General features: G+C 41.3%; 3 protein-coding genes across 9 annotated transcripts; all 3 read right to left on the reverse strand.

Annotated features, from left to right (window-relative positions):
* Nucleotides 1-37,554: 37,554 nt before the first annotated feature.
* Cldn34b1 (claudin 34B1) lies at nucleotides 37,555-64,395 on the reverse strand. Of its 2 annotated transcripts, XM_006528662.3 has the most exons (3): nucleotides 64,336-64,395; nucleotides 62,716-62,817; nucleotides 37,630-38,498 (listed from the first exon to the last, which is right to left on the reverse strand). In XM_006528662.3, exon 3 carries the CDS (start codon nucleotides 38,471-38,473, stop codon nucleotides 37,844-37,846), a length of 630 nt encoding a protein of 209 aa, XP_006528725.1. In that variant the 5' UTR covers nucleotides 38,474-38,498; nucleotides 62,716-62,817; nucleotides 64,336-64,395; the 3' UTR covers nucleotides 37,630-37,843. The 2 variants fall into 2 exon arrangements, with proteins under 2 accessions (NP_001091449.1, XP_006528725.1); NM_001097980.1 differs by lacking the exons at nucleotides 62,716-62,817; nucleotides 64,336-64,395 and adding an exon at nucleotides 40,883-41,019 and having other exon boundaries at nucleotides 37,555-38,498.
* A 10,251-nt stretch (nucleotides 64,396-74,646) lies between these two features.
* Magea6 (melanoma antigen, family A, 6) lies at nucleotides 74,647-86,826 on the reverse strand. 2 transcript variants are annotated; one of them, XM_017318406.1, is made up of 3 exons: nucleotides 86,729-86,826; nucleotides 76,779-76,867; nucleotides 74,647-75,875 (listed from the first exon to the last, which is right to left on the reverse strand). In XM_017318406.1, exon 3 carries the CDS (start codon nucleotides 75,808-75,810, stop codon nucleotides 74,833-74,835), a length of 978 nt encoding a protein of 325 aa, XP_017173895.1. In that variant the 5' UTR covers nucleotides 75,811-75,875; nucleotides 76,779-76,867; nucleotides 86,729-86,826; the 3' UTR covers nucleotides 74,647-74,832. The 2 variants fall into 2 exon arrangements, with proteins under 2 accessions (XP_017173895.1, NP_064403.1); NM_020019.3 differs by lacking the exon at nucleotides 86,729-86,826 and having other exon boundaries at nucleotides 74,764-75,875.
* A 12,105-nt stretch (nucleotides 86,827-98,931) lies between these two features.
* Nucleotides 98,932-109,783, reverse strand: Magea3 (melanoma antigen, family A, 3). Of its 5 annotated transcripts, XM_006528721.1 has the most exons (5): nucleotides 109,710-109,783; nucleotides 108,915-109,019; nucleotides 108,096-108,196; nucleotides 101,268-101,356; nucleotides 98,932-100,322 (listed from the first exon to the last, which is right to left on the reverse strand). In XM_006528721.1, the coding sequence occupies exon 5, from the start codon at nucleotides 100,255-100,257 to the stop codon at nucleotides 99,295-99,297; it is 963 nt and encodes a 320-aa protein (XP_006528784.1). In that variant the 5' UTR covers nucleotides 100,258-100,322; nucleotides 101,268-101,356; nucleotides 108,096-108,196; nucleotides 108,915-109,019; nucleotides 109,710-109,783; the 3' UTR covers nucleotides 98,932-99,294. The 5 variants fall into 5 exon arrangements, with proteins under 5 accessions (XP_006528784.1, XP_006528786.1, XP_006528785.1 ...); XM_006528723.1 differs by lacking the exon at nucleotides 101,268-101,356 and having other exon boundaries at nucleotides 109,710-109,777; XM_006528722.1 differs by lacking the exon at nucleotides 108,915-109,019 and having other exon boundaries at nucleotides 109,710-109,776.
* Between the last annotated feature and the right edge of the window lie 2,494 nt (nucleotides 109,784-112,277).

A 112,277-nucleotide genomic window follows, 5' to 3' on the forward strand; every position in this document is an offset into this window, starting at 1 on the left:
CTCATACAACCAAAATAGGCTGCCTTTCATAGACCCACAATGCACGGTCAATAATTCAAGAGCAAATATGGAGAAAAAGTGTTGAAGAGAAACTGAAGAAAAGGCCACCCAGAGACTGTCCTATCAGGAGATGTATCCCATATACAGTTATCAAACTCAGACACTATTGTGGATGCCAAGAAGTGCATGCTAAAACGAACCCGATTTGGCTGTCTCTTGAGAGAAACTGTCAGAGTGTTACAAATATAGAGACAGATGTTTGCAGCCAACCATTGGAGAGAGAATGGGTTCCCCAATAGAGGAGTTAGACAAATGACTGAAGATATTGAAGGGTTTTGCAACCCCATAGGAATAACATCAGTATCAACCAAACAGACCCCCACCCCCAGAACACCAAGGGAGTAGGCCATCAACAATGGAATACACAGCTGCACATGTAGCAGAATGGCCCTGTCGTGCATCAATGGGAAAAGGGGTCCTTTGTCTTGTGAAGGCTTGATAGATTCCCCAGTGAAGGGGAATCGAGGGCTGTGGAGGTATGAGTGGGAGGGTTGGTGGAGGAACAACTTCTTAGAAAGAGAAGGAGGTTTGATATAATAGGGTGTTTCCAGGAGGTATAAAAACCAGGAAAGGGGATTACTATTTGAAATATAAATACAGAAAATATCCAATAAAAATAAGTATGCACAGAGAACTGGATTTGTATCTGGGAATACTACATAGGAAAGACCAGTGCTGGTGCTATATGACTTGTTGGAGGTCTGGGAATAGGATATGTTTCTGGAAGGCAAGTTTCCAACATTGAAATATAGAAAACCCTTTTGCCATCTACATATATTTACCTATAGCCCTTCTCATGAATACTGCATTTTGGATTCATTATTGTGGGAATACAAATTTCACTTCACTGTAGAGCAGGGTACTTGGAGGTAAGCAAAGGGTTAGCCTTGGTTGACATGGCAAAGGTGTATATATCTCATCATGAATATCAGATACATGTCTTATCTATCAGAAAGTGGATTGGGAGTGTAGAGTTGGCAAGGGAAACTGGGAACTAGAAAACCAATTCAAGAATTTAAATACAGACGCTGAATGATAGATTTAGGCATCGGTTTCTATGCATGATGTGGACAGGAGAGATTCTGGGAACCTATTCAGGGGAATGAGTTGAGTGAAATCTGAATCCAGATGTAGGCATTATTCTGTGGGTCAGATATGGGTACCCTGTTTCTTGAGAATTCAAAGAACATAGTATAGGATCTGTTTAACCAAAAACTATCCTTGCACAGCAACAATGGAACTGGAAGAAGACTTTCTGGAGCACTCGCCAACAAGAGACTATGACTGAACTGTAAGGTTCCACATATTGGGAACAACAAAAGCAAGCAGGGAGCTTCACTGTCCATCATTCAAAGACCACAGATCAGTAATCAGCAAGGTACCTAAAGTTAAGAACTGAAGCAGATACTACTAAGGAATACTACATAATCCTTTGGCACTTCATATATACCTCAGCTTTTCTTCTTTTACAACCATGAACCATTTTTTAAAGCTTGCCAATACCTATAGAGGGCACAAAGGGCTCCTCTACAAACCATTTCTTGGATGAGTGTTCTCAATTGAGATTCCTTCTTCTCAGATGACTCTAAATATTGTCATGTTAACAGAAGATAATCACCATAGTGAAGTTATATCATACCTGGTAGATGTATTTCACACCAAGATCCACATAATAGAGTCTTATGATAAAATGATGCATGATGACAGGATTAATAGAATTGTGTCAGTCTGAGTTCCTCAAAGCCAGGTAATCTGTTTCAGAATGGAAGTCTAAAATGTGTGTCTAAGGAAACAAGGTCTGTGCATGTACATATATCAAAATTATTTCTGTATTTACAATAGTATAGAGGAAAGTTCAGTACTGGTGTTGTATTATCTGGGGCAGGGCTGGGAGTAGGTGATGTCACTGGAGGACAAGGTTGATGCTTGCACACAATGGACACCTATGTGTAACCTGTATATACTTAGCTATGCCGCAAACATTTCAGACTGAAATTCTGGATGCACAAATGAGGGAACTCCTCAGGTAATTAGGTAGAGTCCTGGGTGCCATTAGACAATTATTTAAGTGTGATGAGGGTACTGAAATGCAGAGGACAGTAGATTTCATCATGCAAAACTGATATGTGCCACATTTATCAGAAACATTAATACATGTATCAAGATGGAAAAGGTAGCCTTTCTCTACACAGAGAATAAACAGGCTGAGAAAGATATTAGGGAAAGAATCTCAGATGAGGATTACTGAATGGCCAAGAAGCCCCAAAAGAAATGTTTAACAACCTTAGTCATCAGGGAAATGCAAATCAGAATAACCCTGAGACTCTACTTCATACCAGTTAGAATGACTAACAACAAAAACTCAGGTGACAGCAGATGGTGGAGAGAATGTGGAGAAAGAGGAACACTTCTCTATTTTGGGTGGTACTGCAAGATGATACAACCACTCTCAAAATCAGTTTGGTGGTTCCTCAGAAAATTGGACATAGTACTACCTGAGGACCCAGAAATACCACTCCTGGGCATATACTCAGAAAATGCTCCAACTTGTAATAAGGACACTATGCTCTACTATGTTTATAGCAACCTTATTTATAACAGCCAGAAGCTGAAAAGGACACAGATGTCACTCAAAAAGGGATGGATATAGAAAATGTGGTAATTTACATAATGGAGTACTCTTCAGCTATTAAAAACAATGAATTCATGAAATTCATAGACAAATGGATGGAACTAGAAAACATCCTGTCATCGTGAGTAAGGTGACCCAATCATAAAAGAACATAAATGGTATGAACTAAACTGATAAGTGGATATTAGCCCAGAAAATTGAAATACCCAAGATATAATTCACATATCACATGAAACTCAAGAAGAAGGAAGAGTAATGTGTGGATACTTCAGTCCTTCTTAGAAGGGGGAACACCCATAGAAGGAGTTACAGAGACGAAGTGTAGAGCAGAGTCTGAAATTATGGCCAAGTAGAGAGTGCCCCTCCAGGGGATCCATCCCATATACAGTTACAAAACGCAGAAACTATTGTGGATGCCAATGAGTGCTTGCTGACAGAGTCCACTTATAGCTGTCTCCTGAAAGACTCTACTAGTGACTGACGAATACAGAGGTGGATGCTATCAGTAAACCATTGAACTGAGCACAGGGTCCCCAATGGAGGAGCTAGAGAAAGGACCCAAGGTGCTAAAGGGTTTTGCAACACCATAGGAGGAACAAAAATATGAACTAACCAGTATCCCCAGAGATATCACAGACTAAACCAACAACCAAAGAATACACATGGTGGGACTCATGGCTCACACTGTATGTGTAGCAGAGAATGGCCTTGTCAGTCATGAATGGGAGGAGAGGACCTTAGTCCTGGGAAGGCTTTATGCCCCCGAATAGGGGAATTCCAGGGCCAGGTAGTGTGAGTGGGTGTGCTGGTGAGCAGGGGGAGGGTGAAGATATAGCAGTTTTTCAGAGGGTAACCCAGGAAAGGGGATAACATTTAAAATGTAAATTTTAAAAATCTTATAAAAAAGAAGCAGGGGGAGGTAGAAAAAAGAGGGGAGAGAGTGTTTCTACAGGGGCGGGAACTGTCAAAGGAGATAACATTTGAAATGTAAATAAAGAAAATATGCAATATAAAATACAGTGCAAGATATTTGTCATTCCTTTCCTGTGAGTCTTCCTTCCTTCCTTCCTTCCTTCCTTCCTTCCTTCCTTCCTTCCTTCCTTCCTTTCTATCTTTTTTCTTTCTTTCTTCCTTCTTTCTTTCTGTTTGTTCAAGACAGGGTTTCTCTGGGTAGGCCTGGCATTACTAGGACAGACTATGTAGACTAGTCTGGCCTCACACTCAGACATCATTTCCTTCTCTCTTGGGTGCTAGGGTTATAGTTGTGTGCCCATATCAGTGGTTGAGGATTTTAAACAATAGCCTTTATTTTTATATTTTGAATATGAATGCTTTACCTGAGAATGTATTCATTCAGTACCCACAGAACCTCAAAGAATAAACCAAATTCTCTAGGACTGGCATTAGAGATAGCTCTAAGCTGCTGTGTGTTTCAAATCAAACACAAGTCTTCTAGAACAACATCCAGTAATCATAACAGCTGACTCATCTCTCTTGCCCAAACTTTCTGGATCTGATTTTTTGAAGCAAGAGCACCCAAGCCAGAAAGTAATGACAGGAGCTCAAGTAGGGCTGGAATCTGGAGTCAGGGGAAGATCCAGAAACATGGAAGTGTTTTTTTCTCATGGCTTATTTCCCCTAGCTTGCTCAGCCTGCTTTATTGTAGAACCCAGAATCACCAAAACAGGGATGGTACCAGCCACAATGTATTGGGGCCTCTCCAGCAGTGCCAAATTAAACAAATGCCCCAGGGTTGCCTATGGTCTGAGATTATGGAGATAATTCTCAATTGTGGCCCCCTCCATTATGATGAATCTAGCTAGTATTAATATGCCTTAAAACTAGACAGGACAGTCTTGTCCTCAGAGAGGTCACATGTGGCTATATTTTGAAGATGCCACTGAGGGATCCATTTGACCCATTTTGTTTGCCAAATGAAAGGAAAGCTAAATAATAATAATAAAAAAAAAAAAACAAACAAACAAAAAAAACCTAACCATCCTTACTGTTAATGGCAACTTCTGGTGCCAATACAGTTAAAAAGGATGCAGAAGAATCTTTTTCTTGATATCCTGACCCATCTTAGAGAAACTGCTACATGCAGAGCATTTGATTATCACACTCCTCCCCGTGTCCTGGTTCTGCTACAAGAAACCTGGTAGACTTTGGAACCATCACCAACCAAACCCCTGCTATGCTGAGCACTACTCTTTTTCCATCCCATCCTTCAGCCTGGTCCTTGCTGCTTGGACAGACCCATACTTAGTCTGATCCTGTGAACTGTCCATATCCTGATCCATCCTAGAGGACCCACTGCACTCAGAGAACTTGGTCCTTTCTGCTGGGGTAGACTCCTCATTGGTCTGTTTCTGTGAAGACTCCATAACCCGGTCCATCCGTAAAGGACCCACTCCACTCAGAGTTGTTGTCTGAAGGCCTCCCAGGAGATCTACTGCAGCCAGGGCAACATATCAGCAGCTTCTATGTCCCTTTGAAGAGTCCTCAGTTAGAAGTCCCCACAAGTGGTCAGATACAGCCAGGGTCGCAGGTCTACTGGGAGATTTGAAGCAACTCAGGGACAAAAGAGGCACACTCCATGTAGTCATCCAGACCAACAAGCACCAGAGTTATCCAGATGGTAAAAGACAAGCACAAGATCATAAGCAACAGAAGTCAAAACACATGGGCATCATCAGATCCTGGTTCTCCCATCATAGAAATACCTAGATACACCAACATACCTGAAAATCTGAAATCTGTCCTAAAATACTATCTCATTAAGGTAATAGAGTCCTTTAAGGAGGATATAAAAAACTCACTGAAAGAAATTCAGAAAACAAAGGTAAAGAAAACACAAATGGAGGCTAATCTGGAAATGGAAAAATCTAGGAAAGAGTTCATGAATTACAGATGTAAGTATTACCAACAGAATACAAGACATAGGATAGAGAATCTCAGGTGTAGACGATACAGTAGAAGAGATTAACACAACTTTCAAAGAAATTTCAAAACATAAAAAACTCCTACCCCAAAGCATCCAGGAAATTCAGGACACAGTGAAAAGACCAAATCTAAGAATGATCCAAATCAATGACAATGAAGATTCCCAAGTCAAAATTTCTGAAAATGTCTTCTACAAAATCATAGAAGAAAACTTCCCCAACCTAATGAAAGAGACAGCCATAAAGGTACAAGAAGCCTATAGAACATCAAATAAATGGGATCAAAAATAAAATCTTCCTGTCACATAATTATCAAAACACTAAATGCACAGAGCAAAGAAAGAATATTAAAAGATGAAAAGGAAAAATGTCAAGTAACATACAAAGGTAGACATATCAGAATTACACCAGACTTATCAACAGGGACTCTGAAACCAGAAGAGCCTGGTCAGAGGTCATGCAGATTCTAATAGAACACAAATGCCAGTCCAGGCTACTCTACCCAGTAAAACTCTCAATCAACATAGATGGAGAAACCAAAATTTTCCGGGACAAAACCAAATTCAAACAGTATATATCTACCAACCCAGCTCTACAGAGGAACCTGGATGAAAAACTCCAGCACAAGGAAGAAATAGAGAAAGAAATTAAAGACTGTCTAGAAATTTTTAAAAAATGAATACACACCATACCAAAACTTATGGTACACAATGAAAACAGTGGTAAGAGGTCAAAGTCATAGCTCTAAGTGCCTCCAAAAATAACCTGAAGAGAGTTTATACTAGCAGCTTGACAGCAAAACTGAAAGCTATAAAGAAGAAGAAGAAGAAGAAGAAGAAGAAGAAGAAGAAGAAGAAGAAGAAGAAGAAGAAGAAGAAGAAGAAGAAGAAGAAGAAGCAAGTACTCCAAAGAGGAAGTAATCAAACCCAGAACTGAAATCAACCAAATAGAAACAAACAAACAAAAAAACCAAAACAAACAAACAAACAAACAAAAAACCTTTACAAAAAATCAACAAAACTGGAAGCTGGTTCTTTGAGAAAATTAGAAAGATAGATAAACCCTTAGCCAGACTAACTAGAGGGCACAGAGAGAGTATCCAAGTGAAAAGGGAGATATAACAACAGAAACAATGGGCATTTAAAAATCAGCAGAACCCACAATAAGGGCTTATACTGAACACAATTGGAAAATTTGGATGAAATGGGCAATTTTCTAGACATATACCAGGTACCAAAGTTAAAATAGGATTAGGTAAACCATCTAAACTGTCCTATACTCCCTAAGTATATAGAAGCAGTCATTAATAGTCTCCCTCCCCTCAAAAAATCCCAGGACCAGATAGGATTATTGGAGAATTCTATCAGAACTTTAAAGAAGACTTAATGCCAGTACTCTTTAAACTATTCCTCAAACTTAAAACAGAAGGAATACTACCCCATTCTTTCTATAAAACCATAATTGTACTTATACCTAAACCACAAAAAGACCCAACAAAGAAAGACCAATCTCCCTTCAGACCAATCTCTCTTATAAGCAATGATATAAATATACTCAATAAAATTATTTCTATCTGAATCTAAGAGCACATCATTAAAAATCATCCACCATCATGAAGTAGGCATCATCCCAGGAATGCAGAGATGGTTCAGTATACAGAAACCCATAAATATAACCCATTATACAAATAAACTCAATAAAAAAACCACATGACCATTTCATTAGATGCTGAAAAATTATTTGAAAAAAATCCAGCATCCCTTTATGTTAAAAGTCTTGGAAAGATCAGGAATTCTAGGCCTATACCTAAACATAGTAAAAGCAATATACAGCAAACCAGTAGCCAGTATCAAACTAAATGGAGAAAAACTTGAAGCAAGCCCACTAAATCAGGCACTAGACAAGGCTGCTCACTCTCTTCCTATCTACTCAATGTAGTAATTGAAGTTTTACCTAGAGCAATTAGACAACAAAAGATTAAATGATACAAATTGGAAATGAAGAAGCCAAAATACCACTATTTGCAGATGATATTATCATATACCTAAGTGACCCCAAGAATACTAACAGATCTCCTAGAGCTGATAAACAACTTCATCAAAGTGACTTGATACAATATTAACTCAAACAAATCATTAGCCTTCCTCTACTCAACGGATAAACAGACTGAGAAAGAAATTAATGAAACAACACACTTCACAAAAGTCATGAATAATATTACAAACATTGGTGTTACTCGAACCAAGCAAGTGAAAGATGTGTATGACAAGAACTTCAAGTTTCTGAAAAAAGAAATCAAAGAACTCAGAGAGTGGAAATATCTCCCATGCTCGTGGAGTGGCATGATTAATATAGTAAATATGGCCATCTTGCTAGAAGAAATCTACAGATTAAGTGCAATCCCCATCAAAATTCCAACTCAGTTCTTCACATAATTAGCAAGAGAAATTTTCAAATCCATGTGGAATAACAAAAAACAGGATATCTAAAACTGTTTTCAACAATAAAAGAACTTCTGGAGGAATTACCATCCCTGATCTCAAGCTGCATTACTGAGGAATAGTGATGAAAATTGTATAGTATTGGTACACAAACAGGCAGGAAGATTAATGAAATAGAATTGAAGACCCAAAAATGAACCCACATACTTATGGTCACTTTATCATTGTCTAAGGAGCTAAAACCATCTTTTTTTAAAAAAAAAGACCTAATTTTCAACAAGTAGTGCTGGCTCAACTGGCAGTCAGCATGTAGAAGAATGCACATCCATCCATTCTTATCTCCTTATACAAAGCTCAAGTCCAAGTGTATCAAGGACCTACACATAAAACCAGATACACTGAAACATAGCAGAGTGAAGTGTTTGAGACACTAAGTTAATCACAAAATCTTAGAATTAGAATTAATTCCTGCCAGCAGAGTGTTTCAGAAAAAAAGACTAGCATAATCATCATAAAAGAGACCAGGAAGCTTTAATCTAGCAACTGATGGCAGTTGATTCAGAATATCATAACCAAATCTTAGGTAGAGTTTAGGGTTTCCTATGGAGGAGGGAAAAGAAGGAGCAGAAGAACCACCTAACTCTGAGACACTACAAAAGCAAGGCCAACAGAATCAATGAACATGAATTCATGAAATTTGGCAGAGATTGGGAAGCCTGTTGTGTTCTCACCTAATTTTATGAATTGTGGAGATGGCACAGGAAACACTGATTCTCAAAAGAAACATGAAAACCTAGTAGAGATACTACCAGAGCAATGTAGACCTAGTGTCAGTGATAGTAAATGAGGCGTTGTTAATTGTCAGAAGGCACACAATAGCATCATTGGGTTGTAGATGCCACAATTCAACATGTTCTTGCAACTGAAATTGTCCAGGGGAAGTAACTGAAAGAACTGTGTGAACAAAAGTAGTCCCAGGATTATGGGAATATTGAAGTGAACTACTCATTGGCACTCACAAGGCAAAGCTGTTATGAGATGTGTACTATGAGGTAGATATCGAGTGTAGGGAGTATGAGGATGATACTGGAAGCAGAAGTTCAGGGAAGCATTATCAGACAAGCCTAATATGTGATCTCTGTACTCAAAACTAGATCTTGGAGTATGCAGGTGGCCCAAATGTGCTTAGCTATAGGATATATCATGTGGAAAAACTGTTACAGATACTGCATTTCCTGACCTAATGTTGGGAGTGATTGAAAGGCTCTGGAATGAAAGTTTCAGGGGAGGGTCACAAGCCCTGGCCAATATTTAATCTGTGCATAAAGACACAGTCCTTATACTTTGAAGAGGTAAATGTGTTTTTGTATCTTGAAAAACTTCCATAAGCCAGTGTTACTGGAGCAGCAGGACAGGAAGTAGACATGTGAGGTAATGGAATATTCTGGTGGATGACAACATGGAGAGTAAAGAGAAAGGGCTAGGTGCACATAGCTTTGCCTTTTTCATTAAGTTTTTTTCCCCCCCCCATGGGAGAACTCGGCAGGAAAATCTATTGCATCACTTGTGTGACTTGAGCCAGTCCTGGACACAAACGATGACAGTTGCACAAAAGGTTGTCATTAGAAGACCAGAGAAAGGAAAAAATAGGAATCTACAGAGAGCAGTTGTGAGATATGGTCTCACAGTACAGTACAGAAAATCCAGTGTAGATTCTGTATGGCATGAGAAAAGTCATAGGGTTGAGAATAGTGCTGTGAAGCCAGCTCAGACTTGGTAACTAAGTAGAATCTTCAAGAGATTTGGATATATTCAGCATATTTTCTTAATATGCAGACATCACATGCAGGTTCACTAACTGGAAAACTCAATAGAAAATTCACATAAGAACTAGGTACTGAGCCAGAGCTCTAGTGGACCTAGGTCTACAGAAATCATCATCCCTATGATACATAGCCGGTCATAAGACAATAACATGGGAATGTTGAGGTGACATAATAATTGGGGTCTACGCATTGCATGATGGTACTGTATTTTGGTACTATGTTCATAGAATCTTGGGAAAACTCTCCAGAAAAAGCTGGCATTCAGTTTTCTTCCAGAGTTACATATTACAGTATTCAGATATTAACAAGTTTCTTGTTTATGGGGGAATTCACCAAAGATAGTCACTGCTGAATCTGTTACTAGGTCCAGTTTTGTCACACTGTGGATGAATCTAGCAGGGGTATGTCTAAAGATCTCATTGGGTGAAGACACCAGCATTCAAGGTGAGCTAAGCTTCATGTGTAGAGACAGTGTATCTGGGCTTGATTCTGGGATACCTCACCAGAGAAAGAAAGGCAGAAGTGTAGCTGGAGTTTGATACTTTGAGGGGTCTTCTTTCTTCCACCCTTTCCCACTGTTATACATCCTTTCAACCACCTACATTACACAATTGCAGAAAAATATCTACATACAAAAGAGAGCATTACACCCATGCTAGAGCATGAGGCAAAACATAGTCAGGTGCTGTAGGTAATCAGAAGCAGCCTTATAACCCATACCAGGGATTAAAATGAAAATATTAATTTATAATATTTATGCATTCTTTAAAGAAACCAAAATTCTAAAATTGTCACTTCACAGGAGCTTCACAGCATTTTCCACAAGGATCTTAGTCCAGGGATAAGGGTGAGATTCTGGAGTAAATAATGAAGCAGAAACCATGAAGGAACACTGCTTATTTTCTGGCTCTTCAGAGGTATCTCATATGGCCTTTGTGTGAATAAACACAAAGTGGTGTGAATACACTTAGCCCAGAGAGAGGCCCTGTTTAGATGTATGGCCTTCTTGGAGTAGTTTTGATCCTAGTTGGAGTATATGTGTGACTGTAGGTGTGGGCATTGAGACCTCCTCCTTAGCCGCATTGAAGATAGCTCTCCTGGGTGCAGTGAGATAAAGATGCAAAACACTCATCTCTTTCCTCATCACCATTTCTGGATGGATTCTGCCATCGTACCTGCAGTGATTTTTAAAAGGCCTAAACCTCTATAACTTTGAGCTAGCTCCTGATTTAAGGTTTTACTTTATAGATCTGCCTTAGTCATAGTATCTCTTCACAGCAATGGAACTATGTAAGAAAGCCTTCTTATATAATCCAAGTCACCAGCCCAAGGTTGGTGTCATGCACAGTGAGCAGGGCTCTCCTAGATCAGTTATTGCCATTCAAATTAAGCTATTTTCTTCCAGATCAACCATTAAACAAACAATACAGGACCAGCATTTCTGCAAGCCATTTTCTGAGAGACATTTTCTCAATTGAGCTTCCTTCTATTCATAAAAAACAACATAATTTTCAAGTTGCCCAAACCATAACCAGAATAACTAAGCTTCATCAAAACTCTCAAAAGTAAATTAGCATGATGATTCAAAGAGTATGGAAATAGAAAAAATCAGTAGAATCATGGAAGATATTTGGAGGGGCTCTAAGCCCAGGCAATGTGAGTCAGGAGTAGATATTCTGCAAAGCGGTCTATGTAGTGGCCTACATGAAGCTATGTAATAAGTTTATGCTGCATATGGGAAGCTAGTAGGTTGTAGAATCCAAAAGGTATTGTGACTGGTATGGAAAGCTTCAAGGGTGTGGTAAGGAAATTCCATAATATACACTTCAGGCTCCAACCATCACAGTTGGAATGCCAGCTATCCTTAAGCCCTTTGAAATGAAAATGACACTATCATAATGTTAAATGACAGATACCAAGCTACTGGATTCAGAGTTTGCACTTATAGAGTTCAACATTCCTTCAACATTCTCTCTTTGGAGTTTCCCTAATCCTTCTTTTTATGATGGTAACATTTATTCTGTACCTTTTATATGAGGAATAGGTAAGTTGTTTTAAGTTTGTCCAGGGTGTCACATTTGAAAAGCTGTTCAGAGTACCAAAGAGACTGAACTTTAGAAATATCTTGGGGCTGTTTCAAACTCTGGATAATCTTAGGTTGGATAAATTTATTTTGTATGATGAAGTTAACTTCACCTTAGTGAGGAAAGGTCTGGCATATTGTGTCCAAAATATTACATGTTTGAGCCTTGTGAAATGGCTCCTTGAGTGAGGGTAAGTGACTCCAAGCATCTTTACATGAATATGAACTCTGTGATCAAACAAGAAAATCAATTCTGTTCAGCTGTCCTCTTTGATACACAGTATTTGGGTCATATTGCACATTAGAAATGCCTGTGCATTTATGATATCTACCGAAAGAACCTAGTGGGGAAACCCCCACTCAATTTCCGTTCGGTGCGCACCCAAGAATTACGAACAGACGACCATCTTGATGTAAAAGCATGTGGTAGTTTAATGACGGAGCTCCGGCCGACACATATCTCCCGCAGAAGACAGTGGAGCCATAATGGCAGAGCTCCGGTTCGAAACGTATCTCACACAGGAGACAGTGTTTTCAACCCTGATGCTTGGAAGCTAGGGGTTTTTATAGAATAGGGGTGGGGCTGGGGGAGGAATTGGCGCGGTTTCACATGATTGGTCCATTTAAACATCAACAGACTGTCAGAAGGGCTGGAGATAGGGAGGCACCAGGCCAGTCAGGGCATGTAATGACGGGCCTGCCCAGGCATGTCCTGGCCTGTTCTGCTATGTTCTCAGCCCCAGGTTTCAAAGCTCACAAACAACTCTTTGGGCTATTTGACATAAATTACATGAATCACAGGTCTCAAGGTTTATTTCTTTTCACTACAATCATGGGAATAAACTTCTCTTGCTGCCTTATAGTACAGACAGGTCCTAGGAGGCAAAACCATCCACAGTGTACAGCGTAGCTCCACAGTTCAAGATAGCATCCAACACTGTCAGCACTGTCAATGCTAAGACATCCAACACCACCTTCCAGAAATATGATTCCTTATGTGTTTCTACTATAGAATGTCCTGATGATTCTCTATTGAGGTGTCAGTTTACATACAAAAAGTCTTTTATATTCAAAGATTGGGTAGCAAAGCAGATGATGATATTTTATGACCATTGCACTCAAAATAAGGCCAGACAGTGAACAGAAGTAGATAAAATGCTTTGTTCTAGGGACAGAAAACTGGGATATCCAATTTAAAATGTGAAAGGCAGTAAGTAGAACTAGAGTTGTAGAGATTAAGGTAGCACTCCACCACTGAAGAAGTTATCTTGCGAATTTATCCTAACAATAAAAGAGAAATAGACCTGCATGTGTGGTTATGAACAAAGTAAACTGAGTTCTCAGCAGTGATAAGCTCATGAAGGAATAGCATGGCCACTCCTAGCCTTGGGAATGTTGGGTTGACACTCATGGAAATCTGACATCGAATGTTGCCAGGTAAATCTGTTTCAAGTTAAACACATCAAGAGATAAACCTTACAGTGATATAGACCAGGCAGGACCATTCTGGAGGCTTTCCCAATGGGGATACCAATGCTGCAGAACAGTGACCAGAAGGATCTTGGAATGTTGTAAATGTAAATGGATTACATTCTGCAGTGATTAGCAGAGAAAGCTGGTTTGCATTCTTACTATGCAAAAATACTCTATATGTGGTGCTGGTGCACTGGGCAGGTAAAGCTACTCTGTGACCACAGCTGGTGCCTCGAAGTATAGGAGTTTCTCTGAGAGAAAATAATATTCTTAGCTCATTAGCCCACAGGTGCTGAATAATGACTCAATGAGGAATTAGCTCTCAGAGTGTAGATACACTGGTGTAGATTATTTCTGTATTTACTCAGTTTTGTAGTCCAGTGATGATTTTACATCCCCAGAGCAAAGCCAAGGAATATGGCCATGGAAATGGCAGTTGAAGTTTTGACTAGTATCATCACAAAAATCAGTGCATTTTCTGTGCCCACAAAGTTATAACTTGGCAGTGTAGCAATGGAGCAGACAAGCATGATTTCAGACATGACCATGAAATGAATGCTAGTACAGTTGATGTGTTACTATGAGATCTAACTTTTGGACAATTATAATGGGTCTGTCTAGTTTGGTTAGGATCAGTCTATGTGATATGTCTAATTGGAGGTCTATATATATCCAACTATATGTGCTGGGTACAAATGGTGGTACAGGGAGGATTGTATCTGGGGAATTCAAAATGGAAAGCCAGCTATGGTGGTGTAAGTTAACTTGGCCCAAGTAGGCTCATAGACTTGAATTCTTGTAACCAGCAGTTAGCATTATTACAAGTGGTGTCATTTTTGGAGTAGATGTAGACTTGTTGGAGGAATTACATCACTTTGAGGTGGACTTTGAAGTCTCACATGCTTAAACTATGACTATTTTGGTTCATTATCTCTTCCTTCTGCCTGAGTATCCAGATTAAAATACTTACCTGCTTCTCAAACATTTCATCTGCCTGCATGGGATCTCCCTTCTTGCTATGAGGAAATGGACTAAATGTCTGAATTAAAGCCAATTTAAATTAAAGATTTTTTTTCTTTATAAGAGTTGATTTGGCTCAAGTTCTCTCTAGCACCTCTAAAATTGTTGTAAGGTTTTGCCCTTTCCCATAGGCTGTCACTTGCTAAAGCATTAAATTACATTCCTAGTGGAAACTTGTAATGTCTAGTCTCTTATGTTGACAATGGCTCATTCCTGAGACTGATTAACTAGGTCCAACTTAAAAAATATGAGAGTGTGTGTATCTTGAAGTATTTTCAGGCTTTCTTTGCACGCAGATAGTTATTGGACATTAGAGATGGCACAGTTGGGTTTGGCTCAGGGAAATCACCAGGAAACTCTGCAGAAGTTTCATGGATATATCTATGCCTGGCAGTGTAGGGATTGTGCTGACACATGAGACTTGGAGCACTCACCATTCAACCCAGTACTAGAGCTGTGCAACAATAAGTAGATTCTGACAAGTTGAGATGGTGTAGTCAGGCTTTGTTTTATAACAACTCCTTGAAAATGTTTGCAGGAGCTTAGTGACCAGAGGTAAGACTGAGAGAGTACTTATGAGTAGGGGTACATTAATGGGAGATAAGTAGGTAAAGCCAGGATATCATCTGGCTACTGATGGAAGATACTTCAGCAACTGCATGGCTGAGCTAGGTCTGGGAGGATAGGGAAAGTTTTCCCACAATTACTGGAAGCTCAATGGGAAAATATGGCAAGAAAGATGTTCATTCAAAAGTGCATGAGGGAATAGAGAGGATATAGACAATCTATATTCAGTCAGTATGGAACAGAAAACAGAAGGGTAGAATTGATATTGATGTGGTAAATTGTGGACTATAAGGACAGTGAAAGTTGCTCTGGACTTCAGAAGGTAAAAGTGTTGTAGACTCTCTGAAGCTGGACATTGGAGCATTTGAAGCATGGCATGAATGAAGCTGGAAGAAGCATTTCAGGTCTTGTGAAATGTCAAAACTGCTTTCTATGCAAACTGTGAATCCAGATTAAGAACATGCCAAGTTGAGAAGGTGACAATATGCTTGTTTTGGGGGGACCTGAATTGAGAAAACATTACAGGAGATGTATGACCTGAGTTAAGCCTGGTAGTGATTTGTACCCAAGCTTGAGGAGAAAGCCTCTAAGAAAAGCCAATCTTTCATCAGAACATCAAGATCTAAGCCTCAATTTTATAAATGGTGCATGGGTTATTTTTTGTTATAAATATCAGAGAAAATGTTTACCTGTGCTGTAGGACAGAATATAGGAATGTGAGTGAGCAGATGTGTATGATAGTTAATCTGAGGAATTGAAAAAGAAAATCAGAATGCTTACATGGTATATGCCTGAAAAAAATAGCCTGGACATGTCATCTCTGTCCTTGTAGAACATGCCAAGAAAAGTTGGTGTAGTGGCTACTTGACAATAGACAACAATGCAGTGATGGTCATGAATCAGTGGAGCTCAACAGCTAAGAAGAGTATACAAGACCTTCGAAAACAGAGCTAGACTTTAGAGGATAAAATTGTCATAGTCAGGCATGGTCATGTGTGATGTCCCTAAGTAAATCCAGTGTAGCTCTTTTTTGACAGTCATTAAAGTCTGGAAACAAAGGGACTATAATTTCAACAAAGACTATGGTGACAACCAGGTTAAGCACATGCATGATCAGGAAGAATGCACAGAACAGTATTTGGCAATTATTAGTAAATAATAAACAGATAATTACAGTGCAAGTGCTCTAGGACCAGGGGGAGGAATGTTATAGGAGATGACACTGGAGGGCTAGTTTCAGACTTACCCACAAAGGAAACCCATGTGTAATCTGCACATACTTAGCTAGAACTTCTTCAATTATGACTATGTTTGTGGACTAACTATTGGTGAAACTCACCAGGAAATTGTGTACAATGCTGGCTGCCTTAAGTCAAGCACAAAAGGGTGAGTAAGTCACTTGAAGCCCTAGGTGTAGATATCATCATGCAAACCTGGTACACATACTGTACAACAAAAATAGGACTGTGAGTGTAGAGATGGTGTACTTGCTAGTTTTGTGTCAACTTGACACAGCTGGAGTTATCACAGAGAAAGGAGCTTCAGTTGAGGTCCATGCCTCATGAGATCCAACTGTAAGGTATTTTCTCAATTAGTGATCGGGGGGAAAGGCCCCTTGTGGGTGGAACAATCTCTGGGCTGGTAGTCTTGGGTTCTATAAGATAGCAGGTTGAGCAAGCCTGGAGAAACAAGCCAGCAAAGAACATCCCATCATGGCTCTGCATCAGCTACTGCTTCCTGACCTGTCTCCTGACCTGCTTGTATCCCAGTCCTGACATCCTATGGTGATGAACAGCAGTATGGAAGTGTAAGCTCTATAAACACTTTTCTCCCCAACTTGCTTCTTGGTCATGATGTTGCTCAAGAATAGAAACCCTGATTAAGACAAATTGGTACCATCGTAGTGGGGTATTCCTGTGACAGTCTGACCATGTTTTGGGGAGGACTGTGGAAGGACTTTGGAACTTTGGGCCAGAAGATCCATTTGGTGTTAAGAACTCTATCAGATGTTGTGTAGAAGCTTGGAAGATAAAGTTGAGAACAGTGCAGAAGATGGAGGTCTGGCTTGTGAAATTTCAGAGGAAAGATTAAAGATTATTTTCAGGGCCATTGTTATTTTGATTTTGACGGTTGTGTAGTTCTGCTTAGCTGGGGTTGAAGAATCAGCTCTTATTAACAAATACCAGAACTACTAAAGCAAAAACTTTGCATTACTGGGACTATTGATACTGGTTAGCTGGAGCTAAGAATTTAGCTGTGATTAAGAAGAGACCAGCATCACTGAGGTGAAATCTGGGAAGTGTTTTCTGATAGCACAAAGAGGTTGTGTTCCAGACATAGCCAAAGTTGTACCTTGTGCAGCAGCAGGACTTGGTAACATGTAAGAGTCACCCAGCTGATACTGGTTTTGAAGGAATGAAGGGGTTATGAAGAGCAGCTGAGTCTTGGAACTGTGAGAGGCCATGGAAGGCCATTGGTTAAGGTGCAGCCTCAGTTGCAATTGATGGCCCATGACTGAAGAGGTCATGCAGTGTTTTGGAGATGCCACGATCATGAGATGACCACAATGAACAGCAGCAGCAGTGAAGTACAGGCAGCTGGAGCCTAGAAGACAACATGAGTGCTACAAAGGTCATGGCTGGAGAAGTGACCCAAGGCATTGGAGGAGCCCAGAAGATCGAGTTGGATCCCAGACATTGGACATTTGGAGTTTAATTTTTGCTTTTGATTGTGACTGTGCCCTGATATTTTTCCCTCTTGAAGGGAAGAAGTATTTTAGTGGACCCCACAGTTAAGAGACTTTTAATTGTAAGAAGGCTTTGCATTTTTTTTTGTTTTAAGATTTATTATTTTACATAAGTACACTGTAGCTGTCTTCAGACATACCAGAAGAGGGTGCCAGATCCCATTACAGATGTTTGTGAGCCAAGATGTGGTTGCTGGTATTTGATCTCAGGACCTTCGTAATTGCAGTCTGTGCTCTTAACCACTGAGCTATCTCACCAATTCAAGTTGAGTTTATAACTCCCTCTTGGATTGGGAAACACAATGTGCCTGTGTGATGGTTTGTATATTCTTGGTCCAGGGAGTGGCACCAATTAGAGGTGTGGCCTTGTTGGAATAGGTGTGACCTGGTTGGAGTAAGTGTGTCACTGTGGGTGTGGGCTTAAGATCCTCACCTTAGTTGTCTGGAATTCATTCTTCCTCTAGCAACCTTTGGATGAAGATGTAGAACTCTCAGCTCTGCCTGCGCCATGGCTGCCTGGTTACTGCCATGCTCCCGCCTTGATGGTAACGGACTAAACCTCTGAATCTGTAAGCCAGCCCCAATTGATTTATTTTTTTATAAAACTTGCCTTAATCATGGTGTCTGTTCACAGCAGTAAAACCCTAACTAAGACAGAAGTTGGTAGCAGGGACTGGGGTATTGCTGTGATAGACCAGACCATGCTTTTATTTGAAAGAATGTGGATTTGGGGACTTTGGATATGGAACGCAGTGGAATGCTTTAAATGGGGCTTTATGGGTCATCCTAGTAGGAATATGGAAGACTTTGTTGCTGTAATTTGAGCTGTGTTGACCTGGCCCAAGGGATTTCAAAGGAGAAGAAATTTAGATTGTGGCATAAAGACTGTTTTTGTGGTATTTTGGTGAAGAATGTGGCTACTTTTTGCCCTTGTAAATCCTGTATTCTAGGAGATAACAGATTAAGGGAGTAGGACCTTGGGGCATGATCCTACCCAGATAAATTTAGATCTACCCGTGGTGGTACACATCTTTAATCTCAGGAGACAGGCATGCTGATCTCTGAATTCAAGGTCAATCTACAGAGCAAGATCCAGAATAGCCAAGCTTAGGCAGTGAAGGATTTGGAAAACAGAAAGTCAGTGATAATGTAATAGTAAAAGCTGGTCATGTTCTAGTTCCTCAAGCAGCAGAACTCGGCAGCTTCAGCCATGTGGCTCTGGCTCTAGAGTTAAGAATGGAAGGAATTACTGGGACAATTGATGGTGGTTAGCTGGAGCTAAGAAACCAGCAATGATTAAGAAGAGACCAGCATCACTGCAGTGAAATATTTGGGGAAGTGTTTTCTGGGAGTACAAAGAAGCTGTGTTCCAGAGATTGTACCTCGTGCTATGACTAGACTTGGTAATGTGTAAGTCACCTAGATGGTACTGGTGTTGAAAGCATGAAGGAGTTATGAAGAGCAGCTGAGTCTTGGCACTGTGAGAGGCAATGAAAGGACATTTGTGAAGGTGCAGCCTCAGTAGTAGTTGATGTGCCAGGACTGAAGGGGTCATGCAAAGGATTTGAGGCTTGGTACCATGAAGAGATCCTGAGAGGCTATTGGTGAAGCATAGTTGGAGTAGAACACCCCAGTGTATTGGAGATATCTGTACCATGGGATGATCACCAATAACAGAAGCCATAGTGGAGTGGATCAACCTAAGCTTAGAGAGGGCAGAGCTGTCGAAGTGATGCCAGCCCTTAGGAGGAGCCCAAAAGATCAAGTGGAATCCCAGACACTAAAATAGGAAGCTGTAACATTGAAATTGCCTTGGAGACTCAAAGATGTTAAAGATGCCAGAGCCATGGGATATATGGTGAGGAAAGCTGCTAACAGGGAGTCGAACCAGCCAAGGAGAAAGCAGTTTGTTGCAGTCAACAAAGATGAAAAAGGAGTGGAGATCTGAAGACTGCTTTGACATCAGCCATGAAGATGCTGAATTTGGAGTTTGCCCCACTGGTTTCCTATCTTTCTTTGGGGATTACAGTTAAGTGATTGGATAAATCTCAGAAGAGGCCTTGAACTTTGAACTTTTAATATTGTTGAGACTGCTATAGACTATGAGGATTTTAAAAGTTGGACTAAATGCATTTTGCATTATGCTATGTTTATGTATGGGCCCCCATAGTATCATATGTTTGAACAAGTCTATGGGGTCCAGGGAGTGGAATGTGATGGTTTGTATATTCTTGGTCCAGGGAATGGCACCAATTAGAGGTATGGCCTTGTTGGAATAGGTGTGACCTGGTTGGAATAGGTGTGTCACTGTGGGTGTGGGCTTAAGATCCTCACACTAGTTGCCTGGAAGTCAGTCTTCCACTAGCAGCCTTTGGGTGAAGATGTAGATCTGTCAGCTCTGCCTGTGCCATGCCTGCCTGGTTACTGCCATGCTCCCACCTTGATGACAATGCACTGAACCTCTGAACCTGTAAGCCAGTCCCAATTAAATGATTTTTTTAATAAAACTTGCCTTAGTCATGGTGTCTGTTCACAGCAGTAAAACCCTAACTAACACAGCTGGTTTCAAAATGGCAAGTGATTGCTCAAATAAAGTATTTATGCAAAAGTCATTTTTAAGTTAAATTCTTAGTTTTCTTTTTTCTTCATTTACATTTCAAATTCTATCCTGAAAGTCCACTATAACCTCCCCCCACCCTGCTCCCCTACTCAAACACTCCCACTTCTTTGCCCTGGTGTTACCCTGTACTGGGGCACATAAAGTTTGCAAGACCTAGAGGCCTCTCTTCCCCTTTTAAATCAGTCTGGCAGTTCCTCAGAAAATTGGACATAGTACTACCAGAGGATCCCACAATATCTCTCCTGGGCATATATCCAGAAGATGTTCTAACCGATAAGAAGGACACATGCTCCACTATGTTCATTGCAGCCTTATTTATAATAGCCAGGAGCTGGAAAGAACCCAGATGCCCCTCAACAGAGGAATGGATACATAAAATGTGGTACATTTACACAATGGAGTACTACTCCGCTATTAAAAAGAATGAATTTATGAAATTCCTAGGCAAATGGATGGACCTGGAGGGCATCATCCTGAGTGAGGTAACCCAATCACAAAAGAACTCACACAATATGTACTCACTGATAAGTGGATATTAGCCCAGAAACTTAGAATACCCAAGATATAAGATACAATTTGCTAAACACATGAAACTCAAGAAGAATGAAGACCAAAGTGTGGACACTTTGTCCCTTCTTAGAATTGTGAACAAAACACCCATGGAAGGAGTTACAGAGACAAAGTTTGGAGCTGAGACAAAAGGTTGGACCATATAGAGACTGCCATACCTTGGGATCCATCCCATAATCAGCTTTCAAACGCTGATACCATTGCATACCCTAGCAAGATTTTGCTGAAAGGACCCAGTTGTCTCTTGTGAGACTATGCCAGGGCCTAACAAACACAGAAGGGGATGCTCACAGTCATCTATTGGATGGATCACAGGGCCCCCAGTGGAGGAGCTAGAGAAAGTAAGCAAGGAGCTAAAGGGATCTGCAACCCTATAGGTGGAACAACAATATGAACTAACCAGTTCCCCCCGGAGCTCAAATCTATAGCTGCATATGTATCAGAAGGTGGCCTAGTCGGCCATCAGTGGAAAGAGAGAACCATTGGTCGTGCAAACTTTATATGCCTCAGTACAGGGGAATGCCAGAGCCAAGAAGTGGGAGTGGATGGGTAGGGGAGTAGGTGGGGGAGTGTGTGGGGGACTTTTGGGATAGCATTAGAAATGTAAATTAAATAAATACCTAATAAAAAATCCTTATAATGAAGCCTGTTGTGGTGGCACACACCTTTAATCCCAGCACTCGGGAGGCAGAGGAAGGCAGATTTTTTAGTTCGAGGCCAGCCTGGTCTACAAAGTGAGTTACAGGACAGCCAGGGCTACACAGAGAAACCGGGTCTCGGAAAAAAAAAAAAACAACCAAACAAACAAACAAAAAACAAACAAACAAACAAACAAATCCTTATAATGTCTGTATTTTGTATATCACTGCTTATCTGTTTATTGAATTTATTGAGTACACAGTTCCAAACATTAAGCATATTTTACCATTTATTGTATGTGCTAGACAAAAGAGAAAATAAAGTTACAGTATGTTCCTCTAAAAAAATAATTTGAGAGAACCATGCTTCATAAAGCAGTTTTGACTACTCTTCGAATATTTATGAACAGTATACATTCTGTTTGTATTCACTATTCAATAATTATTCTTTAGTACATATGCATATTTTTTTCTGTAATTTTATACAGATAGTAACGGAAATGTGCCCATGGAAAAATTAAAAAATATCACGTAGCTCATATATGCTTTAATGACAATGGAGATGAGGCTTAAGAGGGAGATTTTGGTTAAAATGGCAAAGCCTACAACACTGAGCAAGTTGAGTAAGAGGGCTTGTAGCAGGCTGTGTGATAACCAGACAAACCAAATAGATGGAAGGAAGAAGCTCTGAGCCGTTGGCAAGAGGCCATCTCATTCCCTAAACCCTTGAGCAACTTGTGTAAAATACTATTATCCTTTCACATAAATACAAAAACTTCAAAGAAAGCCTCTATTTTAGGAGACTATCCCAGATCACCCCTTTTACAGGAAAATAGAAATGAGATTGCAGTTATCTCTTGATGAGTGTGACTAGTATATATGCTGTGTTGTAAAACTCTAAGCTGGTCATGAAAATATGAGAACAAAGGAAATTTAGTATAATTAACAGTACTCAAGACACCTATAAGTTTGGAGATAATAATACCAGCCAGGCTAATATCTATAGCTACCACAGAGACAATGTCAGTAAGATCCAAGCATTTACATAACATTTACATAGCATTTACAACCATTTACATAGCCCTTAATTTTAACTGTCTTTTCACATATTCTCTCCCTTGTTACCCTATTCCCTCCATTTCCCACTTTTATATTCCCATTCCAATTCCCCTTCCCACATCAATCCACGGCAGTCTATTCTGTTTCTCCTCCTTAAGGAAATCTATCCTTCCTCCCTATTCCCCTACTCTATACTTAGCTTCTGCATTTCTAAAGTTGGACCTTGGTTATCATTGACTTAATAGCTGATATTCACATGTAAGTGAATACATGCAATATTTAACCTTTTGGGCCTGCATTATTTCAGGAAGATTTTTGGTCTAATTTCAGTTATTAACTGGAAATTCCATGATTATTAAATATGAATTCATGAATATGAATATTCAATTGTGTAATATACCATATTTTCTTTTTACTTTTCTTTCCTGCTTTTCCTGTGTTATTTCCAATGACCCGTCCAGCTGGAGTTAAAAGAGAAGAAGAAGCATGATTCTACCTAAAGATAGAGTCCATGTTCCCAATGAAATTCCCCTGTCTAAAAAGGTAACCTTATAATTGTTTAGGAGATGGAGTAAAATTAGGGAATAGATGCAACTGATTTGTAACCTGAAAATCTAGTGGTCCAGTTCCAATGCTGTTCAGTAGAAGAGATCAATGGCTGGACTAAATTTCAGATACTACCCTCACAATAATTTAGGAGCTGATAAGGTTGAACTGAGGAACAGCTTGGGACAGGATCCTTCCAGTTTCCTTCTGTGCCCAAAGCTGATCCTGTGTCACAGCGCTCCATACCCAAACAATGTTGGGAGAAAGCAGGTCTCACAGGAGTATGGACATGCCTGTGAGCACAGGTAAAACCACCACTTCTGCTCAGAGTGACCTGACCAGAGCACTCAGGACACAGGAACTGAGGAGCAGCCTGAGACAGGATCCTTCCAGTATTCATCAGCACAGGGAGCTGATCCTGTGCTGCAGGACTCCAGTCTCCCAGGAGTGCTGACGCACCTGTGAACACAAGTTAGACCACAACTTCTGCTCAAATTCCTGGCCCAATAGTGGCCAGTCCAGAGCCACAGGACACATGAACCAAGGAACAGCTGGGGACAGGATCCTTCCAGTTTCTGTCTGCACCCTAGAGCTGACACTGCGCCACAGCTCTCCATAACTGAATTTCTTTCAGAGAGAACTGGTCTCCCAAGAGTAGTGACCCACAGGCTTGCAGAAGGGACAAGCCATACTCAGAGACAGCAAGACCAGCTAACCAAAAGATACCCAGTTGTCGAGGGGCAAGGGCAAGAACATAAGCAACAGAAACCATGGTTACTTGGCATCATCAGAACCCAGTTCTCTCACCTTGTTACCCCACCATACCAGGAAAGTAAATCTCTGATTTAAAGTCACATCTCATGATGATAATAGAGTACTTTAAGTAGGACATAAATAACTCGCTTAAAGAAATACAAGAGAACACGGGTAAACAGGTAGAAGCCCTTAAAGAGGAAACACAAAAATGCCTTAAAGAATTACAGGAAAACACAACCAAACAGGCAAAGGGACTAAACAAAACCATCCAAGACATAAAAATGAAAACAGAAGCAATAAAAACCACAAAGGGAGACAACTATGGAGATAAAAAACTTAGGAAAGAGGTCAGGACTCGTAGACACAAGCATAACGGAAAGAATACATGAGATAGAAGAGAGACTCTCAGGATCAGAAGATTCCATAGAAAACATGAAGACAACAATAAAAAAAAATGCGAAGTGCATAAAGATCCAAACCCAAAACATCCAGGAAATGCAGGGCACAATGAGAAGACCAAACCTAAGGATAATAGATATAGAAGAGAGTAAAGATTTCCAACACAAAAGGCCAGTAACTATCTTCCACAAAATTATAGAAGAAAACTTCCATAACATAAAGAGATGCCCATAAATATACAAGAAGCCTATAGAACTCCAAATCGATTGGACCAGGAAAGAAATTCCTCCAGTCACACAAAAATCAAAACACCAAAATCACAAAACAAAGAAAGAATAATAAAAAGCAGTAAGGGAAAAAGGTCAAGTAACATATAAAAGCAGACCTATCAGAATTACCCCAGACTTCTGACCAGAGACTATTAAAGCTAGAAGATTCTGGGCAGATTTTATACAAAACCTAAGAGAACAGGAATGACAGTCCAAGCTGCTATACCGAGCAAAACTTTCAATTACCATAGAGAGAGAAACCAAGATATTCCATGAAAACCAAATTTACACATCTCTCTACAAATCTAGCCCTACAACGAATAATACATTGAAAACACCAACACAAGGAGGGAAAGTATACCCTAGAAAAAGCAAGAAAGTAATCTTCTTTCAACAAACCCCAAAGAAGATAGCCACACAAACATAAAACTAATATCAAAAATAAATGACAGCAACAATCACTATTCCTTAATCTCTATTAACATCAATGGACTCAATTCCCAAAAAAAGACATAGACAAACAGACTGAATATATACACAGAACCAGCCTTTTGTTGCTGACAGGAAATGCACCTCAGTGTCAAAGACAGACACTACCCCAGAGTAAAGTACTAGAAAACAGTTTTCCAAGCAAACAAACCCAAGAAACAAGCTGGAATAGCCATTCTAATATTGAATAAAATCAACTTTCAACCAAAAGTCATCAAAAAAGGATAAGGAAGGACACTTCATACTCATCAAACAAAAAATCTACTAAGATGAACTCTAAATTCTGAACATCTATGCTCCAAATGCAAGGGCAACCACATTCATAAAGGAACGTTTGCTAAATCTCAAAGCACACAATGCAGCTACATAATAATAATGGGAGACTTCAATAACACAAGCTCATCAATGGAAAGATCATAGAAACACAAACTAAACAGAGACACAGTGAAAGTACAAGCTGATTAAAAAAACAAAAACAAAAACAAAAACAAAACTGGAGCTCTCTTCTGGTAAATTTCTGTCACATAGAACCAGGGATATTCCTGGAATCCAGATTTTGTGTTTCTTACCCTGAGCTGCCTATTTTATTTCTATCTCATGTTCTCAAAATTTCCTTTTCCAAAGAGGTAACCGAACTACAATTTTGAGATTTAGAGAAATGACTGAGTGTGACACCTTCCTGATAAGTGAAGTAAAACGATGTGATGCCTGGATCTTGTATACTGGGTCACTCGGAGACCATTGCAAGAAGGAGAGTGCAAGGGCTGCAGAAGCAACAAAGCTTCTTGGACAGGGTACCTTTTAGGCCTTCATCCTGAGACAGGAGGAAGATCTGAGACCCAGAACTCTGGGCACTTTCCCGTCAGAAGAGAGTAAGCATTGAGGGAGGACTCTGACCTGGGACTCAGGAAAGATCACCATCTTGTATCCTGTCTCTCTCAGAGACCAGTCCATGCAGGAGAGTGTGAGGAACACAGAAGCAACTCAACGTCTTGGACAGGGTCCCTTCAGGCCTTCATCCTCAGCCAGGAGACAAAGCTGAGCTCCAGACCTCTGTGTACCTTCCCTACCAGAAGAGAACTTGTCTGCAGAGAGTGCTCTGATCACTGGTGCTCAGGAGAGAGTTAGACTTCCAGGAGTGCTAACAGAGGCTAACTGAACCACAGGAGGAACAAGCTCCAGCCAGAGACAGCTAACACCAGAGGTTAACAGATGGCAAAATGCCAATGTAAGAATCTTACTAACAGAAACCAAGACCACTAGACATCATCAGAACCCAGTACTCCCAACAAAGTGAGTCCTGGATATTCAAGCACACCCGAAAATCAAGATTAAGATTTAAAATCATATCTCATGATGCTGGTAGAGGATTTTAAGAAGGGTATTAATAACTCATTTAAAGAAACACAGGAGAACAGTACTAAACAGGTAAATCTCCTTAAAAGGGAAACACAAAAATTGCTTAAAGAATTACAGGAAAACACAACAGGTGGTGGAATTGAACAAAACCATCCAAGATCTCTAAATGGAAGTAGAAACAATAAAGAAAACCCAAAGGTAGACAGCTCTGGAGACAGAAATCCTAGGAAAGAAATCACAAACCATAGATGCGTGTGGGAAGCCAACTCCAAGATGGCTCCGGTTTCAGGTTGCCATTGTCATAAAACAACACCACTCAGCAGGCATTAGTTCTAATTTGGCGCCAACCCCTCCTAAGCGGGTGCATGCAAATTGGGTGCCGGCAGACTGACCAATCCCAGGGGGCCACGGAGCCTTCTCCTGTGCTGGGGTGCATATAAGCAGGGCTCCCTGGGCCCCCGGGGTCCCCGTAGAAGCATCGAGGCATTCCTGCAATAAAGGCTGTTGAGAAGAATCCGACTGTGTCGTGTCATTCTTGCTGGTCGAGAACAGCGAGGACCTGAGGACCTCGTGGATAAAGAACTCTTCAGCTGGGGAACGGCAGTACCAGTAAGTCTCCCAAATTGTTCCCCGGGTTTAAGGGGGATATGTTTTTCTCACCCATAGACCCAGTGTGGGTAGCTTTTATCCTTCTTGTTTCGTTTTCTGTAATTTGTGGCCTTTGCTTTTGTTTCACAGAAGCAGTTAAGACAGGTCAGAAAATTCTTATGAAACAACAAGAAAGCATGTCAGAAAAGGACAAAGAGCATATGAGCAAGAGAAAGAAAAAGGGTGAGAAAGAAAAAGGAAAGGAAAAAGAAAAAGAAAAGGGAGGAAAAATAAAAGGAATCAGTAATAAAGAAAAGGAAATAGTGAAGATATATCCCTCCTTAAAGGATTAAGTTTATCAAGCTCCACTTCCAGTGACTTGGAGCTTAGCAAAGATGATGAAGCTGGCCTAGAGGAAGAGGCAGCTTGGTATGAGAGGGAAAGATATGACCCGGACTGGTCATATAGAACCAAGCCAATGAAAAGTGGAGCATTGGCTAATAAAAGAACAAAACTGAAAGTGCCAACAGCTCCACCTTACAACCCTGATTACACAGGAAAAAAAGGAGTCTGCTAGGGCTGTTAAAACAGGTACCTCCTTCTGCCCAGAGGTGTGGAAAGAAATAGGATTAACCTTTCTGGTTTTTGTTGATGGAAAAGGGCAGCAGTATCACGAGCCAGTGGATTTTAAAACTATTAAGCAACTGGCTGAGTCAGTCCATACCTACAGGGTGAGTGCAGCCTTTGTAGTTGCACAGGTCGAGGTGCTTGCTAGATATTGCCTCACCCCGGGGGAGTGGAACAATATAGCTCGGGCATGCCTATAGTCCGGTCAATATTTAGATTGGAGGTCTTTGTCATATGAACATGCAAACAGTCAGGCAGCAGCAAATTTAGCCACAGGACAAGATCCCCAGAGACATTGGGATGCAGATATGCTCCTGGGTCTGGGGCGCTTTGCTTTAGGTCAGACAAATTATCCTGAAAGAACAGGTTAAAAAATTTTATAAAGTTGTCCAAATGTCCTGTGTCTCTTTTCTTAAAGGTTTGTGTATTACCCCTCTACAAGATAATTTCTCTCAGTCTCTTGAACAGAGTCGCCACTTCTCTGTGTACCTTAAAGGAAATTGGTCGGCTAAAGTGGAGCAGTTGTCCAAAAAGCTGCGCCTCCAGATTGCCAAACTCAACGGCACTCGAATGGACCCATTCACCTTGGGGGACTTTGCCTCCTGGATCACCATTGCCTTCTCATTTTTTAAGGAATGGGCAGGAATGTTGGCCTCGGGGGCAGTGGTCCTCCTGGGCTGTGGCTTCTGCATCTGGCTATTGTGTCTACTAAAAAGAGAGCATGCTCAACATAAAGTAGTGGTGTACCAAGCTCTGTTGGCAATTGAAGATGGCACATCTCCAAATATTTGGCTAGCCTCTTTGAAAAACTAAGAGTTCTCTCTAGGTCATTTGACAATTGTAGTCACACAGATCCACGGTATCCAGAGACGGGCAACTTTCCCGTGCACAGACCAACCTAAGACACGGGGCCTAGAGGTGATAGGGCAACCCTATGACAGGTAAGGCTGTGACACTAGAGGATCGACCTAAAACAGGAGCCGTGGCCGATGGACAGATTTGCCCAGACCTAGTCCAGCATCATTAAACAAAAAAGGGGGAGATGTGGGAAGCCAATTCCAAGATGGCACCGGTTTCCAGTTGCCATTGTCATAAACAACACCACTGCACAGGCGTCAATTCAAATTTGGCGCCAACCTCTCCTGAGTGGTTGCATGCAAATTGGATGCTGGCAGACTGACCAATCCCAGGGGTCCACAGAGCCTTCTCCTGTGCTGGGGTGCATATAAGCAGGGCTCCCTGGGCGCCCGAGGTCCCCGTAGAAGCATCGAGGTGTTCCTGCAATAAAGGCTGTTGAGAAGAATCCCACTGTGTCCTTGTCATTCTTGCTGGTCAAGAGCAGATGCGACAGATGCAAGCATCAGCAACAGAATACCACACATGGAAGAGACACTCAGGTGCAGAAGAGTCCATATAAAACATGGATAGGACAATCAATGAAAATTCAAAATGCAAAAAGGTCCGAACTCAAAACATCCAGGAAATCAAGGACACAATGAGAAGACCAAACCTAAGGATAATAGGTATATGAGACTGAAGATTTTCAAATTAAAGGGCCAGTAAATATCTTCAACAAAATTATAAAAGAAAATTTCCTTAACCTAAAGAAAGAGATGCCCATGAACAAGAAGCCTACAGGACTCCAAATAGACTGGACAAGAAAAGAAATTCCTCCTGACACATAATAATCAAAACATCAAATACTCTAAATAAAGATAGAATATTAAAAGCAGTAGGGGAGAAAGTTCAAGTAACATATAAAGGCAGGCCTATTAGAATTACATCATATTTCTCACCAGAGACTATGAAAGCCAGAAGACAGATGTTATACAGACCCTAAAAGAACACAAATGCCAACCCAGGCTACTATACCCAGCAAAACTCTCAATTATTATAGATGGAGAAACCAAAGTATTCCATGACAAAACCAAATTCACACAATATCTTTCTACAAATCCATACCTTCAAAGGATAATAAAGGGAAAACTCCAAAACAGAGGGAAATTATGCCCTAGAAAATGCAAGAAATTAATCCCTCAACAAACCTAAAAGAAGATAGCCAAATGAAAAGAATCCCAACTCTAACAACAAAAATAACAGGAAGCAACAATTACTTTTCCTTAGTATCTCTTAATATTAATGGACTCAATTCCCCAATAAAAAGGCACAGACTAACAGACTGGCTACATAAATAGGACCCAGCACTTTACTGCATACAGTAAATGCACCTCAGGGACAAAGACAGACACTACCTCAGAGTAAAAGGCTGAAAAATAATTTTCCAAGCAAATGGTCTGAAGACACAATCTGGAGTATCCATTCTAATATGGATTAAAATCAACTTCCAACTCAAAGTTATCAAAAAAAAAAAAAAAAAAAAACAAAAAAAACCCAAAAAAACAAAAAAACAAGGAGGGGAACTTCATACTCATCAAAGGTAAAATCTTCCAAGATGAACACTCAGTTTGAATATATATGCTCCAAAAGCAAGGGCATCCACATTCCTTAAAGAAATTAGAGTACAATGGAGGAGCTAGAGAAAGTACCCAAGGAGCTAAAGGGATCTGCAACCCTATAGGTGGAACAACATTATGAACTAACCAGTACCCCGGAGCTCTTGACTCTAGCTGCATATGTATCAAAAGATGGCCTAGTCGGCCATCACTGGAAAGAGAGGCCCATTGGACACACAAACTTTATATGCCCCAGTACAGGGGAACGCCAGGGCCAAAAAGGGGGAGTGGGTGGGTAGGGGAGTGGGGGTGGGTGGGTATGGGGGACTCTTGGTATAGCATTGGAAATGTAAATGAGCTAAATACCTAATAAAAATGGAAAAAAAGAAAAAAAAAGAAATTAGAGTAAAGCTCAAAGCACACACTGCACCTTATACTATATTAGTGCGAGACTTCAACAGCCCACACTCATCAATGGACAGATCCTGGAAAAAGACACTAAACAGAGACACAGAAATTAACAGAAGTTAAAAAAACAAATGGATTTTACATATGTCTACAGAACATTTTATCCTGAAAAAAAAGGGATATACCTTCTCAGCAACTCATGGTAACTTCTCAAAAACTGACCATATAATTGGTCATACAACAACCCTCAAAAGATAAAAATTATAGAAATTATCCCATGCGTCCTATAAGATCACCACGGACTAAGGCTGATCTTCAATAACAACATAAATAATAGAAAGCCAACATTCACATGGAAGCTGAACAACACTCTACTCAATGATAACTTGGTCAAGGAAGAAATCAAGAACAAGTTAAAGACTTTTTAAAGTTTAATGAAAATGAAGACACAACATACAAAAACTTATGGGACACAATGAAAGTACTCCTCAGAGGAAAACACATAGCACTTAGTGCTGCAAAAATGAAACTAGAGAGAGCATACACTAGCAGCTTGTCACCACCCCTAAAAGCTCTAGAACAAAAGGAAGCAAATTCACCAAAGAAGAGTAGACAGCAAGAAATAATCAAACTCAGGGCTGAAATCAACCAAGTGGAAACAAAGAGAACTATACAAATAATCAACCAAACCAGGAGCTGTTTTTTTGTTTGTTTGTTGTTGTTCTTTTTGTTTTGTTTTTTGAGAAATTCAACAAGATAGATAAACCCTTAGCCAGATTAACTAGAGTGCTCAGGGACAGTATTCTAATTAACTAAATCAGAAAAGAAAAGAGAGATATAACAACTGAACCTGAGGAAATCCAAAACATGACAGATCCTACTACAAAAGCCTATACTCAAAAAAACTGGAAAACCTGGATAAAATGGATAATTTTCTAGACAGATAATCAAGTACCAAAGTTAAATCAGGATCAGATTAACAATCTAAACTGTCCCGTATGCCCTTAAGAAATAGAAGCATTCCTTAATAGTCTCCCAAACAAACAAACAAACAAAAAGCCCAGGACCAGATGGGTTTAGTGCAGAGTTCTATAAGAACTTCAAAGAAGACCTAATTCCAATTCTCCTCAAAATATTCTACGAAATAGAAACATAAGGTACTCTACTCAATTCATTCTATGAGGCCACAATTTCGCTGATACCTGAACCTCATAAAGACCCAACATAGACAGAGACCTTCCGTCCAATTTCCCTTATGGATATCAAGGCAAAAATTCTCAATAAAATTCTCACTAACTGAATCAAAGAGCACATCAAAACGATCATCCAACATGGTCAAGTAGGCTTCAACCCAGGGATGCAGGGAGGGTATAATATACAGAGATCCATCATGGTAATCACCTATATAAACATACCCAAAACAAAAACCACATGATCATCTCGTTAGATGCTGAGAAAGCTTCTGACAAAATCCAACACCCATTCATGTTAAAAGTCTTGGAAAGATCAGAAATTCAAGGCCCATGCCTTAACACGGTAAAAACAATATACAGCAAACCAATAGCCAACACCAAACTAAATGGAGAGAAACTTGAAGCAATCCCACTAAAATCAGGGACTAGACAAGGCTGTCCACTTTCTCCCTACCTATTCAATATAGAACTTGAAGTCCTAGTCAGAGCAATTCAACAACAAAAGGAGATCAAGGGGATACAAATTGGAAAGGAAGAAGTGAAAATATGACTATTTGCAGATGATATGATAGTATATATAAGTGATCCTAAAAATTCCACCAGAGAACTCCTAAACCTGATAAACAGCTTCAGCTGGATATAAAATCAACTCAAGCAAGTCAATGGTCTTTCTCTACACAAAGGATAAACAGGCTGAGAAAGAAATTGGGGAAACAATACCCTTCACAATAGTCACAAATAATAAAAAATACATTGGTGTGATTCTAATAAAGGAAGTGAAAGATCTGTAATGATAAGAACTTCAAGTCTCTGAAGATAGAGATGGAAAAAGATCTCAGAAGATGGAAAGATCTCCCATGCTCATGGATTGGCAGGATTAATATCTAAAAATGGCTATTTTGCTGAAAGGAATGTGCCGCAGACCCTCTGGGTCCCTTTGTCTGCATGGACAGGGTCTCTAGTCGCAGGTGGGCAAAGAGTTGCCAGGTGGCAAACAGACCAACATGCGAGATTGTGTAGAATCTGAATGTCTTGTTAGGCTGAGCATCAAACTTTTATATACCGCAGCAATAACAAGAAACCAGGCAAAATACAATCCACCAAGTTACAGTGACACATTACAAAAGGAATGTATACCTCAAAAGAAGGCAGGGACCAGGCTGCTTCCACAAAGGGAGCCAGGTGTAAAGCCAGCCTATTGTTAAACCCACCACCATGGGTTCTGCAACTGTAGACCTTTTCATGAATACTGCAATACCCCAACCCCTGTATTTCCTGGGTCTACAGAAGAATTTATCAACTTGCTTCTAATGTGAAGCTTGCTATACTTAGCTGTAGAGAAGATCTCTGTCTCGGTGGGATTCCCTAGCTCTATTATTCACTTGTTTGGGTGAGATTTGCTACTGTCCTTGGTAAATATTTTGCAGACCAGCTCTGATGTACTGGCTCTGTCTTTTGTAATGCTTAATTAGTTACTGAATAGGTTAACTTCCTTACTGTATTCTTACAGGATTCTAAGCTTGGCTTCTGGTACCTTGGAACACTGGGGAGACTTAACTATAACAGAAATTTTCCATGCACCAGACTAATGCAGAAATAGGGTATGAGTATATGGGTAAATGAGAACGCCAAAGCTCCAGGAGGTGAGTTTCCTTGAAACTCTTTTCTTCTTTGAGTGCTTTACAGACTTTTCAGCCTGTAAAGCAGACTTGACCAGAGGGTGTGGCAGGGAAGTAGAGATTCAATGCAATCCCCATCAAAATTCCAACTAAATTATTCACTGAGTTAGATAGGGCAATTTGCATATTCATCTGGAATAACAAACAACATAGGATAGAAAAAACTCTTCTCAACAATAAAAGAACTTCTGGTGTTATCACCATCCCTGACCTAAGCTACACTACAGAGCACTTGTGATATATACTCCATTGATACAGTGGCGTATATATACACTGTATTGGTACAGTGACAAGCAGGAAGATCAATGGAATAGAATTGAAGACCCAGAAATAAACCCACACACCTATGGTCACTTGATCTTTGACAAGGGGGCTAAAATCATCCAGTGGAAAAAAGACAGCATTTTCAACAAATGGTGCTGGCACAACTGGCGGTTATCATGTAGAAGAATGAGACTTGATCCATTCTTATCTCCTTGTACAAAGCTCATGTCTAAGTGGATAAAGGAACTCCACATAAAACCAGAAACACTGAAACTTACCGAGGAGAAAGTGGAGAAAAGCCTTGAATATGTGTGCACAGGGAGAACAGTCCTGTACAGAACAGCAATGGCTTGTGATTTAAGATCAAGAATCGACAAATGGGACCTCATAAAATTGCAAAGCTTCTGTAAGGCAAATGAGACTGTCAATAAGACAAAAAAAGCCACCAACACATTGGGAAAGGATCTTTACCAATCCTAAATCCAATAGGGGGTTAACATCCAATATATACAGAGACTCAAGAAGCTGGACTCCAGAAAATCAAATAACACCACTCAAAAATGGGATACAGTGCTAAACAAAGAATTCTCAACTGAGGAATAGTGAATGCCTGAGAAACACCTGAAAAAATGTTTTAAATCCTTAATAATCAGGGAAACACAAATTAAAACAACTGTGTGATTCCACCTCACAGTAGTCATAATGGCTAAGATCAAAAATTCAGGTCACAGCAGATGCTGGTGAGGATGTGAAGAAAGAGGAACACTCCTCCATTGCTGGTGGGATTGCAAGCTGGTACAACCACTATGGAAATCAGTCTGGTGGTTCCTCAGAAATTTAGACATAGTACTACCAGAAGATCCAGCAATACCTCTCCTGGGCATATACCCAGATGATGCTCAAACTTCTAATTAGGACACATGCTCCACTATGCTCATAGCAGCTTTAATTATAATAGCCAGAAGCTGGAAAGAACCCAGATGTCCCTCAACAGAGGAATGGATACGGAAAATGTGGTACATTTACATAATGGAATACTACTCAACTATTAAAAACAATGAATTCGTGAAATTCTTAGGTAAATGAATGGAACTAGAAAATATCATCCTGAGTGATGAAACCCAATCACAAAAGAACACACATGGTATGCAGTCACTGATAAGTGGATATTAGCCCAGAAACTTAGAATACCCAAGATACAATTTTCAAAACACATGAAACTCAAGAAGAAGGAAGACCAAAGTATGGATACTTCATTCCTTCTTAGAAGGGGAAACAAAACACATATGGAAGGAGTTACAGAGACAAATTTCATATCTAAGACAGAAGGAAAAACCATCCAGAGCCTGCCCCACCTGAGAGATACTTCCCATAAACAACCACCATACCCAGACACTATTGCATATGCCAGAAAAATTTTGCTGACAGGACCCTGATATAGCTATCTCTTGTGAGGCTATGCCAGTACCTGGCCAATGCCAAAATGGATGCTCACAGTCACCTAATTGATGGAACACAAGGCCCCAAATGAAGGAGCTAATGAAAATACCCAAGAAGCTATAGTGGTCTGCAACCTGATAGGAGGAACAACAACAGGAACTAACCAGTAACCCCCAGAGCTTGTGTCTCTAGCTGCATATGTAGCAGAGGATGGTATAGTCGGCCATCAATGGGAGGAGAGGCCCTTGGTCTTGAAAATATTATATGCCCCAGTACAAGGTAATACGAGAGCCAGGAAGCAAGAGTGGGTGGTTTGGGGAGCAGGGCATGGGGGAGGGTATAGAGGACTTTAGGGTAGCATTTGAAATGTAAATGAAGCAAATATCTAATAAAAAAGAAAATATCTTTAAAAAAAAGCAAGGCAAAAAAAAAGAATAAAGAAAAACAATCACTTAACATTACTTAAAAAAAAAAAAAAAAGATGTTGTCTCTGGCTGGGATACATCTACATTGGACCTTACGAGAATACTCAAAATTACATCAGTGATTCCATTTATATAACTGCCAATTGTAATAGGGAACAGATATTCGCAGCCTGTGTGTAAATGCAGAGGTGAAGTACATTTCATGGTAAAGGCAATAAAAGAATTTCTAGGCCTGGGAGCCAGAAAAGAAGACTTTTTTTTAATGTTCAAAGTAAAGACTATTAGAATCTCCTTGATCTCACAGTTTGATGGACTTTTCCTCATTATTTCCATTGATCTTTAAGTTTGGACTCAAGAGTAATGAATCCAGGATATGCTTTTTAAAACACCGATAGTGATTGGAGCAGTTAGAATCACAGTTTGAAGGGCAAGTTCTTCAATAAAGCCCATGTGGGTTCCAAAGAGATGTTGCCTAGCATTGCAGGGAAAGTATATTTTCTCCTCTTGTTACAAAAAAAATTAAATTCAGTAAAGAAGTGTTATGGGGAATCATGGAGCATCCTGGAGGTGCCAAAATACAATTAAGATATTCTCTCTTGTGGTTTTTAGATTCACTAATAAAATGATTTAAATGCTGACACAAATTGAAGCCCAAAGAAAAATAACTATAGTTTTAAAAAAAAGTTTTGTAAGCCAAGATATAAATCTGGCAGCTGCCCAGAGTAGGAGTATATAGAGGAGAATAGAATAAAATGTTTGAGGTAAGACTATACCAGTCAAATGGCAGCAGGCACTCACATGGGGAGGGAGGAGGAGAACCTTCATAAGGAAGCCCACAGTATTAGGTAGGTAAAAGGATATGTATGCTCAAGTCAGCATCTAGAAGAAAATGACAGAATCAGGACTTAAGAAGATATGTTGTCTAAGCCAAACTAAATCACACCTTTTAGGGACAGCCAGAAGTGTCCACACTTACAGAATTATATTAGAGCTTATAGGAATTTATAGAAACAGAAAATAATCTGTGTCCCACAGAGGGACCCACAAATAAAGTGAAAGTAGCTCAGCAAAGCAAATTTTTTTTTGTAAAAACTGTGCCAAGACCCAATCTGAGCTAATCAACACCCCAAAAGTGGAAGTTGAATTGATTTTTATTCTTATACAGGTAGCTACCATGTCTTTTCCCCAGTGGCTAGTGTCTAACTTCAAGTCTTTTCAGAATCTCTAGTGGGGGTACAACTTGGACAGCCACTGTGGAAATCATCATGGTTAATGAGGAAGCTGGGAAGAGCCGTATGCCAAGTTCCAGCTACATCACACTTGGACATAAACCCAAAAGATGCTATATCCTACTACAGAGACACTTGGTCAACCATATTCCTTGTTGCTGTATTCAAAATGTCCATTAATTGAAAACAACCTAATTGGCTATTAATGGATGAATGAATAAAGAAAATGTAGAACACTTACAGAATGGAATATTACTCAGCTATTAAAATTGAAATCATGAGATTTGCAGGTAAATGTGTGGAGCTAGAAAATAATTACCAAGTGAGGTAACTCAGACACAATAACCCAAACTTGGTATGTGTTTGTTCATTTGCTTCTGTGAATATTAGCTGTTAAGTCTCCATTAAGAAGGCTACAATCAGCCAGGCCATGCACAGCACTCAGTAAGGAGAAGCAGGAAGATCTCTGAATTTGAGGCCAGCCTGGTCTACTACAGAGTGAGGTCCAGGACAGCCAAGGCAAAACATCCAGTCTTGAAAAGCAAAACAAAAAGAAAAGCAAAATAAAACAAACCAAAGCAACAAAAAAGGATACAATCTGTAGAACCAAAAACGTTATCTATATAGTAAGGAGCCAGGGAAGAGTGTGGATTTTCCTTGGACAGACATGAATAGAGGGGGGAGGGGATCCAGGTTCTGATTTACCCTTTGATTCTAGAGCAGTATGAAAGGATTATATACTCTGACACTCATTTGAATATGGATCAGGTTTATTGATTATTTGCTACTGTTGACAGCAAGTAGAACATAAATCAATACTACCCATAAAATAATATTTTATTTAATAAAAGCCCACAATCCAAATAATGCATTAAGGAAACACAAAAGAAGCCAAAAAAAAAAGATAAGAGAAAGTCAACTGGATTATTTTTTCCCCGCAGGCCACAATTGGCATCCTTTCAAGTTCTTTGAAAATTTGTGTAGACATGTGAAGAATACTCATTATCTTTGCTGGCATTTCAAGGCTATGTAAGGTAGCGATTTACATTTTGGATCGGGGCATCTTGCCTATGTCTAAATTTGAAGAAAGGCAAATTGTGCCACTTAGTTGAAATAAAACTGCAGCTATAATTGCCAAAGCCATGGCACTTCCCATCTTCCGAGTGTCTGGCTGGAAAGGCAAATTGAAAGATGGTGGGAAGGCAATCCCCCATTTGCTCATGATGGCTATGTAATTGAACAAAACAGCAAGGTAAAGAAAGCTGCTAGCAATGATGTTCAGTATGCCTGAAAGTCTGAAAGGATTGCAGGTGGCATTCCTCCGTACTCTTCCCATATGCACATTCGAAAGAGCAATAATGGTGGTGATTTTCCCAAAAAGCCCAAGAAAGCTAGAAACCAGCAGCAAGTGCTGGTTTCCCCGAATATACAAAGGAATGGAGCCATCGTAGTTGTATTGGTAACATACTCTGGTGTTGCTGGAGTTTCTGTCGGTGTGGAAAACGCAGGCTCTCCACATGCCCACTAAAGCCACTGTAGGCTTGAGGACCACAGGATCTTCATAGTGCCACACTTGCCACTGAGGAAGGCCTGTGGATATGCAGCAAAGTAGCCAGGCCACAGTGGTCAAAGCAAAACCTCCCATTTGGCCATGGCACTTTTTCAACGGCATGATGACGGCAGTGAATACTTGAGAACTGCAAAGAGACACAGGACAAGTGAAGGATGGTTAATTGGGACAAGGACAATATACTCAGATTTACAGTACTAGGATAAAAGTGTTTTGTTTAAGAGAGTGGTTCTTGTTTTGGAGGACTGCTACTGTAGTTATGGTATAAGAAAGTCTAAGAAGGCTCCTGTGGCAATATTGCAAGGCAGGTAGACCTTCTAGAACTTTTAATTCTTACATTTGGTTTTAAACTTCTGAAAATCTTCTGCCTCTACTTGTCAAGGACTAATTGGAAGCATGAGCCCCTACCAGTGTGTTTGTGAGCATATATATGGAAAATATTATACATGAGTGTGTGCATGTACACATTCATGGGTGTCTGTGATATATTTGTGTTTTTCTGTGTGTGTGTTTGTGTGTATGTATGTGTGTGTGTGTGTGCTTGCACATGTGTGTTAGATTCCCAGAAATAGTGCATGTCAGTGAAATGTTCTACCACAAATCTACACTTCTATAATTAGAAAAGAGTCATAGGATGCATTTTCTAAGAAGTCTCTACAAGTGTTTTCTTCCTTGTTATCCCAAGAATGTTTAAGGATGTATTCATTGTGGGTGAAAGGGAGCTCACATTCCTGACATCAACTATCTACTAAATTCAATGAATTTATGATTAGAAAAAAGTTAGCTTCCCTTTTATTGATCAAGAAGCAGCATTTAGAGGCAATATCAGTTTAGCTGTTAATGATATTTTGCTAATTCCATAGATTGCATGTGTAGCACAATTTCTAGGTGCTACTTGTTAAAGATTAGCTCAGCAGGAATCAATGTGTGAATCCTAAATGTCCTCAGGGAAAGACATCATCTAGATAAGCTTCCAACTTTTAAAGGAATTAAATTAAAGGGAAACTTAGTAAGCAAAGAAAGTCATCAACAAATGAAATCTTATGAAAATGTAATTCAAGGAGTGGGTCTGAATCCTGCCCCAGAAAACAGCATAGCATAGAACCATCAGCCACATACATGGTCCTGGATTTAAAGTGAAGATGGATGCAAGAAAGTGTTTATTGAATCTCCCACCATGGTTAGGGAAAGCCATCAAGGCATGTTGTATGGTTAGAGAGTCCCTGTATGAAGGTCCAGAGGGACCATTTTGTGAAGCTATAAAGGAAAGCCTGGTCCGATTGGGGGACTTCAAATCATGGGAGATGCAAAAGCCATAGCATACCTGCCACAAAATCTGCTTACAAGGTGTGAAACAAGCCTGAGAGAGAAGTGTGTTGCCTTCAGCAAAGCTGGATAACAAGGATCATCTATATTGTTTGTTCTGAGACATAGACACAATTTAGAATTTTCCTGCTAGCTTCTTGTCTAGATTGGTCCAGTATTTCCTCACAATGCCCTCTTTCTTCTGATTTGGAAAGATAATGTATATTCTCTGCCATTGTATATTAGAACAATGTGATCTGCTATTTGATTTTACATATGCTATCAGTTAAATAATTGGCTTGAGTCTCAGGAAAGACTTTATACTTTGAGACAGTGTTGAGATTATGAAGGTATTTGAGGAACTTTGGAAGCTGGATGGAATGCATTTGTGTAGTAATATTGCTGCAAATTGGATGGGGGCCAGGGAGTTTACTGTAGTGGAATATATGAGAATTATCCACATAGGTTAGTATTGTGAATGCTCTGTCTCTAGATAGTGAGTTGTTTGAGAAAATTAAGAGGTGTGACTTTGTTGGAAGATGGTTGCTTTGTCAAAGATAATGTGTCAATGTGTTGAATTTGGGGTTTTTTAAAGCACATACCAGGCCAAGATTCTTATCTCTCTCTATCTCTGTTTCTCTCTGTCTCTCTTTGTCTCTATGCCTCTGTCTCTGAGTCTCTATCTCTCTTCTCTCTTTCCCCCTCTTCTAACTCTTTTCCTCCCTCTTCACCTTCAAGTGCTGATCAAATATGAGTTCTCAGTTATGAATGCATTACTTCCTGTCATGATATCATGGACTAATCCTCTAAAACTGTAAGCAAGTCCCCAATTAAGTACTTACATTCATAAGAATTGCCTTGACTATGATGTCTCTACAGTAATACAAAAGTAAGCAAGACAGAACTTATTTCAAATACCATGGGATACTGACTAAGGAAGTCCCAGGAGCGTTCAACTCCACGAAGTCAAAAAACATAATGGTGGTTGCTAGGGCCCAGAGTAGGGAGAAACAAAAGGGGACATATGCTAAGTATAGATAAACTAGAGAAAATTGAAAATGCTGATGGCTTCACAATACAAGAGCAGATGTTCTTTCTCTTGGGAACCTATACACTTAAAAGGGTCAGTGGTAAGTTTAAATATGAATGAGTCTTTAACCTCATTTTTCAAAGTATACAGTAAGGATGGGTGGAAGATCTACTAACCAGAGACACAATTCACAAGTGAACTGATAGTAGATGATGTTGCTTGGCAGTCAGTTATGCGAGGCAGTAGAGTCGACAAGGAAATTGGTCCTCTCACTAGGACTTTGAGACTCCTTGCTAGCTTCACCACCACCTCTCACTGTTTATCCCGGACTAGTTTTACTTCTGAGAATTCTATGGACTCACCAAATTCCAATCCTCACTGACATCACTGTCCTGTGTTCTTCTCTTTTCTTTTCTTTCTGTCTCTCTGTCTCTCTTTCTTTCTCTCTTTCTTTCTTTCTTTCTTTCTTTCTTTCTTTCTTTCTTTCTTTCTTTCTTCCTTCCTTCCTTCCTTCCTTCCTTCCTTTTTTTTGAGCTTTTTTTATTACCTATTTTCTTTATTTACATTTCATATGTTATACCCTTTCCTGGTTTCCCCTCTAAAAACCCCCTATACACTCCCCTCCCCCGGCTCACCAACCCACCCACTCCCAATTCCTGGCCTGGGTATTACCCTTCACTGGGGCATAGAGCCTTCACAAGACTAAGATCCTCTTCTCTCATTGATGACCAACTAGGCCTTCCTTTCCTACATATACAGGTGGAGCCATGGGTCGCTTCATGTGTAATCTTATATTGGTGGTTTAGTCCCTGGGAGCTCTGGGGGTACTGGTTGGTTCATATTGCTGTTCCTCCTATGAGGCTGTAAACCCCTTCATCTCCTTGGGTCCTGTCTCTAGCTCACCCACTTGGGACCTTGTACTTAGTCCAATGGTTGGCTGAGAGCATCCACCTCTTTATATGTCACGCACTGGTAGAGCCTCTCAGGAGACAGCTATATCAGGCTCCTGCAAGCATGTACTGTTAGCATCAAAAATACTGTCTGGGGTTGGTGACTGTATATGGAATGGATCCCTAGGTGGGGCAGTCCCTGGATAGACTTTCCTTCAGTCTCTGCTCCACACTTTGTCTCTGTAACTCCTTCCATGGGTATTTTGTTCCCTTTTCTAAGAAGGACCAAGGACTACTTGGAGTGGGAGGCAGCAAAATATAGGAAATTTAAATGGAACCCCTAGAATTCTTGACTATGAAACATCCCAAACAAGCCTCTGAAAAAAGCAAAAAGTCAGCTAAGGCACATTTAGGATGTGCTGGGCCTAAGTGTCAGGCTCAACAGCAGGTTGAATTACTAGGCTGCTTTCCTGTGATTATGAGGAATGATGAATGGAATGAAGATCCCTCATGGGAGCCCCTGTCATTTTAAATTACTTAAAAAAATAATAAAACAGGCTTCAGCTGCCTATGAAGCTACTTCCCCGTACACTCATATTCTTGTGGATGCATACTCATGATTGTTTTCAAGTGGCTAAGATCTGCTTAGCTGGAGGCAGTTTTTTGCTATGGAAGGTTAAATAGGATGACTTGGTTCATAAAGAGTTGTCTAAAGTGACTGTAAAGAAGATGGGAAAGAAAGAGTTAACATATGAGATCCTTATGGGCACAGGCAGAGTGTCTCAGAGTGGGAGCTCCCCTAAAATTAACTAAGGTGCCTCTGCTGGCACTCTCAGCCTCAGACCTGAAAGCATGGGGAGGCCTTCCTATGAGTAATACAAGTACCAAATGGCTTGTTAATATGAAACAGAAACTAGAGGAACCTTTTAAGAAATTTATTGCTTGGATGACAGAGGCAGGGTAGTGTTTTTTTAGCTCTAAGCCAAAAGATACCATTTTTCTTTTCTCCTTTCTTTGTTTCTTTCCTTCTTTCTTTCTTTCTTTCTTTCTTTCTTTCTTTCTTTCTTTCTCTTTCTTCCTTCCTTCCTTTCTTCCTTCCTTCCTTCCTTCCTTCCTTCCTTTCTTTCTTTCTTTCTTTTACATCACAATGATAGTGCTCCCCTCTACTCCCCCCTCTACTTACAGGGCCCCTTCTCCTATGGCCCCTTTACCTCTGAGAAGAGGAAGGTCTGTCCTTCATACCAGCCCACCATAGCATCTCAAATCACTGCTAAGGCCAATCAGAAAGTCAGGAAATATTTCTTATTTTACTAAGACATGTACTGAGGTTACTCCCTTATATGTGTGCTTATTGCAGTGACATTGCAAGGTCAAACCACTACTCAGTTTCTAACTAATCAAGGAAAAGATAATTCTGGTCAAGGAGGCATAGCTCATAAATGTTATTCATGTGCCAAGCTGGGACATATTAGCAAAACAATAGCCCAATATTAGAGGAAGCACTGTAAACCTTATATTCCTGCTCCCACTCAGGGTGAAAAAATGTGCAGGAGGGAAAAGGAGTGCTACCATGAGCTAAGAGCCAAGAGATCATGGCTCAAAGGATTGCTCAGTTGGGTCAAGATAGAACATAGAAATTAGTAAGTAGTAACTCAGCATTATCTGTAGGAAAGTGGATTCTAACAGCATGGAGGTTAGGCAGTGGTCCAGCTATTGTGCTGTTTAAGGCATATTAAAATATGAGACTATGTGTATGTGTTTTATCTGGGACCATAAGCTGTCAAACGCAAAAAGAAACTCTGCACACCAGGATTTTTTAAATATTTATTACTGCAATCCTTATCTTTTACAGCTTAAGTTCATCTACTCAGAGTCTAGCTAACACATCTTACTTTCAAGCAAAAGAATGAAAGAAGAAATGAAGGAACACATGTTATCTCCCTTCCAAGATGTTCCTTAAATTCCACTCATTACTTAAATATACTCATTGATTGTAACTTAACTTAGCTAAAATATAGTGAAAATGTATTGGCTTCACTGGTAACAATATTCCAAGTGAAGACCTGGGGTTCTTTTAATTTAAGAAGAAATTCAAGAGTAGAAGTTTGGTAAGCAACTACTGCCTGGACCACAAGGCTGACTGTCAGCAAGGCCTATTTAGTGAAAGATCCAACACATTTAAGCACACAACCCAGAACTTCTTTCAAAGTGGTGTGTCCATAAGTGTCCTATTCAACCAACAAACATTTTCTGAGTGCCAGTCATCACACTGAAATACAAAGATAATAAGTAGGGCAAGACTTTTAATCTTCAAAATCTCACAGTACAAAACATATCTATTATTTCTATCTTTCCAAGACCTCTTTCCCTTTCACTCATTTTCACTGAGAAATGTGTTCTTTGTGCTTCCACTAAGTTTAATCCCTGAACTCCAAAGACTGTTTTCTCTGGAACTAATCATGGACAAAGCTGGAACCATGGTGGACTTTCAGCTTCTTTGATCCAAATGTATTCCCTGTAGGCTGAGGATCATTTGTGGGAATATCTATCATGTGCACCCAAACATCCTGTTTAACCAGCTATTACCCCAAAAGTAGAAGTTATTACACAAGGAAAACCAGGGTGTCCTGTCTGTCTTCCATAGCCATCAGGTCTATAGTGACCTGCAAGTAGCTTAAGCTTGCAAAGATGTTGGACATTCCTTTGTGCTTTATACTTCGACAGTACTGCTTCTATCTCAAGACATATTTGGGCCACCTAATATGACTCTACACACTGATGCTCTTAAGACTGCTGTGAACCTTCTTGCTGAGGGGAAATCTCTGTAATAACTTCTGGAGGAAGAAAGAAGGTCATGACATTTACACCACAGTGGGAGCCAGAATTTATATGGCATTCAGGGAGAATATCCATTGTTTTATACTGATGAGAGCTGTTTCCCCAAAGTTTGATTTAGTACTAAGAATAGAGCAAGAGAAACACCAGCTCAGTGCCTTTAGCTGAGAAATGGATTTCATCAGAGTCATGGTTATTGTCCATTGTTCCCACTGGTTATGCTAGTTGAGCTGAGATCAGATTTTAACTTTAATTCTCACAGTCAAAATTATTACTTCCCTTTGTATAACTTTGTGGGAAATATCAGTATGAATCAGACATTGTTTTTAGCTCCCACCAAAGAGAAACTGTAAAAAAAAATGCATAATGAAAGCCATGCTTGGTGGTACATATCTCCAACCCCAGCAGTAGGGAGGTAAAAGCAGAGGTAAAGCCAGAAGGATCTCTCTAAGTTTGAGGCCAGCCTGGTCTTTATAGTGACTTCCAGGACATCCAGAGATTAATAATGAGATCATGCCAAAAAAAAATTAGGCTCAGATAAAAATGCTGAGTATTTTACATGCTGGTGAGATCTGAACCAATCAGTTTCAAAATTTGTGACTACATGATGCTTCCTGTCCTAAAAAGTAGACTTCATCTTCTGCCAGAACTGTTGACTCATTTTAGACTGTGATTCCACTCGTGTGTGTGTGGGGGGGGGGGAGGGCAAAGTTTCAGTATAGCTGAAAACCTGAAATTCATCATAGGATGTTTCACCAGTCAAGGGAACAGAAAATGATCTCGGTTTTCATCATTTTTTGTCATCTTCTTGAGAAAATCCAATGAAAACAAGAAACCAATTAGTGACTAACAGAAAAAAAGATGACATAAAGAAATGGCCAGTCCATCTCCTGTGGTATGTAATTGTGTGTCTCTAGTAACTGTAATAATTATGTGTCCTCTGTTAGGGTTATAAGATATCAAATTGACTTTGAGCCATCTCCCTAAGGTTGAACTGACCCAAGGCAGAATTACAAGAGTAAATAGACATGAGGAAGCAAACCACTTTGTTTACATGAGATACAGCATCAAAACACATAAAGACGAAGGATGATCCAAAAGTTAAAAACGTTTCTTTTCTGAATTTTGAGGTGAGGAACATAAGGGAAAACAGGAAAAAAGGCCTGTTAGTTCAGCCAACAACATTATCTGGCAAATTTTACATGAATTACAGGAGGCTGTTGGGAGTTTGCTCATGAACCAAACAGCATGGGATAGAGGTGGTGTGAAAGCCATCTGGGCAGCCTCTGGGGTGGCAGGTGGAGAAGGGAGCCCTAGAAGGGCAAATTGATCAGGAGGTTGGAATTGAGGACCATAGCCAAAACCAGACTCTGATAAAGAGCCAAAGTCCTGTGGGAAGAGTCCTCCAACTAGTTAGGATACAATATAGGTGGTAAAGTTTGAGGGTTGGGTAGTTAATGGGCTCCTCTGACAGAGGGTCATGGGACTTAGCTAACAATGTCCTATCCTGCTGGCACCATCATTCATTGTGGTCCTTATCCTTGATAACATGTGAACTTTGATTGGTCAGCCTGTCCAGTGTAATCCCCCCATGTTAAATAATGTTTCCAGCAGGACTGGAAAAGTTTCTGCTAGTGTTTTTGGATCCCTGGAACCAGCTGCCCTACTACATGGGCCCCTCTGAGGTCTGCCAGCTGATGGTGAGAGTGTCTTCAGATGCATGAAGAATTGCACAGTGTACTGCTCCTATTTCTACCTGTACTATCCAGGGTGATGTAGCCAGGGGAGATTTTAGAACTACTGAACTCCTGATAATTGCACAGTCCCAACAAAATAAAGGATCCATGGACAGATCATGAGGAGAAGCTTGAAGCAGCTGCAAGTCAGCTTCTGGACAGAAGTCTTAAATATATATAGTTATGACCCCCGGTCATATTTAATGCGGTCAGGATTAAATTATGTCAATGGTTCAACAATAGGGCTTAAATGAGCCTTCAACTTTAAATCAGAATTTACAGTTTCATATTCTTCTTCCTTTTCCCACATTGTATGATATTTTTTTCCTGAGACTTTTTCCCCATATATTGCAATATTTAAGTTAAAGGAAAATATATTTACACTATGTGTGATTTTTGACAGAAAAATTCTACAACATATCCTGGTTTATGTTTTATATGAATCAGGGTCCATGTATAGGAGTCAGGGGCCCTGGCTCCCAAGGAAATGGGTGAGGGTTCTGGAACAGAGGGGTGGATGCTCTTGGGCCATAAATAAGGCAGGAACCTGGAGTCCATAGATGATGCAGAGGCCAAGGAGGAGTGCTGCTTACTACTTTGACCATCTTGGTTGCTCAGTGTGCTTTCATATAGAACCCAATATGACCAGCCCAGGGTAGTACCACTCACAATGATCTACCCCTCTTCTATCAATTGTTAATTAAGTAAATGTTCAAACCCATGACTATAATCCAATCTTATGTAGCTATTTTCTCAATTGAGGTTCCGTCCTCTCAAATGACTTTAGCTTGTGTCAAGCTACATAAAACTATCCAGCAGAGTATGGTTCCTAAAAACCACCATTGTATCAGTTCAAGTCTCTCTTTCAAAGACTTCTGCTAAATTATAAATCTGTCTATGGGAATAAACTCCTTTTCCAGATAACAAAATCAGTTTCCAAATATCAGGTTAATAGGCCCAAGCACAGCAAATTATTCACCAAGTCAGAGTAAAGGCCTAGCACACTAGAAAGGTAAAATGTGTAGCTTTCCAAGTATCTAAATCGCAGCCCAGTTTGAGCCTCTCAAACCAAGGTGCACTGCCTTCAAGGAAAAAGGCTTTGCTGTTTGGTAAGGAGAAGCCTTCTGCAATGCACCCTGTTTACAAGGAGGGCAGAGAAAACTTTCTGGTTTCCAGAGGCAGATGGAAGGTCAGAAAATAAGAAGCAGCAGGGATGGTTGGGTGTGTACTAAAGACATGATTGGGAACAGGGGCAGTAATGATGGAAATGACTGGGACTTTGACAAAAGCCTTGACATCTGTGTTCTCATCTATCCAGAACACAGCCCTAGAGAATCCACAAATTATTTTGTACTTAGGCAGTAAACTTTAAAAAAATATTTTTTAGATTAAATAACATACTTTGAGAAGAATGTTAAATAAGTTTCATTTCTATAAGATCAATGTTGCTGTCTTATCACTTACTCAGTATGAAAATCATGGATTCATAAAGTTGTGCAAGCTTGGAAAAGAACTTTTAGATTTTTTATCTTACCCTAAATATTATTTGCAATTTATATAGACTAATATTTTAATACAATATAGATTCTATTCTAAGACAACACATCCTGAGTACACTTTCTATTCCATACACCCCATACAGCTCCACTACACCGCCCCTCTCTGTGCTCCACTCCCCATCTGATTCTTCTTCCAAAAAGTGGAGATCTCAAAGGAAAACTGCAACCAAACACTACAAAATGCATGTCAGTATGACAAGTCAAACATCTCAAACGTCAAGGCTGGACAAGACAAACCTATAGGACGAGAGGAGTAACAAGTGCAGGACCAAGAGTCAAAGACATTTTTCTGAAGAACAACCAAACTGATTTCCAAAGTGGTTCTATCAGATTGCAACCCCACCAGCAATGGAGGAGTGTTCCTCTTTCTCCACATCCTAGCGAGCATCTGCTGTCACATGAGTTTTTATCTTCTTTTGTTTTCTTTTGTTCCAATCAAATTATTTTTATGAGATGTTTTTGTTATTTACATTTCAGATTTTATCCCCTTTCCTCATTTCTCCCCACAAAGCTCCTCTATCCCATCCCCCTTGCCCTGCTCACTAACCCAAACATTCACACTTCTCTGTCCTGACATATCCTTCCTTTGAGACATAGAGCTTTCCCAAGAACAAGGGACTCTCCTCTCATTGATGTACTGCAAAGACATCCTCTGCTACATATGTGATTGGAGACATGGGTCCCTCCATATGTTCTATTTGTTTGGTGGTTTAGTCCCAGTTAGCTCTGGTGGTACTGGTTTGATTATATTGTTGTTCCTCCTATGTGGCTGCAAACCCATTAAACTAATTGTGTCCTTTCTCTAGCCCCTCCATAGAGACCCTGTGCAAAGTCCAATGGATAGCTGGGAGGATCGACTTCTGTATTTGTCAGTCACTGGCAGAGCCTCTAATGAAACAGCCAAATCATGTTCCTGTCAGTAAGCACTTGATGGCATCCAGAATAGTTTCTGGTTTGGGTAACTGTATATGGGATGGATCCACAAGTGGGACAGTTACTGGAAGGCCCTTTCATGAGATTCTGCCCCCAAACATTGACTCTGTATTTCTTCAAATGAGTATTTTGATCCCCCTTCTAAGAAGGACCGAAGTATCCACACAGCGGTCTTCCTTCTTCTTGAACTTCAACTGGTCTGTGACTTGAAGCGTGGGTATTCTAAGTTTCTGGGTTGATATCCACTAATCAGCGAAACCATACCATGTGTGTTCTTTTGTGATTGGGGTACCTCACTCAGGATGGTATTTTCTAGTTACATATATTTGCCTAAGAGCTTCATGAATTAATCATTTTTAATAGCTGTGTTGTACTCCTTTCTGTAAATGTGCCACATTTTCTGTATCCAGTCCTCTGTTGAAGGACATCTGGATGTTTTCCAGCCCTGGCTATTATATATAAGACCGCTATGAACATAATGGAGCATTTGTCCTTATTTCATGATTGAGCATCTTCTGGGTATATGTCCAGGAGTGGTATAGCTAAGTCCTCACTTAATACTATGTCCAATTTTCTGAGAAACCACCAAAACGATTTCCAGAGTGGTTGTACCAGCTTGCAATACCACCAGCAATGGAGGAGTGTTTTGCTTTCTCCACATCTTCACCATCATCTGTTGTCACCTAACATTTTATTCTTAACCACCTGACTGGTGTGAGATAGGAACATCATCTTTGTTTTGATTGGCATTTCCTTCATGATAAAGAATGTTTTACATTTTCTTAGATGCTTCTCAAGCATTCCATATTCATTGAATGAGAATAATTTGTTTACCTCTCAACCCCATTTTTAATAGGGTTATTTGATTCTCTGGAGTATAACTTCTTGAGTGCTTTGTGTCTATTGGATATTAGCCCTCTATTAGATGAAGGATTGGTAAAGATCTTTTCCCAACCTGTTGGTGCCATTTCGTCCTAAGCACAGTGTCCTTGTCCTTACAAGAACTTTGCAATTTTATGATTTCCCATTTGTCGATACTTGATTTTAGAGCACAAGCTATTTGGGTTATATTCAGGAAATTTTCCTAAGTGACCATGTGCTTGAGGCGCTTGCCCACTTTCTTTTCTATTAGTTTCATTGTGTCTAGTTTTATGTGGTAGTCTTTGATCCATTTATATTTGAGTTTTGTACAAGGAGATAAGAATATATCGGTTTGCATTCTTCTACACGCCAACCATCAGCTGAACGAGCACCATTTGTTGAAAATGCTGTCTTTTTTTCCACTGATGATTTTAAGCTCCTTTATCAAACTCAAGTGACCAAATGTGTGTGGGATCATTTCTGTGTCTTTATTCCTATTCCATTGATCTAGCTGCCTGTCATTGTACCACTACATTGCAGTTAATTGCTCTGTAGTACAGCTTGAAGTCAGCCATGGTGATTCCCCCAGAAGTTGTTATATTGTTGAGAAAAGTTTTCACTATCCTGGGTTTTTTGTTATTACAGATTAATTTTGAAATTGTTCTTTCTAACTCTATTAAGAATTGACTTTGAATTTTGATGGGGATAGCATTGAATGTGGAGATTTTGTTCTCGAAAGTTGGCCATTTTTACTATGTTTATCTAACCAATACATTTGCATGTAAGACCTTCCAATCTTCTGAGATCTTCTTTGATTTCTTTCTTCGGAGACTTGAAGTTATTGTCATACAGATCTTTCACTTGATTAGATTCACACCAAGAACTTTTATATTATTTGTGACTATTGTGAAATGTGTTGCTTCCCTAATTTCTTTCACAGCCTGTTTGTTGATTGAGTAGTGGAAGGTTATTGATTTGTTAGAGTAAATTTTATATCCAGCCACTTTGCTGAAGCTGTTTATCTGGTTTAGGAGTTTTCTGCTGGAATTTTTGAGTCAATTAATTATACAATCATATCATCTGCAAATAGTGATATTTTCAATTCTTCTTTTCCAATTTATATTTCTTTGATCTTTTGTTGTCTACTTGTTCTGGCTAGGAATTCCAGTGCTATATTTTACAGGTAGGAAGAGAGTGGACAGCCTTGTCTATTCCCTAATTCTAGTAGAATTGCTTCAAGTTCCTCTCTGTTTAGCTTGATATAGGCTACTGGTTTGCAGTATATGGCTTTTGCTATATTTAGATATGGGCATGGAATTGCTGATCATTCCAAAACTTTTAATATGAAGGAGAGTTAGAATACATTCCATATACAGTACTCAAAGCCAGAATCTATTGTGGTTGCTGGGACGTGCTTACTGATAGGAGCCTGATATGACTGTCTCCTGAGATGCTCTGGCAAAGCTTGACAAATATAGAGGATTCTCACAGCCAAACTTTGGGCTGAGCATGGGGTCCCAGATAATAAAGTTGTAAATGGGCAGATGGAGCAGTCTGCAGCCACATGATTGGAGCCACAGTGTCACAATCCAGATCCCCAAGAGTTCCTGGAGGAAGGATTACCAATCAAATAGTATATATGTAGGAAATAATGGCATATGAGGTAGAGGATGGACTTGCTGGACATCAGTGGAAGAATAGGCCCTTGGGCCTGTGGGGGTTTGATGCCCCAGTGTAGGAGAATCTCAGAGATGGAAGGTACAAGTGGGTAGATATGAGGAGGAGCACCCTCATTGAGACAGGTGGAGGGAGGAGGGGATAGGGCTCTCCAGAGGGGAGACCTGGAAAGGGGATAACATTTGTAATGTACATAATGAAAATATCCAATAAAAGGAAAAAATGGCCTCTCCATTCTCTCCCATATTTAGCAGTAACACAAAACAACCAAGCAAACATGCATAATGTGTAGAGAAATTTTAATCTGTCAACATGGCTGTTCTCCCAAGAGATCATACCCAAAGTATTTTGAGGTCAGTGTGGTCTGGCTGGAATTACATACATTTAATCCCAGTTAATGCAGGCACAATTACTACAAACCTTTAATCTCACACAATGAAGGTAAAGTTATTTATAGAAGAAAGTAGCCACGTTTGAAAGTGAAGTTGAAGTGAGGGGCAGACAAAATAACAAATCATAGAAACATTTGAAAGAATGAGTGAGAGATAGGATAGTTCTGTGGACTGGAATCAGTAGGTCCCTCAACACACGAGAGAATCTAGGTTCAGGTACTCAGGTGGGCAAGGAGTCAGCAAAAACATGAGAAACAGACACAAACACCAGAGAGAGTGTTGGTTCAGAATGCAAAGCAAGCATCTATCAGACTTATATTACAGATGAAAACAAGGAAGTTAAGTGAAACTTTAAGGTCATCCAAGGTACACAGAATTTACCTGATGCCAAATGACCCTTTACACAAAACAGAGAAATGCATACATAAAACCTGACAGAAACCAGGCAGTATTTACAACTGGGATAAAAATCAGTGTTTACAACTGGGATATAGAGCAGACACACCAAGGACAGCTTATTTTTAGAAGCCAGGGGAAAGGGCTTTATGCCCTTGCCATAGTTACAATTTTAGTCTATTGTATAATTCACCTTCTCCCTAGGATATTTTAAATTCCTGCACATGAGAGTGGCTCAGCTGTTATTCTAAGTTTACTTTGTAGAACTAGCCCTGATATTTCTAGCTCTTTTCCAGTAAATTGAAATGCCTGATTTCTTTCTCTACCTACACTGGAGGCATTTTGTCTGAATGAGTAGCATTTTTAATACATCCAAAGCCCAAGGTCAACTCAATGATTTCCTAGGATATTGAAACACTGGTGGAGGCCAATCTAACTTAGCTATTTGTCAATTCATTCCATGGGGGCACTTAAAATAAAACAATACTGAAGGAGGCAGGTGATTAGAATATATTGCCAGAGATAGTTTGAGGTAAGGCAGATGAATTCAGCTAGAAGTCAAGGGAAACAAGTTTGAATCATTAAGATTGGAGAGAAATTTAGACCAGAATAGCTGAGTTGAACCACAAAGTCACAATAGATAAAACAAGAAACTGATATATTTATATAGTATGCTAATATAATAATAATAATGTTTGGTTTGTAAACTTGATTAGTTTCACTGTGTCTCTTTTTAGTTTATACTGGAAGATTAGGAACTTTCACGGGTTGACCAAGAGGGGAATAATGATAGGAAGCTAAAAGAAGATTAAGATAATATTTAAAATAATAATAATAATGATAAACACAAAGCAGTAAGGTTATTCAGCAGTAAGCCTTGGAGAGGGAGATAGAGACCCATGCAGGTCCTGTCCTTTCTGCTTTAGTTTAGGTGACCCTGTGCAAAAACTACTTATTTCATTTTGTTGGCCATGTTCTCCTCATGTCCCACATCCTCTCTGATTTCTATAATTCTCCCCAACTCAACAACCTCCCCTGAGCTTCCCGGCTTCTTATTTGAAGGATCATAGACCTCAAATTTAAACACTAACTTTATATAATGTATGACTATGGGTCGATGAACCTGCTCACATCCAATGCTGGAGGAAGTCTCTCTTATCTGGAGAAAGCACTGACCTATGAGTATAACAGACAATAATTAGACATTATACCATTGGTTTTTTAGGCTATTCATACTTGGTTAAACCCTAGGTCTCTGGGCTCTCCTCTTTCCATGTCTAGGCAATGTATCTGTCTCATAGCATGGACTTCAGTTAAAAAAAATGGTTGCTTAATCCTTCAAATTCATACCACTATCCCTCTTGATGTGCCCCAAAACTTTATACAGCTATGACAGATGGTAGGTTTAAGGATTTGTGGCAGATTTGATATCCATCTTACTCTGTTTTAAGCCTGCCCTGTAACTTCTCACCAAAAGTTCCTAGAATGTTGGAATTGAGTACCATGCATGTACCAGCTAATCTTCTCTATAGTCAATGGACTATGTAACATTTTCCCTGGCAATAGGACCACAGTGTCAGTTTGCAGAGAACAAACCCCAGTCATCAGCATGTATAGTTTGGGAATCTCTATGGAGCCCTTCTGCTAAAATCTCAAGCAACTGAATGTATTCCCACCACTGGAACATTGCTTGTGTTCCGAAGATGGCCAGTCCAGACTATATAACCTCCATTACCAGAAATAATAATTATATTAATGCATTAGTAAGAGACCCTGGGTATGAAGAGGCTGCATGACCAAACAAATCTTATAAAGAAAAAATTTTCATTGTGGTTGGCCTACAGATTCAGACGTTCAGTCTATTATCATCAAAGCCAGAAACAAGGCAATATACTGTGAACTCCGCACTGGAAAAGGAGCTGAAAATTGTACATCTTGTCCCTATGTCAAAGAGGAGAAGACTGGAAAACCCAGGCAGCTTGGGGGGAAGGTATCAAAGCCAGCCCCCACCATGACACCCTCAAAACAAAGCCACATACATTCAGCCACCACAATAAACTTCATGCATTCCAGGAAGTTTCCATTACAAAAGGCTTCCACCTGAACATACTTAAAAGTTCCTCAATTCCAAATGCCTTTCCCTATACTGTCTACTTCCATCATCTCATCAGTCCCATTCTCCTGTCCTCATCAAACCACTTATATGCTGCAAATTTTAATCTATTTTCCCTTCTCAGGTATATTCATTCATGCTGCCCTCTAGACCTTTACTCTCTCGGCCTGTGGATTTTAGCTTGATTATGATTTACTTAACTCTAATACCAGTTTATAAGTGAATAAATTCTTATCCAACATGTGCACCTCATGAGTTACTGCAACGTGTGTTCTGGAGTAAGATACCCTGGATCATGGCATACAGACCTTTTGAGTTGTTACATGGTCAGAAATCACAAAATGCCATGGTTTACAGCATTGAAATTGAGGTGCTTGCCTCAGCAAGACCCTCTGCAAAACTCTGAAGCAGTTCAAATAGTCATCAAAAAAATCTAAATTTTTGGAAGATCTGAGGACCATGCTCTCATCCTATATAGAGAATTTATTGACTCTGGCTTCACCTCTACCCCACTTATCTATAGGAAAAGATAGACCTAGCTTCAGCCAATGCCCCACTGCTAACAGAGGACTTTAGTATAAACAGGGAACCAGTGAAGATTATAGTGTTATAAATTCCATTAAATATTTTTAGTTTTAACTTTAATTTATTAACCACAAGAAGAGACTAAACTGTAAAACCATAGACTCTCTGCTCTGCTCCTTCAAGTTCCACTGTGCACTCTGGTCAGTGTTGGGAACTTCTTCGCTCTCTCCTACAACCCTGGTGGCTTTAGAAAGTAGCTCCGGAAAGGGTCCCCAGGCAGGGCTGCCCCTTAACCACCCCCTGAAGAGTGGGATAGAGGAATGCCCACCCAGGGATGAGTGGATAGTGTAGATAGCAGCCCTGTCACACCAGACTGACAAAGAATAGGGAAAGTGGGGTGGGGGGGCATATTTTTCCTTCCATTCTTCCCCAGGGACCCCTGCCCCCTTTTTTTAATTTTGTTCCCAACAACTGGTCACAGATGGATGGCTATGCCATCCTCATGAGACAGAACCAGCTGAAGAATGCTTCACACAGAGACCTACAGGTGATCTCCAAGTTTCCTGAGACCATGAGTGATTGAGTTCAAAAACTTGGCCTTTTACTTTTCTCTCTCTTTCCAAAGTGTTCCTGGCCAGCTCTGTTGCCCCTCCCCTCTAGCTCTTGGCTTTAACCTCTGCTGGCTAGTGGCTGTCATGAGGTCCCCTTCCCATTCTTTGTTACAGGTTTAACTACAAGAGAGATGGTTTTCTGACTTCTGTAGCCTTAACTTGCTCCAGATAAGCCCAGATGGGCAGTGATTACAGCTGAGTGTGCAGAGAATTCCTCAGGGAGGCAGGGCCAAACAGGGAAAACCCTTCCACTTGACCCAAAACCTTCCTTGCTCTAGGCTTTGTCTGACCAGTTGGGTGGTTCCTGTTCAAAAACTTTTGCCTCTTCCCTGAATTCTGAGGCTCACTCCTAGCCACAGTGGCTGACACTAAGATTCTGCTGCTGCCAAGTGCCATAGATTACTGGGCCTGCAGGCAAAGAAGCAAAGAATGGGTGGGCTGGGTCTGGTCAACAAGGTGCAGCAGGGGGCAGGGGGCAGGCCAGCAGCAGGTGAGAGGGGCAAAAGATCCAAGGCAGGCCCTGCTTGGATGGGGCTAAGTGACACTTCACCTAGGCTGGCCTAAATTTAACCCTTCACTCTCCAGATAAAATTAAAAAACAAAAAACAAAAAAATGGAGGATATCCCTCCCCCCATCCAAATAAGCCCATGAAAACTGGATTGAAGCTACGCTATCCTACAGGAATACCTGAATCATGCTTTTAACCAAAATTTTTTTCTTGCTTCTTTTTCTAAATGCTCTTTTTTCTCTCTAGTATTCATGATATATGTCCAAAAATTCTTTCAACTTGTTTAAGATTTCCTTTAAGGTGCAAAAGTCATCCAATCCTTAATTAATAACTGGTTTTCTTTTACAGAAAAACTGTTAACTGACTACTCCAGTCATACAATTAACATGATATTTTCTTCTTTAGCCATCCACAAGGGACTGGGATGTGCTCCTAAGCAAACCATTGCAGGCATAACTTTTGCTATCCACACTATGCAGATATCCTCTGCTCTTGTTCTGCTCCTTTGTTATAATTACTACAGGTCTATCTCTACAGGAGGCCAGAGACAGCACCATCTGAGACCTACAGATGAAAGCTACCTTTCTCATCTGACTGAGGGCTCCTGAGACAAGTGCTGCGCCCTATAGAAGAGAGACCTGGAACCTTCCAGCTACAGATGGACTCTTTTTGCTAAAGCCAAATGGCTGTTGAACTTTGGGGAAAGTTATATGATAGTGAGGAAAGCATAATGTCTATCTAGATTAATTAATTGCTGTTCAAAAATGGATGGTTTTGTTCCCTCAAATTGTACTACCCATGAAACAACTGACTGATTGTACAATCTTTTGCTTTCTCAACTCAATATCTTGCATTCTCAACTCTTACAAAACTCTCCTTACTATTCTGGCCTTGTTCTGCTATTTCTCTAGGCTATATATTTTCTTCTGGTACTTCCATCAACTCTAAATTTTCACAATTAATGACACAGTCACATCAGTGACACCCCCCATTTTTTCTAATAAAAAAATAGGAGGAATTGTGCGCAATTGCAGGCTGGTCTCCAGTCCAGCTGAGGTCTGAACCCCGACTGTCATAATTCACCTACATGACATAGTAGGTGTTCCCTCATGCTCCTGAAACTCCAGTCCCTGCCTAAGGTAGCACCTCCCACAGCCCCCACAAAAGAAGCATCGTCAGTAGTCAAGTAAGCAATGGCCCAATTTTCTGACCTTCTGGCTAAACTCCTCCCCAGTTAGCTAGTGTCTTAGTTAGGGTTTTTCTGCTGTGAACAGACACCAGGACCAAGGCAAGTCTTATAAAAAACAACATTTAATTGGGGCTGGCTTACAGGTTCAGAGGTTACGTCCATTATCATCAAAGAGGGAGCATGGCAGTATCCAGGCAGGCATGACCCAGGAGGAGCTGAACGTTCTATGTCTTCATCCAAAGGCTGCTAGTGGAAGACTGACTTCCAGGCAACTAGGGTGAGGATCTTATACCCACACCCACAGTGACACAACCATTCCAACCAGGTCACACCTATTCCAACAAGGCCACACCTTCAGATGGTGCCACTCCCTGGTCCAAGGATATACAAACAATCACACCTAGCAAGAGAGAAGACCGTAAAAGGGGGTGCTCAACCTGCACCTCTCTCTCTTATTCCTTTGTCCTTTCACCTCTCTCTTCTCTTCCCTTTCTCTCTCTCTCTCTCTCTCTCTCTCTCTCTCTCTCTCTCTCTCTCTCTCTCTCTTTCTCTCCCTCTCCCTCTCTTTCTCTTTCTTTTCCTCCTTTCTACCTTCTCTCTTTTCCCAGCATTTCTATAATAAAGCTGTAAAACCATAGAGTCTCATCTCTGCTCCTTCAAGTTCCACTGCACACTCTGGTCAGTGTTGGGAACTTCTTCCATCTTCCATCTCTCCCACAACCCTGGTGGCTTTAGCAAAGTGTCTCAGGGTGGGGGGTGTCAACCCAGGCAAGTCTGCCCTTGACCACCCCCTGAAGAGTGGGATAGAGGAATGCCCACCCAGGGATGCATGGATAGGGTAGATAGCATCCCTGACACACCTGACTGACCAAAGAATAGGGAAACTGTGGCAGGGTGTAGGCTTATTTTTCCTTCCATTCTTCTCCAGGGCTCCCCCAGAACCCTCCCCCTTTTTATTTTATTCCCAACAATGTGACACTGTAGGCAAAGGCCTCAATGGCCCCCCACAGCATATCATGGTGAAAAGAAAGAGTCTGTGGTTCCAAACTGCTTATTGTCATGGTGGAAAATGGATGTTTAAAACCATACCCTACATTTCAGGGTGTGCCTGAAATTAAATCTTTTCAGGGTGGAATATCTGTGATGGGAAGGTTATTGTCTGAGTCTTCCAGGACTCTAAGTACCTAATTAGCATGGAGAACTCTGTTTTAAGCCTATGTGACCAGAGGTCATGTCCCTTTGATGTGAGAAGCAGGACACAATTCTTATTTCAGGAGTAAGGAAGGGAGCTAGTAGTCACCTAAGTGTCAGGTGTGCCCACTGAGTCTCTAGGTCCTGAAATGCTCTACCTTAGCAAACTTCCTGGCATGGTTTTATATCCCAGACTCTCCCAAATCCTCCAAGTCCCACCCACTACAATTCTTACTAATACTTGCACTCTCATGTATTTTAACCAACGGAATCAAATTGAAAATGCCTGAATACACTTGGGCATATGGCCATTCAGTGAAGCATGATAAATGGGCCAGACACTGCCCATGTAAGGAAAGCAAGCTCTCTCCTATAGGGGCTATAAATTATATAGAGCTCCTGAGCTAGGGTTGGGACTTACATACCCCACTTTATGCTGAGGATGTTGTCTAACTTGGAGCCCAGTACTCTTGATTGCTCTCCCTTAATGAACTTGGGGCTAAATAGGTTGAACTGGTTCAATTTGGCGTGATTAAATCTGGAAAAGGTCTTCAGAAGGCAAACCATAGATGTCACTTTGGCATCATGCATAGCTCAGCTTGTCCTCTGTCTCCAGATGACCACCAGAATTCTTTTTGCTTAATGCACATGGATGTTTTGACTGAATGTTTATTTGAGCACAACACATACATTCCTGGTGCACAGACAAGTCAGTAAAAGAGACCAGATGCCCTGGAACTGGAGTTGTAAAGCAACATTTGTGGCTGGGAATTAACCTACAGAAAGAGCAAGTACTGATAACCACTGAAAAATCTCTCTATCACAATACTCTACATTAATATAAAACAAAAAACAAAAAAACACTAATTCCTACAACATGTCTCCCCATATGTTGCAGATGGATCCCATAAATGTGAAGATGAATTCATCTACAATTCACCCTTCTCACACAGATTACAAGCAGGACCTACCAGGACACATGAACTCTCACTTTCCTATTTTTGTTAAAGCTACAGAACTCTTTCCATATTATTTGTAGAAAGCTTATCCAGAAAGGATGCTCTTTAGGCCATCCTGAACACCATAAAATCTGACAGTAAGGCATCCTTCACTCTACAGAAACAAAATGTTCTCTGTCATGCAAGTCCTTAGACATAGATGGAATGGTGGGGAATGTGAACAGGACCACACATAAGAGTTCCTGCTGGGATTCAGGTTAGTAAAACAAGATTAAATGGAGGATGTCCTATGCTCTAGAGCATCTGCAGTCCACCAACAGATTACACTTGAGTCAGAAATGGATCAAGTACTTCCTCAACCAGTAAGCTCTAAAAATGGCATCTATATTGGGAGAAATCCTGGGAACCAGACTGGGGAAGAATGCAATAACTACAAGGGCCCACTCTTCGGTGTCTCCTAGACAGCAGAACTGAAGCTGCTTTAACTGGAGAGCCCCTATTATGAAAGGGGTTTACAGTCTACTATATAATCATCTGGACTCTGAAAGCTTGTATCACCCCTCCAGAATTTGAAAACTTTGTTATAACACCCCCTGAGCACCTGAATGTGAATGTGGCAGTATAGGGATGGACTCTTCCCCCTAATTGAGGACTCAAGTGTTCTCTAACTACAAGGAATGGCAGGAAATTGTTTGGAGTCCTCCATGTTACCTCTTGCAGATGGAGAAACTCACTCCTCCAAACCAACCTGGTTTTGCTGAAAGACTCTCAAAAGGATACAATGTAATCTGGCACTTTCTCTCCTGGATGAGGCTTCTGCAATCAACTGACAGACAACTGCTTGACTGACAAGCATACTCCTCTCTGCAATCTTCTTAAAGTGCTCCAAGACAATGATTCCCAGGGGAGGGAAGGAGAGAGGCTCATTCCTACAAATGGGCCCACTGAATTACCATCTGCATACCCTGTTGATCACTATATATTAACTTTCCTAATGCTGGGACTTTTAACACAATTCCTCCTCTGGTGGTGAACCCAAACCAAAAATTGTCTTGGAGGCTATTAGATAACTATAATTTTGCAACTATATGAATCATAATGAATATATGTGATAAGTAGGGTATATGATATGTAACCCCAAATTGGTTATGACACAAAAGTTCAGAACACAGGTTCTAGCCTGCCAGGGCCCTTACTAATTCACATATAGGCAGGATACACAGCCTGCATGTGAAGTTACCAAATGGGCTGATGTAACTATTAAAAATTGCTCCTCTGTGTCTTTGACAGTGACCACAGGTTGATTCCTGCATCTGAGGCCATGTTTAGTGCAAAGTAATAATGTTATGTGACCCTTTCTCTGCATTGGAGCTTTTATAGTCTCCTCTCAGATCTAGCTTCCACCCTGAATGTAATGTAAGCCTCTTTCTAAGAAGTTCATAAAAGTGCTCCTGTTCAAGTTACAGAGACAAAGTTTGCAGCTGCGACAAAAGAATGGACCATCTAGAGACTTCCTTATCTAGGGATCCACCCCATAATCAGCTTCCAAAGGCTGACACCACTGCATACACTAGCAAGATTTTTCGGAAAGGACCCAGATATAGCTGTCTCTTGTGAGACTAGGCAGGGGCCTAGCAAACACATAAGTGGATTCTCACAGTCAGCTATTAGATGGATCACAGGGCCCCCAATGGAGGAGCTAGAGAAAGTATCCAAGGAGCTAAAGAGATCTGCAAGCCTGTAGGTACAACAACATTATGAACTAACCAGTACCCCAGAGCTCTTGACTAGCTACATATGTATCAAAAGATGGCCTAGTCTGCCATCACTGGAAAGAGAGGCCCATAGGACACACAAACTTTATATGCCCCAGTACAGGGGAACGCCAGGGCCAAAAAATGAGAATGGGTGGGTAGGGAAGTGGGGGGGAGGGTATGGGGGACTTTTGGGATAGCATTGGAAATGTCATTGAGGAAAATACATAATAAATAAATTTTAAAAAGTGCTCCTGTTCATGGTGCACGAAGGGGGACCAGCAAGAACCTCATGCCAACAAGCATGTTATACTCAATGCAATGATAACTGAAGGGTGAAATCTGCTTTACTATTGATCCTTAAATCCTAATGGAGACCTTTTACCTGTCCTAAGGTCTCACCTAGACTCAGAAAGCATGGTATGGATTTCTTTCTACAAGGATTCTCACAAGATGGTGCTAAGTCTTGGAACTCTATGTATAAAGATCTGTAAGTTTGAATACAGGCTCAATCCCCACAAATCTGCTCCCACTTGGTTCAATCCTCTGAAAATGATAAAAGGTAACAGTCGGAGAAGATCTATCTAGAAGCCAGCTTCCCAAACCCACTCTCATTTCCTATCTTTATATTAAAATGACTGACAAATCCTGATTTCTGAAATGGTGCCCATGGCCAGAGTCCCCAGAGAGCAAGTGGGAAGGGAGTTTTTCAATAGATGGCCCCTGTTGGATACAGTTCACATTTGCAATCCTACAGATGGTGGGGTTATTTATTCTGATGCAGAGATTACCAAGTATATTTCCTGGGATCTCTTTTTACCCTGGGTAATATTAGACCTCCTTCTCTCACAGAATATCATAAAACAGTGACTGTAGTTAGTCCTCAGATATTATAGAGCTAGGGGATCAATCCTACAGGTGAGCTCTACTTGGAACTATGCTAACAATAGGGGTTGTCTTTATTCCCAAAAAAAAAAAAAAAATCCTGGGCAGGAAGTAATATTTTCTCAGGGGAACCATATGTGTGAAAAGTTTTAGATTCAGCCTGAAATACTTACATCATGAAGCACAGCTAGGTAATCTCCCCTCCTGGGGTGTCACAAAAATGACACTAAATCCACAAAGGTATAGGAGACAAAAGGCTTGCAAGGGGCTCTGTATCACAAGTCATCGCAAAGCTTTCATTAAACTCAGGGATTCCACAAAACAGTCCTGAAACCTACTTGTAACCAGATATAGATGGCTGTTGGTAGGTCGACTCTTTCCACCAAATCAGTCCTAAGGCATCTATTAAACTCAAAGAACCTCAAAAAAGAGTCCTCAGCCTCCCTAGTTCTGAGATATGGCAACTGGGGACCAGACTCTTTTCAGTAAGTGTGCTCTCTTATGCTTCAGGACCACAAAAGAAAATATATCTACCAAATTATCTGTGCTTGTGGATCCTAGTAACAGTTTCAACAACTGATTTCTCCATTTTTTACAGAGTGAAAATATCACATGGTCCTACATTTCTAGGAACCTGGCAAATGGAGCCTGAGGACAGAATCCTCTTAGAGGGACTAGAAGGAGCTTATTCCCACACAGTTGCCCATTTGATATAGGTAAGCTCATTAAAGCTATAGTGTGTGGTGCTCTCCTGACCCAACCAGAGATTCCATAGCACACATTTAGATACTCTTAGACATAGCCAGTTATTCCATAGCTACTGCACACAGAATGTTTGAAAACCACATAATAATTTACTCTCCAAAATCATGGAATAAGGTACTCATTCCTACAAGGTACCCCACTGGGAGCAAGGGAGATCAAAGGGACAAGACTGTATTATTTGAGGAGCCATCAATCCTAAAAGGTTTCAAAGTGAGCCATAAATTCTTACCTCAAATGGCAAGGCAGGGCAATCTCCTTTCCAGGACTCTCTCAAAATGGTGCTGAGTCCACAATGTCCCTGGATCTGAGTGGATGGTAGAGCCCTCTATATCTAGAGTAAGCACAGAGATTTTGGTGAACTGAAGGAACTTCCCAAAAAGGTCCAGAGACCTGAATGTCACTTGCTATGGATTTCTGGAGAGGGTCTCATTCCACCAAGTCAACTCTGAAGCACCATTTAATATTAAGGAACCACAAAAAGTGCCCCTAGAATAGCATGTCCTCTGTTTTCGGAACTGGGTCCCAGGATTAGTTTAAGCAACCTCATTATTCTTCACTGAACACAAAAGGAAACAAATCTAGCTTGATAGTCTGGGCCTGGGGATCCTGAACCCACCACAAACAACCTACTCCCCACCCTCCATCCAGACCAAAAATCTCATATATCCCACATTTCTTTGACCCTCTGACATGATGCTGTGTACAAATTCCCCAGACAGGAAAGAACAGGGGATCATTCCCACAATCCCTCACAGTTTCAGTACAGGTCAAATTATTAAAACTGTAGTATGTGGGACTCTCTGGCCCAAGCAGCTCGTCCACAGTACACCCTCACATAATTCGTTTGACTTTACCAAATTTTGTATCTGCTTTCTCTCCTGCAACATTTGAAAAGGCAACTTAAGAAACACTTTAGAATCTAGGAGTAAGGGCTCATTCCCACAAGGTTACCCCACTGGGAGCTAGCAAGGCCAAAACGGATGAAGCTGCATTATTTGGGGGATCATCTATCCTGAAAGGATTCAGAGTGAGCCCGAAATTCTCACCTAAATTGGCACTGCAGAGCAATCTCCCATCTCGGCGTCTCCCAAAATGACACCTAGTTCAAGGCCACAAAGTCTCCAGATACAACTGGCTGGCGAGGTGCTCTCTGTATCACAAGTCAGCACAGAGGTTTCCTTAATTTAAGGTACCTCACAAAAGGTTCCTGAGTCCCCCATATCACCACATATAGATGGCTGTGAGAGGTCTCATTCCACCTTGTCAGTCCTAAGGACTCTACTGAACTCAGAGAACCTCAAAAACGGACCTCAGCCTCCCTAGTCCTCAGATATGGAAACTGCCGATAAGGCAGGCTCTTTCCAGTAAGTGGGCTCGCTTATGCTTCAGGATTGACATGGGTCCAAGCCTAGCATAAATGTCTGGGCCGGTGGATCCTGGATCCAGCTCAAACAACCCACTCCTCAAATATCAATTGGAATAAAAATATCACGTGCTCTTTCTTGCATTTCTGTAAACCGCAGAATTGGTCCATAACGTCAGAGTCCCAGGATAAAGTGGGGGTAGGGACACATTCCCACTGTTTATGAGGGTATATCATTAATTCCACATTATCAGGGTCACTCTGACCCAACAAGTGCTTCCAAAGTCCACCCTTAGCCACTCATTTTAAACGGCCAATTGTTCCATACGTTTTCCTCAGGAATGCTTGAAGACCGCACCTTTACACAGTCCCTAACTTCGAGGGCTAAGGAGCTACTTCCAACAAGGTTAGTGGACTGGGAGCTAGGAAGGCTAAAGGTTGACCCTCCAGTCCTTAAAGGTTTCATAGTGAGCCCGAAATTCTTACCTCAACTGGCACAGCGGGGAGACCTCCCTTCCAGGACGCTCCAGAACAAAATGGCGCAGAGTCCAAAGGAAGCCGGATATGAGTGGCTGCCGAAGTGCTCTGTACCACAGGTCAGCACAGAGGTTCCTTGAAACTCAGGACGCTCACCAAATGTTCCGGAGACCTCCATGTCCCCAGATGTATGATAGGGGGGGAATCATATGCCCAAGTTCTCACTGAGGCATCCCTTCAAGTCAGGGAACCGCAAAAACTGTCCCCTCGCTCCCCTGTCTGCCAATATGGACAGTAGAACCCAAGAACTTTCCAGTAATGAAATCACCGTTTCTTTCAGGATCCCAAAATGATACAAAACTCGCTTAATTGTCTGAGCCTCTGGATCCTGGATTCAGCTTAAAATACCCACTCCTCAGCTTTCAACCAGAATAAAAATCTCTCATGCTCCTACATTTCTGAAAACCTGGGAATGTTCCCTTAGGATCGAGTCTTACATGAAGAGGGGTAGGAGCTGATTCCCAGGAGGGTGCTCCTCTTTGATGCAGGATACATCATTTAAAGTATAGTATTTTTGGTTCTCAGACCTAACCAAGGCTTCCCCAGCCCACTCTTACCAGCCTTTTGACACAGCCAACTACTCCATTGCCTTTCATGAAACAAAGTTCTAAATGATAGCAAAACTAGATAGTCTCCAGAATGAAGAAGCAGGTAACTTATTCCCACAAGGTTGACCGACAGAGAGCTAGGCAGGTCAAAGGATGAAGCTGTATTATACGGGGGATCATCTGTCCTAAAACATTTCAGAGTGAGCCCCAAATTCTCACCTCAACCAAATTCTCACCTCAACTGGTAGGACAAGGCAACATCCATTCTAGGAGTCACATAACATGGTGTCCAGTACACAAAGACCCAGGATACAACAATACATATACAAGATAAAAAGACACAACAATTCAGAGCACAGGTTGCTTTAATCACAGGAACCTCACAAAACCTAACTTAGGCCACAATGTCATGAGGCATAAATGACTGGGCAGGGACTCATATGCCCAGTTTAGCACTGAGGGATTTCCTAAAGACAAGGAAATTCATTAACCAACCCTAAGTCTCCCTTCTCCTTCCATATGAAAAATGGAGCTCAGGCCTATTACACTGAGTGGACTTGCATTTGCCTCATGAAAACAAAAAGATACATGTCTAGCTTATTTGTCTGAGCCTGTGGATCCTGTTATCTCTTCCAAAAACATACACCTTACATTGCATGCACACTAAAATGATCACATGAGTCTGCATTTCCCAAAAACCCAGATGTTGTGCATAAAGACATTGTCCCCTGAGAAGGAACAATGGTGGCTCATTGCCATAATACTTATCCTTACCCTGTCCTGTGATGTCTATGGGCCCTCATTGCATATGAGAGCATCCAAACTCTGTTCTAAGTTCTTCCATCACCATACAAACTGTTCAGGTTTGACCCTGTCCTGAACTGATGAAGAAAATGTGGACGGTCTATTGTATTAGGGCCATAGAATTGGAGGAGTAAAGACTCGCAGGCCAATTCATAGAAGCAGACAGTTTTGTTCCAGTGATTCTCACAGCAGTATAGCTATAGTGTTTGGGGACCCTTGGTGGTACTTCACATGTGAATCTTTAGGACTTAATTTCAGTGTCTCTGGAAATCCTAGAAATTGTTCCATGAGTGGAGTCTAGGGAGATGTCTTCGGTAAGAGCAAATTCCAATAACCACACCAGGTTTTGTGATTAACTGACCTCAGGAGAGCCACTGTATCTTTTGGGATACTTCCCTCTGGATCAGAGCACCTTTGACGATGAAAACAGGCTTTGGGAATATTATTAAAGAATTGTAGGCTTCCCCAATAACTTGTATGTATGAAAACGTATAAATGATGTTCATTTATGAAATTTGACAACAGCACATGTGGAGCAGAATTATATTATTTAAGACAGTTCTTTCTAGTGTGCCATTTCAGTACACCTTTAGTTTTCCACTAAAATCCTAATAGGAATCCATCTAGTACACACACACATACAGACAACACACACACACACATACATCTTGAAATGAGCTGATGTTCTAGTTGAGAAATTATTATAAATGAGTGTGGAAAGTCAAGCAATATTGGGTGAAAGTATAGACTGGATTAAATTCTGAGTGAATGTGTTTAGTTTGAAGGGGTCAGAATCATACCAAGGACAATAGTTCCTCAGATATACAGACTCAGGAGAAGAGAAAAAGATTTCCTCTGGGTCAAATGGAAATTTGGTCAGGTATCTGGAAACACACAACCAAAGCTTCTTCTTCAGAGATGGCTGCAATCTGAGATTGATCCCCAAAGAGCCTCCAGGATAATATGTGAAATAAGTTTCTGATTCATCAGCATGAACATGTTCAATGTATCCAGGATTTCGTATACCTGTGTCTGGGTGTCTGGCTTTTTGTTTTGTTTTGTTTTGTTTTGTTTTGTTTTGTTTATTTCTTATTTTCTTTTTAATCCCCATGATAGTCACATTCCCAGGACTAAGCTCTGTTACCTGCATAAGATATAAAATAATAATATAAAAATTGAATGTATAATCAATATCTTAAAATAGCATGCTCACAAATTAAATCAAAAAGAAAACTAAACTAAAATTTCTACCTGTCTGAAAAAAATATTGATTTTTTTCTAAGTCTGTAGTGGCCCCTGTGTTCAGGATGTTTTTTTGTTTTGAAACATCACAAGGATCATTCATTTGTTTTCAGAGACTGGCTCCTCTTCCTCTTCATCCCATTCTTCCGCTCCTTTGTCCTCAACTGACTCACTTAGAGATATAGTTGATAAGGCAGATTTCAGTTTGGAACTGCAAGTGTTGTACACAGACAACAGGTACCCTTATCTGAGGTGCCATGAGGAGATGTTGGGCACATGCACAGCCATGTCTATCTCAACAGTAGCTGTTGGGAAATCTACATCATTTTCAGATGTGCTACCTTTAATGGGACTCTTGTCTCCTGAGAAGGACAGTGGTCTGTGTCACTTACAGGGATGTTGCACTTTTTGTATGCACTAGAAGGCCCCTAGGAAAGGCTGACTGCATGTGTCTTTTTGTTGTTAAACTGCTGCAGTGACTACATTCAACTTTCCTTGGCCTTATGCAGCACTGGAAATGTATATGAGGTAAAAGCTTCATCTGACTTGTACTAGTCCAGAGCTCCTCATCACTTGTGAGTTGAGATTGTGACTGGCATGCCTGAGCTCATTTTCTCCTTTGCTCCTCTCAATATTCCCCAGGGGCTCGGGTTTGTACCTCAGGAACTAGGAGTTCTCATAGATTTAAAACAAATGTACTAGGTTAACCAGGTACAAATGCAGCAAACCTTACTCACATTTTCCTTGTCTATAGAAAGATGGAGAAAAATGGCTCACATTTCTGTCTAGAGGTGATATGTGTTGCAGCAGGACATTTATAAAGAGCATTGACTTATAGATAAAGTTGTCTGAACATCTATGTGACATTAACTGGCTTATAAGAACCTGCCTGCCTGCCTGCCTTCCTGCCTGCCTGCCTTCTTGCCTGACTGTCTGACTACTTTTGTGCCTTCCTGCCAGCATAAATAGGGTCAATTTCAGCCCAACAATGCCCTTCAGTAGTGTGGTTTACTGTTTTCAAAGCTATGGGTTACACTCTTCTTTCTTTAGATTCTGGGGCTCTTCCAGGCTTGAGTGATATGCTTCAGAGGTGTGCCTGCTCCTTTTATCAGGGTACTGCCCAGGTGTATAGCTGACTTTTTGTCAACTAATTTACTCTCAATAAACTCATTGCATAAAAGTCTTGGGCAAGTGGAATTAGGGCAGGAACCTGGAGTCCATATATGATGCAAAGGCCATGAAGGAGTGCTGCTTACTACCTTGACCACCTTGGTTGCTCAATGTGCTTTCATTTAGAACCAAATATGACCAGTCCATGGTTGCTCAATGTGATTTCATATAGAACCCAATAGGACCAGCCGATGGTGGTATCACTTACAATGGGCTACCCCTCTCCTATCAATTATTAATTAAGAAAATGTTCAAACCCAAGACAATTATCCAATCTTGTGTAGCTCTTTTCTCAATTGAGGTTCCTTCCTCTCAAATGACTTTAGCTTGTATCTCACTAAATAAAATTATCCAGCACAGTATGGCTCCTCAAACCACCATTGTATCAGTTACAGTCTCTCTTTCAAAAACTCCTGCTTAATTATAAATCTGTCCATGGGAATAAACTCCATTTCCAGATAACAAAATCAGTCTCCATATTTCAGGGTAATGGTCCCAAGCACAGCAAATTATTCACCAAGTCAGAGTGAATGCCTAGCACAATGTCAAGGTAAAATGGATAGCTTTCTAAGTACCTAAAACACAACCCAGTTTGAGCCTCTCAGACCAAGGTGCACTGCCTTCAGGGGACAAGGCTGTGCTGTTTGGTAGGGAGAAGCCTTCTGCAATGGACCCTGTTACAAGGATGGCAGGGAAACATTTCTGGTTCCCAGAGGCAGAAGGAAGGTCAGAAAACAAGAAGCAGCAGGAACAGTTAGTTGGGTACAAAAGACATGATTGGGAACAGGGGCAGTAATGATGGAAATGACTGGGTCTTTGACAAATGCCTTGACATCAGTGTTCTCACCTATCCAGGACACAGCCACAGAGAATTCACAAATTGCATTTGACTAATGCAGTAAGAATTTTAAAAATTATTTTTAGTTTAAGTAACATATTTTGAGAATGTTAAATAATAATAAGTTTAGTTTCTATAAGATCAGTATTGCTGTCTTATCAATTACTCAGTATGTAAATCATAGTTTTATAAAGTTGTATAACCTTGGAAAATCACTTTGAGGTTTTAATTTTACTCTAAATATTATTTGCAATTTTATAGACTAATATTTCAATAAAATATATACTTTTCTTTGACAAAACATCCTGACTACACTTTCTACTCCATATACCCCATACAGCTCCACTCACAACACCTCTCTCTGTGCTCCATCCCCCCATTTGATTCTTCTTTCAAAAAAAGGAGATCTCTAAGGACAACTGCAACCAAACACTATAAAAGCCATGTCAGTATGACAAGGCAAACATCTCAAATGTCAAGGCTGGTCAAGACAAACCAATAGGACGGGAGGAGTAACAAGCACAGAATAAAGATTCTGAGACACTTTTCTGAAGAACAAACAAACTGATTTCCAGAATGGTTCTATCAGTTTGCAATCCCACCAGCAATGGTGGAGTGTTCCTCTTTCTCCACATCCTAGCGAGTATCTGCTGTCACCTGAGGTTTTACCTTGTTTTGTTTTGTTTTGTTTTGTTTTGTTCCAATCAAATTCTTCCAGTGCTATATTTTACAGGTAGGTAGAGAGTCAACAGCCTTGTCTATTCCTTGATTCTAGTGGGATTGTTTCAAGTTCCACTCTGTTTAGCTTGATGTAGGCTACTGGTTTGAAGTAAATTGCTTTTGCTATGTTTAGGTATGGGCATGGAATTCCTGATCTTTCCAAAACTTTTATCATGAAGGAGAGTTAGAATCCATTCCATTTACAGACCCCAAACCAAGAATCTATTGTGGTTGTTGGGAAGTGCTTACTGACAGGAGCCTGATATGACTGTCTACTGAGAGGCTCTGGCAGAGCTTAATAAATATAGAGAAGGATTCTCACAGTCAGCCATTGGACTGAGTGTGGGGTCCCAGATGAAATAGAAAGAAATGGGCAGATGGAGCAGTTGCAGCCCCATGATTGGAGCCACAGTGTCAAATTCCAGATCCCCAAGAGTTCCTGGAGACTGAACTACCAAGCAAATAGTATATATGAAGGGACTAATGAATATGAGGTAGAGGATGGCCTTGCTGGAATCAGTGGGAGGATAGGCCTTTGGGCCTGTGGGTGTTTGATGCCCCACTGTAGGAGAAGCTCAGAGATGTAAGGTGCAAGTGGATAGATGAGAGGAGGAGCACCCTCATTGAGACAGGTGGAGGGAGGAGTAGATAGGGATTTCCAGACGGGAGACCTGGAAAGGAGATAACATTTGTAATATAAAATAAGAAAAGATCCAATAAATGGAAAAAAATGGCATCTCACATACTCTCCCATTCTTAGAAGTCCAATAAAACCGCCAAGACAACATCCATAACGTGTAGAGAAATTTTAATCCAGCAACATAGCTGTTCTCCCAAGAGATCATACCCAAATTACTTCAAGGTCAGTGTGTTCTGGCTGGAATTATATACATTTATTCCCACTTGATATAATGCAGACACAATTACTACACACCTTTAATCTCACACAGTGAAGGTAAATTTATTTGTAGAAGGAAGTAGCCATGTTTGAAAGTGAAGTTGAATTGAGGGGCAGACAAAATTACAATTCATAGAAATATTTGAAAGAATGAATGAGAGATAGGATAGTGCAGTTGACTGGAATCAGTTGGTCCCTCAACATACTAGAGAATCAAGATTCAGGTACTCAGGTGGACAAGGGGTCAGCAAAACATCACAGACACAAACACCACAGAGAGTGTTGGGTCAGAACATAATTTCTCAAACCAAGAATCAGACTTATATTACAGAAGAAAACTAGGAAATTAAGTGATACATTAAGGTCATCCAAGGTACACTGAGGTTACCCGATGCCAAATGACTTTTTACACAAAACAGAGAAATGCATACATAAAACTTGACAGGATCCAGACATGGTTTACAACTGGGATAAAAATCAGTGTTTACAACTGGGATATAAAGCAGACCCACCGAAGGTAAGCTTATTTTTAGAAGCCAGGGGGAAGAGCTTCATGCCCTTGCCATAGGTACAATTCTAGTCTATTGTATAATTCACCATCTCCCTAGGATATTTAAATTCCTGTACTTGGAAGTGGCTCATGCTGTTATTCTAAGTTTACTTTGTAGAACTAGCCCTGAGATTTCTAGCTCTTTTCCAGTAAATTGAAATGCCTGATTTCTATCTCTACCTACACTGGAGGCATTTGGTCTGAATAAGTAGCATTCTTGATACATCCAAAGCCCAAGGTCGGCTCAATGATTTCCTAGGATATTGAAACACTGGTGGAAGCCAATCTAACTTAACTATATGTCAAATCATTTCTTGGAGGCACTTATAATTAAACAATACTGAAGGGAAGCACACAGATCTGTTCACCAACTGACACAAGGGCAAATTTGGAGCATTCCTGCTATGAGATGACAAGGTTCCAAGAGACTGATTTTCCATTAAGCTTTTTGCCTCAGAACTATGTCCAAGCTTTGGGGCCAGTCACACAGTTTCCACTGGAGTGTGTGTAGCAGTATAGGCCCAACCCTCAAACAAAGAGGGGAGGCTACTTAAGAGAGATGGGTGTGGGAGGGAGTTTTACAAGGACAGTTTGGAGGTGGAGAATAAAATACCATGGAGTGAGAAAAAGGCAGGTGATTAGAAAAGATTGCCAGAGATAGTTTGAAGTAAAGCAGATCAATTCAGATAGAAGCCAAGGGAAACTAGTCTGAATCATTAAGATTGGAGAGAAATTTATTCCAGAATAGCTGAGTTGAACCACAAAGTCACAATAGATAAAACAAGAAACTGATATATTTATATATTATGCTAATATAATAATAGTTCTGTTTGGTTTGTAACCTCGATTAGTTTCACTGTGTCTCTGTTTATTTATACTGTGAGATTAGGAACTAAGAAGGGTTGACCAAGAGGGGAATAATGATAGGATTGTAAAAAAATCAAGTTAATATTTGAAATAATATTAATAATGATAAACAGGGATCACTAAGGTTATTCAGCAGTAAGCCTTAGAGATGGAGACTCATACAGGTCCTGTGCTTTCTGCTTTAGTTTATGTGACACAATGGAAACAATTCCTATTTCATTTTGTTGGCCTTGTTCCCCTGATGTCCCACATCCTTTCTGATTTCTATAATTTCCCCACCCCACCCCCCAAAAAACTTCCCCTAGGCTTCCCTGTCTCTTATCTGAAGGACCAGAGACCTCGATTTTGAACACTAACCTTACATAATGTATGCCCGAGGGTCTCTGTACCTGCTCATATCCAATGCTGGAGGATGTCTCTCTTATCTGGAAAAAGCACTGTCGTATGAGTATAACACTCTGTAATAAGACATGATATCATTGATTTTTTTAGGCCATTCATACTTGGTTCAACCCTAGGTCTCTAAGATCTCCTGTTTCCATGTCTAGGCAATGTATCTGTCTCATAGCATGGACCTCAAGTTAAACAAAACATTGGTTGCCTACTCCTTCAAGTTTGTACCACTATCCCTCTTGCAGTGCCCCAGATCTTTATATAGGTATGACAGATTGTGCGTTGAAGAATTTGTTGCAGATTTGATGTCCATTTACACTGTTTTTAGCCTGCCCAGTACATTCCCACACAAAAGTTCCTAGAATGTTGGGGTTGAGTCACCATGCATGTACCAGCTAGTCTTTTCTATAGTCAATGAACTATGTGACATTTCCTCTGGCAAAATGGCCACAGTGTCAGTTTATATAGAACAAACCCTAGTTCTGGCATCAGCATGTGTTGTTTGGGAATCTTTATGTAACCTTCCTGATAAAATCTGAAGCAACTGCAATGTATTCCCAACACTGGAGCATTGCTTGTGTTCCAAAGATGGCCAGTTCAGACTACATATCCTCCATTACCAGAAATACTAATTATATTAATGGATAGTAAGGGACCCTGTGTATAAATAGGCAGCATGACCAAGCAAATCTTATAAAAAAACAACATTTCATTGTTGTTGAACCTACAGGTTCAGAGGTTCAGTCTATTATCAGCAAAGGCAGAAAGAAGGTAATATCCTGTGAACTCTGCACTGGAAAAGGAGCTGAAAATTATATATCTTGCCCCTAAATCAAAGAGGAGAAGACTGGGAGACCCAGGCAGCTTGGGGGGAAGGTATCAAAGCCAGCCCCCACCATGACACCCTCAAAACAAAGCCACATACATTCAGCCACCACAATAAACTTCATGGATTCCAGGAAGCTCCCATTACAAAAGGCTTACACCTGAATATACTTAAAAGTTCCCCAATTCCAAATGCCTTTACTTGTACTGTCTGATTCCATCATCCCATCTGTCCCATTCGCATCCACATCAAACCACTGATAAGCTGCCAATTTTATTCTATTTTCCCTTCTCAGGTATATTCATTCATGCTGCCCTCCAGACCTCTTCTTTACAGAATCCCTCTCAGCCTATTGATTTTAGTTTGATTATTATTTACTTAACTCTAATGCCAGTTTATAAGTGAATGAATTCTTTTCCAACATGTGTATCTCATGAGTTACTGGAACGTGTGGTCTAGAATAAGATACCCTGGTGTGAGGAGTATTTGTGGCGGCAGTCCCAAAGGCTCCAGGGACTGCAGCTAAGTCATATGACTTGCACCTGACTTCCTCATATAAGCCACAAACGTCTTGAGAGCTGCACAGGTGTACCAGGATACTGGTGAATCCATTTTGATGGAGATATGCCCCTGCTGCCCTGATTAGCTGAAGCTGCATGCCTGGTGAGGTGGCGTGGCCTGCTGTGCATGGATGGGAACTGAGAGTATAAAAGAGTGAGAGGCCCAGGGTTCGAGAGAGATATAAACAAGGGAGATATAAACAAGAAGAAACAGGACTGAATAAACGTGTGCAGAAGGATCCTGTTGCAGCATCGTTCTTCCTGGACAGTTGAGCGCACGCAAGACCCTAGATCATGACATACAGACCTTTTGAGTTGTTACATGGCCAGAAATCACAAAATGCCATGGTTTACAGCATTGAAATTGAGGTGCTTGCCTCAGCAAGACCCTCTGCAAAACTCTGAACCAGGTCTAATCATCATTTTAAAAAAAACTCAATTTTTGAAAGATCTGAGGATCATACTCTCATCCTATATAGATAATTTATTGACTCTGGCTTCAGCTCTACCCCACTTATCTATAGGGAAAGATAGACCTAGCTTCAGCCAATGGCCCACTACTAACAGAGGACTGTAGTGTGATCAGGGAAGCAGTGAAGAGTATAGTGTTATAAATTCAATTTAATATTTTTAGTTTTAATTTTAATTTCTTAACCACAACAAGAGATTAAAGAGTTTGAGATGATGAAAAATCTTTAAATCTTGTTTTTTTAAACATTGAGGTTTTTTCAATTGTCCAAAAAAATTACAGTTTCAATGTGACTAGTATCTTGAGACATTTTACAAATTAATACAGAAGTCATTCCCACTGCTTTTCAAAATAATGACATTCAGCAAACCTGGAAAAAAAAAACACTCGATGCAGGTAAAACTAAAACTATTGGACCTTAATCTATGATTATTAACATTTTGGAATACTAAGAATCCTCAAGTCACCCAAACAGAGTGAAAAGAATGCTTTATGCTCTCCACCACCCAGCTCTCAAATAAGGATACAGGAATTTTATCAATAACCCTATCTTACCTGGGGTTAGAAGGGAAATGGCAGTACACTAGAATGGTCAGAGAAATTGGAGCATCTGCTCAAGATCCAAGCCTTGGTCCTTTCTATCTCATCTCGCAAAGCCTCTGCATACTTTTCAGGGTAGGCTCTGGGATGAGTCTTATTAATGCTGGCAAAAAACTGTAAGACTTTCATTTTGCTGGTTTCTGCAAGAGCCCTTGGGCCCCACAGGAACCCATAGATAGGAGGATCACTATTGGGCACCTGCCTGTATTCCAGGTACCCTTCCTGCACAAACTCCTCAGAGATGAGCTTCCTGGGGTCTTTATGTATGTAAGGATCCCTCCCACCACACAATCCTATGTTATTCAGCATTTCCCAGATAACCTCCTCACTGACATAGTTTCCCTTCATGAAAATGACACTCAGTACAGCTATGAGGATACCTGTCTTGGGCATACCCTGGACATCAGTCATCATGCCATCATAGGTGATCCCCAGGGCAGTGACAAGCATATAGGAGTGGACAGAGGGGTCCACTTCTACCATGTCAAGGCCAAAGACCATCTTCAAGCACTCTGAGGCCTCACTAAAGATCACAGGGAAGTACTCCTCATACTCTCTACCAATACTTTCCAACATTTCTGCTTTGGTAGGGAATGCCTTCATTTCATAGTTTAAAACCAGAAAGTCCACCAAGTCATACACCTTTGTGTTCTGTGCACTGTGCAACAAATAAAGTGGGTCTTCCAGGCCCCCTGATCCTTTGATGGAAGCTTCCTCAGATGGGCTATCAGGGATGGAGGCCAGTGCCACACAGGGAGAGTAGGCTCTCTGAGGACTCTGGGGAGGACTTGGTATTGCACTGCCATACACTTTATTTGAGGTGGTGGTATCTTCCTCCTCCTCTGATGTCTCCATGGTCTCCTGGTCATTGTCTGATTCCTGTTGAGCCTGAGCACTCTCTTCGAGGTTGCAGTATTGGGTGTTATGGAAATCAGCCATTGTGACTGTCCTAGGTAACAGTAGGCAGGATAGTATTCCAATCACAGGAGGGAGGACACACAGGACTGATGGAGAAAGAAAAGAGGGTGAGTGGATTCTTAAGGCAGACCATGTCCCACAACATTCAAAATGTCATGATACTTGAGAGCTTCAGGGGAGTGTTTTAAGGTCACAGGACTCTAAGCAATCCTGGAATCTGAAAGCCTGAAACAGGAAGTTACCCTGCCATTTGGACTGCAGCCAGGTCACAGAACAGATAAACACAGGATACCTTGGGAATATTTGACACCAGGTATTGTGGAGAGTCAGTATTCTCAGTTGTTGGCTCCACTAATATGAAATAGCAGTATAGGCATCCCTGTAAAAAGGTGAGGGCTCTAATGCAGAGGCTGATTTTCGTGTGTTCCACGTTACAATCATTATAAGAGATGCTGCCACTATCCCATAGCTGCAAACAGCTAGTTGCTAACTTAGTACCTAGTCTTAAAACAAAGGGAGAGATGACCTGGCTTGGGGTCATGGGGTAACACTACTTAAAGTGAATGGTGTCTTCACTGATCATTTTGGGCCCTTGTGTTTTTCTATCAATGACTGGACACTGCCCTTTTCCTGGCCTGTAGCAAACTATTACATGTCCAACTCTCTAGAAATTAATAAAGGGTATTAAGATCGATTCATGCCTGGCTATTCCTGTTCAAACTAAATTACAAGAAATTAGACAATTTGATGGTTTTCAAGGGTCCTGAATTGTCAGACCTGCAGAACACTCTCCTTCATCAAAGACAAGTACTGTACTGCTTCACCTGATGATCTGTAGCTAGTTTCTTTTAGTCAGGAGCCTATGTCTGTTACAAGGAGGAAAGAGGTGAGGGAAGTTATCTATGGCCCTTGGTTTCTTCACAGCCTACAGCAGGCCAGGTATGGGACATTTCCCATTTGTTTAAATGCAGGACATCTTCAGTCCTCACCTTCAGTCCTGACACTCCTGAGATCCTCCCTCTGATGACTCTAGTCAAACTCTGCTTTACCAGGGTTTCAGCTCCTTGATACCAGGGACCTGTAAACAAGATAGGATGGTTAGCAAGACATCCCCACCCAGCACTGTGTGGATCAGGGAAGTGACAAATGTTTGTTGGGCCCATGAATTGGTTTTCCTTAACTCATACATTCGAGGATACTACCTGAACTCTCATGACCCTGGGGCCCTTGTTTTTAAATATGCCAACCACTCTGGTCTCATGACATCTGAGAAAGTAACAAATCCATGTCCATCTGGATGTATTAATGTGGATTGTTGACATGTCCTGCACTCATCTAGTCTGATATGGGATTTCCTAAGACCAACTGGGATTTATTCATCTGACTTTTTCCTTATACCTTCCTTTATGTGCAGATGACAAAAAGACCTCGTCTCTCCAAAGACTGCTGCCTTCCTGTCCAAGGTACAACTAAGCTTGCCACTAAATGCCTCTGAGTCTTAGACTCAGAATATGACCAGGCAGCACAGTCCCTTCTTTTCCGCCTTGGACAGATACAGTCCCCAGAAGTACATTTATGAGACACAGATAATCCTGTACTCTGCTCTCTGTCCTCCTAAGTGGTTCCCTCTGCCAACTTCACATCATACTGAGAATCAATGACTTTGCCGCCTATATAAATCTCAGAAAAAAATCGTTACTCATAACAGACAAGCAGTCACAGCATCCACATACATAGGGATCTCAAGAAAGTTTTTATTTATGGATTATTTCAAGTGAACTGTATACAGTGAACCCAAAATTTTTGCCATGACTAGGGATATATCCTAGACTTCTTTAACATGTACATCAGAAAAAAAAAACCTTCTATAACTATATCTACTGAGGTCACAGTAGGCCAATCTGTTGTCTATCCTGGACGCCAGCATTGCAATCCCAATTATTGTGATCCAGCTGAATTATCTAATGGACATCTCTCCCCTTTACCTACAGTGTGTTACCCTGGAAGTTCATGGATCCTGGACCCTATCTACTTCAATTGCACCAAAAATGAATGTAAAACAGAGTCCCCCTGAAGGACAGATCCTTACCCCTATGGATGCACCCCACCCTGTTAGGTGCAGAATGGACAATGGAGAAGCACTGATTTGAGACTCCTCAGACTAAGCATAAACTCTCACCTTGATTCCAAGGGTCTGTGTGAAGTATTCACAGAGCCAAATGATCTTGTAAAAATATTTTCTTAAAATTTGGATCATTCCATACATTGCATGTTAATTATATTCAACATCTCTCCTATTAGGCTATGGGTCTGCCTCTGATCCACAACTGGGCATGGCTGCTTAGGAAGGTGAATTGTGAGGAGTTTTACTGTGCTTATCCCATGCTGCCTGCAGGGCAAGTGCTGGGTAGTATTGAAGAATTGAGCAAGGTCAGAAGCTTGGGCCATTGCTTACTTGACTACTGACCATGCTTCTCTTGTAGGGGCTGTGCGAGGTGGTAACTTAGGGGCATCCAGAGTTCCAGGAGCATGAGGGAACTCCTACCATGTCATGTAGGTGAATAATGACCATTGGGGTTATTAGGTGAGAAAGAAAAGTCTGAGATGTGGGAAAGCCAGAGTTGCCTCAGTGTTTCCAGGCCTGTGAAGAGGTCAGGGCTTTGGGGTTCTCAGTCAGGCAACCCTGCGCATTGCAGAAGAGCAGAGAATGGAGTCAGAGTACCGCAGACTGGAGCTGCATCTAGCACAGGGGTGGGGGAAATCGGGAGTTCTGGCTTGAACAAGCAGGGATGATAGGTCTTGCCAGGATTGTAATTGTATTGGTGTTGATTGTGGCTTGGAGAACAGAGAAATCTTCTAAGGAAGATTGGAATGTGATGTGGGGAATTGCAGGTTGGTCTCCAGTTGAGCTGAGTTCTGAACCCCAATGGTCATTATTCACCTACATGACATGATAGGAGTTCCCTCATGCTCCTGGAACTCTGGACGCCCCTAAGGTACCACCTCACACAGCCCCCACAATAGAAGCATGGTCAGTAGTCAAGTAAGCAATGGCCCAAGCTTCTGACCTTCAGGCTAAACTCCTCCCCAGTTACCTAGCAAGAGTAAAGACCATAAAAAGGGGTGCTCAGCCTGCATCTCTCCCACTTATTCCTTGTCCTCTCACCTCTCTCTTCTCTCACATCTCTCTTCTCTTCCCTTTCTCTTTGCCTTCTTCTTCCTTCTCATCTCTCTCTCTCTCTCTCTCTCTCTCTCTCTCTCTCTCTCTCTCTCTCTCTCTCGATCCCTTGCTCGCTTGCTTGCTCACTTGCTAGGTCGCTTGCTTGCTCCTTTCTACCTTCTCTCTTTCCCCAGCATTTCTATAATAAAGCTGTAAAATTATAGAGTCTCTTCTCTGCTCCCTCAAGTTCCACTGTGCACTCTGGTCAGTGCTGGGAACTTCTTTGCTCTTCCCTCTCTCCTACAACCCTGGTGGCTTTAGCAAAGTAGCTGGGGGGAGGGTCCCCAGGCAGGGTTGCCCCTTGACCACGCCCTGAAGAATGGGGTAGAGGAATGCCCACCCAGGGATGAGTGGATAGTGTAGATAGCAGCCCTGTCACACCAGACTGACAAAGAATAGGGAAAGTGGGGTGGGGGGGCATATTTTTCCTTCCATTCTTCCCCAGGGACCCCTGCCCCCTTTTTTTAATTTTGTTCCCAACAACTGGTCACAGATGGATGGCTATGCCATCCTCATGAGACAGAACCAGCTGAAGAATGCTTCACACAGAGACCTACAGGTGATCTCCAAGTTTCCTGAGACCATGAGTGATTGAGTTCAAAAACTTGGCCTTTTACTTTTCTCTCTCTTTCCAAAGTGTTCCTGGCCAGCTCTGTTGCCCCTCCCCTCTAGCTCTTGGCTTTAACCTCTGCTGGCTAGTGGCTGTCATGAGGTCCCCTTCCCATTCTTTGTTACAGGTTTAACTACAAGAGAGATGGTTTTCTGACTTCTGTAGCCTTAACTTGCTCCAGATAAGCCCAGATGGGCAGTGATTACAGCTGAGTGTGCAGAGAATTCCTCAGGGAGGCAGGGCCAAACAGGGAAAACCCTTCCACTTGACCCAAAACCTTCCTTGCTCTAGGCTTTGTCTGACCAGTTGGGTGGTTCCTGTTCAAAAACTTTTGCCTCTTCCCTGAATTCTGAGGCTCACTCCTAGCCACAGTGGCTGACACTAAGATTCTGCTGCTGCCAAGTGCCATAGATTACTGGGCCTGCAGGCAAAGAAGCAAAGAATGGGTGGGCTGGGTCTGGTCAACAAGGTGGGGGGGGGGGGGGCGGGCCGATAGCAGGTGAGAGGGGCAAAAGATCGAAGGCACGCCCTGCGTGGGCGGGGCTAAATGACGTTTCCCCAAGGCTGTCCTAAATTTAACCCTTCAATCTCCAAATAAAATTAAAAAAAAAAAAAAAAAAAAACGGAGATTACACCTCCCCACATCCAGATAAGCCCGTTAAAACTGGATTGAAGCTGCGCTATCCTGAACAGGAATACCTGAATCGTGCTTTTAACCGAAAAATTTTTCTAGCTTCTTTTTGTAAATGCTCTTTTTTCTCTCTAGTATTCATGATATATGTCCAAAAATTCTTTCAACTTGTTTAAGATTTCCTTTAAGGTGCAAAAGTCGTCCAATCCTTAATTAATAACAGTTTTTCTTTTACAGAAGAACTGTTAACTGACTACTCCAGTCATACAATTAACATGAGATTTTCTTCTTTAGCCATCCACAAGGGACTGGGATGTGCTACTAAGCAAACCATTGCAGGCATAACTTTTGCTATCCACACTATGCAGATATCCTCTGCTCTTGTTCTGCTCCTTTGTTATAATTACTACAGGTCTATCTCTACAAGAGGCTTGAGACAGCACCATCTGAGACCTACAGATGAAAGCTTCCTTTCTCATCTGACTGAGGTCTCCTGAGACAAGTGCTGCGCCCTATAGAAGACAGACCTGGAACCTTCCAGCTACAGATGGACTCTTTTTGCTAAAGCCAAATGGCTGTTGAACTTTGGGGAAAGTTATATGATAGTGAGGAAAGCATAATGTCTATCTAGATTAATTAATTGCTGTTCAAAAATGGATGGTTTTGTTCCCTCAAATTGTACTACCCATGAAACAACTGACTGATTGTACAATCTTTTGCCTTCTCAACTCAATATCTTGCATTCTCAACTCTTACAAAACTCTCCTTACAATTCTGGCCTTGTTTGGCTATTTCTCTAGGCTATATATTTTCTTCTGCTACTTCCATCAACTCTAAATTTTCACAATTAATGACACAGTCACATCAATGACCCCCACCCCATTTTTTCTAATAAAAAATAGGAGGAAATGTGGGGAATTGCAGGCTGGTCTCCAGTGGAGCTGAGGTCTGAACCCCAAAGGTCATACTTCACCTAATGACATAGTAGGTATTCCCTCATGCTCCTGAAACTCCAGTCCCTGCCTAAGGTACCACCTCCAACAGCCCCCACAAGGGAAGCATGGTCAGTAGTCAAGTAAGCAATGGCCCAAGCTTCTGACATTCAGGCTAAACTCCTCCCCAGTTACCTAGCAAGAGTGAGGACCATAAAAAGGGGTGCTCAACCTGCACTTCTCTCTCTTATTCCTTTGTCCTCTCAACTCTCTCTTCTCTCACTTCTATCTTCTCTTCCCTTTCTCTTTGTTTTCTTCTTTCCTCTCTCTCTCGCTCTCTTTCTCTTTCTTTTCCTCCTTTCTGCCTTCTCTCTTTCCCCCGCATTTCTATAATAAAGCTGTAAAATCATAATCTCTACTCTGCTCCTTTACGTTCCAATGCGCACTCTGGTCAGTGTTGGGAACTTCTTCCCTCTTCCATCTCTCCACAGCCCTGATGGCTTTAGCAAAGTGTCTCGGGGAGGTGTGTCAACCCAGGCAAGGCTGTCCCTTGACCTCCCCCTGAAGAATGGGATAGAGGAATACCCACAAAGCAATGCATGGATAGGGTAAATAGCAGCCCTCCCGCGCCTGACTGACAAGAGAATAGGGAAACTGTGGTGGGGTGTAGGCTTATTTTTCCTTCCATTCTTCTCCAGGGCCCCTGGGACCCCTCCCCATTTTTATTTTGTTCCCAACAATGTGACTCTGTAGGCAAAGGCCTCAATGGCTCCCCACAGCATATCATGGTGAAAAGAAAGAGTCTGTGGTTCCAAACTGGTTATTGTCATGGTGGAAAATGGATGCTCAAAACCATACCCTACATTTCAGGGTGTGCCTGAAATTAAATCTTTTCAGGGTGGAATATCCGTGATGGGAGGCTATTGTCTGAGTCTTCCAGGACTCTAAGTACCTAATTAGCATGGAGAACTCTGTTTTAAGCCTGTGACCACAGGTCATGTCTCTTTGATGTGAGAAGCAGGACACAATTTTTATTTCAGGAGTAAGGCAGGGAGCTAGTAGTCACCTAAGTGTCAGGTGTGCCCACTGAGTCTCTAGGTCCTGAAATGCTCTACCTTAGCAAACTTCCTGGCATGGTTTTATATCCCAGACTCTCCCAAATCCTCCAAGTCCCACCCACTACAATTCTTACTAATACTTGCACTCTCATGTATTTTAACCAACGGAATCAAATTGATAATGCCTGAATACACTTGGGCATATGGCCATTCAGTGAAGCATGATAAACGGGCCAGACACTGCCCATGTAAGGAAAGCAAGCTCTCTCCTATGGGGGCTATAAATTATATAGAGCTCCTGAGCTAGGGTTGGGACTTACATACCCCACTTTATGCTGAGGATGTTGTCTAACTTGGAGCCCAGTACTCTTAATTGTTCTTGTTTAATGAACTTGGGGCTAAATAGGTAGAACTGGTTCAATTTGGGGTGACTAAATCTGGAACAGGTCTTCAGAAGTCAAACCATAGCTGTCACCTTGGCATCATGCATGGCTCAGCTCCTCCTCTGTCTCCAGATAACCACCAGAATTCTTTTTACTTAATGTACATGGATGTTTTGACTGAATGTTTATTTAAGCACAGCACATATATTACTGGTGCAAAAACAAGTCAGTAAATGAGGCCAGATGCCCTGGAACTGGAGTTGTGAACCACCATTTGTGGCTGGGAATTGAACCTACAGGAACAGCAAGTACTGATAAACACTGAACTATCACTCTATCTCAATACACTACATTAAAATAGGAACAAAACCAAAATGGCTAATTCCTACAACATGTCTTCCCATATGTTGCAGATGGATCCCATAAATGTGAAGATGAATTCATCTACAATTCACCCTTACTTCTCACACAGATTACAAGCAAGATCTACCAGGACACATGAACTCCCACATTTTTATTTTTGTTAAAGCTACAGGACTCTTTCCATATTATTTGTGGAAAGCTTATCCAGAAAGGATGCTCTTTAGGCCATCCTGAACACCATAAACTCTGACAGTAAGGCAAACTTCATGCTACAGAAAGAAAATATTCTCTGTCATGCAAGTCTTTACATATAGATGGAATGGTGAGGAATGTGAACAGGACCACACATAAGAGTTCCTGCTGGGCTTCAGGTTAGTAAAACAAGATTAAATGGAGGATGTCCTATACTCTAGAGCATCTGCAGTCCACCAGCAGATTACACTTGAGTCAGAAATGGACCAAGTCCTTCCTCAACCAGGTAGCTCTAAAAATGGCACCTATATTGTGAGAAATCCTGGGAACCAGACTGGGGAAGAATGCAATAACTACAAGGGCCCACTCTTCGGTGTCTCCTAGACAGCAGAACTGAAGCTGCTTTAACTAGAGACCCCCTACTATGAAAGGGGCTTTACAGTCTACTATATAATCATCTGGACTCTGAAAGCTTGGATCACCCCCCCCCCAGAATTGGAAAACATTGTTATAACACCCCACTGAGCACCTGGATGTGAATGTGGCAGTATAGGGATGGACTCTTCCCCCTAATTGAGGACTCAAGTGTTCTCTAACTACAAGGAATGGCAGGAAATTGTTTGGAGTCCTCCATGTTACCTCTTGCAGATGGAGAAACTCACTCCTGCAAACCAACCTGGTTTTGCTGAAAGACTCTCAAAAGGATACAATGTAATCTGGCACTTTCTCTCCTGGATGAGGCTTCTGCAATCAACTGACAGATCACTGCTTGACTGACAAGCATACTCCTCTCTGCAATCTTCTTAAAATGCTCCAAGACAATGATTCCCAGGGGAGGGAAGGAGAGAGGCTCATTCCTACAAATGGGCCCACTGAATTACCATCTGCATACCCTGTTGATCACTATATATTAACTTTCCTAATGCTGGGACTTTTAACACAATTCCTCCTCTGGTGGTGAACCCAAACCAAAAATTGTCTTGGAGGCTATTAGATAACTATAATTTTGCAACTATATGAATCATAATGAATATATGTGATAAGTAGGGTATATGATATGTAACCCCAAATTGGTTATGACACAAAAGTTCAGAACACAGGTTCTAGCCTGCCAGGGGCCTTAGTAATTCACATATAGGCAGGATACACAGCCTGCATGTGAAGTTACCAAGTGGGCTGATGTAACTATTAAAAATTGCTCCTCTGTGTCTTTGACAGTGACCACAGGTTGATTCCTGCATCTGAGGCCATGTTTAGTGAAAAGTTATAATGTTATGTGACCCTTTCTCTGCATTGGAGCTTTTATAGTCTCCTCTCAGATCTAGCTTCCACCCTGAATGTAATGTAAGCCTCTTTCTAAGAAGTTCATAAAAGTGCTCCTGTTCAAGTTACAGAGACAAAGTTTGCAGCTGCTACAAAAGGATGGACCATCTAGAGACTGCCTTATCTAGGGATCCACCCCATAATCAGCTTCCAAAGGCTGACACCACTGCATACACTAGCAAGATTTTGCGGAAAGTACCCAGATATAGCTGTCTCTTGTGAGACTAGGCAGGGGCCTAGCAAACACATAAGTGGATTCTCACAGTCAGCTATTGGATGGATCACAGGGCCCCCAATAGAGGAGCTAGAGAAAGTATCCAAGGAGCTAAAGAGATCTGCAAGCCTGTAGGTGCAACAACATTATGAACTAACCAGTACCCCAGAGCTCTTGACTAGCTACATATGTATCAAAAGATGGCCTAGTCTGCCATCACTGGAAAGAGAGGCCCATAGGACACACAAACTTTATATGCCCCAGTACAGGGGAACGCCAGGGCCAAAAAATGAGAATGGGTGGGTAGGGAAGTGGGGGGGAGGGTATGGGGGACTTTTGGGATAGCATTGGAAATGTAAATGAGGAAAATACATAATAAATAAATTTTAAAAAGTGCTCCTGTTTATGGTGCACAAAGGGGGACCAGCAAGAACCTCATGCCAACAAGCATGTTATACTCAATGCAATGATAACTGAAGGGTGAAATCTGCTTTACTATTGATCCTTAAATCCTAATGGAGACCTTTTACCTGTCCTAAGCTCTCACCTAGACTCAGAAAGCATGGTATGGATTTCTTTCTACAAGGATTCTCACAAGATGGTACTAAGTCTTGGAACTCTCTATATAAAGATCTGGAAGCTTGGATACAGGCTCAATCCCCACAAATCTGCTCCCACTTGGTTCAATCCTCTGAAAATGATAAAAGGTAACAGTCTGAGAAGATCTATCTAGAAGCCAGCTTCCCACTCTCATTTCCTATCTTTATATTAAAATGACTGACAAATCCTGATTTCTGAAATGGTGCCTATGGCCAGAGTCCCCAGAGAGCAAGTGGGAAGGGAGTTTTTCAATAGATGGCCCTTGTTGGATACAGTTCACATTTGCAATCCTACAGATGGTGGGGTTATTTATTCTGATGCAGAGATTACCAAGTATATTTCCTGGGATCTCTTTTTACCCTGGGTAATATTAGACCTCCTTCTCTCACAGAATATCATAAAATAGTGACTGTAGTTAGTCCTCAGATATTATAGAGCTAGGGGATCAATCCTACAGGTGAGCTCTACTTGGAACTATGCTAACAATAGGGGGTGTCTCTATTCCAAAAAAAAAAAATCCTGGGCAGGAAGTAATATTTTCTCAGGGGAACCATATGTGTGAAAAGTTTTAGATTCAGCCTGAAATACTTACATCATGAAGCACAGCTAGGTAATCTCCCCTCCTGGGGTGTCACAAAAATGACACTAAATCCACAAAGGTATAGGAGACAAAAGGCTTGCAAGGGGCTCTGTATCACAAGTCATCGCAAAGCTTTCATTAAACTCAGGGATTCCACAAAACAGTCCTGAAACCTACTTGTAACCAGATATAGATGGCTGTTGGTAGGTCGACTCTTTCCACCAAATCAGTCCTAAGGCATCTATTAAACTCAAAGAACCTCAAAAAAGAGTCCTCAGCCTCCCTAGTTCTGAGATATGGCAACTGGGGACCAGACTCTTTTCAGTAAGTGTGCTCTCTTATGCTTCAGGACCACAAAAGAAAATATATCTACCAAATTATCTGTGCTTGTGGATCCTAGTAACAGTTTCAACAACTGATTTCTCCATTTTTTACAGAGTGAAAATATCACATGGTCCTACATTTCTAGGAACCTGGCAAATGGAGCCTGAGGACAGAATCCTCTTAGAGGGACTAGAAGGAGCTTATTCCCACACAGTTGCCCATTTGATATAGGTAAGCTCATTAAAGCTATAGTGTGTGGTGCTCTCCTGACCCAACCAGAGATTCCATAGCACACATTTAGATACTCTTAGACATAGCCAGTTATTCCATAGCTACTGCACACAGAATGTTTGAAAACCACATAATAATTTACTCTCCAAAATCATGGAATAAGGTACTCATTCCTACAAGGTACCCCACTGGGAGCAAGGGAGATCAAAGGGACAAGACTGTATTATTTGAGGAGCCATCAATCCTAAAAGGTTTCAAAGTGGGCCATAAATTCTTACCTCAAATGGCAAGGCAGGGCAATCTCCTTTCCAGGACTCTCTCAAAATGGTGCTGAGTCCACAATGTCCCTGGATCTGAGTGGATGGTAGAGCCCTCTATATCTGGAGTAAGCACAGAGATTTTGGTAAACTTAAGGAAATTCCCAAAAAGGTCCAGAGACCTCAATGTCACTTGCTATGGATTTCTGGAGAGGGTCTCATTCCACCAAGTCAACTCTGAAGCACCATTTAATATTAAGGAACCACAAAAAGTGCCCCTAGAATACCATGTCCTCTGATTTCGGAACTGGGTCCCAGGATTAGTTTAAGCAACCTCATTATTCTTCACTGAACACAAAAGGAAACAAATCTAGCTTGATAGTCTGGGCCTGGGGATCCTGAACCCACCACAAACAACCTACTCCCCACCCTCCATCCAGACCAAAAATCTCATATATCCCACATTTCTTTGACCCTCTGACATGATGCTGTGTACAAATTCCCCAGACAGGAAAGAACAGGGGATCATTCCCACAATCCCTCGCAGTTTCAGTACAGGTCAAATTATTAAAACTGTAGTATGTGGGACTCTCTGGCCCAAGCAGCTCGTCCACAGTACACCCTCACATAATTCGTTTGACTCTACCAAATTTTGTATCTGCTTTCTCTCCTGCAACATTTGAAAAGGCAACTTAAGAAACACTTTAGAATCTAGGAGTAAGGGCTCATTCCCACAAGGTTACCCCACTGGGAGCTAGCAAGGCCAAAACGGATGAAGCTGCATTATTTGGGGGATCTTCTATCCTGAAAGGATTCAGAGTGAGCCCGAAATTCTCACCTAAACTGGCACTGCAGAGCAATCTCCCATCTCGGCGTCTCCCAAAATGACACCTAGTTCAAGGCCACAAAGTCTCCAGATACAACTGGCTGGCGAGGTGCTCTCTGTATCACAAGTCAGCACAGAGGTTTCCTTAATTTAAGGTACCTCACAAAAGGTTCCTGGGTCCCCCATATCACCACATATAGATGTCTGTGAGAGGTCTCATTCCACCATGTCAGTCCTCAAGCATCTACTGAACTCAAAGAACCTCAAAAACGGACCTCAGCCTCCCTAGTCCTCAGATATGGAAACTGCCGATAAGGCAGGCTATTTCCAGTAAGTGGGCTTGCTTATGCTTCAGGATTGACATGGGTCCAAGCCTAGCATAAATGTCTGGGCCGGTGGATCCTGGATCCAGCTCAAACAACCCACTCCTCAAATATCAATTGGAATAAAAATATCACGTGCTCTTGCATTTCTGTAAACCGCAGAATTGGTCCACAATGTCAGAGTCCCAGGATAAAGTGGGGGTAGGGACACATTCCCACTGTTTATGAGGGTATATCATTAATTCCACATTATCAGGGTCACTCTGACCCAACAAGTGCTTCCAAAGTCCACCCTTAGCCACTCATTTTAAACGGCCAATTGTTCCATACGTTTTCCTCAGGAATGCTTGAAGACCGCACCTTTACACAGTCCCTAACTTCGAGGGCTAAGGAGCTACTTCCAACAAGGTTAGTGGACTGGGAGCTAGGAAGGCTAAATGGTGACCTTCCAGTCCTTAAAGGTTTCATAGTGAGCCCAAAATTCTTACCTCAACTGGCACGGCGGGGAGACCTCCCTTCCAGGACGCTCCAGAACAAAATGGCGCAGAGTCCAAAGGAAGCCGGATATGAGTGGCTGCCGAAGTGCTCTGTACAACAGGTCAGCACAGAGGTTCCGTTAAACTCAGGACGCTCACCAAATGTTCCGGAGACCTCCATGTCCCCAGATGTATGATAGGGAGGGAATCATATGCCCAAGTTCTCACTGAGGCATCCCTTCAAGTCAGGGAATCGCAAAAACTGTCCCCTTGCTCCCCTGTCCGCCAATACAGACACTAGAACCCAAGCACTTTCCAGTAATGGGATCACCGTTTCTTTCAGGATCCCAAAATGATACAAAACTCGCTTAATTGTCTGAGCCTCTGGATCCTGGATTCAGCTTAAAATACCCACTCCTCAGCTTTCAACCAGAATAAAAATCTCTCATGCTCCTACATTTCTGAAAACCTGGGAATGTTCCTTTAGGATCGAGTCTTACATGAAGAGGGGTAGGAGCTGATTCCCAGGAGGGTGCTCCTCTTTGATGCAGGATACATCATTTAAAGTATAGTATTTTTGGTTCTCAGACCTAACCAAGGCTTCCCCAGCCCACTCTTACCAGCCTTTTGACACAGCCAACTACTCCATTGCCTTTCATGAAACAAAGTTCTAAATGATAGCAAAACTAGATAGTCTCCAGAATGAAGAAGCAGGTAACTTATTCCCACAAGGTTGACCGACAGAGAGCTAGGCAGGTCAAAGGATGAAGCTGTATTATACGGGGGATCATCTGTCCTAAAACATTTCAGAGTGAGCCCCAAATTCTCACCTCAACCAAATTCTCACCTCAACTGGTAGGACAAGGCAACATCCATTCTAGGAGTCACATAACATGGTGTCCAGTACACAAAGACCCCGGATACAACAATACATATAAAAGATAAAAAGACACAACAATTCAGAGCACAGGTTGCTTTAATCACAGGAACCTCACAAAACCTAACTTAGGCCACCATGTCATGAGGCATAAATGACTGGGCAGGGACTCATATGCCCAGGTTAGCACTGAGAGATTTCCTAAAGACAAGGAAATTCATTAACCAACCCTAAGTCTCCCTTCTCCTTCCATATGAAAAATGGAGCTCAGGCCTATTACACTGAGTGGACTTGCATTTGCCTCATGAAAACAAAAAGATACATGTCTAGCTTATTTGACTGAGCCTGTGGATCCTGTTATCTCTTCCAAAAACATACACCTTGCATTGCATGCACACTAAAATGATCACATGAGTCTGCATTTCCCAAAAACCCAGATGTTGTGCATAAAGACATTGTCCCCTGAGAAGGAACAATGGTGGCTCATTGCCATAATACTTATCCTTACCCTGTCCTGTGATGTCTATGGGCCCTCATTGCATATGAGAGCATCCAAACTCTGTTCTAAGTTCTTCCATCACCATACAAACTGTTCAGGTTTGACCCTGTCCTGAACTGATGAAGAAAATGTGGACGGTCTATTGTATTAGGGCCATAGAATTGGAGGAGTAAAGACTCGCAGGCCAATTCATAGAAGCAGACAGTTTTGTTCCAGTGATTCTCACAGCAGTATAGCTATAGTGTTTGGGGACCCTTGGTGGTACTTCACATGTGAACCTTTAGGACTTAATTTCAGTGTCTCTGGAAATCCTAGAAATTGTTCCATGAGTGGAGTCTAGGGAGATGTCTTCGGTAAGAGCAAATTCCAATAACCACACCAGGTTTTGTGATTAACTGACCTCAGGAGAGCCACTGTATCTTTTGGGATACTTCCCTCTGGATCAGAGCACCTTTGACGATGAAAACAGGCTTTGGGAATATTATTAAAGAATTGTAGGCTTCCCCAATAACTTGTATGTATGAAAACGTATAAATGATGTTCATTTATGAAATTTGACAACAGCACATGTGGAGCAGAATTATATTATTTAAGACAGTTCTTTCTAGTGTGCCATTTCAGTACACCTTTAGTTTTCCACTAAAATCCTAATAGGAATCCATCTAATACACACACACATACAGACAACACACACACACATACATCTTGAAATGAGCTGATGTTCTAGTTGAGAAATTATTATAAATGAGTGTGGAAAGTCAAGCAATATTGGGTGAAAGTATAGACTGGATTAAATTCTGAGTGAATGTGTTTAGTTTGAAGGGGTCAGAATCATACCAAGGACAATAGTTCCTCAGATATACAGACTCAGGAGAAGAGAAAAAGATTTCCTCTGGGTCAAATGGAAATTTGGTCAGGTATCTGGAAACACACAACCAAAGCTTCTTCTTCAGAGATGGCTGAAATCTGAGATTGATCCCCAAAGAGCCTCCAGGATAATATGTGAAATAAGTTTCTGATTCATCAGCATGAACATGTTCAATGTGTCCAGGATTTCGTATACCTGTGTCTGGGTGTCTGGCTTTTTGTTTTGTTTTGTTTTGTTTTGTTTATTTCTTATTTTCTTTTTAATCCCCATGATAGTCACATTCCCAGGACTAAGCTCTGTTACCTGCATAAGATATAAAATAATAATATAAAAATTGAATGTATAATCAATATCTTAAAATAGCATGCTCACAAATTAAATCAAAAAAAAAAACTAAACTAAAATTTCTACCTGTCTGAAAAAAATATTGATTTTTTTCTAAGTCTTTAGTGGCCCCTGTGTTCAGGATGTTTTTTGTTTTGAAACATCACAAGGATCATTCATTTGTTTTCAGAGACTGGCTCCTCTTCCTCTTCATCCCATTCTTCCTCTCCTTTGTCCTCAACTGACTCACTTAGAGATATAGCTGATAAGGCAGATTTCAGTTTGGAACTGCAAGTGTTGTACACAGACAACAGGTACCCTTATCTGAGGTGCCATGAGGAGATGTTGGGCACATGCACAGCCATGTCTATCTCAACAGTAGCTGTTGGGAAATCTACATCATTTTCAGATGTGCTCCCTTTAATGGGACTCTTGTCTCCTGAGAAGGACAGTGGTCTGTGTCACTTACAGGGATGTTGCACTTTTTGTATGCACTAGAAGGCCCCTAGGAAAGGCTGACTGCATGTGTCTTTTTGTTGTTAAACTGTTGCAGTGACTACATACAACTTTCCTTGGCCTTATGCAGCACTGGAAATGTATATGAGGTAAAAGCTTCATCTGACTTGTACTAGTCCAGAGCTCCTCATCACTTGTGAGTTGAGATTGTGACTGGCATGCCTGAGCTCATTTTCTCCTTTGCTCCTCTCAATATTCCCCAGGGGCTCGGGTTTGTACCTCAGGAACTAGGAGTTCTCATAGATTTAAAACAAATGTACTAGGTTAACCAGGTACAAATGCAGCAAACCTTACTCACATTTTCCTTGTCTATAGAAAGATGGAGAAAAATGGCTCACATTTCTGTCTAGAGGTGATATGTGTTGCAGCAGGACATTTATAAAGAGCATTGACTTATAGATAAAGTTGTCTGAACATCTATGTGACATTAACTGGCTTATAAGAACCTGCCTGCCTGCCTGCCTTCCTGCCTGCCTGCCTTCTTGCCTGACTGTCTGACTACTTGTGTGCCTTCCTGCCAGCATAAATAGGGTCAATTTCAGCCCAACAATGCCCTTCAGTAATGTGGTTTTACTGTGTTCAAAGCTATGGGTTACACTCTTCTTTCTTTAGATTCTGGGGCTCTTCCAGGCTTGAGTGATATGCTTCAGAGGTGTGCCTGCTCCTTTTATCAGGGTACTGCCCAGGTGTATAGCTGACTTTTTGTCAACTAATTTACTCTCAATAAACTCATTGCATAAAAGTCTTGGGCAAGTGGAATTAGGGCAGGAACCTGGAGTCCATAGATGATGCAAAGGCCATAAAGGAGTGCTGCTTACTACCTTGACCAACCTTGGTTGCTCAATGTGCTTTCATTTAGAACCAAATATGACCAGTCCATGGTTGCTCAATGTGATTTCATATAGAACCCAATAGGACCAGCCGATGGTGGTATCACTTACAATGGGCTACCCCTCTCCTATCAATTATTAATTAAGAAAATGTTCAAACCCATGACAATTATCCAATCTTGTGTAGCTCTTTTCTCAATTGAGGTTCCTTCCTCTCAAATGACTTTAGCTTGTATCTCACTAAATAAAATTATCCAGCACAGTATGGCCCCTCAAACCACCATTGTATCAGTTACAGTCTCTCTTTCAAAAACTCCTGCTTAATTATAAATCTGTCCATGGGAATAAACTCCATTTCCAGATAACAAAATCAGTCTCCATATTTCAGGGTAATGGTCCCAAGCACAGCAAATTATCCACCAAGTCAGAGTGACTGCCTAGCACAATGTCAAGGTAAAATGGATAGCTTTCTAAGTACCTAAATCGCAACCCAGTTTGAGCCTCTCAGACCAAGGTGCACTGCCTTCAGGGGACAAGGCTGTGCTGTTTGGTAGGGAGAAGCCTTCTGCAATGGACCCTGTTACAAGGATGGCAGGGAAACATTTCTGGTTCCCAGAGGCAGAAGGAAGGTCAGAAAACAAGAAGCAGCAGGAACAGTTAGTTGGGTACAAAAGACATGATTGGGAACAGGGGCAGTAATGATGGAAATGACTGGGTCTTTGACAAATGCCTTGACATCTGTGTTCTCACCTATCCAGGACACAGCCCTAGAGAATCCACAAATTGTTTTGTACGAATGCAGTAAACTTGTAAAAAATTATTTTTAGTTTTAATAACATATTTTGAGAAGAATGTTAAATAATAATAAGTTTAGTTTCTATAAGATCAACATTGCTCATTGCATACACTAGCAAGATTTTGCTGAAAGGACCCAGATATAGCTGTCTCTTATGAGACTATGCAGGGGCCTAGCAAACACAGAAGTGGATGCTCACAGTCATCTATTGGATGGATCACAGGGCCCCCAATGGAGGAGTTAGAGAAAATACCCAAGGAGCTAAAGGGATCTTCAACCCTATAGGTGGAACAACAATATAAACTAACCAGTTCCCCGGAGCTCTTGACTCTACCTGTATATGTATCAAAAGATGGCCTAGTCAGCCATCACTGGAAAGAGAGGCCCATTAGATTTGCAAACTTTATATGCCCCAGTAGAGGGGAACGCCAGGGCCAAAAAGGGGAAGTGGGTGGGTAGGGGAGTGGGGAATGGGTATGGGGGACTTTTGGGATAGCATTGGAAAAGTAAATGAGGAAAATACCTAATAAAAAATTTTTAAAAATCAACATTTCTGTCTTATCAATTACTTAGTATGTAAATCATAGATTTATAAAGTTGTGTAACCTTGGAAAATCACTTTGAGGTTTTAATTTTACTCTAAATATTATTTGCAATTTATATAGACTAACATTTTAATACAAAACATATGCTTTTCTTTGACAAAACATCCCGACTTCACTTTCTACTCCATATACTCCATAGAGCTCCACTCACATCTCCCCTCTCTGTGCTCCACTCCCCATCTGATTCTTCTTTCAAAAAAAGGAGATCTCCAAGGACAAAGGCAACCAAACACTAAAAAAGGCATGTCAGTATGACAAGGCAAACATCTCAAATGTCAATGCTGGACAAGACAAACCAGTAGGACAAGAGGAATAACAAGCACAGGACAAAGATTCAGAGACAATTTTGTGAAGAACAAACAAACTGATTTCCAGAAGGTTCTATCAATTTGCAATCTCACCAGCAATGGAGGAGTGTTCCTCTTTCTCCACCTCCTAGAGAGCACCTGCTGTCACATGAGATTTTATCTTGTTTTGTTTTGTTCCAATCAAATTCTTCCAGTGCTATATTTTACAGGTAGAGAGAGAGTCAACAGCCTTGTCTATTCCTTGATTCTAGTGGCATTGTTTCAAGTTCCACTCTGTTTAGCTTGATGTAGGCTACTGGTATGCAGTAAATTGCTTTTGCTATATTTAGCTATGGGCATGGAATTCCTGATCTTTCCAAAACTTTTATCATGAAGGAGAGTTAGAATCCATTCCATATACAGTCCCCAAACCCAGAATCTATTATGGTTGCAGGGAAGTGCTTACTGACAGGAGCCTGATATGACTGTCTACTGAGAGGCTCTGTCAGAGCTTGACAAACATAGAGAAGTATCCCGAGCTTTTGTCCCCGCTGGCAAGAACACACTCAGGAGAACCGGAATCTTCTGTGGCAAAGCTTTTATTACTTACTTATCACTAGGTAAGACCCTGAACAGGGAAAATGGCGCTGCTTATATAGCCCACAGCATGACGTTTCAGCACCTGATGTGGCATGACAGCTCCTGATTCATTGCTCACCCATCACCCCATTACTAAGCTGTGAGATGGGCAGTGACTAGGCGTGAGTTCACTCTTGCACTTGCCCATAAGACTTGTTTACTAGTTAGGCGCAGTGGAAGCCAGCGCCATCTTATAATGGCGATTGCTCATAGCATGCACGTGATTGTTCGTGGCACAGCTCTCCAGAGAGAAGGATTCTCACAGCCAACCATTGGACTGAGTATGGGGTCACAGATGAAATAGTAAGAAATAGGCTGAAGGAGCAGATGCAGCCCCATGATTGGAGCCACAGTGTCAAAGTCCAAATCCCCAAGAGTTCCTGGAGACTGAACTACCAAACAAATAGTATATATGAAGGGACTAGTTCATATGAGTTAAAGGATGGCCTTGCTGGACATCAGTGGGAGGATAGGCCCTTGGGCCTGTGGGGGTTTGATGCCCCAGTTTAGGAGAATCTCAGAGATGGAAGGTGCAAGTGAGTAGATGAGAGGAGGAGCACCCTCATTGAGACAGGTGGAGGGAGGAGGGGATAGGGATTTCCAGATGGGAGACCTGGAAAGGGGATAACATTTGTAATATAAACTAAGAAAAGATCCAATAAATGGAAAAAAATGGACTCTCACATACTCTCCCATTGTTAGGAGTCCAACAAAACCACTAAGCCAACATCCATAATGTGTAGAGAAATTTTAATCCAGCAATATATCTGTTCTCCCAAGAGATCATACCCAAAGTACTTCAAGGTCAATGTGTTCTGGCTGGAATTATATACATTTATTCCCACTAGATATAACGCAGACACAATTACTACACACCTCTAATCTCAAACAATGAAGGTAAAGTTATTTGTAGAAGGAAGTAGTCACGTTTGAAAGTGAAGTTGAATTGAGGGGCAGACAGAATAACAAATCATAAAAATATTTGAAAGAATGAGTGAGAGATAAGATAGTGCAGTGGACTGGAATCAGTTGGTTCCTCAACACACTACGGAATCAAGATTCAGGCACTCAGGTGGGAAAGGAGTCAGCAAAAACATCACAAACAGACACAAACTTCAGAGAGAGTATTGGGTCAGAATGTAATTTCTCAAGTCGAGCATCAGAATTATATTACAGAAGAAAAAAAAAAGGAACTTAAATGATACATTAAGGTCATCCAAGGTACACTGAGGTTACCTGATGCAAAATGACTCTTTACACAAAACAGAGAAATGCATACATAAAAGCTGACATGATCCAGGCATGGTTTACAACTGGGATAAAAATCAGTGTTTACAACTGAGATATAAAGCAGACCCACCTAAGGTCAGCTTATTTTTAGAAGCCAGGGAAAAGGGCTTTATGCCCTTGCCATAGGTACAATTCTAGACTATTGTATACTTCACCATCTCCCTAGGACATTTAAATTCCTGCACATGAAAGTGGCTCAGCTGTTACTCTAAGTATACATTGTAGAACTAGTCCTGAGATTTCTAGCTCTTTTCCAGTAAATTGAAATGCCTGATTTCTTTCAATACCTACACTGGAGGCATTTTGTTTGAAGAAGTAGCATTCTTGATACATCCAAGGCCCAATGTCGGCTTAATGATTTCCTAGGATATTTGAACACTAGTGGAGGCCAATCTAACTTAACTATATGTCAAATCATTTCTTGGGGGCACTTATAATTAAACAATACTGAAGGGAAGCACATAGATCTTTTCACCAACTGACACAAGGGCAAATTTGGAGCATTCCTGCTATGAGATGCCAAGGTTCCAAGAGAATGATTTTCCATGAAGCTTTTTGCCTCAGAACTATGTCCAAGCTTTGGGGCCAGTCACACAGTTTCCACTGGAGTGTGTGTAGCAGTATAGGCCCAACCCTCAAACAAAGAGGGGAGGCTACTTAAGAGAGATGGGTGTGGGAGGGAGTTTTACAAGGACAGTTTGGAGGTGGAGAATAAATTAACATGGAGTGAGAAAAAGACAGGTTATTAGAAAAGATTGCCAGAGATAGTTTGAAGTAAAGCAGATCAATTCAGATAGAAGCCAAGGAAAACTAGTCTGAATCATTAAGATTGGAGAGAAATTTATTCCAGAATAGCTGAGTTGAACCACAAAGTCACAATAGATAAAACAAGAAACTGAAATATTCATATATTATGCTAATATACTAATAGTTCTGTTTGGTTTGTAAACTCGATTAGTTTCACTGTGTCTCTGTTTAGTTTATACTGGGAGATTAGGAACTAACAAGTGATGACCTAGAGGGAAATAAGAATAGGATTGTAAAAAAAATCAAGTTAATATTTCAAGTAATATTAATAATGATAAACAGGGATCACTAAGGTTATTCAGCAGTAAGCCTTAGAGATGGAGACCTATGCAGGTCCTGTGCTTTCTGCTTTAGTTTATGTGACACCGTGCATACTCTTCCTATTTCATTTTGTTGGCCTTGTTCTCCAGATGTCCCACATCCTTTCTGATTTCTATAATTTTCCCCACCCCACACCCAAAAAAACTTACCCTAGGCTTCCCTGTCTCTTATCTGAAGGACCAGAGACCTCGATTTTGAACACTAACCTTACATAATATATGCCCGAGGGTCTCTGCACCTGCTCATATCCAATGCTGTAGGAAGTCTCTCTTATCTGGAAAAAGCACTGTCGTATGAGTATAACACTCTGTAATAAGACATGATATCATTGATTTTTTTAGGCCATTCATACTTGGTTCAACCCTAGCTCCCTAAGATCTCCTGTTTCCATGTCTAGGCAATGTATCTGTCTCATAGCATGGACCTCAAGTTAAACAAAACATTGGTTGACTACTCCTTCAAGTTTGTACCACTATCCCTCTTGCAGTGACCCAGATATTTATATAGGTATGACAGATTGTACGTTGAATGATTTGTTGCAGATTTGATGTCCATTTACACTGTTTTTAGCCTGCCCAGTACCTTCCCACACAAAAGTTCCTAGAATGTTGGGTTTGAGTCACCATGCATGTACCAGCTAGTCTTTTCTATAGTCAATGAACTATGTGACATTTCCCCTGGCAAAAGGGCCACAGTGTCAGTTTATAGAGAACAAACCCTAGTTCTGGCATCAGCATGTGTTGTTTGGGAATCTTTATGTAACCCTCCTGCTAAAATCTGAAGAAACTGCAATGTATTCCCAAAATGGAACATTGCTTGTGTTCCAAAGATGGCCAGTTCAGACTACATATCCTCCATTACCAGAAATACTAATTATATTAATGGATAGTAAGGGACCCTGTGTATAAAGAAGCAGCATGACCAAGCAAATCTTATAAACAGCAACATTTCATCGTAGTTGGCCTACAGGTTCAGAAGTTCATCTATTATCATCAAAGCCAGAAACAAGGCAATATTCTGTGAACTCCACAAAGGAAAAGGAGCTGAAAATTGTACATCTTGCCCCTAAGTCAAAGAGGAGAAGACTGGGAAACCCAGGCAACTTGGGGGGAAGGTATCAAAGCCAGCCCCCACCATGACACCCTCAAAACAAAGCCACATACATTCAGCAACCACAATCAACTTCATGGATTCCAGGAAGCTCCCATTACAAAAGGCTTACACCTGAACATACTTAAAAGTTCCCCAATTCCAAATGCCTTTCCTGGTACTGTCTGATTCCATCATCCCATCTGTCCCATTCGCATCCACATCAAACCACTTATATGCTGCCAATTTTCTTCTATTTTCCCTTCTCAGGTATATTCATTCATGCTGCCCTCCAGACCTCTTCTTTACAGAATCCCTCTTGGCCTATGGATTTTAGCTTGATTATGATTTACTTAACTCTAATGCCAGTTTATAAGTGAATGAATTCTTTTCCAACATGTGTACCTCATGAGTTACTGGAATGTGTGGTCTAGAATAAGATACCCTGGATCATGACATACAGATCTTTTGAGCTGTTACATGGCCAGAAATCACAAAATGCCATGGTTTACAGCATTGAAATTGAGGTGCTTGCCTCAGCAAGACCCTCTGCAAAATTCTGAACCAGGTCTAATCATCATTAAAAAAAAAAACTCTCAATTTTTGAAAGATCTGAGGATCATGCTCTCATCATATATAGATAATTTATTGACTCTGCCTTCAGCTCTACCCCACTTATCTATAGGGAAAGATAGAACTAGCTTCAGCCAATGGCCCACTACTAACAGAGGACTGTAGTATGATTAGGGAAGCAGTGAAGATTATAGTGTTATAAATTCAATTTAATATTTTTAGTTTTAATTTTAATTTCTTAACCACAACAAGAGATTAAAGAGATTGAGATGATGAAAAATCTTTAATTCTTGTTTTTTTTAAACATTGATGTTTTTTCAACTGCCCAAAAATTATACTTTCAATGTCACTAGTATCTTGAGACATTTTACAAATTAATACACAAGTCATTCCCACTGCTTTTCAAAATGATGACATTCAGCAAAGCTGGAAAAAAATAACACTGCATGCACTTAAAACTAAAATTATTAGACCTTATACTACGATTATTAACATTTTGTGCTACAAAGACTCCTCAAATCACCCAAACAGAGTGAAAATTGAATGTGTTATGCTCTCCTCCACCCAGCTGTCCAATGAGGGTACAGCAATGGAATCAGTGACTCTGTCTGACCTGGAGTTAGAAGGGAAATGCCAGTACACTAGAATGTGTGTAGGTCAGAGGAGTTGGAGCATCTGTTCAAGATCCAGGTCTTGGTCCTGTCTATCTCATCTTGTAAAGCCTCTGCATACTTTTCAGGGTAGGCTCTGGGATGAGTCTTATTAATGCTGGCAAAGAACTGTAAGACTTTCATTTTGCTGGTTTCTGCAAAAGCCCTTGGGCCCCACAGGAACCCATAGCTAGGGGGATCACTATTGGGCACCTGCCTGTATTCCAGGTACCCTTCCTGCACAAACTCCTCAGAGATGAGCTTCCTGGGGTCTTTATGTATGTAAGGATCCCTCCCACCACACAACCCTATGTTATTCAGCATTTCCCAGATAATCTCCTCACTGACATAGTTTCCCTTCATGAAAATGACACTCAGTACAGCTATGAGGATACCTGTCTTGGGCATACCCTGGACATCAGTCATCATGCCATCATAGGTGATCCCCAGGGCAGTGACAAGCATATAGGTGTGGACAGAGGAGTCCACTTCTACCATGTCAAGGCCAAAGACCATCTTCAAGCACTCAGAGGCCTCACTAAAGATCAGAGGGTAGTACTCCTCATACTCTCTACCAATATTTTCCAACATTTCTGCTTTGGTAGTGAATGCCTTCATTTGATAGTTTAAAACCAGAAAGTCCACCAAGTCATACACCTTTGTGTTCTGTGCATTGTGCAACAAATGAAGTGGGTCTTCCAGGCCCTCTGATCCTTTGATGGAAGCTTCCTCAGATGGGCTATCAGGGATGGAGGCCAGTGCCACACAGGGAGAGTAGGCTCTCTGAGGACTCTGGGGAGGACTTGGTATTGCACTGCCATACACTTTATTTGAGGTGGTGGTATCTTCCTCCTCCTCTGATGTCTCCATGGTCTCCTGGTCATTGTCTAATTCCTGTTGGGCCTGAGCACTCTCTTCGAGGTTGCAGTATTGGGTGTTATGGGAATCAGCCATTGTGACTGTCCTAGGTAATAGTAGGCAGGATAGTGTTCCAATCACAGCAGGGAGGACACACAGGCCTGATGGAGAAAGGATAGAGGGTGAGTGGATTCTTAAGGCAGACCATGTCCCACAACATTCAAAATGTCATAATACTTGAGAGCTCTGGGGGAGTGTTTTAAGGTCACAGGACTCTAAGCAATCCTGGAATCTGAAAGCCTGAAACAGGAAGTTACCCTGCCATTTGGAGTGCAGCCAGATCACAGAACAGATAATCACAGGGTACCATGGGAATATTTGACACCAGGTATTGTGGAGAGTCTGTATTCTCAGTTGTTGGCTCCACTGATATGAAATAACAGTATTGGCATCCCTGTAAGTTCTGAGACTACACAGTTTTGACCTTGTAAAAAGGTGAGGGCTCTAATGCAGAGGATGATTTTCATGTGTTCCACGTTACAATCATTATAAGAGATGCTGCCACCATCCCATAGCTGCAAAGTGCTAGTTGCTAACTTAGTACCGAGTCTTAAAAAAAAAAAAAGGGGGGGAGAGATGACCTGGGTTGGGGGGCATTGGGTAACACTACTTAAAGTGAATGGTGTCTTCACTGATCATTTTGGGCCCTTGTGTTTTTCTGTCAATGACTGGACACTGCCCTTTTGCTGGCCTGTAGCAAACTCTTACATGTCCAACTCTCTAGAAATTAAAAAAAGGGTATTAAGATCGTTTCATACCTGGCTATACCTGTTCAAACTAAATTACAAGAAATGAGACAATTTAATGGTTTTCATGTGTCCTGAATTGTCAGACCTGCGGAACACTCTCCTTCATCAAAGACAAGTACTGTACTGCTTCACCTAATGATCTGAGGCTAGTTTCTTTTAGTCAGGAGCCTATTTCTGTTATAAAGAGGAAAGAGGTGAGGGAAGTTGTCTATGGCCCTTGGTTTCTTCACAGCCTACAGCAGGCCAAGTGTGGGACATTTCCCATTTGTTTAAATGCAGGACATCTTCAGTCCTCACCTTCAGTCCTGACACTCCTGAGATCTTCCCTCTGATGAATCTAGTCAAACTCTGCTTTACTAAGATTTCAGCTCCTTGATACCAGGGACCTGTAAACAAGATGGGATGGTTAGCAAGACCTCCCCACCCCGCACTGTGTGGATCAGGGAAGTGACAAGTGTTAGTTGGGCCCATAACAGAGTTTTCCTTAACTCATACATTCGAGGATACTACCTGAACTCTCATGACCCTGGGACCCTTGTTTTTAACTATGGCTACCCACTCTGGTCTCATGACATCTGAGAAAGTGCCAAATCCATGTCCATCTGGATGTGTTAATGTGGATTGTTCACCTGACCTGCACTCATCTGGCCTGATATGGGATTTCCTAAGACTAACTGGGATTTATTCATCTGACTTTTTCCTTATACCTTCCTTTATGTGCAGATGACAAAAAGACCTCGTCTCTCCAAAGACTGCTGCCTTCCTGTCCAAGGTACAACTAAGCTTGCCACTTAACGCCTCTGAGTGTTAGACTCAGAATATGACCAGGCAGCACAGTCCCTTCTTTCTCAGCCTTGGACACATACAGTCCCCAGAGGTACATGTATGAGACACAGATAATCCTGGGACTCTGCTCTCTGTCCTCCTAAGTGTTTCCCTCTGCCAACTTGACATCACACCTAGAAGGAATGTCTTAACCTCCTATATAAATCTCAGATAAAATCTTCATTCATAACAGACAAGCAGTCACAGCACCCACATAAGTAGGGATCTCAAGAAAGTTTTTATTTATGGATTATTTGAAGTGAAATGTATACAGTGATCCCTAGATTTTTGCCTTAACTAAGGATGTATTCTAGACTTGATTAACATGGACATCAGAAAAAAAAAAAAAAAAACTTCTGAACTTATATCTACTGAGGTCACAGTAAGCCAATCTGTTGTCTACCCTGGACTCCTGTATTGCAATTCCAATTATTGTGATCCAGCTCAATTATCTAATGGACATCTCTTCCTTTACCTACAGTGTGTTATCCTGGAAGTTCATTGATCCTGGACCCTATCTACTTCAATTGCTCCAAAAATGTATGTAAAACAGAGTCCCCCTAAAGGACACATCCTTACCCCTATGGATGCACCCCATCCTGTTACGTGCTGAATGGACAATGGAGAAGCACTGATTTGAGACTACTCAGACTAAGCATAAACTCTCACCTTGATTCCAAGGGTCTCTGTGGACTGTTCAGAGAGCCAAATGAACTTGTAAGAATATTTTTTTTTCATTTGGATCATTTCATACATTACATTTTAATTATATTCAACATCTCTCCTATTAGGCTGTGGGTCTGCCTCTGATCCACAACTGAGCATGGCTGCTTACAGAGGTGAATTGTGGGGAGTTTTATTGTGCTTATCACATGGTTCCAGCAGGGCAAATGCTGGGTAATACTGAAGCATTGAGCACTGTTCTTTAGGTGAGAAAGAAAAGTCTGAGATGTGGGAAAACTAGAGTTGCCTAAGGGGTTCCAGGCCTGTGAAGAGGTCAGGGCTTTTGGGTTCTGTCAGGCAACCCTGCGCATTGCAGAAGAGCAGAGAATGGAGTCAGAGTACCACAGACTGGAGCTGCATCTAGCACAGGGGTGGGGGAAATGGGGAGTTCTAGCTTGAACAAGCAGGGATGATAGGTCTTGCCTGGATTGTAAGTGGATTGGTGTTGATTGTGGCTTGGAGAACAGAGAAACCTTCTAAGGAAGATTGGAATGTGATGTGGGGAATTGCAGGCTGGTCTCCAGTTGAGCTGAGTTCTGAACCCTGATGGTCATAATTCACCTACATGACATGGTAGGAGTTCCCTCATGCTCCTGGAACTCTGGACCCCCTAAGGTACCACCTCCCACAGCCCCCACAATAGAAGCATGGTCAATAGTCAAGTAAGCAATGGCCCAAGCTTCTGACCTTCAGGCTAAACTCCTCCCCAGTTACCTAGCAAGAGTAAAGACCATAAAAAGGGGTGCTCAACCTGTACCTCTCTCTTAATCCTTTGTCCTCTCAACTCTCTCTTCTCTCACTTCTCTATTCTCTTCCCTTTCTCTCTCTCTCTCTCTCTCTCTCTCTCTCTCTCTCTCTCTCTCTCTCTCTCTGTCTCTCTCTCTCTGTTTCACTCTCCCTTCTCCCTCTCTTTCTCTTTCTTTTCCTCCTTTCTACATTCTCTCTCTTCCCAGCATTTCTATAATAAAGCTGTAAAACCATAAAGTCTCTACTCTGCTCCTTCAAGTTCTACTGTGCACTCTGGTCAGTGTTGGGAACTTCTTCCCTCTTCCATCTCTCCACAGCCCTGGTGGCTTTAGCAAAGTGTCTGGGGGGGGGTGTCAACCCAGGCAAGGCTGCCCTTAACCATACCCTGAAGAGTGGGATAGAGGAATGCCCACCCAGGGATGCATGGATAGGTTAGATAGCATCCCTGACAGGCCTGACTGACCAGAGAATAGGGAAACTGTGGTGGGGTGTAGTCTTATTTTTCCTTCCATTCTTCTCCAGGGCCTCCCCAGAGCCGCCCCCCTTTTTATTTTATTCCCAACAATGTGAATCTGTAGGCAAAGGCCTCAATGGCTCCCCACAGCATATCATGGTGAAAAGAAACACTCTGTCGTTCAAAACTGCTTATTGTCATGGTGGAAAATGGATGCTCATAACCATACCCTACATTTCAGGGTGTGCCTGAAATTAAATCTTTTCAGGGTGGAATATCTGTGATGGGAAGGTTATTGTCTGAGTCTTCCAGGACTCTAAGTACCTAATTAGCATGGAGAACTCTGTTTTAAGCCTATGTGACCAGAGGTCATGTCTCTTTGATGTGAGAAGCAGGACACAATTTTTATTTCAGGAGTAAGGAAGGGAGCTAGTAGTCACCTAAGTGTCAGGTGTGCCCACTGAGTCTCTAGGTCCTGAAATGCTCTACCTTACCAAACTTCCAGGCATGATTTTATATCCCAGACTCTCCCAAATCCTCCAAGTCCCACCCACTACAATTCTTACTAATACTTGCACTCTCATGTATTTTAACCAAGGGAATCAAATTGATAATGCCTGAATACACTTGGGCGTATGGCCATTGAGTGAAGCATGATAAACTGACCAGTCACTGCCCATGTAAGGAAAGCAAGCTGTCTCCCATGATGCTATAAATTATATAGAGCTCCTGAGCAAGGGTTGGGACTTACATACCCCACTTTATGCTGAGGATGTTGTCTAACTTGGAGCCCAGGACTCTTGATTGCTCTCCCTTAATGAACTTGGGGATAAATAGGTCGAACTGGTTCAATTTGGCGTGACTAAATCTGGAAAAGGTCTTCAGAAGTCAAACCATAGATGTCACCTTGGCATCATTCATGGCTCAGCTTGTCCTCTGTCTCCAGATGACCACTAGAATTCTTTTTGCTTAATGCACATGGATGTTTTGACTGAATGTTTATTTGAGCACAACACATACATTACTGGTGCACACACAAGTCAGTAAAACAGACCAGATGCCCTGGAACTAGAGTTGTGAAGCACCATTTGTGGCTGGGAATTAACCTACAGAAACAGCAAGTACTGATAACCACTGAAAAATCTCTCTATCTCAATACTCTACATTAATACAAACAAAAAAACAAAAAAGGCTAATTCATACAACATGTCTCCCCATATGTTGCAGGTGGATCCCATAAATGTGAAGATGAATTCATCTACAATTCACCCTTACTTCACACACAGATTACAAGCAAGACCTACCAGGACACATGAACTCTCACTTTCCTATTTTTGATAAAGCTACAGGACTCTTTCCATATTATTTGTGGAAAGCTTATCCAGAAAGGATGCTCTTTAGGCCATCCTGAACACCATAAACTCTGACAGTAAGGCAACATTCATGCTACAGAAAGAAAATATTCTCTGTCATGCAAGTCCTTACATATAGATGGAATGGTGGGGAATGTGAACAGGACCACACATAAGAGTTCCTGCTGGGCTTCAGGTTAGTGAAACAAGATTAAATGGAGGATGTCCTATGCTCTAGAGCATCTGTAGTCCACCAGCAGATTACACTAGAGTCAGAAATGGACCAAGTATTTCCTCAACCAGGAAGCTCTTAAAATGGCATCTATATTGTGAGAAATCCTGGGAACCAGACTGGGGAAGAATGCAATAACTACAAGAGCCCACTCTTCAGTGTCTCCTAGACAGCAGAGCTGAAGCTGCTTTACTGGAGACCCCCTATTATGAAAGGGGTTTACAGTCTACTATATAATCATCTGGACTTTGAAAGCTTGTATCACCCCTCCAGAATTTGAAAACTTTGTTATAACACCCACTGAGCACCTGGATGTGAATGTGGCAGTATAGGGAGGGACTCTTCCCCCTAATTGAGGACTGAAGTATTCTCTAACTGCAAGCAATGGCAGGAAATTGTTTGGAGTCCTCCAAGTTACCTCTTGCAGATAGAGAAACTCACTCCTGCAAACCAACCTGGTTTTGCTGAAAGACTCTCAAAAGGATACAATGTAATCTGGCACTTTCTCTCCTGGATGAGGCTTCTGCAATCAACTGACAGATCACTGCTTGACTGACAAGCATACTCCTCTCTGCAATCTTCTTAAAATGCTCCAAGACATTAATTCCCAGGGGAGGGAAAGAGAGAGGCTCATTCCTACAAATGGGCCCACTGAATTACCATCTGCATACCCTGTTGATCACTATTTATTAACTTTCCTAATGCTGAGACTTTTAACACAATTCCTCCTCTGGTGGTGAACCTAAACCAAAAATTGTCTTGGAGGCTATTAGATAACTATAATTTTGCAACTATATGAATCATAATGAATATATGTGATAAGTAGGGTATATGATATGTAACCCCAAATTGGTTATGACACAAAAGTTCAGAACACAGGTTCTAGCCTGCCAGGGCCCTTAGTAATTCACATATAGGCAGGATACACAGCCTGCATGTGAAGTTACCAAGTGGGCTGATGTAACTATGGAAAATTGCTCCTCTGTGTCTTTGACAGTGACCACAGGTTGATTCCTGCATCTGAGGCCATGTTTAGTGCAAAGTTATAATGTTATGTGACCCTTTCTCTGCATTGGAGCTTTTATAGTCTCCTCTCAGATCTAGCTTCCACCCTGAAAGTGATTTAAGCCTCTTTCTTAGAAGTTCATAAAAGTGCTCCTGTTCATGGTGCACAAAGGGGGACCAGCAAGAACCTCATGCCAACAACCATGCTATACTCAATGCAATGATAACTGAAGGTGAAATCTGCATTACTATTGATCCTTAAATCCTAATGGAGACCTTTTACCTGCCCTAACCTCTCATCTAGACTCAGAAAGCATGGTATGGATTTCTTTCTACAAGGATTCTCACAAGATGGTACTAAGTCTTGGAACTCTCTATATAAAGATCTGGAAGCTTGGATACAGGCACAATCCCCACAAATCTGCTCCCACTTGGTTCAAGCCTCTGAAAATGATAAAAGGTAACAGTCGGGGAAGATCTATCTAGAAGCCAGCTTCCCAAAACCCACTCTCATCTCCCATCTTTATATTAAAATGACTTGAGAAACCCTGATTTCTGAAATGGTGTCTGTGGCCAGAGACGCCAGGGAGCAAGTGTGAAGGGGTTTTTTCAATAGATGGCTCCTGTTTGATACAGTTCACATTTGCAATCCTAGAGATGGTGGGGTTATTTATTCTCATGCAGAGATTACCAAGTATATTTCCTGGGATCTCTTTTTACCCTGGGTAATATTAGACCTCCTTCTTTCACAGAATATCATAAAATAGTGACTGTAGTTAGTCCTCAGATATTATGGAGCTAGGGGATCAATCCTACAGGTGAGCTCTACTTGGAGCTATGCTAGCAATAGGGGTTGTCTCTATTCCAAAGAAATAAAAAATAAAAAAAACTGGGCAGGAAGTAATATTTTCTCAGAGGAACCATATATGTGAAAAGTTTTGGATTCAGCCTGAAATATTTGCCTCATGAAACACAGCTAGGTAATCTCCCCTCCTGGGGTGTCACAAAATGGCACCAAATCCACAAAGGTACAAGAGACAAAAGGCTTACAAGGGGCTCTGTATCACAACTCATCACAAAGCTTACATTTAACTCAGGGACTCCACAAAACAGTCCTGAAACCTACTTGTAACCAGATATAGATGGCTGTTGGTGGGTAGACTCTTTCTACCAAATCATTCCTAATGCATGCATCTATTAAACTCAAAGAACCTAAAAAAAGAGTTCTCAGCCTCCCTAGTTCTCAGATATGGCAACTGGGGACCAGGGTCTTTTCAGTAAGTGTGCTCTCTTGTGCTTCAGGACCACAAAAGGAAATATATCTACCAAATTATCTGTGCTTGTGGATCCTAGTCACAGTTTCAACAATCAATTTCTCCATTTTTATACAGAGTGAAAATATCACATGGTCCTACATTTCTAGGAACCTGGCAAATGCAGCCTGAGGACAGAATCCTCTTAGAGGAACTAGAAGGAGCTTATTCCCACACAGCTGCCCATTTCATGTAGGTAAGATCATTAAAGCTATAGTGTGTGGTGCTCTCCTGACCCAACCAGAGATTCCATAGCATGCCTTTAGAGACTCTTAGACATAGCCAGTTATTCCATAGCTACTCCACACAGAATGTTTGAAAACCACGTAATAATTTACTCTCCAAAATCATGGAATATGGTACTCATTTCTACAAGGTACCCCACTGGGAGCAAGGGAGATCAAAGGGACAAGACTGTATTATTTGAGGAGCCACCAATCCTAAAAGGTTTCAAAGTGAGCCATAAATTCTTACCTGAAATGGCAAGGCAGGGCAACCTCCTTTCCAGGACTCTCTCAAAATGGTGCTGAGTCCACAATATCCCTGGATCTGAGGGGATGGTAGAGCCTTTATATCTGGAGTAAGCACAGAGATTTTGGTAAATATAAGGAAATTTCCAAAAAGGTCCAGAGACCTCAATGTCACTAGCTATGGATTTCTGGAGAGGGTCTCATTCCACCAAGTCATCTCTGAAGCACCCTTTAATATCAAGGAACCACAAAAAGTGCCCCCAGACTTCCAGGGCCTCTGATATGGAAACTGGGGCCCAGGAACTTTCTTTTAAATAACCCCCTTATGCTTCAGCGACCCCAAAAGGAAACAAATCTAACTTAATTGTCTGGGCCTGGGGATCTTGGATCCACCACAAACAACCAACTCCCCTGCATTTATCCAGATGAAAAATCTCATACATCCCACATTTCTGGGAACCTCTGACATGGTCCTAAAGGACATTATCCATAGACAAGGAAGAACGGGGGCTCATTCCTACAATTCCTGGCCTGGTTCGGTGCAGGAAAATTATAAAAACTACAGTATGTGGGACTCTCTCTCCCAAGCAGCTCTTCCACAGTATACCCTCACTTACTGTGTTGACTCCTCCAAATATTGTATTTGCTTTCTCTCCTGGAAGGTTTGAAAAGGCAACTTAAGAAACACTTTAGAATCTAGGAGTAAGAGCTCATTCCCACAAGGTTACCCCACTGGGAGCTAGCAAGGCCAAAAGAGATGAAGCTGCATTATTTGGGGGATCATCTATCCTGAAAGGATTCAGAGTGAGCCCGAAATTCTCACCTAAACTGGCACTGCAGAGCGATCTCCCATCTCAGGCTTCTCCCAAAATGGCGCCTAGTTCGAGTCCACAAAGTCTCCAGATACGATTGGCTGGCAAGGTGCTCTCTGTATCAGTAGTCAGCACAGAGGTTTCCTTAAATTTCTACCTCACAAAAGGTTCCTGAGTCCCCCATATCACCACATATAGATGGTTGTGAGAGGTCTCATTCCACCTTGTCAGTCCTATGGCCTCTACTGAACTCAGAGAACCTCAAAAACGGACCTCAGCCTCCCTAGTCCTCAGATATGGAAACTGCCATTCAGGCTCTTTTCCAGTAAGTGGGCTTGCTTATGCTTCAGGATTGAAATGGTTACAAGGCTAGCATAAATGTTTGGGCCACTGGATCCTGGATCCAGCTCAAACAACCCACTCCTCAACTTTCAGTTAGAATAAAAATATCACACGCTCTTGAATTTTTAAAAACCGCAGAATTGGTCCATAGGGACAGAGTCCCCGGATAAAGTGGGGGTAGGGACACATTCCCACTGTTTATGAGGGTATATCATTAATTCCACATTATCAGGGTCACTCTGACCCAACAAGTGCTTCCACAGTCCACCCTTAGCCACTCATTTTAAACGGCCAATTGTTCCATACGTTTTCCTCAGGAATGCTTGAAGACCGCACCTTTACACAGTCCCTAACTTCGAGGGCTAAGGAGCTACTTCCAACAAGGTTAGTGGACTGGGAGCTAGGCAGGCTAAATGGTGACCTTCCAGTCCTTAAAGGTTTCATAGTGAGCCCAAAATTCTTACCTCAACTGGCACGGCGGGGAGACCTCCCTTCCAGGACGCTCCAGAACAAAATGGCGCAGAGTCCAAAGGACACCGGATATGAGTGGCTGCCGAAGTGCTCTGTACCACAGGTCAGCACAGAGGTTCCGTTAAACTCAGGACGCTCACAAAACGTTCCTGAGACCTCCATGTCCCCAGATGTATGATAGGGGGGGAATCATATGCCCAAGTTCTCATTGAGGCATCCCTTCAAGTCAGGGAACTTAAAAAAACAGTCTCCTAGCTTCCCTGTCCACCAATATGGACACTAGATCCCAAGCACTTTACAGTAATGAAATCACCGTTTCTTTCAGGATCCCAAAATGATACAAAACTCGCTTAATTGTCTGAGCCTCTGGATCCTGGTTTCAGCTTAAAATACCCACTCCTCAACTTTCAACCAGAATAAAAATCCCACATGCTCCTACATTTCTGCAAACCTGGGAATATTCCCTTAGGACCGGGTCTTAGATGAAGAGGGGTAGGAGCTGATTCCCAGGAGGGTGCTCCTCTTTGATGCAGGATACATCATTTAAAGAATAGTATTTTTGGTTCTCAGACCTAACCAAGGCTTCCCCAGTCCACTCTTACCAGCATTTTGACACAGCCAACTACTCCATTGCCTTTCCTCAAGCAAAGGTCTAAGTGATAGCAAAACTAGATAGCCTCCAGAATGAAGAAGCAGGGAAATTATTCCCAAAAGTTTGACCGACAGAGAGCTAGGCAGGTCAAAGGATGAAGCTGTATTATACGGGGGATCATCTGTCCTAAAACATTTCAGAGTGAGCCCCAAATTCTCACCTCAACTGGCAGGACAAGGCAACAACCATTCTAGTAGTCACATGACATGGTGTCCAGTACACAAAGACCCCAGATACCAAAGTCTGGACAGGTGCTGGACATCACAATTCAGAGCATAGGTTGCTCAAATCTGAGGAACCTCACAAAAATACCTTTGTCCACCAAGTCATGAGGCATAAATGACTGGGTAGGAACTCATATGCCCAGTTTAACACCAAGGCATTTGCTAAACACAAGGAAATTCATTAGCTAAACCTAATTCTCCCTTCTCCTTCCATATAGAAAATGGAGCCCAGTCTCATTACACTGAGTGGACTTGCATTTGCCTCAGGACAACAAAAGGATACATATCTAGCTTAATTGTCTGAGCTTGTGGATCCTGTTATCCCTTCCAAAAACCCATTCCCTGCATTCCATGCACACTAAAATGATCACATGAGTCTGAATTTCTCAGAACCTCAGAAGTTATCCCTAAAGACATAATTCCCTGAGAAGGAACAATGGTGACTCATTGCCATAGTACTTGTCCTTAGCATGTCCTGTGATGTCTATGGTCCCTCGTTGCATATGAAAGCATCCAAACTCTGTTCCAAGTTCTTCCATCACCATACAAACTGTGCAGCTTTTACCCTGTTCTGAACTGATGAAGAAAATGGGGAGGGGCTCTTGTATTAGGGCCATAGAATTGGAGGAGTAAAGACTCACATGCCTTTCCATACAAGCAGACAGTCTTGGTCCACTGATTCTCACAGGAGTATAGCTATAGTGTTTGGGGACCCTCTGTGGTACTTCACATGTGAACATTTAGGTCTTACTTTCATGTCTCTGGAAATCCTAGAAATTGTTCCATGAGTGCAGTTTAGGGAGAGGTCTTGGATAGGAACAAATTCCAATAACCACACCAGGTTTTCTGATTAACTGACCTCAGGAGTGCCACTGTATCTTTTGGGATTCTTCCCTCTGGATCAGAGCTTCTTTGTCTATGAAAATAGGCTTTGGGAATATTATAAAAGATTTGTAGGCTTCCCCAATAACTTGTGTATGTATGAAAATGTATAAATGATGTTCATTTATGTTATTTGACCCCAGCACATGTGGAGCAGAATTAGATTAGTTAAGACAGTTCTCTCTAGTTTGCCATTTCAGTACACCGTTAGTCTTATCCCTAAATCCTAATAGGAATCCATCTAACACACACACACACACACACACACACACAAACAGAGACAACACACACACACACACACAAATACACACACACATCTTGAATTTAGCTGATGTTTGAGTTGAGAAATTATTATAAATGAGTCTGGAAAGTCAAGGAATCCTGGGTGAAAGGAGAGACTGGATTAAGTTCTGAGTGAATGTGTTCAGTTTGAGGGGGTCAGAATCATACCAAGGACACTAGTTCCTCAGATACACAGAAGCATGAGAAGAGAAAAAGATTTCCTCTAGGTCAAATGGAAATATCGTCAGGTATCTAAAAACACACAACCAAAGCTTTTTCTTCAGAGATGACTGCAACCTGAGATTGATCCCCAAAGAGCTTCCAGGATAATATGTGAAATATGTTTCTGATTCATCAGCATGAACATGTTCAATGTATCCAGGATTTGCTTTACCTGTGTCTGTGTGTCTGGTTTTGTTTGTTTGTTTGTTTTCTTTTTAATATTTTTATTACGTATTTTCCTCAATTACATTTCCAATGCTATCCCAAATGTTCTCCATACCCTCCCCCCCACTTCCCTA

The sequence above is a fragment of the Mus musculus genome, chromosome X, assembly GCF_000001635.26.
Source record: "Mus musculus strain C57BL/6J chromosome X, GRCm38.p6 C57BL/6J".
NCBI lineage: Eukaryota > Metazoa > Chordata > Mammalia > Rodentia > Muridae > Mus > Mus musculus.

What these genes read in the sequence shown, in the direction of transcription:
- Cldn34b1 (NM_001097980.1), bottom strand. Translation starts at nt 38,473, where the DNA reads ATGCCGTTGAAAAAGTGCCATGGCCAAATGGGAGGTTTTGCTTTGACC.
- Magea6 (XM_017318406.1), bottom strand. Translation starts at nt 75,810, where the DNA reads ATGGCTGATTTCCATAACACCCAATACTGCAACCTCGAAGAGAGTGCT.
- Magea3 (XM_006528721.1), bottom strand. Translation starts at nt 100,257, where the DNA reads ATGGCTGATTCCCATAACACCCAATACTGCAACCTCGAAGAGAGTGCT.